The sequence below is a fragment of the Leopardus geoffroyi genome, chromosome C3, assembly GCF_018350155.1.
Source record: "Leopardus geoffroyi isolate Oge1 chromosome C3, O.geoffroyi_Oge1_pat1.0, whole genome shotgun sequence".
Taxonomy (NCBI): Eukaryota; Metazoa; Chordata; class Mammalia; order Carnivora; family Felidae; genus Leopardus; species Leopardus geoffroyi.
Genome location: NC_059338.1, coordinates 87,375,401 through 87,482,558, shown reverse-complemented (window position 1 = coordinate 87,482,558; position 107,158 = coordinate 87,375,401). Strand labels below are relative to the sequence as shown.

General features: G+C 43.8%; 3 protein-coding genes and 2 long non-coding RNA genes across 19 annotated transcripts; 2 read left to right on the top strand and 3 right to left on the bottom strand.

Moving 5' to 3' along the window:
- The first annotated feature begins 5,589 nt into the window (after nt 1–5,589).
- On the top strand, nt 5,590–24,894 carry FAM83A (family with sequence similarity 83 member A). Of its 2 annotated transcripts, none has more exons than XM_045453760.1 (4): nt 5,590–6,988; nt 14,910–15,077; nt 17,257–17,381; nt 24,185–24,894. In XM_045453760.1, the coding sequence occupies exons 1-4, from the start codon at nt 6,509–6,511 to the stop codon at nt 24,717–24,719; spliced, it is 1,308 nt and encodes a 435-aa protein (XP_045309716.1). In that variant the 5' UTR covers nt 5,590–6,508; the 3' UTR covers nt 24,720–24,894. The 2 variants fall into 2 exon arrangements, with proteins under 2 accessions (XP_045309716.1, XP_045309717.1); XM_045453761.1 differs by lacking the exon at nt 24,185–24,894 and adding an exon at nt 18,223–19,089.
- On the bottom strand, nt 7,478–17,023 carry LOC123585512. Its single transcript, XR_006706250.1, has 3 exons — nt 16,011–17,023; nt 13,083–13,085; nt 7,478–7,490 (listed from the first exon to the last, which is right to left on the bottom strand). It is a non-coding gene; the product is annotated as an uncharacterized LOC123585512 (long non-coding RNA).
- CC3H8orf76 (chromosome C3 C8orf76 homolog) lies at nt 19,031–56,046 on the bottom strand. 7 transcript variants are annotated; one of them, XR_006706248.1, is made up of 7 exons: nt 55,873–56,041; nt 52,658–52,753; nt 51,781–51,924; nt 45,855–46,312; nt 41,871–42,003; nt 20,400–20,733; nt 19,031–19,266 (listed from the first exon to the last, which is right to left on the bottom strand). XR_006706248.1 is itself a non-coding variant. In XM_045453767.1 (6 exons), exons 1-6 carry the CDS (start codon nt 55,987–55,989, stop codon nt 20,695–20,697), a joined length of 987 nt encoding a protein of 328 aa, XP_045309723.1. In that variant the 5' UTR covers nt 55,990–56,041; the 3' UTR covers nt 19,031–20,694. The 7 variants fall into 7 exon arrangements, 6 of the variants coding, with proteins under 6 accessions (XP_045309723.1, XP_045309719.1, XP_045309718.1 ...); XM_045453767.1 differs by having other exon boundaries at nt 19,031–20,733; XM_045453763.1 differs by lacking the exons at nt 19,031–19,266; nt 20,400–20,733 and adding an exon at nt 35,735–36,069 and having other exon boundaries at nt 55,873–56,046.
- A 9,043-nt stretch (nt 56,047–65,089) lies between these two features.
- ZHX1 (zinc fingers and homeoboxes 1) lies at nt 65,090–89,359 on the bottom strand. 8 transcript variants are annotated; one of them, XR_006706246.1, is made up of 5 exons: nt 89,304–89,359; nt 81,923–82,035; nt 69,411–72,257; nt 68,910–69,006; nt 65,090–66,688 (listed from the first exon to the last, which is right to left on the bottom strand). XR_006706246.1 is itself a non-coding variant. In XM_045453757.1 (4 exons), exon 3 carries the CDS (start codon nt 72,030–72,032, stop codon nt 69,414–69,416), a length of 2,619 nt encoding a protein of 872 aa, XP_045309713.1. In that variant the 5' UTR covers nt 72,033–72,257; nt 81,923–82,035; nt 89,304–89,359; the 3' UTR covers nt 65,090–66,688; nt 69,411–69,413. The 8 variants fall into 8 exon arrangements, 4 of the variants coding, with proteins under 4 accessions (XP_045309713.1, XP_045309715.1, XP_045309712.1 ...); XR_006706244.1 differs by lacking the exon at nt 89,304–89,359 and adding an exon at nt 88,985–89,097; XR_006706245.1 differs by lacking the exon at nt 89,304–89,359 and adding an exon at nt 88,985–89,097 and having other exon boundaries at nt 68,939–69,006.
- Nucleotides 89,360–89,410: 51 nt separating this feature from the next.
- On the top strand, nt 89,411–90,532 carry LOC123585511. The gene is made up of 2 exons (XR_006706249.1): nt 89,411–89,525; nt 89,626–90,532. It is a non-coding gene; the product is annotated as an uncharacterized LOC123585511 (long non-coding RNA).
- Nucleotides 90,533–107,158: the final 16,626 nt, after the last annotated feature.

Here is a 107,158-nt window from a genome sequence, read left to right as displayed (position 1 = left end):
TGCAGCATTTCCACTTTCTGGGAAGAAGAAAATACATATGCATGCACAAACAAAATAGGCATTGTATAATTTCAGTGATTCTACATACACAGTAAATGCTGTATAGTTGCATTTAAAATGGCATTGCACCAGGGATCGGGGGTGGGATGGGCTAAATGGGTAAGGGGCTTAAGGAATCTACTCCTGAAATCATTGTTGCACCATATGCTAACTAACTTGGATGTAAATTAAACAATAAATAAATACATAAATACATAAAGGCATTGCACCATATGAAGATGAAAGGTAAAAGTCACGCTAATAATTTTGAATTTTAGTATTTCTTTACTTAAAACATGAAATAGCAAGTTAAAAAAACACCACGAGAAGTCGAGAGAGAAAGACTCTGTGGTAGAAAGGAAAAATCTTTCTATTTTAATGCCATTAATGGCAGTTTTTTCCTTTTGTTTGGCTCCACGAGACCCCATGTTTTCATTTTGCACGGGGCCCCGAAAAGTTATATGGCCGGCCTTGCTGTCAGCAGCAATGGATATGATTGTTTTTTGAAGTCTATACCCTGGCATAAATGCAAAGTTCCTGAAAGTCTCATACATTGCTGGTGGGACGCAAAATGGTACAGGACTTTAGGAAAGAGTTTGGCAATTTCTTATAAAGAAATTTATAAGAAATTTATAATTTATAAGACCCAGGAACCTCACCCCTAGGTATTTAAGTAAGTGAAAACTTAAGTTCATTCAAAAGCTTATAGATAGGAGTGCCTGGGTGGCTCACTTGGTTAAGCATCCAACTTCAGCTCAGGTCATGATCTAGTGGTTCATGGGTTCAAGCCCCATGTTGGGCTCTATGCTGACAGCTCAGAGCCTGGAGCCTGCTTCAGATTCTGTGTCTCCTTCTCTCTCTGCCTCTCCCCACCTCGCACTCTATCACTCAAAAATAAATAAACATTTTTTTAAAAGCTTATAGATGTATATTTATAGTGGCTTTATTCATAAACACTTGTAACTAGAAACAACCCCATGTCCTTCACCTGAGAAACAGATACACTGGTACATCTGTATTATAAGACACTACTCAGCAATAAAAAGTAGCCAACCACTGGGGTGCCTGGGAGGCTCAGTTGGTTGAGCAACCGACTTCGACTTGCGTCATGATCTCACAGTTTGTGAGTTCGAGCCCTGTGTCGGGTTCTGTGCTAACAGCTCAGAGCCTGGAGCCTACTTCGGATTCTGTTTCCCCCCTCTCTCTACCCCTCCCCTGCTCATGCTGTCTCTCTATCTCTCAATAATAAATAAACATTAAAAAAAAATTTTTTTTAACAAGTAGCTAACCACCGAGACACATGCCACAATATGGATCAATCTCAAGTGCATTATGCTAAGTGAAAACAAGCCACACCCAAAAGGCTCACCCTGTATGATTCCATTCATAGGATATTCTGGAATAGGCAAAGCTTTTGGGAGAGATCATTGATCAGTGGTTGCCAGGGGTTGGGTGTGGGGAGCAGTTGACTACAGGAGAGTGTGGGTGATAGAAATGTTCTAGATCTTGGCTGTGGTGTGGTTATATGACTGTGTGCATTTCTCAAAATTCATAGAGGTGAACACTAACAAGGGCAAATTTTACTGCCTCTAAGTTATACCTTAATTTAAAAACAAAAGCATCTGCAAATTTACTAGCTCCAAAACTGGGAGCTCCCACAGTTTTTACGCACGTTTATAATGGTTTTAATGCACATCGGAAATCTCGAGCCACAAACTGAGAACTCAAACTCCAATAGGACCCTGAAGGAGGTGAAGGGACTGTGCAGCTGAGGGTCCCTGGGAGTTAAGCTGTGGTTTTGCTGGGTGCCCAGGATGGAATCCCTGAAGACAGCCCTGGAGAGGCCGCTCCCACGAAAAGTGAACGTAGAAGGGCGTGTGGATGGGGTTTGGGGTGCCCGGCTGGATACTCTGCCCGTTTCTGCTCCTGCCCCAGGCCCTTGCCTGCCAGCGGAAGGCACAGCTGCCAGGGCTCCCAGCCTGTCTTCGAGGGGCTGATTAGATGCAGAATGGATTGATTGGTGTTGACAGGGAGCTATTTACCCGTCTAATTAATTATGCCAACTACTTTTCAACTTAATTGCACTTCTTGGGTCACTGGGTAATGAGACCGTACAGTTTTCATGCTGCTGCAGGCCTTGATGGAGAGGTGTTGGAGAGAAGGCGGCAGCTGCTCCTTAAGGTCAAACAGGCATCCTGTTCCTCCCGGGTCCTGGGCCCAAGGCCCAGGCTCTCAGCCCCGGGCCTCTCCGAGACAAGTTCTGGAATCCTCTTTGTGACATCCTGAGTGACCGGCCTCTGTCCCAGGAGCACTTAGCCACTCATTTGCCTAATAGGCATTTATTAAATGCCTACTACGTGCCAGCCCCCAAGGGGCATAGGCACCGGGGGTGCCAAGAAGCTAAGTCAGGCCTTGCTAGACCCCCATCCCCCACCCACAATTGCTCACAGCCTAAAGGAGGAGAGCCTCACCTAAACCAGTAATTACAGAATCTGGCTGCAGATTGGAGCAAGGGCTTTGGAGGCTCTGCTGTTGGGCCATTGGGCAATTTACTATGTATGTGACGGGACTCTCCACACCCCCATCCCCAGGTCCCAGTCCTCTCCCCCATTCTCCCACCTGCTGGTCTCCTAGAATGCTTCATAGTCTGGATTTATCTGATTGTTTCCTCCTTGTGGGATCACCTAAACATTTTTTTAACGTTTATTTATTTTGAGAGAGAGAGCACAAGCAGGGGAGGGGCAGAGAGAGAGAGAGAGAGAGAGAGAGAATCCCAAGCAGGCTCCACACAGAGCCTGACATAGGGCTCGATCTCATAAACAGCGAGATCATGACCTGAGCCGACATTGAGTTGGAAGGTTAACTGACTGAGCCACCCAGGTGCCCCTCACATAAACACATTGTTAAAAACCCAGTCAAAATTCAGGTGATGTATTTTTGGCAAGAATATCATGAGAGCGATGCTGGGTTTTTCTCACTGCATCCTATCAACTGGCTTCAGGTTTTGATTTGTCCCATTATTGATGAGGGTCACTTTGATCACATGGTTAGGGTGTGGCTGATGGGGTCTGTTGCCACAAAGTTTCTTATTCCCTCTTTGTACTTACTAAGTATTTCATGGAGAGTTTATTTGAAACTCTTTAAATACCTGTTCTTGGGGCACCTGGCTGACTTCGTTGGTGGAGCACGTGACTCTTGATCTCAGGGTTGTGAGTTTGAGCCCCACGTTGAGTGTAGAGATTACTTTAGAAAAATAAAATCTTAAGAAAAAAAAAAACATTTGTTCTTCCTCAAACTTCAGTATCTATATTTTTGTTCGTATGGACTCATGGTTTTCTACTTTATTTCATGTATGACAATCCTTTCTTACCATTATTTTGGTATTCAAATTGTGCCAAGTTTAGCCAGTGGGAACTCCAAGCTGGTTTCTTCATATTTTTGACATGCCTGTGTTATTCTTTCATTTTTTTTTAACATTTATTTATTTTTGAGAGAGAGAGAGAGAGAGAAAGGGGCAAAGAGAGAGGGAGACACAGAATCCGAGGCAGACTCCAGGCTCCAAGCTGTCAGTTAGGCATCCCATTTTAGCTCAGGTCATGATCTCATGGTTCATGAGTTCGAGCCCCACATTGGGCTTTGGATTCCCTCTCTCTCTCTATGCCACCCCCCCCCATCCCACCAAAAAAAAAAAAAAAAAAAAAAAAAACATTAAAAAAAAAAAATAGTCCTTACCGGCCCTGGAGACCTACCACTGCTTCAGGCGTCCCTCAGTCATTGACTCATCTAACAAAGAGAATTGGTCCTGGGTGAGAAGAGAACCCCATCATGTCCACCCACTTCTTCCATTCTCTCCTGTATACATTCTGGAACTCATAAGATGATGGGGATTGTTCTGAGGATAGAGGGGAAAGGGGAGGGGAAGGGAAAGGGTGACGCTTGGCAGAGTGGAAAACACACGGGCTTTAGGGCAACAGTGCCCAGGCTATGCCACTCACTCGCTGTGTGATCTTGGACAAGTCACTCAACCTCTCTGAGCCTTAGTTTCCTCATCTGTGTAATGGAGTCCACTAATCTGTGTCTCCCTCAGCACAGATGGCCAGCATGCAGTGAGCACTCAATTATGGCCAAGTATAGGAGAGGAATGGAATGTTCACACAGGTCCCAAACATGCAGGACCTCAAACTCGAGACTCAGGAATGGATACTTAATATGGCGGGCAATGGAGAGTTGCAGACAACTATTGAGCCCTGGCGTGAACCAGAACAAATCCCAGGGATTAGTACTTCCCTCCCCAGGTTGGTTTAACCAGACTGGGCACTGGACTTAGGCAATGAGAGAAGGGACTGAGGAGGGCCAGAGAGGAGACAAGCTCAGAGGAGAATGTGGGAAAGAGGTTAAGTCAATTTGCACAAGCAAGAGTTGGCCAAATAGAGAGGAAGAAGGGCACGGAGGCACAAAGGCAATAGGGGGAGAGTTTGTTGGGTTTTTTGTCCTCGACGTTCCAGGGATTGAGGGGGGAGAGATAAAGTCTAATAAAGGGAGGGCTGCCTGAGGGCATGAATTGGATTTTCTTCAACAACCTTCAAAAGTAGAGAGGAAATTTCTTTTTGTCTTCTTTGGACTGTGCTTTTATTATTATTTTTTAAATGTTTTATTTTTGAGAGAGTGCAAGTGGGGGAGGGGCAGAAAGAGAAGGGGCAGAGGATCCGAAGCGGGCTCTGTGCTGACAGCAGCGAGCCTGATGTGGGGTTCAAACTCACAAACCGCGAGATCATGACCTAAGCCGAAGTCGGACACTTCACCGACTGAGCCACCCAGGTCCCCCTGGACTGTGGTTTCAAAAATACTATTCTCCTGGGGCACCTGGGTGGCTCAGTCGGTGAAGTGTCCAACTTCGGCTCAGGTCACGATCTCTCAGGTTGTGGGTTCAAGCCCCACATGGGGCTCTGTGCTGACAGCTGGGAGCCTGGAGCTTCAGATTCTGTGTTTCCCTCCCTCTCTCTCTCTCTCTCTCTGCCCCTCCCTCGCTCATGCTCTGTCTCTGTCTCTCTCAAAAATAAATAAACATTAAAAAAAAATACTATTCTCCTACTGGACTGAGCCACTTGGGCCACAGCTTTGGTGGGTTACAGATGTAACAGCAATTCTCCTCCAAAGAATAGATATGCCACAGGCTTCTGGCTCTCCCTATCTGCCAGCTGTGAGGACCACACAGTCCTAGTTTTTTAGTTCCCTGAGCAGACATTCTCAGGGTCCTACTCCCCACCGTCAGCACTCACCACTCCTGTGAATCTCTGACCGTGCACCTGAGAGTCTGACCACGTGCCTCCTCTGACTTCAGGGCTGTGCCTGGTGAGCACACAGGGCAGGCTGGCCACAGGGGGCTTAATGTGGGCCCAGGAGCAGCCCTCTGCCAGTGACAAATGGAGGTTGGTAGATAAATTCTCACCCTTTGCATAGGAAAACTCCAAGATGTATTGGATACCATCTCCCGGGGGGCCCGGCAGGACTGACCCCAGACGTCCCTCGTTAACGTGCCCCGTGGCAGCTCCCTCGTACTTGTACTCCAATCCTGTCTCAGTCTGTTTCTGGCAGAACCCAAAGACGTACGTTGCATTCCATCGACATGGACTTGACCGTGACCTGACCTGGAAAGAAAATGTGGCTTCTCCCTTAGCTGTTCCTACACTTCAAACACACCTGCTGCACCTGCCGTCCCAGCTCACAGACGGCCCCGTCCCATCGGCCCAGACTCAGCCGCAGACTCCTCTCCAGGCGGTACTCCAAGTGGGTCGTGCAGCGGGTCAGTGCTGGCCCCCAGACTGGAGCTTCTCTGGGCGATCTGTTCAAACATGACTTTGATAGACAATAGGGGAGGGAGGGAGCAGAGAAAAGCTTTTTCAGAGGACCGGAGGCTGGGGACTCGGGTGTCACTGGGAGAGAGAAGTGCCTGGGGGACAGTTCTGGTGGCCCGTGTCCAGCCTCCCTCCCCACGCTGGCGCAATCTCAGGGGCAGCATCTTGCCGCACAAGGGAGTTCTCGTCTTGAACCAATGGCATTTGAACCGAGAGCACGGGAGGAGCTGAGGCCCAGGGGTGCAGGGAGAGCCTCCCCGCTCTGCACCAGCGGCCGGCTAGGGGATCTGGAGCGTTGTGCAATGAGCGGAGGCAGGCTGCTGGGAGGAGAGGCCGGATCCCAGGGCTGAGTGTGCCAGGGCGTGACTGAGCCGGCCCTGCAGCCCGCGGGCAGGGCGGTGTCGCCCAGAGATAAGCCAAGGCCTGGCTGTGAAGTGTTACTCAGGACAACGTTAAATCACTTCCTCGGAGCGGGCGTGAGGGGTGGCAGGTGGATGCTGGGTGCTTCCCAGGAGTGCTGAGGGCTCCCCATCCCCGCTCCGTGGCTCACGAGCCCTGCCATCAGGAGGAGCTCAGGCGTCGGCCTCCCCACCACGGCCCAGGGACAGGGCAGCATGAGCCGGTCAAGGCATGTGGGCAAGATCCGGAAACGCCTGGAAGATGTCAAGAGCCAGTGGGTCCGGCCGGCCAGGGCTGACTTCAGCGACAATGAGAGTGCCCGGCTGGCCACAGACGCCCTCCTGGATGGGGGTCCCGAGGCCTACTGGCAGGCACTTGGCCAGGAAGGTGAGGTAGACTTCTTGTCCTCGGTGGAGGCCCAGTACATCCAGGCCCAGGCCAAGCAGCCTCCTTGTGCCCCGGAGCCCCCTGGAGGGGCAGAGGCGGGTCCCAAGGGACTCGACTCCTGCTCCCTGCAGTCCGGTACCTACTTCCCCGTGGCCTCCGAGGGCAGCGAGCCGACCCTGTTGCACAGCTGGACCTCAGCCCAGAAGCCCTACCTGAAGGAAAAGTCCAGCGCCACCGTGTATTTCCAGACGGACAAGCACAACAACATCAGAGACCTCATTCGCCGCTGCATCACCCGGACCAGCCAGGTATCGGTGGTGGGGCCTGTGTCTCCGTGGCCGTGGGGTGGGTTCCGGGAGAAGAGAAGAGGGGTGCCTCCTGCTTTAAGGGATGGAGTTCAGAAGACTGGGGTTTAGGATGGAGTCAGGGATGTTGTTCTCTGTCTCACCCTGGATCACTGACTTTCTGATCCCACCTGTCACAGTCTGGGTCCAGGCCACCACCACCCATCACTGGAACTCCTGTGATAGATTCCCGCCTGCCCCTCCTCTTCCATCTGGACTCCCCCCAACCACCCACCCAGTCGCCGTGTGGCAGTAGAGCACTTTTTCTATGCTTCAAATCTAACTTGGTCCCTTCCCTGCTTAGAGCCCTCCGTGGCTCCCAATTGCCCAGAGTGAGAAGAGAAAGCTCCTTATAGCTCACAACCCTCTCCAGCTCCTCTCCCAGCTCTTGCCACTCAAAACTGAGGGACACGCAGATTCTCCAGCCCAAGGTGCTCGGTCTTCAGGGCGTTGCATGTGCTGTTCCCTCTGCCTGGGACCCTCTCACCTTCCCTGCTTTTCACCCAGCTGATGCCTACTCCTTCCTCAGGACTCAGCACCCAAGTCCTTTTCTCAGGAAGGCTCTCCTGAACTCCCCTGGCTGGGCCAGGTGCCCCCCCTCTGTGCTCCCGAATGAAGGGGCCCGTCCACTGCAGCATACACTTGTCCCCTGTCCCCTAAGACTCTGCTTAGACCTGCCTGCCCACAAAGGACTGTGCAGCACCTGAATCCAGCTGGTGGTCAGATAGGGGACAGAATAGGCAGAGAGAAGGCTTCTCTCTCCCCAGAGTATTTACATTTTAATGCGTGACTTTAGAAGAAGAAAAAATATTTCAAGACCAGAGGTTGGCTGATAGAATTTCAGGCACGGTAACTGGCATTTGGTCAGTTCTCCCTATGCCCCAGAATCACAGGCCACACTGGCTACCTGCTGCAGCTGGGGAATGGACAGTAACTCATTCTACGGTGTGTAAAATAACTATTCCGAATAGAGCTTCAGATGCCCACTCCTCCTTCCTGAAGCTGCAGAGGGGCAAGAATAGGCTCAAAAAAGAACAAGCTGATATTTAAGCTCATTTTCTGCTAGGATCCCCAGTCTCATGACTGAATCCCCTCTGAAGTTCAGTACTGTGTGAGATCTGAAGGCTCGGGGCGGGGGGGGGGGGGGGGGGGGGGGCGGTAGGAATGGGAAAAAGCCCGCATAAGGTGGAGAGGCTGTGGGTGGATGGGGGAGGGAGGGAGTGGAGTTCTGAAAAGTTAAGTAAGGTTACAGTGGGTGGAGCATCGGCTTTTCAAGTCGCAATGCTCCTTCAGAGCAGTATTTCATGTTTCAGTGACATGTCAGCATTAGAAATTGACAGATGGGCCCAGGCAGGCAGCCAGGAGGTCTGACACGGCCTGGGGCTGGCTGTGTGACCTAGGGCAAGTCCCTTGACCTCCCCGGGCTTCAGATTCCAGGCCGGACTAAGGTCTCTTCCAGCTCCCAGGGCCTATTCCTAAGTGCGCTAGCTCTGGTCTCTCTGCGTGTGAAGTTCAGTGCCCTCCTGATGCGTGGGGACCAGTGGTATTAGGGAGATTGTCAACCACAGCTCCAGGGAGTGAGGCTCCCTGGAAAGAAGCCAGGTTAGGGCTTGTGAAGCAATCCCCTGGCTGAGTCCCTCTTCTTCCCCCTCCTCCCCACCCAGCAAGGCTTCCCTCCCCTGTGGCCCTGAGGCTCCTGATGTCCTTTGTTTCACCAATACAGCATGTTATGCATTTAAGACAACACTTAACAATCTGAAGATGTCACCTGAAAGTAAGACTTTCCAGCTCCACTTAGCTCGTGGGAAGGGCTGGCTCTGTGGTGCTAAGTGGCAGCCACCTCTTTGGGTGAGTTCCCTTTGCCACAGTCCCCACCACATCCTCTTGTCCCAGGCCACGCTCATGGCCTTCATGAGCTTCACCCATTTTGTTGCCCATCAACACACACGCACACACACACGCACACACACACACACACTCACAGGCTCGGGGCTGTCCTGGGCCCACAGAGATCCCAGGGGGCCTGGAACCCAGTCACAGGCTGTGCCCCCTGCCTCGCCGCTCAGAACTGGAGGTGGTCGGGTTTGCATTCTCCTCCTGTGGTTTCAGCCTTCTGAAAGAACAGACAGAGCCCGCTCCGTGTTTTCCAGACCAGTTTGCACCAACTAGCGGGAACCATCCCCCTTTCCCTCCACGCTCACACTCCTTTATCCCATGAAGCCTAATTCACCGCCAGGTCCTGCAACCAGATGGCAGAGCAGAACAAGAGGCCTTCCTGCCTCTGCCTGCCCACTAGAGGAGAAGACATTGGTGTGAGCAGCCTTCCGTGCCCGGGAGGGGCCGGGAGGGTGACTAAGGCAAGCTTCACGGAAGAGGTGGCCTCTGAGTAAGGAGTCGTCAGGCAGAGAGGGAAGGGGAAAGGATTCCAGGCAAAGGTCGGGAGTGGGGAGGGGTTGGGTGTCCCAGGGGTGAGAAGACACGCAGGCACAGAAATGACCGGCCTGAATCGAGAAGTTTTTGCTCACAGTTCCCTAGGAGCAGGACGCCACGCAGGACCACACAGGAAGCACCCGGGTCCGTTGGGAGGCAGACAGAGCCAGGGGAATGCATGGGCACAGGCCCTTACTGTGCTTCTGCAGGAAAGGGCGGGCAGGCAGTATAGCTGGGGCCATCTCAGTGGGCTCTGGGCTGCAGGTGGTCCCTCGCTGTCCGGGACCCAGCCCTGGGGTCACATAAGGCAGGGGGACTGTTGGCTTGGTGTGTGTTAGGTAAAGGAGGGGGTTGGGGTTGCTTGGTGTGGTTTCAAAGGCTCCTAGGCAAGGTGTTTTTGCTAGTCTTCAGGAATCATTTAACCCTGGATGGCAAAGCATCATAAAATATGGAAAAAGCATGATTTAAAAAAAAAATGTTTATTTATTTTTGAGAGAGAGAGAGAACACGAACAGGGAAAGGGCAGAGAGAGAGGAGGACAGAGGATCTGATGCAAGCTCTGGGCTGACAGCAGAGAGCCCTATGTGGGGCTTGAACTCATGAACCCTGACATCAAGACCTTAGCCAAAGTTGGACAGTTAACTGGTTGAGTCACCCATGAGATCACAAGAGCTGAAGTCAGACACTTAGACTGAGCCACCCTTGAGATGATGACCTAAGCTAAGGTCAGACACTTAACCAACTGAGCCACCCAGGCGCCCTGGAAAAACCGTGATTAATAATACATCCTCCAAGTGTGGTCAGGATCCCTGAGGGTTCCAAGATCCTGTCAGTGGGCCTGGGAGGCCATGCCCTCTCTAATCACTTATCTGTGTGAGGCCAGATTATCTTCATATGCTTCCACCCACACAACACAGCACAACAGATTGCTGCAGAAGCAGATACGAGAAGCCAGCTGTCTTCCATTAAGTCAGATACCACGGAGACTTGCAAAACTGTAAAGGAATGCCACTCCGCTCGCTGCGTGTGGCTGTTGTTGTTTTTGGAAAACAAAGGAGCATCAGCAGATAGAAGAGAAAGAGGAAAGAATAGAAACAGAAGCATTGAGGGGCGCCTGGGTGGCGCAGTCGGTTAAGCGTCCGACTTCAGCCAGGTCACGATCTCGCGGTCCGTGAGTTCGAGCCCCGCGTCAGGCTCTGGGCTGATGGCTCAGAGCCTGGAGCCTGTTTCTGATTCTGTGTCTCCCTCTCTCTCTGCCCCTCCCCCGTTCGTGCTCTGTCTCTCTCTGTCCCAAAAATAAATAAACGTTGAAAAAAAAAAAAATTAAAAAAAAAAAAAAAAGAAACAGAAGCATTGAGTCGGGGGTGGGGTGGTAAGTGTTCCCAACAACTGTCCCCAACATGCCTGGGCATCAGGATTTTCAGCCCAGGAGGAGCTCACATCTGTCTGGCAGGTTGTGAGAGATTCTCAACCAGGATTTGAGGTCCCGGCAGGATGACCCTTGCATATGGGTATTGCCCCAGCAGCCCAACAGCCCCCTGGTGGGGTTCCTTGGTCTCACTGCGGCTCAGATACCCAGAGCTGGCCTGCCACACGGCACTTCCTCCCTTACAAGATGTCATCAAAGTGCTTCCTTCTTCTCAGCCAATCACACCCCGATGTGCTGGTCCAGCTGATTGGCCTACTTTATTTCTTTTTTATGTCCGTAGAGGTGTAGGCACTAATTTTAATCCTCTCCCATAATCTGGACTAAAACGTTTTTGCATGTTATCCTAACAGTATTCATACTTGCTCAGAATGCATATAAAAATCATAGTCATATTTAAACTATAAACTAGAATAAAAATCTATGCTTTTTGCACATGGTTTCATTTCTATTATCTGGGCTTAGGGTTGGATGCACCTTGAATGATAGCTGATGCTCTATTTTTGAGCAGTGTTTTATCAGTAAAGAAACTGAGGCCCAGAGAGGGTATGTGGCTTGTCCAAAGCAGTCACCTCATCTCCAGTAGGACGGGAGCTGTCAGGGGCGTCTGGCTGGTTCAGTCCGTTAAGGATCTGACTCTTCAATTTTGGCTCAGGTTATGATCTCAAGGTCATGAGGTAGGGCAGCACAGAGCCTGCTTCGGATTCTCTCTCTTCTCTCTCTGCCCCTCTCCCCACTCTCTCTCTCTCTCAAAATAAATAAACATACATACATACATACATACATACAGATACATACATAAATGAAGCTGTCACTTGGGCCCTACTTCCTCTGAAGTCTCTAAGGGAGGGTCCTGCCTTCCTCTCCCAGCTTCTGGTGGCTGCAGGCATTCCTCAGCTTGTGGCCACTTCACTCCAGCGTCCGTCTCCATTTTCACCTGGACTCCTCCTCTTCTCCCTGTCTCTCTCCTGGGTGTCTTTTATAAGGACATGTGCCACTGGATTTAGGACCTACTAGATATCCTGGATGATCTAATCTTGAGAGTCTTAATTGCACCCGCGAAGACTTCTTCCAAGTGAGGTCACGTCCATAGGTTCTGGTGGTTAGGATGTGGACATATCTTTCTGGAGTTCCTCATTCATCCTGCTATGCCATGTAAGGTAGCACATCCACGCAGGGGACTGAAGAGGGTATTGGCCTTGAATCAATCCAGCTGGGAAACAATCCCAACAGGAGGCAAACAGGATAAACCTAGATGTTGTGAGCCTGTATTTCCAAGCATCCCTTAAATCACTACGTGGGGTTATTTGCAAAGCTGCTCCCTTCTCTGTTCAATCTGTCACCAACCTCATCTCTGGGAAACAAGGACTCACTGGAACATAATGGGAGGATTTACTGATCTCCCGGGGAGAGAGAACTGTCCCTTTTGTCAATATGTCCCTCAAGGAGGAGGCATTTATCTTTTGGCAGAGAGGGTCTCAGTTGTCCTTGGTACCATAAGTTTAAATATGTACAGACAATCCTATGATAACGGGGCCATCCATGGCTCTAAAGGAGTGTGGCCTCCCTATTAGAGCATCTTTTCTGATTTCTAACCTGGGCAGTTCCTTCCCCTGTCCAGAGACCCACATCATCTGAGCAGGAAGTCAGCTCCAAGTGGTACCAGACATCTCCTTCACCTGTTTCAGTGACCTTCTTCTTGTCCTTACTACTTCCCAGATGTTGATGGCCAACAAATCTTTATATCTCTATATATACTATAGAGAGACACAGAGTATACTCTCTATATATCTAGAGTATACTATATATACACTATATATAGCATATATACTATATAGCATATTATTATACATTAATATATAATAATATACTATATATATTAGAAAAATGGTGGAACGTTATTACAGGTAATGCTGAAAACTGCCCTAGTGCCCAGTCCAAACTTGACTGCTAGTTTTGGCTTTGTGCTGGCTGATGTGTCTACGTACTACTGTCCCTCACTGGTAATCCTACTGGACATACTATCATTTTGTTCTCTGTTTTCCTTTTTTAACTGAATTCATTATTTGCCAATACACGTGTTGAGCATGGATTACACAGCAAGTTTTACCTCCGCATTTCACCCTGTCTTACAGTTTTCATGTAACCATTATAATTATCATTTTTAATGGCTGCCTAATGACCCACTTGTCAATATGCCACGATCTGGGTATTGGGACAGACTTTTGACAGGGTGACAGACATCTGATTCTGCTCCAGTCCCACTGTGGGGGACTCTCATCATTCAGCAATTCTCTGACACCAGCTGGGTGTCTTGCAACCCAACACACACCAGTCCCGAGCCAAGATTGTCATCTGTGCTTCTGACCATTCTGACCAATCAGCTCAGACTGGACACTCCAACAACCCCCTCCTTGGACTTGATCAGCAGGCTAGAGTGGCTCAAAACAAAGAAACTTTTCATTTTCTAGACTACCAGTTTATTATAATGGATAGAACTCAGATACAGTCAGATGGAAGATACAGGGCAAGGTATGGGGAAGGGCACAGAACTTCCATGCCTTCTCTGAGCACTCTGCTCTGCCCAAATCACCAACCCAGAAACTCTCTAAACCTGTCCTTTTGGGGTGTTTAGTGGGCTTCATTACACAGGCATAATTGATTGCATCATCGGCATTGGGGGTTGATTCAACCTCCAGCCCCTCTCTCTTTCCCTGGAGGGAGGGTGGTGGGAGGGACAGAAAACTCCAACCCTCTAATCACTGAGTTGGTTCCCCTGGCAACCAGTTCCCATCCAAAAGCCACCTCATTAACATAACAAAGGATATCTCTCCTTCAGCTCTCACCACTTAGGAAATTCCAAGTGTTTCTGGTGCCAGAAACAGGGTCAGAGACCATACATTTCTTTTTATAAATCACATTACTGTGGAAAACAACCCCAAGCAAGTTTAAGAAGGGAACATGTACTGACATCTACGGTGGGAAAGTGAAGGGTAGGACTGGCTTCATTTTCGGGCAGACTGTTCCCACGTGATGGCAAGCCGGCCGCTCGCAGTGGTAGCTCAGAATCTAGCTCAGAATCGGTTAGCTGAGCCACCCAGGTAGCAAGAACGCCTCCTTTCCCCCAGAAGTCCTGAAGTCCTGAACCAGCTCTTCTTAGAATAACTTAGATCGTGTGAGCGGCCCCGGGCCAATCACTGTGGCCAGCAGGGGATGCAGTGCTCTCACTGGTCTGGCCTTGGTGATGTGCCCTCCCTGTGCCCAATCCAGCGCAAGGCAATGGCCCCACCCAAACCACAATGCTTGTGGAGCAGAGGGGATTCCTTAAAGCGAAGGTTCGGTCCTGCTGGCTGGAGGAGGAATGGTTGCTTGGCCCAGCAGGCACACACTCGTGTCCCCCGCTTTGCTGGATGTCTCGAGCTCCCTCCTCCCCAGGATTCCGTTATGACAGAGGAGGCAGTAAACTGCTGGCTGAGCAGGACTCCCTTCTCCATCCCACTGGGGCAGCTCAGCCTAGTCTAGTCTATAATAGGGGTCCACGGGGATTTTGTTTGAGGCGAGGATTGTGTGGCTTACCACCATTTGAAGGCCAGTGGCCTTGGAGCACCTTCGAGCTCCACATGACTGAGCAACCATGTCGTTAAATCTATCTCTCTGCCCAAAACCTGCCTGGCCGCCTCCTCTTGTTCTTCTCGTCCCCTCCTTGCGTTCGGTCTCTACCTTTCTCTCCTTCCTCCTGTGCCTGCTGCACCAACAGTGGACCAAGTGGCCACAGGGTGTGTGGTTGGACTGGAGAGATGGAATTAGCACAGAGGCCTCCACAACGGCTCTTTCCCTTGAATGCTGCCCTGGCAGAGCACCCCCACCTCCCCCCCCGCCCCCCCCACCCCGTCCCTGTTTCTTTTTCCTGCAGCCCCACAGAAGTGAGAAGGGCTCTATTAGCCCCACTGGGATTTAGGAAGTTTGGCTGCAACCATTTAGCACGGGGCCCCTGACTCTTTTTGTTTCCACCTTTCCGCCCTGGCCCAGGTCTTGGCCATCCTGATGGATGTGTTCACGGATGTGGAGATCTTCTGTGACATTCTAGAGGCTGCAAACAAGCGCGGGGTGTTTGTCTGTGTGCTGCTGGACCAGGGAGGTGTAAAGCTCTTCCAAGAGATGTGTGACAAAGTCCAGATCTCTGACAGCCACCTCAAGGTAGGGGCTCCCAATGAGAATCCAAAAGGTATTTTGTATTGGGGTAGTATAGCTGGGGGTGCCTGGGTGGCTTGGTCGGTTAAGTGCCTGACTTTGGCTCAGGTCATGATCTCACAGCTGGCGAGTTTGACCACCGCAAGGGGCTCTGTGCTGATAGCTCAGAGCCTGGAGTCGGCTTCTTCGGATTCTGCCTCCGGCTCTCTCTGCCCCTCCCCCACCTCAAATATAAATAAACATTAAAATTTTTTTAAAAAAGGATAGTATAGCTTATGCCACGCTAACAGATCCCCCCATCTCAATGGCTTAACGTAATAAAGGTTTATTTCTTGCTCAAAGTCCAGTGTAGGACAGACCGCCCTCCCCATCTTGTAGCTACGCCATAAGGAATACATGGCCTCCAAGATGGCAGCGACAGGGAGAGAGAGAACAGGAGGACCCCGCAGCACTTGACCTCGAACGGACTCCATCACTCCCACATATAGCCCTTTGGCCTCACACAGACACACGGGGGCTGGGAACTGCAAGGAGCCCATGGATATCCCGTGGGCAGCAATCTCTGCAGATGCTTTTTCTCCCCTTGGCTGAGACCCAGTGGCCACACGTCATAGGCCAGGGCGACAACACCCAGGCCTGCTTGGTGCATGTCTAGGACTCCCCAGCCCCACCAGAAAGCTGATCCTCTTGGACTGAACCCAACTCCCCACTTCCTTCTTCTGGCAATCAGAAAAGAAACCCAGAGATGAGAGTTCATTTAGTCATGTCACATTTAGGGCTTCATCTACTTCTACCTGGGCCAAGTGGCCATTCTTCTGTTCAAATCTGGTTAATCGCATGGACTGTGTCACACACCCAGTGATCCATCCAAAAACAAGGACTGCAGCCCAAATTCCAAATACCAGAGACTGAAATCTTCAGCCTTGCCCAGGGGAACACCTCGATCTTTGAACCTTTGTTGTGTTGTTTTGTACAGGGCATTCTCTGTACGAATTTGTTGTGGTTATAAAACAATTAGCAAAACAGCTTACATTTGTATTTATTTTCTATTCCATATCTCTACCCCATGTTTTTCCTCCTCAAAATCCATTCCTTTCAAAAATAAATCTGTTGGAGAAGTGAAAAAAAACCAAAAAACATAGAGGAGGACATTGCGGCCCATATTAAGGCCAAATGTAAATTCAAGGTCAAATGTAAAACCACCCAGTTTTTATAAACAGACCCAGCTCAACAGCACATGGGTAGTCCCTTTGGCGACTCTCCTCTAGCTCAGGCAAGGTCAGCCTCCGGGAGAGAGACCCTGCTCTCCTCACTTCCCCTCCTCACTACTTGGGATGCTGCTGAGTTCAGGCACCTCCTGGACCAGCAGGCCTCAGGGTCCTCTGATTACTGCGTCTGCTTGACGTTACCTGGATCACACCTCCTCGACATGAGGTCATCAAAACAGGCCTAGAGAGTCAGCACAGGCCTTGCCTCCATGGCCCACATCAGCTACATGTAACAGTCCTCTGACCACCAAGGGACAGCGGGATGTGATCCTCCTGTCAACATGTCATAGAGCTTATGGAGAGGCTGGGACTCACTGTTGGAGGTATTAGGCATCCCCTTCCCAGAGCCCGCGCAGCCACTAAAGACATTCATGGGACCCTACCAGTATCCCACCTTCCTTGGAGACCCCTGTGATTTGCGCCTGTCTTTTCATTACTCCAGCCTCCCAAGGGTTCTGGCTGATGGCCGGGGGAGCAGGTGTTCCTGGGGGAGAAAGGGACAAATAGAGCCACCCCTTCTGGCTGCACTTCCCTCTGACTAGCTTGGGGTCAGGGACTCATGTCACTTACAAGGCAAGGCTGGGCTTGCCAGGCCTCTGGAGTCCATGGGAGCCTAGACTAAGGGCTGTATGGGCATTAGGCCCTCATCTTTCTTCTATTTTCTGCTTTGTTTAAATTCTACCATCTCCCCTTTCCTTTTTTTTTTTTTGTCTTTCCCATTACTCACATAATAAATATCAGGACAATGAAAAGAATTTAGAAAATTCAGCCAAGGGAAAAATAAAAATGGCCTATGATCCTACCAATTAAAGATAACCCCTCCTGTTGATGTCTTAGTGAGCATCCTTCCAGATGTTTTCCTTAGAGAAACATGTTTGTATACATAGTGAGTGACAGCTTGATTCTCCTTGTGACAGAACATTTCCATCCGGAGTGTGGAAGGAGAGGTATACTGTGCCAAATCAGGCCGGAAGTTCGCTGGCCAAATCCAGGAGAAGTTTATCATCTCGGACTGGAGATACGTGCTGTCTGGATCGTACAGGTGCGTGCCGGGTTTCACCTATCGAAGGCCTGGAGGAGGCCCAGGCTGAGCACGGTACACGGCAGCCCCTGCCACTCGGGCCCACACACCCCTACCAGTCCTGTGCCCGGCAGGGCTGGGACTTTATCACATACATGAGGCGGGAGGCAGTACCAGTCTGGGCAGAAGAGGGAAATCTGGACCCTTCCTGGTGGAGCTTCAGGCTCCAGAGGCACTTCCAATTTCCCTTCGGATTGCCATAGGACATAGAATTTTCTTTTTCCCTCCTCAGCTCTCTCAGGCACGATTGTAAAACTATGCAATTTGCTTTGAGCTGTGTGTATGTGTGTGTGTCCTAGTTTATTTTCAGAAGTGTGTCCAAATTCCATGGGATCTAAGGCTGGTGCTAAGGACAGGAAGTGGCAGCAGCCCAGACTGGAAGTCAGACGACAGAGGTTCAATTCCCAGCTTTGTAGCTTCCTGGCTGGGTGACCTTGGGCAAGGCACTACACCGCTCTGTTCCTTCATTCATTGGACAGCTACGTAAAGCCCTCCTGGGTATATACCAGGCATGCTCCGGGCTGGGGTACCCTTCTGGAGCTCCCAGTAACACCAAGGAGATAAACAACAGCCAGATCAGAGGCACCTGACTGGCTCAGTCAGTAGAGCATGTGCCTCTTGATCTTGGGGTTGTAAGTTCAAGCCCCATGTTAGGCATAGAAATTACTTTAAAAAAAAAAAAAAAGCAGCACATAGAGAGTGATGGGAGCCTGGGAAGTGGTGGCTGGGGTGGGCTGAGGTTCCCCTTTGCTCTCCTCTGGGCTTCTCTCTCTCTACCTTTTCTGGGGCTTGTTTTCCTCAGCCGTGCAGCACCGGAGCTGAATGCAGTATGGTCCGTCTGCAGGGGGATGTGGTTGTTTCATGGCTTCTATACCGGGAAGGGCTCTGACGAGAGGCAGTCCTCAAGGACCACCTCCAGCATCCGGGGGTCACTGAGCCCCAAGGGCATTTCTACCCACAGCTTCTTTCCGCGGCGTTGTGCAAAAGGAAGGCCACCTGCTTCTGATTCTTGGGCCCTGCATCCAGCACTCGGTTGTTCCCTAAGAGGCTGAGGTGGGGCTGAGCTACCCTCCCCAAGTGGCCAAAACCAGCTTCGCAGCTTTTGTCCATCAAGGCATAAAGCTCTGGCTGGTACCCAGTCTGGCCTCACACCCCACATCAGGACTTGAGGCTTCTGACCTTGGCCTCTGACCTTGACCAAGCTGCCACTAGACCTGTTTTGCCACCTGGATGGGAAGGGTCAGATCTCTATCTGGGCAGCTGCCCCAGACCCAAGGAGCCAAGCCTGGAAGCAGGGGCCCACCATAGCTGAGGAGTTTTCTCTCTCTCTCTCTCCCTCCCTCCCTCTTTTTTTTTTTTTTTTTTTTTTTACAGGGAAATTCACATAACATAAAATTAGCCACTTTAAATGTGTAATTCAGTGGCATTTAGTACATTCACTGTGTGTGCAACCATTACCATTGTCTAGTTCCAAAATATTGTTATCACCTCCAGAAAAAACCCATACCCACTATATAGGGAGGAAAAACTTCTTTTTCCTATTACCCTTCTAGGTTTTTTTGCCTGAGGCCTGTAAATTAAACAAGATAAGGTAATAAGAGAAAAGCATATGGATTGTTTATAAGTTTTATGTGGCATATGTAGCCTCCATAAAGAAATGATCCTAAGACATGGTTGAGCCTGAGCATTTTTTATATGAGGTTTGATGAAGAATAGAAAGTCCTGGAAAGTCGTGGAAATTGTGGTAGAACAAAAGGGTATAAGCTCCAGGTAGTTACTGAGGAAATGTAGCAAAAGGCCTCTTCATTCGATTCTTCCGCTGACTTCAGGGACAGAGAAAGAAATTCTGAAAGAGAAAATGAAGAGGAGGAAAAGTCTCTCCTCTTATTCTAAATAGGGAGAGTTAAGCCTGTTTTCATTTGTATTTGCTCTTACAGGGCTCAGCACTCAGGGGCAGCCCTTGCCCTTGGTAGGGGCAGAAGGAAGCAGAGCCAACCTTGTTGAGTTTTGTGCCAGACCCTTGGCCAGGTGTGGTCAGACATTTCATAAGGATTGACAAGCCTTTGAAGGAGGCATTATTCCTCCAGTTGACAGATGGGGGAGCTGAGGCACAGAGAGGGTGGGTGATTGGCCCAGGGTCACCAGTTTCCTTGGCTAGGATCTCTGGCTCTCCTAGAGAGAGCTCGTCCTCTCTGCTACTGGGCTTGTCCTCCGGATACGGGAGGTGTCAGGAGGAGGGTGGCAGTGGGCTTGAAGACATGCAAGGCCGTTCCTGAGAACTGAAGAATCTGGAGAGAGTGCAGGGCGGCAACTATAACTTGTTTTGCACTCAGCTCTCAAGGGGGACCTGTTTGCCAGGCTTTCGGAAAATCCTTTTCCTTGGGACTCTCAGAGTTGTCTCCAGTTAAAACACAGTTAAAGCAGTCTCTATTTCATTCTTTCAATCCAGCTATCCCTGGACTTCAGATATTTTGGCCCTGGTTGCACCCAGTTTAAACTGAAGAGCTCTGTCCGCATCTTCAGCCGAGGGGTGGGGGTGAGGTTGGGGGGCTTGTATGTATTTCAACACTTAAGCTCTTGTAGAAAGTCTTACCCCAGCACAGGCACTGTGCCAGGTCTGGGGACACAGAGCTCTTCTCTGTCATCAAAAAATATGGATAAATGGCTGTAGAGCGGTGTGATATGTGCTGTAAGATCAGCATGAGCTAAGAAGGTGCTCGGGGGCGTCAACCAGGAGGAAGCTCCCACTTCCTAATGGCAGGTCCAGGGGTGGGGCCTTGGTGGGCACAGCATGAGAACCTAACTGGCCCTGATTCCATTCCTGCCCCGAGCTGCCCTTCCACCTCTGGGCTTTCTCCACCAGGAACAGAAAGATTTTTAAATTCAAACCAGATCAAATCACTTGCATCCTGAAAATCCTTCCAGACTTGTCACTGCTCCTAGAAATGAAAAAAAAAAAAAAAAAAAATTCATTCTTACCATGGCCTCTGTCTCAGCAGGATTTTCCTTCCCCTCCACTGTGCTGTGGCCACACTGTTTTCCTCCAGGTCTTTCATGCTCTTTCACACCTCAGGGCCTTTGCACTTGCTGATTATTTACTCTGCTGGAGAGGTCATTCCTGCTGTCTTTATCCTGCTAATTCTTTATCTTATAGCTTCCAGATCATCCCCTAGAGAGCTTCTCTGTGGACTTGTTTAGCCAAGATGGAAACATGATGTCAGAACCTGGATTGGGTCTGTTTTCTTCTCAATTGCATTCCTGGCGTGAAGTACAGTTAATCAGGTGCCTGAGTTTCATATATGACCATAAATATCTGTTGAACGAATGAATGAATGAATGTCCACATTAGGTCCTGGTCATCCAGTGTAGCTAGAGGAACAAAGTTTTTCAAACTGTGTGCATCATCAATCCATTAGCAGGATAGGAAGTCAATTTAGTGGAGGATGCCTGGAAATTTTTTTAATAGTGAAATAGGATAGAATAAACATAATGAGAGCAGACCAAGGTAAGGGATGTTCTGGAAACATGTTGCAGGGGCATGTATGTGTTTGTATGTGTGCGTAGGTCATGACGTAAAATGTATTTCTCCAAGATTAGCTGAGATAAGTCTGAAGAACAGGCAGGGAGGACTTGCCCTGCCAGAGATCAAGACTTGTCATGGAGCTTGAGTGATGAAGACAATGTGACTCTGGAGGAGCAGACTGACAAGTGGAACAGAGCAGAAAGCCCAGAGAGAGACCTGATGGGGAAAGGAAAAAAAATCTCCATACAGAAAATATATATACAAAACACATATACAAAAAAAAAAAAAAAAATCACCCTCCAATAGATGTAAAGGCCTTAAATGTCAAAAACAAACTTTAAAACTCTTAGTAGAAAAGAATACATGAATATCACTTAGACCTTAGGATAAGGATTACGTGTCTTTTTTTTTTTTTAATTTTATTTAAAAAAAGTTTTAGTGTTTACTCATTTTTGAGACAGAGAGAGACAAAGCACGAACGGGGGAGGGATAGAGAGAGGGAGAATCTGAAGCAGGCTCCAGGCTCTGAGCTGTCAGCACAGAGCCCAATGCAGGGCTCATCCCCATGAACTGCGAGATTATGACCTGAGCCGAAGTCAGACGCTTACCCAACTGAGCCACCCAGGTGCCCCCAAAGATTAAGTATCTTAACACAGACACCCCTCTTTTGTGTTAAGGAGAACACAAAAGAGACTTGCCTATAAAAGATTGCTAAATCGGACTATATTACAATCAAGAACTTTGGTTCATTGAAAGATATCTGGAGGAAAGTGAAAAGTCAGATTACAAAGTGAGAGCAGGTTTTCATGATGCCCTGAGAAGATTTGTGTCGAGAACCACAAAGAACTCCTAGGAATCACAAGAGCAGAGCAGGGCAAGGAAAAGCGGGCAAGAGGCATGAGCGGGCATTTCGGCCAGGAGCAAACATGTGTGAAAACATGATGAGGTGTTCCGCATCATCAGTGACCAGGAAAGTGCAAATCAAGGCTAGAATGAGTTGCCATTTTATTCCTTTCCAACAAGCAAAAAAGATAAGACCGACAATACCAAATGCTGGATGTACAGGATCTTTTCTACATTGCTGATGGGACTGTAAATCTATACAGTGACTTTCAACAGAGTTAGGAGTTTTCTCCTAAAGCTGACTATTCACCTGGCTTATAATCCAGCAATTCCAATCCTAAGTGTATTTCCAAGAGAATGAGCCCATGGTACAGTAAAAGACATATGTAAGAATGTTCATTAGAGCACTGGTCACAACAGAAATATAGCAGAAGCAATCCAAATGCCTGTCAATGGGAGAATGGAGAAATAAACCATCATCTAGCCACTAGTGGAATATTATACAGCAATCAAAAATGAATGGAGTACTGAAACAGATAACATGGCTAAATCTTAGCGATATAATATTAAGTGAAAAAAAATCCCCAAATATTACATATACTTTAAAAACAACTAAGACATTTTCTTTCCAGAACACATAAAACTTTTTTTTTTGTTTTTTGTAATAGAGAAAAGAAAGTATAGGAGCTATGCCACAGGATTCAGGATGATGATTCCTTCTTTTGGGGGGCCTTGGGAAATGGGTTGCTGGGAGGGACCCTTATGATTAGATGCTGGTTGTTGTCAAGATGCTAGCTTTTTATTTTAGGTGGTGGGTTCATTGGTGCTTATTACATTATTTAAAATAACCAAGTAAATAGCTACATAAATTAAAATGGGCCAAGAATAGACCAGTCATGAGAGTTGCTCTTGAGCCAAAGATTGTGAAAGTCATTTCCATGTACGAAGTGCCAAAAAGCAAAAGAAATGAAGTGTATTTCTTACCATGGGTCGTGATAGGAAAAGAGTAAAAACTAGAGCACAGGACGAATGGCCATGTGGGGTGTGCGGGAGGGGGACCCCAGCACAGTGCGCAGGCACGCAGGGGCTACAGCGACCCACAAGGGACCTGAGTGTGGGGTGCAGGGGCCGTGGGGGTCCGAAGAGTTGCTAAGGCACCTTTGCACGTGTTTTGTTGCCTAAAGCATGCAGTAGCTTGGCCTAATCTAGTCTGATTTCAAACTACACAGGGCGATTGATTTCTTAGCATAGCCAAGGGTCCCCTGTCCCCATATTTGCCGCCTTCCCTGTCACCTGGCTGGCCCTAGCCCAGCATCAGCTGCTCACCTCTCTGGGGTGTGTGGGAGGCTCCTCCCGGATGGGAGGCGGGGTTTAAACAAAGCCTCCTTGTTCTTTCCAGGATTGCTGCAGCCCGCTTGGGCCCTGCCCTGCCTCACGGGGAAGGGACTCTGCAGGCTGGGCTAGGCTGGTGGGGGGGTGGCTGAGACCATTGGTGGGGGTCACTCCTGTCTCCCCCGCCAGCGACCATGTCTCCCTGTGACCATCCTGCCACCTTTGCTCCCCACACCTGGCTTCCCATTATTAGGGACCCAGAAATCTCTAACCTGACCCTTTTGGTGGGTCTTCTGTGCTGTCACCAGGCACAGAAGGGGGTGTGGATAGACAGGGGCAGGGAGAGATAATGAGGGGGCTTTTCCATCAGAGATAAAAAGGAATTTGGTTCAATCACGGGATCGTGAAAAGTAATCCATAAATGCCTTCAGAATTTTATTTTCATTTAAGACCAGTACACAGAGGGAGGGCCACGGTCCCTGCTGGAGGGTGTCCTCCCTGGGGGTCCGGGCGAAGCGTGCTCAAGTTGTGTCATTCTGGTTCCTGTGGGCCTGCCTTGTGTTCTCCCTTCCACCTCCCACCTCCTGAACAGCATGTGATCCTCCCTCCCCTCCCACCCCTTCGGGTCCAGGTGCTTGAGGGGGGCCCACACCCTTAAGGCTTTCAAGAGAACACAGCCCCTGCCTTCTAAGGAGCGGCCGCTTTCTTGCGGTGCCTTCCCCAGACGCCTATTCGTTCAGAAGAGGCAGGCGCTCCCACATTTCACAAGTGGCCTCAGCAGCTAGGGGACCGACTCATCGACTCATCGGCACAGAGCTGGGGACACTGAGACTCAGCTGTCAGCCCTTTTGTGCTTCCGCAGGGATGGCTAGCATCTGAGCACCGGGATTCAACCTGGTGTCTTTACCGTTCACCTGCAAACGTTTGCTGGTTTCTGAGCTTCGGTCTTACCATCAGTGAGGGGGCTCCCACGGCCACCCTGCCAGGATGAAATGGGGTCCTTCCCACAGCCCGGAGGTCAGCCCACCTCCCCACTCCCACCCCTCACGCTCCTCTTCCCCTGCAGCTTCACCTGGCTCTGCGGCCACGTCCACCGGAACATCCTCTCCAAGTTCACGGGCCCGGCGGTGGAGCTGTTTGACGAGGAGTTCCGCCACCTCTACGCCTCCTCCAAGCCCGTGATGGGCCCAAAGTCTCCCAGGCTGGCGGCCCCCCTCCAGCCCAGAGCCGGCCACAGCCCCCCGCCCGGCCGCCTCAGTGGCAGTAGCTGCTCCGCCAGCGACCACACGTCCTCCAACCCCTTCAGCAGCCCCTCGACGGGCAGCAACCCCCAGAACCGGACTCTGTCGGCGTCGTCGGGGCCAGGCAGTCCCCTGGCTCCAAACCCACCTCCGCCCCCCAGGCCTCAGCCCCACCACGGCCCCTGGGGGGCCCCGAGCCCACAGACCCACTTCTGCCTGAGGCCCCACGACAGCACGCCGCCTCCCTACAGCAACCTCAACGCCTACAGGCCCACTCGGCTGCAGCTCGAGCAGCTGGGCTTGGTGCCCAGGGTGGCCCACATCTGGAGGCCGTTTCTACAGGCCTCCCCTCATTTCTGAAGGGTCGCTTCCTCCAGCAGCACACCCTCCCCCCCACACGCCGCCACCCAGGGCCAGGGCCGGGCATTCCTGGGCTGTCTGGCCCAAGGACCCCACCTCAATACTAGCAGCTTTGAACGTGCATCCCTTTGAGCTGAAAGTGCTTAGACAACACTGTCCTCTGTGTTTGAATGTTCCCAGGCCTGAGACCATTCACTGGCCGACACCCACCAGATCCTGGGCTTCCCTCTCTAGTTTGGCCTGTGGAGCACATTCCAGAAAGTTCCGGGTTGGGGGTGGGGTGGGGAGCTAGAGAACAAAATCATGAAAATAGAGTCCTTTTCCTCCAGAGAGCAGCCAGTCCTTTAATAATAATGTTTCCTGAATCTCTGAGACGTAAGAAGGGGCGGATGCAGCCCCAGTTTGACATATGGGTAAACTGAGGCACTAAAGGTACGCTGAGGGTGTGACCGAGGTACTCCTGTTTCCCAGTGCTCGGGAATGGCCCACTCTACAGAGATTCCACAGGTATGGGAATATCCTGAATGTTTCTGGGAAAGTATCCCTGGGCCCCATGAATTAGGCCCCAGAACGTGCCACCGTAAGCAGTGTGGGGCCAGCTGAAACTGTAGCCACCAGGGATGGGGTGAGCCAAGGAGACGAGGGGATGAAGTTCTGCAGCTCAGCTTCTGGCATCAGGGAGCCTTGGGCTGGCCTAGAGTCCCCCCGGTCCGGGCCAGTCCCTGGGGCTTGAGTTGTCAGTGTCCAGCACGGCCTTGAGCAACCATGGAGGGCTCAGCATTGATCCTGCAGCCCCCTCACAGTCAGACCCAGGAGCCTCTGTCTGGCTCATTGACATCCTGAAAAAGGGTGCTGGGCCCTCATTATCAGAGTCACAGCACGTTCTTTGCTCCTGAGGTGGTACCAGATCTCGAGGGCACAGCCTAGCTGGGGTACAAAGAATACATACAGCAAGCTGAGGGAGCACTGGGAGGGCCAGGCAGCCCACTTTGGGGACCTCAGGGGACACGTGGGAGGGAGGTGACAGGTAACGAGGCCCAATGAACAAGGGTGTTATAGCTGGGGGGAGGGATGGAACCCAGGCTATTCTAGCCCGACAGAAGCAGCCACACAGACCCGCAGGCAACTTCCTGTTTCCACGCCCTCCTGCCATCAGCTCATCTCAGCAAATGTCTTGCTGTTGCCTGTTTCTGGCTCAGAAGCTTTGCTTTTGTCGTGGAGGGCTGGGAGGACAGAGCCCTTCCTCCCGCTGGCTCCTGAACCCCGACAGCTCATGGAGCCCCAAGTTACGCTCTACAGAGGGAACCCCCCTTCAGCCCATCCCTGTTTGTCCAGTACTCCTGGCGAAGGCACCTTTGCTTCTGTTTTCTTTTAAATAGCATTCCTGCCCTCATTTTACTTTTTTCCTCCTTAGTTCCCTGGAAGTCCAACCCAAAACCCCTTTGGTTCCTTAAGTTTCTTTAAACCCCAGTCCCGATGTGCTGTCTTCCTGCTGACCGCAGTGACGAGGCTAGAACAATGAGGGGCTGCAGAAGGTTCTAAAGTGAGTTCCACAGTCTGCTGAGGAAGTTTCAGGAAGGTAAAGACTTCTGGGGGCCAACAGCCCCAAAGGACCGCTCCTGCCTCTGTCTGTGTCTGACTTGGCCTGAGTGGACAGGAGCAAGCCCTCTTGCCCCCCGTCACTCTCCACCGGTCTGTCATCTTAGGGGTTCACAAATACTGTTTCTCCTGCTCTGGACACCTTTGCCACGTGTGACCCCTGCCTGCTGGGAAATTAGCCGTGGCTGGTGCAATACGAGAAATGTTGAGGATCACTTCCCGGCAGAAGTTTTAAGAGCCTGAGTGCAGCTGGCTATGCACAAGCACTCTCAGATGGAGCCCCCTCCGCCAGCCCAGATTCCTCAGACCGTGGTGAGCAGGACCTCCCACTTCTACCCGACCCGCAGTGGATAAGCAGTGTGAGCCAGAAATAAACCTTTGTGTGTAAGCCACTGAGATTGGGGGTTATTTCTTCCTGCACCATGATCCAGCCTAGCCTGATACAAGGTTAGGACCCACTCACGTGAGGCTGGGCCTTTCCTTTATGGGACTGGATTTCCAAGGGCCCCCAGCCCTGAGCTCTCATTCCGAGACACTATTTCCACCAGAGACTGGGAGGGTTTTACACCCATGGCAAGGGGATGGCCGAAGATCAAAATAAACCCTTATTGGAGTTTCCAATGCTCCCGAACTCACTTTGCCCCATCTTTAATTCTGCTCTGGACTAGAATGACACCTGCACCTGCCTTGCAGGCCTGCTTGCTGTGGGCTGTCCCAAACATGGCGTCTCTACTGCAGCGTGAAACTCAACCCCAGCAATGGAGCACCCCCCGTGGATGTGCTGGGCACCATTCTGATGCCAGGCAGAGACTCAGACTCACATCTGTCCTGGAGAACTCCCAAGTCAGCTGAGAGGTGACACCTACATGAACCACCACCATGAAGAACATGAGAGAATGAGAGAAATAGTTCAATAGTGTTCATCCAGGGGGCATGGCAGAGATGGGGGGGGGGGGGTCTACTTATGGCCACATGCACACCCCATACCAGGGATTAGGGACCACATTATCCACCTGTACCATTATCAGCCAGGACCGTAAGTGTTGGTTCCCCAAGCCTCCCCTAGGAATTATCTGTACTATTCATTTGGTCCTCCCCAGATACTGATCCCCCTATCTGCACTGTAAGAGCCCAGAGGCCAAGGGTATCTTTGCAGGCCCAAGGGACCCTAACCTGAGTGCCTCAGCTGGTCCCAGTGCACTATGAGTGCCGACCGGCTGGTCAAAGAGCCCTCTCTGCTCCTGCAGGGGACACGAACACTCAGACACTGCAGGACGACTTGTACTCTTCCCGCTCCTGCTCTCACCTTGACCTGGGCTCCCCGCCTCCTCCCTGCTTGCCCTGCTGGCCCATCACAGAGATGCCAGAGCCGCATCTCCAAATGCTTCATTTTCTGGACTTGGTCCAAGAAGTGTTGGGACACAGAGAAACTGTCATTCACTTTCTCAGCTTCTTCCTGAAGAGCGTATGTGTGTCAGAAAAACTGTTACCAGGGTATATAAATATCGCAGACACACATGTACGAGCATAAACACAAACTCCTTTTTCTCGTTGTTCCCTGTGTTTTGACCGAGCCAGACATGTGGCTTCTGGAGGTGCTCCGTCCTTCTTCCCTCGGCAGGGTGTGGCGAGTGAGGGTGTCCCCACGGTGCTGTGTCATGCTGACCGGACAGCCTGAAGAGAACGAAAAGGCTGACCCACCCCTGAGTCAGACAGTATTCCTCCTGCCTCGCTGCCTTTGAACTGGGCCATAGGTTTTTCCTGCCATCAGACTCCCAACTGAAACAGCGGTTTTCCCTGGGTCTTCAGCCTGTTGGCCTTTGGGCTGGAACCACACCATGGGCTCTCCGGGTCTCTAGCTTGCCAGCTCGCCCTGCGGATCTTGTCAGCTTCTATAATCACCTAAGCCAACCCATGTAATAAATCTCTCTCTGTTAGACAGATAGTTAGAGCTGTAGATAGAGATACAGGTGTAGATATGCACATCCTACTGGTCCTGTTGCTCTAGAGAATCCTGACCGATACAGATTTTGGTGCCAGGAGGTTAAAGGCCTTATCTCCAGGGGCGCCTGAGTGGCTCAGTGGGTTAGACGTCTGACTTCGGCTCAGGTCATGATCTCACAGTTTGTGGCTTCGAGCCCCGTGTCGGACCCTGTGCTGACAGCCCAGAGCCTGGAGCCTGCTTCCGATTCTGTGTCTCCCTCTCTCTCTCTCTGCCCTTCTCCTGCTCACTCTCTGTCTCTGTCTCTCTCTCTCTCTTTCAAAAATAAATAAACATTAAAAAAAAAAAAAACAACTTTCTTAAAGGCCTATCCCCAAATACAGTCCCATTCTGGGTTAGGGTTTCAACAGGCAACTTCTCAGTGGGGAGACATAGTCCAGCCCTGACAGGCAGGCCTCCCCTGTGGGCCCACGTGGCCGAAGGGGCCCGGTCTGTACATCTGGGCTGCTCCTTCGACCCCCGCTGCTCGCTCTCCCGCTGTCCCCACGACATTCGTCGCCTGCTTTGCTGTGGAACACCCAACAGCTGAGTCAGTTCAGCCAGTGTCTGGAAATGGCTGTTCTCCCTTCAAACTGTGTTTCTTGGCCAGCAGGGTCAGAGGCTTGCTTCTGGTGGCTGCTCTTCGAGATTGGCACTTCCTGACTTTTCTTCCAGACATACACACGTGTCTGCTCCTCGCAGGGGCCTAGGCAGGCAGTGCAGCCTGCTGTTGAGGGGCAAGCCCAGCACTGCTGTTCTGAGAACCCTCCCCTCAGGCACAGCGTGAAGAAACGTCCAGTTCACGTCTCCTTGAGGAATTACTCTATCCCAGGCCCTGCGAGGCCAGTCTTGGCTTCCACGCCAAAAGTGCCTGGACTCGTGTATCTAATCACACATTCGCCTCCCGCCCCAACCCGTGTGCCAAGAGCTGGGTGGTCAATACAGATGGAAGCAGATGTGCTCCCAGTTTACATCACAGCGTCAAGAGCCTCTCTGTCTCCGGGGTTTGCACCTTGCTAATGGGCAGTTTGTTGGGTCTGAGAGTGACAGGGGGCAGGGAAGGCCCGTGTGAGGGGAGACAGGAGCGGAGACTGGAACATGAGAAGCAGTCAGCCATGCAAGAGGCAGGAAGAGTGTGCAGGACAGCAGGCAAAGGCTGGCTGGAGTCTGCCTTATTCTAAGTGTAACGGGAAGCCCTGAGGAGTAACAGACTACGATAATGTAAATTCCGTAAGGTGCTCGGACGCCTTGGGTATCTTGAGCCCACCTCCACCCTCCATGTTAGTGCGAATATCTGGGGCTTTCCTAGACCCAGAAAACACATACTGCCTGAAGCTCAAAGCCTTTTTTTTTTTTTAACGTTTATTTATTTTTGAGAGAGAGCAAGAGTGGGGAAGAGGCAGAGAAAGAGAGAGGGGGGAGGACAGAGGATCCCAAGCAGGCTCTGCAAGTGCTGAGTCTATCTCAGGGTTCGAACTTACAAAACATGAGACCATGATCTGAGTTGAAATCAAGAGTTGGAGGCTTAAAAAAACCGACTGAGCCACCCAGGAGTCCCTACAGTCAACCTTCTTACCCCGGCATTGACAATCCTCCATAATTTGATGCTGGGTCGCCTGCCCTGGCTCATCACCCACATCCCTTCATGCCCACTAACCTGGACAACCAGTCTTCATGTCCTCCACGTGATGGCTCCTTTCATCCCCCTGCTGAGAAACCCAACATGCCTGCCTTTCATTCTCCACAGAGCCTGCTACAAACTCTCCCCTTCCCAAGGTCCAACTCAGATGTTACCGCCTTCATGAAACTTCTTTCACTTATTTTTTAAATTAATTTTTAAAAACATTTTGAAAGTTTATTTATTTATTTTGAGAGAGAGAGAGACAGAGAGAGAGAATCCCAAGCAGGCTTTGCACTGTCAGCACAGAACCCGATGCGGGGCTCAAACTCACAAACTGTGAGACCATGACTTAATCTGAAACCAAGAGTTGGACGCTTAACCCACTGAGCCACCCAGGCGCCCCCTTCATGAAACTTATTTGAGAGCCCAGCCTTCCTCTGCACTTCTGCCATGTCCAGACCTCCCTCCTACCCCTTATTTACTACTGATGTGGATGTCCTATCACCTCTGCTGGAGAATGGAAGATCCTGAAATCAGGTGCCGCGCCTTCGAGATCTTCTACAATAATCTCTATCAAGCTTTCACAAAACAAATTCCTGTGTAAAAGAAAGTCTTCTGAGAAACAAAATCTTACAGTACAACCAAGATTGAAAGGGCCCAAGTAAAAACAAAAAGTAAAAAAAAAAAAAAAAAAAAAAAAGAAAGGGCCCAAGTGGCCTCTGTTAGGATTCTTTGGTTACAATAACAGAAGCTGAAACTAGCTTAAGCAGCCAACTTAGGACCACAAACATCATCGCTTAAAACAACACAAATTTATTACCTTATGGTTCTCTAGTTAGAACTCCAACACAGGTCTCACTGGGCTAAAGTCAAGGTGTCAGCAGGGTGTGTTCCTTCCTGGACACCCTAGGAGAGAATCTATTTTCTTGTCTTTTCTAGTTTCCATATGCCACCCATATTCCTTGGCTCATGGCTCCGTTCTGCATCTTCAAAGCCAGTAGTATAGCATCTTTCTGACCCTCACCCACTTCTTCTGCCTCCAGATGATAGCTAATTTTATGTGTCAACTTGACTGGACTAGGGGATGCCCAGATGGCTGGTAGAACATTATTCTGGGTGTGTCTTGAGAGTTTCTGGTAGAGATTAGCATTTGAACTGACAAACTGGGTAAAGAAGATCACCCTCCCCAATGCAGATGGGCATCATCTATCCTCATGAAAGCCCGAATGGAACAAAAAGGCAGAGGAAGGGCAAATTTGCTCTCTCTGCTTGAGCTAGGACATTCATATTGTGCCCTTGGAGATTGGCACTCCTGATTGATTCTCTGGCTTTGGACTCAGATCAGGACATACAACATTGGCCCCCTGATTTTCAGGCCATTAGACTTCTCAGCCTCCATAACCATATGAACCAACCCCCATAATAAATCTCTATGTGTGTATATATACATATACATACATACACAAATATACATATACACATGTACACAATACCCACATACATCTACATATCTGCATATTATCTATCTATCTATCTATCTACCTACCTACCTACCTACCTATCTCCTGTTAGTTCTGCTTCTCTGGAGAGCCCTAATATACTCCGTCTTCCATTTGGAAACACTCCAGTGATTACACTGGGTCCACCTGGATAATCCAGGATATTCTCCCTATTTTAAAGTCAGCTGATTAGCAACCTTAATTCCCCTTTGCCACGTAACCTAACGTATTCACAGTTTCCGGGATTTAAGGCGTGTATATCTTTGGGGAGCCATCATTCTGCCTACCACACTCCAGGTGTTTCATGGAGACCACGGCCAAGAACGTGGCTAGGGCTAGAGAACAGGAAGGGTTTGCAATGAGGAAATAGTTGGGCATCTCCTTCATTTTTCTCCTTCTCTCTGTAGACTTGCTCTCTGCTCCTCAGTCCACTTGGAAGAACAAAACCAGCCCCAGGTTTTGCCCTTACTGGTTTCAGACACAGGAGAAGAATCTTTCATTTTTAAATCTCTTGAGAGTCTGATTGGTCCAGCTTCAATCAGGTAAACCCTCCTTCCTCTCTCCAATTAGTTAGGGTCATTGAGTATAAATATGGCTGCCACCGGTGTGGGTGAGAGGGCACTTCCCAGAGACAGGGGGTGGGTTGGTTGTTAGCTCAAGGGCTGAGCAGACACAACACTGAAGCTTTAGGTGATGAAGCCACTCTGCCAAGGAGGGAGAAAAGGACAAGTGTGAGCCCCAAATAGACAAATGCCTGCCCTCTGTTTTTCCTGACCTCTTTACCAATGCCTCCTGGTGGACACACTCAGGTTAGATTGGAGCCAGGCCTGGTCTGCCCCTCATCAGGACTTGTTTCACAAGCTTTGGTGGTTTTGTACAATCCTCCTTGGTTTGTGCTTGTTTGCATATTGTTTTTGTGATTAAGACCTTGGAAATCAGTGTATAAACTACTTTTACAGATGAAATTGCAGAAGTATTAGAAAACTGCAATTTAAAACAATCTGTTTTTTTAAATGGCGGCCTTGCGTTTGTTTCATAGACATTTCTACCCAAGATTTTCTAACATGAGGCACATCTTTGTTGAAATGCAGTACTGTGCTGGCAGGCAGGGGGCCTATGGTGCTGACAGTGGATCTCATTGGGAATGGGCCACACAGGCTTCTGGCTCACCAGGCCTTTGGTGGCCTCTGCAAGGCCTGGGCCTCCAGCGAGGCAGCAACGGGCAGAAGTCACGGTGTCCGGTAAGCTGGGCTCTGCCATAAATGGGCAAACCAGAGACACAGTGCTAGAGCTTATGACCCAGCAAAGTTTCAGACAACAAAAATTCAATTATAATCCTATTAAACACTCTGCGGGGGAAAGCACAGGTACCATGACATTTACAGGAACCTGAGCAAGTCTGGGGTCGGGACCATCTGGCCAGAGAATGACCCGAGCTGAGATCTGTAGGAAGGGGAAGCTTATGGCAGGGTTACGAGATTGCAGGGAAGAATGTTCCAAGTGGAGATAACTGGATGGACATAGGGCTTGGGTGCGAAGATGCTTGAAGAGTCCAAGGACATGAGAAAAACCAGTGAGCCAGGGCGAAGTGGGCCAGGCCAGACCACACAGAGCCTCACACACGGGCTTTGTGAAGGAGTTGGGAAATCACTGGATGACTGAAAACAATCTTTATAAGATCCTTTGGCTCTGTATGAAGACTGCAGAGGTGTTAAGAGTGTAAAGGATAAAGGACTCTCACCAGCTCGAATACCAGGTATAAACCCCCCCTTGGGAGAAAATGTTGAAGACAGGCCTTTTGGGAATCACAGGAGACAAGAATCACCGTTGGGTCCCACCCCACCCACCTGGAGTGCAGTCACCTCTGTGGTTCACATTTGCTCACCTTCCGAGTGATTCATTCACTGACAAGAGGGTGGGGTGTCTAAATAGGCAGGCCTGAGATTTTTCTTTAGCACAATCGTTGCTCAGTTAACCTTACCCTTCACCATCTGTGCTGGAAATGATCAAGATGACTTGGGTGTGATGAAACTCTGAGGTGGCCGGTATTCCTGAGTGCCCTTTCCTGCCCTGTATTACAGCCAAGCATCATAGTGCAGGAAGCTGGCTTCTCACACACATCACCATGTTGCTGCCGGGAACGTGAGGTGAGGCAGGAGTGAGAATGTGGGGGGATTCACGATGACCACTCAGGCAGTTTAGAACAGCACAGACAGTGGATCTGGGAGGACAGCCAGAGGGCTGAAAGCTAACAGCATGGACAAAGTTAGAAGGACACTAGGATGGAAACAGGAAGCCAAGCCAGGCAGGGAAGAGGGCAATAAAAAAAAGAAGTTTATTTGAGGGAGGGGGAGGGGCACAGAGGGAGAGAGAATCCCAAGTAGGTTTCATGTTGTCAGCACAGATCCCATGAGCCATGAGATCAGGACCTGAGCTGAAATCAAAAGTCAGACACTTGGGGCGCCTGGGTGGCTCAGTCGGTTAAGCGTCCGACTTCAGCCAGGTCACGATCTCGCGGTCCGTGAGTTCGAGCCCCGCGTCGGGCTCTGGGCTGATGGCTCGGAGCCTGGAGCCTGTTTCCGATTCTGTGTCTCCCTCTCTCTCTGCCCCTCCCCCGTTCATGCTCTGTCTCTCTCTGTCCCAAAAATAAATAAACGTTGAAAAAAAAAAAATTAAAAAAAAAAAAAAGTCAGACACTTAACTGACTGAACCACTCAGGCGCCCCGAAAAGGGCATCTCTAGGAGGCCAGAAACAGGCAGGGTGCTCTGACGGCCTCAGCACTGTGCTGGATCTTTGGGGTGCAAACAAAGTAAGATGCTTGCCAGTTAACTCAGAAATTCAACCAATATTTAATGAAATGCCGGGTATTCTGCCCTGAGGATATCAATGTAAAAAAGACAGTCCTAAAGTCTATCGTGACAACAGAGCAGGAAGAATCAGTACGGGAGTGAAACAGTAAAGGAGCAGGAAAGAGGGAAACCTACAGCCACCTGGAGGTCAAGACTCCTGGGAAGCTGTAAGGAGGTGGAGACCTGAAAGGTGAACAGAATTAGCCCCATGATGGGGGGTGGGGAGGGGTACCATCCCTTCATGCCAGCGTGAAGGCCTAAAGGCGAAAGCTAAGGCACAGCTGGGGAGCAAGGAAGGAGGGAGCCTGGGAGCCAAAGACTATGATGAAGGGTTTGCCAAACCACAGTTCAGCTTGGGCTCTATCCGGAGGGCCGGTCACAGCTAGACCGCTAACTCCCTGAAAGCCAGGGTCTCCACGGCAACCTTACCATGATTGTCACATAACACATAATACAGTGATGGTTCATGACTCCATAATAGATGGAGGCCAATGGGGAACTGTTGAGAGGTTTCCATACTTTTTAATGGTTCCTAAAAATCGAAATGTCTACTAATCATACCAATCTTTGGTTTCACATTAGAGAAAAATGACAACTTGCAGTTGCTAGTCAGGCTATTGTACCTACTAAAAGAGCAGCCAAAATAGAAACACAATGAGATGTTTGTCTGTTTTGGAAAGGGGCCTGGAAAGGGGAGAAGCAGCAGGTGGAAGGGAAATCCTGATGACTCCACCTCTTGACCCAGGGCTGGGATTCTTTTCCCTCTGCTGAGAATAAAAAGTTGTGCAGGACAACATTTGATGATGTTTTGGTTTCCTATTAAATTCCACTCCTCATAAGGGAGCTCTTGTATCTCAGATGATTCGAGTAAGATGTATCGAAGATGTTAGAGACTGTGACTGTAATCCGTGTGGCTGGAAGGACAGGACCATCACCCTGCGAGACGGGGCTCTGTGGGCCTCGTGATTCTGTGCCATCTCATGAGCAAGGCACCAAATGCCCTTCATTCCAGACCATCTTTTCAATGATGTCTGCAGAGCAAACAGCCTTACAAAAGAGACCGTATCGTCCTCTGGAGCAGGAGGCAAGCATGCTGACTACTGCCTGTTAGAGAAGACCTGTTTCCTCAGCTCAGGGCTCTTCCCCTGTAATACAGCCCACCCCACGTGTACTCTTTTGTTTAGGCCCACACGCAAAATCGCAGATCGTGACACACCCTTCTTAGAAACGGTTTACTGCTACATCTCAACATTCTTGTTCTTTCCTGAATTTACCTAAACAATGTGGCCACTTTTACTGCTGATTATAACACAGTTCCTGTTTTTAAAAGACTATAATACCTAAAAGGCTCTTTTATACGCTTCCAACAGATATCTTCTAAAGGGGTAGTAGGTCTAAGATAAGTGAATGGCAAAAATCTACAAAGAAAACAAACAAAAAATCAAGAAACTGAACACAGAAGAAATAATCTGAAGAGAAGCCGTTTTTATAAAACAAATAATTATTTCAAATCCATTATATTCAATGAATGGCAGTGCATTCTATCTGAAATAAACAAGAACAATTAAAACAGTACAGGATTTTTTTTTTTTAAAGGGACCACTAAACCAAGATTTGTATCTCTGTATGGAACTGATTTTCAAAGGGACAGAAGTGGTCTTTGATCTTTCTGAACCATTTGTCTTCAAATTCTTTCGAAGATGCAATCACCAAGGCAGTCAGGGCTGTAGGGCCAACATACTTCACCTCTGTGTGAACCTCATCTTTTATTTTTTCTGGGACGATATCTTCTCCCATAACCTGTAGCAGGAGGGAAAAAAAAACAAAAACCTGTCCCAATAAAAGGGGCAGCGTGCGCAGAATGGAAGACTATGCTATTCATCAAGAGTAAAGGATTTCATACCAAACAAAGCAGAATACTTTAGCAGCCAGGGGACAATTCCAACAATTCCAACATATTGAAAAGCTGTTTGTTTAGAAGTAGCGATCCAAGGACCACATGTGTAAAATACCCTGTATTTCTCCTCTTGTCTTCCCGAGTGAACAAATCACTGAACTACTGATGTGGCAGCTATCAGCCTAGAGAGAGCGCCCGGTCAACCTTCTTAAGTCAAAGAGCATCTTCTGTTGGCAAGACCGCATCTGCAAGTCCTTCTCCCTCACTGTAAAATAACCAGAAAACAGAGCTGGGGCAGAATACAGCTGCTGGGGGTGGGGTGAGGGCACAGACTCTTCCTCTTAGAAGTTGTCCAAAAAAGTCAAAGACTGTGAACAGTCGAGTAGCAAGCAGCTGGGCCTACCCTTTCCTGACCCAGAAAGACTCAACCCTCTGGAATTGCTGCACATGCCCTCTGAAGGCACAATACTGCTCCCTACTGGTCAGAGTCAGGCCCAGATCTGGTGTTCGCTTCTCCGGTAAGACAAGCGAAAGTTGTGGAAAGCCGGCACCTGAACCCACTAAGTGATCAGCCCATCTTCAGTAAGGACAGTGAACTAAAATTAAGTCCCAATACATTTCATACCACTGGCATGACAGGCTGGGGAGCCACCTGGCAGGGATGCTACAGAAGGAATTTAAGTCACTTGGGATTTGGACTAGATGATGACTAAGTTTCCTGTAAACCCTGAGATCCAGTGTGTTGATGAATACGCAAATTATAATGGATTAGAAGCACATTCAAAGAATCGTTTCCTCTGGCTTTAAATCTTCAAGGGCTACTTATTATTTGAGGCAAGAGCTAATGAGATGAACAGCTTAACCAGGCAACTGTCCACATTTATTAAAGCATGATATTTTCATTCATTCTAAGACAATTTTTGTTTTTGTATTTTAACGTTTCTGACATCAAGAGGTATCTTATAACACAGGTGTGTCATAGTATAAGCGGCATCTTGCTTTTCTTTTGGTGACCCGTCAACGATGTGGCTTACAACTGGTGACTTCTTGGACTCAACGAAACGCAGAACTTTAAAATCTGGGATGTAACACCAAACATCTTTTTTTTTTTTAATTAAAAAGAAAAGAGATTTGAATAATAGCAATACCCAAATGTGCAATATTCCAAAAAAAGGGATTAGCAGGTACATCATTCACAGGTTCAAAATATCTGCAAAAATATTTGACCAGGGGCGCCTGGGTGGCTCAGTCGGTTAAGCGTCCAACTTCAGCTCAGGTCATGATCTTGCAGTCCGTGAGTTCGAGCCCCTGGGCTGATGGCTCAGAGCCTGGAGCCTGCTTCCGATTCTGTGTCTCCCTCTCTCTCTGCCCCTCCCCCGTTCATGCTCTGTCTCTGTCTCAAAAATAAATAAACGTTAAAAAAAAAATTAAAAAAAAAATATCTGACCATATAAAAAAATTTAAACTTCTATATACCAGAAAAACATCATACACTTCAGAAAATACTGCAAAAGGGGCACCTGGGTGGCTCAGTCAGTTAAGCATCTGACTCTTGATTTCAGCTCAGATTGTGATCTCATGATTCATGGGACCAAGCCCTGCTTTGGGGTTTGTGCAGAGCCTGCTTGGGATTCTCTCTCCCTCTCTGTCCCTCCCCTACTCATACGCTCTCTCTCAAAATAAATAAATAAACACTAAAAAAGAAAAGAAAATACTGCAACATATAAAATGTTAGTAAGCCTAGGATAGAGAGCGAGCTCTTATAAATTAGTAAGAAAAACAGAAACATAGAAGTAGAATAATGAAGAAAAAGCATGACTGGTATTTCACAAAATAGAAATGGCCAAACATATGAAACATATGAAAAACTGTTTATCTTAATAGTAATCAAACAAGAGGGGCACCTGGTGGCTCAGTCGGTTAAACATCGACTTCGGCTCAGGTCATGATCTCATGGATCATGGGTTCAAGCCCCGCATCGGGCTCTGTGCTAACAGCTCAGAGCCTGGAGCCTGCTTCAGATTCTGTGTCTCCCTCTCCCTCTGCCCTTCCCCTGCTCATGCTCGGTTTCTCTCTCAAAAATAAATAAAACGTTAAAAACAAAAAAATAGTAATCAAACAAGTAATACTAAAACATGCCATTTTTACCAAATTGAAAATTTCAAAAAGTAATAAATACTACAGAATTGTCTTTAGAGGTATAAAGGATCAACTATTGACAATCTCACATGGTGCAACCTAGTATCTAGGACTGGAGAAGGGAAATCAGTATTCTCATACAGGATATATAAAGTGAACCAACCTTTCTGAATCACAATTTGGAAATGAGCTTCAAGTCTTTAAACTATACTTTAGCCTAGTGATTCTGTTTCCAGTAATCTATTCTAAAAGGGACAAATACATACAATGATTTATTTTGCAAAGACTTATTAAAATAGGTACTTGATATTTGCTAAAAATGCTCAATATAGAGGACTTAAATAAATAAATGATAGCTCATCAAAAGCTAGTTAGACTACTATCCGGCCATCAAAAAGTACATACTCAAACAGTATTTACAGACACGGGGTCATGATTATGTCACAATGTTAGGTAAAAATAACAGAATACAAAGTGAAAAGTACAGTTTGGCAGTTCCTCAAAAAGTTAAACACAGAATCACCACATGACTTAGCAAATTCCACTCCTAGGTATATATCCAAAAGATTTTAAGTCAGGAACTCAAACAGATACTTGTATGCCAATGTTCATGGCAGTATTATTCACAAGAGCCAAAAGGTGGAAATGATGCAAATGCCCATCAACAGCTGAACAGATAAACAAAATGTGGCACATATGTGCACACAATGGAGTATGATTCAGCCACAAAAAGGAATGAAGTTCTGACACCTGCTACGAATGGATGAACCTCGAAAACATTATGTTAAGTGAAATAAGCCAGATATAAAAGGGCAAATATTATATGATTCCACTATTTGAAACATCTAGAACAGGCAAATCATAGACACAGAAAGTAGATTAGAGGTCACCAGCTGTCGAAGGGAGGGGGAATGGGAATTATTGCTTAATGGTTACAGAATTTCTCTTTGGAATGACGAAAAAGTTTTGGAAATAGTGGTGATGGTTGCACAACACTGTGCATGTAAGTACTGAATTGTATACTAAACAATGATTAAGATGGTAAATTTTAGGTCACGTATATTTTTTTTATGTTAAAAAAGCAGAGAAGGGGAGCTACTACAGAACGAAAGAGACATAAGAGACAGAAGACCAAATACAGTCTGTGGACCTTATATGGATCCTAATTCAAATAAAACAACTCTAAAAAGGAGAAAAAAGTATGAAATGAAAGGACATTTAAGGACACGGGATCCTACTCATGTCACAAAGTAAACTTAAAAGAGCACATAGTGAAATGTACATTATAATCCCAATGAGAGCCCAGACACCTGTCTTTCTTAAAAAGCTCCACAGATACTTCACATGCGTTGTGCAGATGGAGAACGACCATTCCACTCAGTCCACAGATACGTCAAGCACCGCAAAGAATATGAAGATGTTTAAGACATCTTGTAAAGATGCCTTATATTTTTCCTTATAAGGAAATCTAAAACCTAGTTGAAAAGATAAGATATATTCTTGTTTGGCTTTTTTGGGGGGGAGGGGGGCAAAGAGCTATCTATTCAAGGATTCACTCTACCTGAGCTCAGAGGGAGCCATTGCCACAGACAGGGACATTCAGGGAAAGCTTCCTAGAGGATGCGGGACTTCAGTGGGGTCTTTGAGGATGGGAATATAGTAAATTGGTGGAGATGAGAAAACCTATGACAAGTCTGTTAGATGTGCAGATCAGTCTAAAGGATGTACGAGATCTGTGTAAGGAATTACTAGATCCTAAGTTTGGGGTTACTCTCTGGAAGGCGCCTAAATTAGACCTGACCTCTGAGGTGATGGTGGAGACAACTTTAGTTTTTGGGCATCTGGTAACACGTTCAAAGCAATGCTGTGAGATACCTGGTAGCAGCAACGCTTAAGACAGATCTGAGGGGAGAAAGCAAGGAAGCGAGGAGAGATGAACCAGGAGGTCACTGTGAGCCAAGCATGAAGTGACAAGGATGAGGGTGCTGGCGGTGCCAGAGAAATGAAAGGTGACCTGAAGGAAGGGTGGGCTGAGTGCCCCCTAGAGATGAGACTGGAGAAGACAAGACCCACAGCTGGTGAGGTCCCAGGTCTGGGTAAAAGAAGAATGACAGACAGGACTGATGAAAAGAATGAAGTCTAGAACGCAGAGATGGTTTTCTCCAACTCCTCTCTGCTTGGTACTGACAGAAGACTGACTGGAAAGTGTTTTGATGAGCAGCTCCACTTTAGACACTTTGTACTTGAAATGACAGGAGGATATCAGCAATTTCAGATTAATACTCAGTAGGTAACTAGTCTGAGTGTTTAAGATGGGACCAGGGACACAGAGTGGAGGGTAATCAACCAGGAGGTGACAGCTAAAACCGTGAGTGGGGTTAGGACTTCTGTGGGAGACAGGCAGAGAGGAGAGAGAACCTAAGTGGAACCTCAGAGAATGTTGTTACTTAAGACACAAAGGAAACCAGAAGTCCCAAGAGGCAGAGGAATATCAAGAATTCAGGAGAAAACCAGACTGGTGTGGCCTCTGGAAGTAAAGAGAAGAGGGAACAAAAAGTGAGTGGTCAGTAGGTATAAATACCCCAGAAAGATGAAGGAAAACAAAGAGCAAGGAAAGGCTACAGTAAACTTAGGAGGGACAGGCTATCCGCACACATCTGTGGGCTCAAGGAAAAGGGCCCATGGAAGGGGAAAGGTTGAAAAAGGCTCAGAGAGAACAGATAGAGGGGCGTGGTCCCACCAGAGGGAAAACAGGGTCCAAGTGGGGGCTTAGCTTGGAGAAGGAGGGAGCCTGGCAATCTAGATATGCAGTAAGTGTTTCTTGAAAGAGAGACATTAGGATGGATATGGATAGAAGGTCTTTCATGGGATACGTACCTGAACTGTCAATTTCAATTTCATACTAAAGGGAACTAGTGTGAATAACTTGAATACAAACACAGATAATCTCCAAATTCTATCTTAAGAAATTTCAACATCATATTTTTAAAAAAGCTAATGAAGGTTAAAAAAAAAAAAAAAAAACCCTGACATTTGAATTTCTCAACCATCGAGGTAGTAGGAAGGTGGAGCAGAAAGAAAATGGACCTGCAGCCGGATGGGTTTCAGTCTAGCTCTGCCGCTTAAAATCTGGCCTTAGGCAGGTCCCAACCTGTCCCAACAGGTGTCACTCCCAGCTCCACCTGTCCCATAGGCCGTTAAGAGTGTCAGGAGAACAAACGGAGGTAAAAAAGCGCAGAAATGCTGCAAGAATGTCAATATTCATTCGTTTAAACAGCACTCAAAAAACAATTTGGGGGCATTTATGGTGTTCAGGCAGGCATGTACTAACAAGTACCAACAAGAAAATGAAACTGAGCCCTTGCTTCTAGCATGCTGCAGGAGAAAGATGACGAAGAGGCCGCTTTTGGGGATTAAGTGATCAAACGGCATGTAAAGCAGGGAGAAAGCGTCCTTTTAGTAGATGAGATTTGGCTGTTTTTTTTAAAAACGGTACCAGAGCCAGGAAAAATACCTCTGATGCCTCGGTTCACATAAAGCCCTAGGGGTTTATGTGAACACTCACCTCAGCTATCAACAGCAAAGTGTCTTCTTTGAAGCCGAACTCTTTCATTTTATCTGCAATTTCCTGCTGAGTCCTTAAATTCCTCTCCAAAGCAAACGAGGTTTGCTGAGACTGGGTGAGCTGAAGCAAAAGCCTGAAAAACAGAAGTCCCAACGTGTGGGCACAGGTAAGGGAAAGCAGTGAGGGAATGTTCCCAGAGAGCACAGGCATGCTGCCGGATGGGAGTCCTACCAGGCTTGGAATGCACTCACCTTCATTTGAATCCCTAAAGCTTCTTACTTGAGCAAACTGCCTTGGAGAGTCATCTTTTCTAAAATTCACAGACTAAAGCTTCTCAAAGAAATCTTTAGAAAGCGAAACCTCAAAGGGCTTCCTGTAGGAGTCAAGTGATTGAAAGCACAAACAATTTGGAGTGAAAAGGACAAGCTTCCCAATCAAAGGCTCCTCCCCACAAAGTGCTGGGATGTGTTCCTTTGAAGTCAGTGTTCTGTGACCCTTCAATCTCCCAGAACCCACAGCAACTTGACCTCAAGGACTAATTAGATTCTCCAGTGTACTTCAATTACCCAAAGCAGGGTCAAATCTCTGATGAGCCTCTGGTGACCACTTTGCAACTGTCTCACTGCTAACTTTCCCATCATGATCATAACCTGGTCTTCTCTTTCCTCCTCCCTCCTGTCCTCCCACGTGGCCCCTTCTCTTCATTGTTTTTTATTATTTATTTAAATATTTTTAGACAACATATCCCCTCTTCTTTAAAAAATTGCTTTTATGTTTATTTACTTATTTTGAGAGAAAGAGAGCACAAGCAGGGGAGGAGCAGAGAGAGACAGAGAGAGAGAGAAAGAGACAGAATCCCAAGCAGGTTCTACACTGTCAGCACAGAGCCTAAAGCAGAGCCTGATCTCACGAACTGAGAGATCATGACCTGAGCCAAAATCAAGAGCCAGGCTCCACTGAGCCACCCAGGCGCCCCACTTCATTGTTTTTTTAAATATCGAATGTGTAGATTTTTCCAGTTCCCCTCAAACCTGACTGGTCCCTACTGCTATTCCCAGAAGCATTCAGCTCTCCTGTTTGTTCATTTCATGTCTTAAAGAATGGACCGCTCACTACTCTAAGCATTAGGAGAAACTGGTGAGCACAACAGACGGACAGGTGCCCGTTCCATGGAATGGAAGACGAGAGATCACAAATAAATAAGACGATTTTAGGCAGTGAAGGAAGGCTTTTCTGAGTTTCCACTCAAGCTAAGACCCAAATAACGAGCCAGCCACAAGAATATCTATCTGGGGGAAGGAGCCCTGACACATGCATTAGCTTGACATGTTTGAAAACCTTGGAGATCACCGTGGCTAGACCAGAGAGAAGAAAACTAGTGAATGAGGAGAAGAAAGGCAAGGCCAATTCCATAACATTTCACAGCCCGTGGAAAGCACCACAGCATTTACGTAGGTGCAGCTGGAGGTCACTGGAGAGTGTGGTGAAGAGCATGCCTTGACCGACATTCCCCTGACTCACTCAAACCTGCTTACGGTACCAACTGGCCTCTGGAAGCATGGACATTTGTCACTCCTTTGATCTCTTATGTACTTGCTTTCTCCCTCTTGCTCCTGAAAGTACTCGAAAATACAACTTACGTTCGCTCCTTCGTGTCATGTTTGTTTAGCCCTCTGCCATCTGCCTTGTCACCCACCACTACTGAAGCTGCCTTCTCAAAGGCCACAAATGACCTCCTCAGTGTCAAATCTCCTCAGAGGCGTTCAGACCTGACTTCTCACCATCCGGTTGCTAATCTCCTTCATCTCTAGCTCCCTTCTTCTGAGCTCAACTCCTCCTGGTGAAAAGCTCCAGTTGGGTGTCCTACGGGCACCTGAATCTCAGCACATTAAACCAAAATCTTAATTCCACCCTTAGTCTGCTCTGCTCTTCCTCCTGTGTGTTACGTCTCAGCACCTACCCATCTACCCAAGGTAGAGTCTTGACTCGTCTTGGACTCCTCCGCTCCCCTCTTCCCTCCCTGTCTTTCCCACAGCCTCAGCTGGTCCCCAAGTCCTGTCTATTCCTTCCTGCAGTGATGCTCATTTCCTCTTCTTACCACCGCACTGTCCCAGGTCAGGTCCTCACTGCCACCCACTGATGACGCCACAGCTCCTTCATGGCATCCCAGGATCCCAACTCCTTCTTCTAATACAGCCTCCAGCCACCAGATTCACTCTTGAAATCACAGCTCTTGTCACACCACTTGGGACATTTAAAACTTTCAAATACTACTCAAATACAGGCCTTCAGCTTAAGAACCAAATTCTTTAAGATGACATTTAACATCTTATGCCAGTAGAAGTACAACCTTTACCAAATGCTCACCACACAGTGTGCACTATACCAAGTCCTTCAGACACTCACTCTCACAACCCCACCAAGAAGGCATTTCCCCATTTCTCCACGAAGGTGAAGATGAAGAAACCGGAGGTCCGAGAGTTTAATTTGTGCAAGGTCAGACAGCTAACAAGTAGAGGAGTCCAGATTCGTTCACTCAGTAACAATTTATTAGGTGCTTACAATGAGCTCTGCCCCCAAAACCCCTCCCCCTCCCCCCCCCCTCACTATGCCATCCCGGGCTCGTGGTCTCCAGCCTGCCTCTCTGGCTCCACCATCAATGCTCTGTCACCGCAGCAGACCGCGTGACCACACTGTGCCACACAGTGCTTCCACCCCATGAACCCCCCTTTCTTTCTCTTTACCCAGCGTGCCTCTTCTCAGCTGGGGAATATTGCATGGAGTCGGCAAGATACCCTGGAAAGAACACAAGCTCTGGGGTCAGAGGCCTGGGTCAAGGTCACGGCAGCACTTCATAGCTGTGCCACTCTGGGCAGAATTCTACGTTAGTCTCCTAGTCTCCAGGGTGGGAATCCAACACCCGCCCTGGGCAGTGGTGCGCACGGACGTGAAACGGCGTATGCGAACCACGTGGTACCCATTTCTCTGTACAGCTGACCGAGGTGCCCAGAAACATTCAGCAGAGGCGTCACTGCCCCTGCAAAGGCTTCCTTCTTCCTGCTACACCGAACCGCTCCCGTCGCCGGCCCACGAGGTTCTGCTCACACTACTGACACCCCGTTAGCACCTGTGCCACCTGTCACTGACGATACAGTGTTTCCCTCAGCACAGCACACAGCGAGTGGTGGAAAGAAAGGGCCTCTTTCTTGAACAATCTTTATGAGCCCAGCCTCAGGCAGGTGCCTGGCACACCACTGCCATTCAATGTACTTCTGAATTAAAAGTAACATAGTCAAGACTAGAAATCTGCTGAATAAAGTTTAAAATCTGCCAAACAGATACACTTTTCAGTAAGCCTCACTGTTAATCAGTATTTCTTGAATTCTCCAGAGTTAAAAATAACAACAACCACCACACCACTCTGTTTTTTGGCACCGTTTGAGACTTCAGCAAATCTGTTTCTCTCATAAATTACGGAATTGGTAAAGTGTATGCTCCCCTTTTCCTTAAACTCTTATTACTATGGATTTAAAGTGTTCAGAGTACCTAAACCATGGGAATTCTCTGTAGAATGAGTTAAATATTGTTTATTCATATTATTAATAGTGATTCAAACACAAGAGCAGATTTTTTTGTCTGCAGATTTCTGTGGAACCTACCGGTGAAAAATTCCTGGTTTAAAATACCTCTTCCCCTTTGTCAATGTTTTATGCATTTAATTTTCTTTTCTTAATTTTACTGTTTCATAGCTTTAACATTTTATCTTGAGTAATGACACAAATCATATTCTCGAGCAAATATAGGTTTGTATCTAAATCTTACATACTAAAAGGACAAGTTCAAAAGATTCACCTAGACTATAGGAGAAAAATCTCAAAAATCTACCAAATGTCCCGCCTAGAACTTTCTAAAGCTTAAAATTAAAAAATAATACCTTTACTCTAGGCTTAGTACCATGTGGTGTTTAATCTATTCTTCATTTACCTGGTTCGTATAAAGGAGGCACACGCTTTCATCTGAGTCTCTAGCAACACTGCTTCTCTCTTTTCTGCCACACAGTCCTGAATATTTTTCATAGCTTTCTCATTCTTCTGGTTATTACTGCTGCTTGCTTCCCCAGAAAACACAGGGCTCTCAGGCAACGTTTCAGGAAAACACAAAAGACAGTCTTTTCCTGAGTGTGTAAAGGAGGATTTGATGGTTTTGTCACTGGAGGTAAAACTGTTCTGTTTTTGAGATGACGCACACAATGTTGACAGAGCTGGCCCCAGACTCAGGTAAGCCTCTGCCAATTTGCCCCAGTTCCAAGGATCAAAAGGATGCAAAGAAATCAGTTTCTGTAGGCAGAGGATTGTTTTCTCCAAGTTCTGCAGACTTGAACAAATAGCAAATTGGAGGTAGAGCACAGTGGTTAAATGGTCTGTATTAGTTGCTTTATTTTCCTAGGGAGAAAAAAAAAGTTAAAAACTTTATTATTTTTTTAAGATTCTATTTTTAAGTAATCTCTACACCCCATGTGAGGCCCGAACCACAGCTCCACTGACTGAGCCAGCCAGGTGCCCCCAAAGTTAAAAACTTGAAACAGCAGAATCTTTTCCATGTGAAAATGGAGATGCCTAAAAACCCAAGTTGCATATGTTGTAAATCAGAATTATCTTTCAGCAGCTAGGAGAGAGAACGAAGTTTGAAGTTGTAAACGTAGAGAAACATATACTACCTACCAATAACCATCAGAAATTCCCAAACATTCTTGTCATAACCATAACATAATTCCCGGGACAATGTCCTGACAAAATTCAGCATCAAAAACATAAATGTCAGTTGATCTTCAAGTTTTATTGTAATCTTTATTGTCTTCAGCCAGGTAGCTGAAAGACCCAAGCCAACTTTTTTGTACCCTGGGCTAATGGTTCCATTTTAATATTCCAGGCTTTCTAAAACTCCAAATGGTAATTTCCTTGAGGATTCGAATGGATTCCATTTCCAAATCTGACTTGGCTTAGACATCTTAAACAGGATAGCCCTGAAGCTCTCAGTGCTTCATGATGCGTCATAATTGAATCCAAATGCCGTCCCTGGTAACTATTACGAAGGTCAATTATTTTTGGCCAGAAGGGGTTGCTTGGTTTCCTTCTGATCAGAAAATCCTTTTCAAGTCTCTTTAACCAGAGTTACCACCTCTTGCCTAACTTGCCATATGGCAAAAGCCCTGTGGGTTAGGGAAAACAGGCTTCTTTTTCTAAGTTAAAGTCTATAAAGAGCAGATGGCAGACTAAAATTACCTTTCAGTTAACTTTAAGTCTAAAGAAAACCTGGTCCTCCTAGCCTCCGGATCAAGCTCCTGCAAAGAATTACACTGAGCAAGAAATACAAGTAAAACTACCCAGTATGCAGACTGAAGAAACAGGCCAGAGAGGGAAAGCTTCGGGAGGATTCCAAATATTTACACATTATGTGAGGATATAGAAAATAAAGCTCCATGCAACCTATTTAGAGATACTGCACCTTCTCGATGACAGAATACATCTGGTTTTATTACCATTGTTTAGTATTCTGTCCTTCCTAAACATTAGGTTCCATTTTTTTTTTTTACTTTTTAAAACTCATCTATTTCAACCTTAGTCCTGACCACACATAAAATTCTTTCCTAAAGTTCTTCCTTCAGAAACTTCTACAATTTTCTTTGCCTTTTTTACTGTAAGCTTTATTTTAATTCCAGTTGGTTAACATACAGTGTTGTATTAGTTTCAGGAGTACATCACCCTGTGCTCATCACAAGTGCATTCCTTAATCCCCTTCATCTATCTCACCCATCGCCCACCCCTCCCCTCTGATAACTATCAGATTGTTCTCTATAATTAAGAGTCTGGTTTTTGTTTTGACTCTTTTTTTCTCCCCCAAAAGGTTTTAGTGTTCAATGCTGAATTCCTAACAGAGAACATAGCACCTCGGAACTAACAGATATTTTAACTAAGTAATACGTCTTCATGTCTTCTATGTATAAGGAGAACAAGAGACTTTGAGAGAAGCTACCTTTCTTCTACAAGTAGTCTAAGTGCTTTATGCTGTTTAATAACATTTCATATTAAGAATGTATGTTGGGGTAGAGGCTGTTACATACAAACCATGATTTTGATGGGAGAGTTTTTATAGCACAGGTAGTAAATACCTCTCTGGAAATTAAATTCATTTAAATGACTGTATGGGGGCACCTGGGTGACTCAGTCGGTTAAGTGTCCAACTTTTCATCTCAACTCAGGTCCTTTTTTTTTTTTTTTTAAATGTTTATTTATTTTTTGAGAGAGAACATGAGAGTGTGAGAGCAGGGGAGGGGCAAAGAGAGAGGGAGACACAGAATCCGAAGCAGACTCCAGGCTCTGAGCTGTCAGAACAGAGCCCGATGTGGGGCTTAAACTCACAAACTATGAAATTGTGACCTGATCTGAAGTCAGACGCTTAACTGACTAAGCCACTCAGGTGCCCTGTCAGCTCAGGTCTTGATTTCAGGGTCCTGAGCCCCACACTGGGCTCCATACAAGCTGGGTATAAAGTCTATTTTTTTTTTATTTTTTTTAGAGAGAGAGAGATACACACAGTAAAAGAGAGGATCCCAAGCAAGCTCCACACTCAGCATGGAGCCCGACTCAGGGCTCGATCTCACAAACCGCGAGATCATGATCTCAGCCGAAATCAAGAGTTGGATGTTTAACTGACTGGGCTGCCCAGGCCCACCTGGGCGTGAAACCTGCTTTAAATTAATTAATTAATTAATTAATTAAAAATAAATGACTTTGTGTGATTTTTCCAGAATAATGCAACTCCTTCTGAAATGCAATAATGATGAAGACAGTTAATATTTATTGAGTCCTAACATGTACCAGGTACTATTCTAAGTGCTTTACTCATTTAATCCTCATGATGATCCTTTAAATTTTTTTTTTTTTAACATTTATTTATTTTTGAGAGACAGAGAGAGGCAGAGTATGAACAGGAGAGAGGCAGAGAGAGAAGGAAACACAGAATCCGAAGCGGGCTCCAGGCTCCGAGCTGTCAGCACAGAGCCCAACGCGGGGCCCGAACTCACAAACTGCGAGATCATGACCTGAGCCAAAGTCGGATGCTCAACCGAATGAGCCACCCAGGCGCCCGACATGATGATCCTTTAAAATAGATTCCATTATTATCCCCATTTTATAGATGAGGCAACTGAGTCCCAACAGAAAAGTTAGAGAACCTGCCTGAAGTCACCCAGCTAGTAAGCAGCAGAGCTACAAGTCACACTAGAAGTCACAGAATAAAGGGCTCTTTCCCTCTCTCTTTCTATTTATCTAAAGTAGACTTCATGCCCAGCATGGAGCCCAATGCAAGGCTTGAGCTCACAACCCTGAGATCAAGACCTGAGCTGGATCAAGAGTTGGATGTTTAACTGACTAAGCCACCCAGGCGCCTCAAGGGTACTTTCCAAGAGCAGACATGTGTTTACTTGGTGAACAGTATATGCACAAGGTATTTATATGCTCCATCTGTCACCTTAGCATTGAACCTAGAGCCGGGCACGGGGTGGGACTGAAATACATGTTTGTAGAGTGCAGAAATTTATTTATTTATTTTTAATGTTTAGTCATTTTGAAAAAGAGATAGCATGAGCAGGGGAGGGGCAGAGAGAATGGGAGACACAGAATTGGAAGCAGGCTCCAAGCTCTGCACTGTCAGCACAGAGCCTGACATGAGACTCGAACTCCAAGTTGTGAGGTCATGACCTGAGCCGAAGTTGGACACTTAACTGACTAAGCCACCCAGGTGCCCAAGAGTGCATAAATTTTAAAAAGAGTCATTTACCATCAGAAAGCAATGTCCTTACCACAGCTTATCACATGAGTACATCAGCTATTCTAAAATGTTTAAATTATTTAAATAAGAAATAAGAAAATATAAATAAAATCCATTACAAATTCTGTCCAAAAATCATTAAGAAGAGAAGTGAATTAGAAGTTGTGAGCATGAAGGGCGCCTGGGTGGCTCAGTTGCTTAAGCGTCCAACTTCGGCTCAGGTCATGATCTCATGGTTCGTGAGTTCGAGCCCTGTGTCGGGCTCTGTGTTGACAGCTCAGAGCCTGGAGCCTGACTTCAGACTCTGTGTCTCCCTTTCTCTCTGCCCCTCTCCAGCTTGCGCTCTGATATTCTCTCTCTCTCTCTCTCAAAAATAAATAAACATTAAAAAAAAAAAGTTGTGAGCATAAAATGTTCATATCCTGATGGGCACTCCAAGACTAGCTGTCTACTTTGTTCAATGCTGTATTCTGGCCTGTCCCCCTACAGAACAGGAAAGGACAACAGCCACCAAGACACAAACAGAAATAGACCAGAGTTAATAGCAAATGAGAAGGGTCTATAAGTAGGGAAGAAATTTAAAAAATAAAATACAAGGTACCAGGAAATGAGAAACTATATAAATCGGTAGGGTCCACTGAGATCATGTGAAGAGACCCAAAGGAAGGGTAAGGCCCCTGGCCTGCACTGCTGGTTCCTTCCCCAACAAGATGCCCAGAAGCCTGATGAATAGTTCCCAAAGTCCTGGCAGGGGAGCTGAAGGTCTTCTGCCTGGTCCTTTCCCCTGCCTGGTAACATCCCAAGCTCCGGAGACCTTGCATCTGCTGACTGGCAACAGATCTTTCTCTGAGCCACAGAAACAGACTAACTAAGCTGGAGGGAACCACAAAAATAACCCAGACGCTAAAGCCACCGCCACTGCCTTCAGTGGGTTAGGCGGGGACAAGGAGCACAACAGAGATGTGCAGATGTCAGGAAGAGAGAGGTGACAGGAGAGCACGGAACAGGAATGAAGGACGGGTGACTGATGTCTAGAAAAAGTACTAAAAGGGCCAAAGCTGTTGTTAATTTGTAGACCCGGGAGACTGAGAATGAACACTGTTAAATTCCACCAAGTTCACAGTGCCGTGTACTTCCTCAACGACGTAATTTTACCTTCCAGCTTCAGAATTAACCCACACTTAGGAGAAGAGCAAGACACAGCTGTTTTCCACATTCTACACACAATTTTCAAGGTTTCCTCTCACCGCAAGAGGCTGAAGTACTAGGCAATGAACCCCATCGGCAAGCAAATTTAAGGATTTCTCTTAGCTAATGACATGGAAGAGACGAGCTCAATTGCATGCATACTTTAGGCTGACCTCTGTTTGGCTTGATCCATAGGGTTCAAGATCAGTGCCCTAGTGCCTCATTAATTCCCTCTGAGGAGGTAAACTGGCCATCTATAAACTAAGATTGGTCAACTTAGACCAATCCCATATAAAATTTACACACCCACACAAAACAGAAGTAAACCAAAAATGCCATCACCTGAAAACAAAAACAAGCAGAATCTAGAACTGCAAATAACTGCTTTTCTTTATCCCTTAAAAAGGGATTCTAAAAGGCTAGGAAAAAAAAAAAATAAAAAAGGCTGTTAGGCTTGGCTCAGTTTATATTTAGGTTTTTTGGGGTTTTTTTGGTAACTTTTTTTCCTGTTTACAAAAGTAATCCATGTTCATTGTAAAAATTTTGAGAAATTAAATCTAAAAAAAAAAAAACTGAAGAAAAAGTCACTGATGATCCCTCTACTCTGAATATTTACTCCTAACAAGAGTAAAACCTTTACAAATGAGATTTTCAGGCAATGAAGAATTTTGAGCCTAACACAGGAAAAGAAAAAATATTACAAGAAAGTGATTGTCTAGAGCTGTGAACTGTTCATCATAATAAAGTTCTTGCACCATTGACAATTTTCATCTACTTATCCAAACCCACAGATTTTGCTGCAAGCAAGAAGTTTTTTGTTTTGTTTTTTAGAAAATAAACTATTCAACAATCCGCGGACAACAAATGGAAAATAAGCAATGAAACCACTTACCAAGTTTGCAGCGATCTCCAGGGCTTCTGTGTGCCTTCCCAGGTGAACCAGACACCGCGCCTGGCCTTCCTGGACATCCCTTTTCATGGCAAAATTTGTAGATGGCAGTTTTTCAGAGATACTCGAGTACTCTTGCAGTGCTTTCTGCATATTATTTGTTAAATAAAGGAAGTGAAAAGAAGGGATGAAAAAGAGGTGAAACTATAGTAGAAAAAAGGATTTAGTTACAGGGATGATTTTTTTCTTGGCAGAAGGTAATATTATAATGGACTCTACAATGAACTAAGGAGGGCTTAAGTATTTGTCAGTACTATTTTCTAAAAAGTAGAAAAGAGATGGCTGGAGAATATAACCACTACTACCATGGAAAGTATCACCGTATGGTCGGAAAGCATTCTGGGGCCAAACAGACCAGGGTTTGAATCCTGGTTCTGCCACTAACTTGCTATACAGCCTTCCTTTTCTCATCAGTAAAATAACAAAGGGACTCTTGTGAAGAAGAAATGAGATTTTATATGTAAAGCAAGCTGGGACCTAACTGTTAGTTCTTTCTTTTTCTTACACATTTTGGGTGCTTTGCTCCTCTGACCCCATGAGGCATCTGCGCTAGAGGGTCACAGAATGAGGAGACACACAGCCTGGGGAAACAGACCTGCAAGGATCCCAAGAAGATCCCTATATTGTAGTTATAGGAAACAAAACAAATGGCAGAGAGCCATGTAGAAAAGGACAGAAATTTGGGATTCTGAGATTACAGACCCTTACCACAAAAGACTAAATTCATCCTCACGAACAACATACTCATAACTGATATGCTATAACTGATAGAACAAGAAACTATTCCAGGCAGTGCAACCTTAGATATGTTCAATTCTACCTGATACTCTTGCCGTCTGTAGGCGAGGTCCCCTTTGAATTTCTTCAGAGTTAGAGCTTCGACATCATCACTGCTCCCCGTTTCTTCATAAAACCACTAGAAATTGTGAAAATAGCACATTACAGAGAATTAAGTGATACCTGTCCACCTCATACTCAAGTAGAAGTAATTTCCCATATACTATTGATTAGACCTCAAAAAAAGATCCTTTTTTAGGATGAGACTCACAGGAAAACCTATGACGAGAACGACGATTTTAGTGATGGCTCAGTTTTTATTAAACTTATCATAAGTAACAAACGTACTCATCACATGGAACCTCTCAACTGAAAAAGAAGCACAGGCCTATTTGGTTCTATCTATAGCATTTCAAAGTGGGGTTGTGGTGCCTGGGAAGCTACATTTTAATTAGGACAGTTCAAATGTTGTTGTTGTTGTTTTTTAAGTTTATTTACTTATTTTGAGAGAAAGAAATAGAGAGAGAGAAAGAGAGAGAATCCCAAGCTGGCTCCACACTGTCAGCACAGAGCCCTACGCCAGGCTTGAACTCACAAACCATGAGATCATGGCCTGAGTCAAAATCAAGAGTCAGACGCTTAAGTTGACTGAGCCATCCAGGTGTCCCTTGAATGCTTCTTTAGGCTGACATGTTTCTCTGTAGAGACATTTTTAGAGTGGTCAGAACAGGTGTTGACAACTCTTTATGGAAAGGACATAGGGAAGAAGAATTATCTTTATAGTGCTTATTATGAAAATGTTGTAAAAGCAGAAAGTAGAATCTAACCAAAAGAGACAGAAATTAAGGCTGAAAGTAGGTTTCCATGCAATCAAATGCCAAAGACCTGTAGAAAGCAAGTCTGAGTAAATGCCCATCTGGCATATTTTATTCCCTTTTCTACTGATTTAAACCTTATGGACAAGAAGGAAAGTGAACTGGGAATTTTTGGTTAGTGAATCATGAACATGAAGATGAGAAAACAGGTGTAACAAAAAGCAGTCTGTATGCCAGTTTTTCCAGCTCCAAAGCAGTAACTCAACCTCCCTTTTCCTCACAGAAAAACACACCGAGTCTGAATGTAGTCTATCCCCAGGTAAGTGCTATTAAAACGCCAACTGCATTTGTGATGGTTCTACCATCACATCCAAATTGCTTGGTTCCATTTCTAAAAGAGTTGCCCGGGGTATCCCTGCCCTCCTATTATCTTAGTAAAATCGTTTCTCTCCTTAGCCTCACCCATCACAGCGAAGAAAGCTGGCAACTGCTGTTTTTCTGTTGTCCCCGGAGGACTGCGTAAGTCAACAACAGTCCGTGTACTGAACCCACAATTCCTCTGCGCTCTGCTGCTCTCCAGTCACAGCGCCAATCCCAACTGCCTCACTGCAAACCTTCATCCAATTTTCATGATCCCACTGGGAAACGATCACGCAAAAACTGGCTTTCAAATGATTGTCTTTATGCTCCCCCATAACCTGCAGGCCCGCAACAATTCACAACAGGGATGGCTTCAAACACCCTTTTCTGGTGAGAGGAAGGAGGGGAGATCTGTGAACAAGGGTGGCCCTAAGAGGTGAAGGGCTGGATACGGCCCACCTCCGTCGCACACCGAACCTGAGCAGGGACAACAAATCCTCTAACCCAAATTCCTGGTGTTACACCCAAAGAAACCAACAAGACTTGAGGAAGGCCTTTCTGGCTTCAGGAGCAGTATCACATACCAAACAAGTCCTAAAGACAAGCGATTTTTGGTTTTGACTTTTCTTTTTTTTTTTTTCCTTTTTTTAAATTTTTTTTTTTTTTACGTTTATTTATTTTTGAGACAGAGAGAGACAGAGCATGAACGGGGGAGGGGCAGAGAGAGAGGGAGACACAGAATCAGAAGCAGGCTCCAGGCTCCGAGCCATCAGCCCAAAGCCTGACACGGGGCTCGAACTCACAGACCGCGAGATTGTGACCTGAGCTGAAGTTGGACGCTCAACCGACTGAGCCACCCAGGCGCCCCTGGTTTTGACTTTTCTAAGCATACAGCACATCACACCTGACAGTCTCTCGCCCCCTTCACTCCACAACAGCCCTGGGAACCAGCAAATGCCATTTTCCCCAAATGACAAAGGAACCGACACCTTGAAAGGCAAGTGGTAAAGCCCAGGCTGGAATTCAGGATCCTACCTCATAACTATCCGTATGTAGCTTTTGATGCTGCACCACTATGACTTCCCAAGCCCGTTCCTGTTTTTAGTCTACACTGCGATCAACTACTACAGGTAACGCTGAAAGAATGTACAGATAAGGAGAAAAGGAAAGTGAAATAAAACAAACATATTTCCGTAATCACTGAGCGCCTGAGATCTCTACAACGGTTTCAAAGAAAAATGAAGACAATACATATAAAGGAACCTAGCACAGTGCCGGGAACAGGTTAAATTTTTGATAAATAGTACAGTAGTTCTTATACGTGAGGTGAGATTTACACCCATTGAGTAACACAAAGTAATATTCTACGAAGTCAAAACATTCACGGAGTTGCTATTATGAACAAAAACTGCCAGGCACTGTAGAGGACATAAAGTCAAGCACCCACTCTGCTGAGATCATTTAGCACTCCAAGAGCTTGACGCTCCTGACAAGGGATGTAACACAAACTGAATGGAGGGGGAAAGTAGTCAAAGGCAAACGTATTTCCTTGGAAGGAGGAAATGAGAAAAGACTTCCTGGAAGAGGCAGCATTCAAGGTGCACTCTAAGAAATGGCTATAATTGAGCGATTTGACCCTGCGAGCGAGGCTGACGCGGGCTGGAGGAATTCACTGACCATGGGCAGGCCAGTGGGCGGGACGTCGCCGTTTGCAGAGCGGCCAAGAGTTCAGTTTTGGAAAGTGGGCGGGAACCGGATTCTGAGGGTCCCGGCTGCAGAATCAGTGTGGGCACACGGAGTTCCTGAAGATTTCAGGGCAGGGGGCGACGTGAGGTCAGCGAGCCTCTGGAGAGACCCACTAAACGCCCGGTACGAGTTAATCGCTGCCAGCGTGGGGCCGCCGGACCCAGCCCACCGGTGGGGCTCGGGAAACGCACCGGTCTCGTGAGGACAGGGGCAGCGCAGCGGGAGGGGCGGCCCGGCGAGGCGCGGGGCGTTACTACTGCCAGGAGCTCCCCGCCTGGCACCCGCGGAGGCCGAGGCCGGCAGCCCGGACAGAGGCCAGCAGGCCCCGCCTTCTTACCTGCGGCTCGCAGCGCTTGGCGCGATAGGACGCCGGCAGTCCAGGCCGCCGCTCCCGCCTCTCTTCGAACACCGAGTCCTCGAACTCGCCCCCCAGCAACCAGCACCCAGTCTCCATCCCGCGCCAGCCGCCGGGTTTCGGGAGTAGGCGGAGTCTAGAGCGGCGCCCACGTGCGGGCCAATGCGGAAGGGGCGGAGCCGCCAGAGGCCAGAGAGCGGCATGCTGGGGCTTGTAGTCTCTGGAGGAGGAGGGGCCCAAAGCGGGAATTGGCCCGCTGCTGGCATGGAGTCCCGGTGGAACTAGGATTTTTATCTGACTCACAAACTGACCGAAGTCGGGAACGGAGTGTTTGACTTATCCGTTTCAGGAGATGGACAGAGATCCTCATCTGCACGCATCAAAAAGCAGGCTCCAGGGTAGCTTTTTAAAATTCAAAGGTAGTATTTTTTTCACCACTCAAGATATTTGTGGCACTGTGTTAAGCACAATTTTTGCACTTTACATCCTCTCTTAACAACTTATGAAAGGCGCAATGATTCCCACTTTGCAAATGAAGCTGTTGGGCCTTAGAGAGAAGTTGCTTAGGATCAATTTTTACGTGGCTAAGAGCTGGGAAAGACAGAAACGAACCTCTAGTCCCCATGTTTCCAGAAAAGGGACACCACCAATAACAAAGACCAGAGTAATTCACGCATTTATAGAATGGAGGACAGAAGTTTACTCTGGATGCTCGATCAAGGACCATTAATTTTATCTGGAGAAAAAACACCAAATCCCAGAAGTATAAAACTAACATTTACTAGAGTTCTTATACTTTCAAGATACTCCTTGAGACTAGAAAATCAAAATTACTGACAAAATACCAGCCAATATGCTACAGCTCAATATTACTGTGACATATTACACAGCAGGTTTTCCCTGGTTTTCCTATTTCTCCCCACTCACCTGTTCCTCTTCCATCATTTGTCTTACAAAGTTCTATCTTCAACCCAATTTTCTATTCCACAAACTTAGCCTGGGGGAACCTAATCCACTCCCCAAGGTTTCAAAATCCATCTCTCTGCTGATCAGTCCTCAAATCTAGAGTCAGTCCATATATCCAGCAACCTTGAGTGGAAGGCTTTATCAGGACAGGCTGCAGACATTAGCTACTGATGTATTCATCCATAGAAGGGCTGTTAAAAAAAAAAAAAAAAAAGAAGAAGAAGAAAATGTTTTCTTACCAGCGATGTTATAGTACTAATTAGGAAAAATTTAGAAATTATAGAAAAATAGCAGGAAAAAAGATACCCATAATATCATCATCCAGAGGCAATGGAGAGTCTAAAAAAGGTAAGCATATTTGTCCTAATGTTAAGAAGTCCTGTTCTAGCAGAATAAGCAATACAGCATAGTGTTGAAACAGCCTCATACACCAGATTTCTCTGCGCTCATGATCCTGGTTCAGTTATTCACTAGCAGTGTGATCCAATTTGTCAAATGGGCATTGATTAAAATAATGCATGTAAATTGCCTGTCAGATAGCAAATGAGTAATACACATTGATTCAAAATTCCTGTTTCAGGAGCAAAGTAAGAACAAAGCAAAGGCAGGCAGAGATCATTTTTTTCAGCCTTTTCTTTTTAAAGGCTATTTAGTTTTGGCACACCCAATCCTCTTGGGTTCTGTGCCCCCACTTCACACCCCCCGCATCCCCACCCCGCCCCTGCCTCCTCCTGGCCCAACAACTACCTGAGCTAAATCTTCTCCTGCAATGGTAAAGAAGCCACAGAATTGCTGCTTATGAGTAAGAGAGAGTTCTTTGCCCTTTGAACTCAAGATTTCTGAGCTCAGGGGATTCCAGCATTTTCACCACTAAGAACCCTTTCAGTTATTTTTCCTCAAAGTTGTGGAGGATTTGTGCACACAATAAAACTGCGTTAATTAGTAATTGCTTTGTTTTCCTTTAAAAATTTGAATCCAAGTTCCTATATAACAGCCAATACAAGCCTGTGCCCAGCCTGAGCCTACTGGCATTGCCTCATTGTGAGTTAGGATTTTAGTTGAGAGCAAAGAAGTAGCAGTGAGGGACTGCAGAAGGCCTGGTGAAAGGTTAAACATGATTAACATCGGGCCTTTGTTAACAATGAAAACAGCACAAAGGCCCCTATCACTATTGAGGACTCAGTATCTGGACCCCAATTTTAAACCACTGCCTCACTGATAGAGAGGATTTAGGATACTGTCTTTTTTATTTATTTATCTTTTAGAAGAGAGAGCACAGGGGAATGCGCAGAGGGAGAGAGAGAGAATCGTAAGCAGGGGGCTTTATGATTCCCAGTCCAAAGTGGGCTTGATCCCAGAACTCTGGGATCATGACCTGAGCCTAAATCAAGAGTTGGACACTCAATGGACTGAGCCACCCAGGCACCCCGTAAAGATTTTTTTAATTTAATTTTTTAAAGTGACCTCTACACTCAATGTGGGGCTTGAACTCACAACTCTGAGATCAAGAGTCACATGTTCTACTGACAGAGCCAGCCAGGTGCCCCTGGATAATGTCATTTTTAAAAAGAGGAGAGGGGCACATGACTAGCTCAGTGGGTAGGGCACGTGACTCTTGATCTCAGAGTTGTGCGTTCAAGCCCCACATTGGATGTGGAGCCTACTTGAAAAAAATAAAAATAAATAAAAAGAGGAGAGTAAACCAGGAAGAGAGAAGGGCACTTTGTAACTATTGAATACAATTTACATACTTAGGAAATGCCAGATGTTAGGCACTGTTAGGAAGAGTAAAAGGGAATTTTGCAAGAGTTTAAGATTGTGTGGGTTGCGATAAAAATCTGTTTTTATAGATTTTTATTTATAAAAATCTGATTTTTGACTGAGGGGGTGATTGAGTTCCCCACTGCAAGGTAGAGATCACTTACTCCAGGCAGCCGTCCTTCCTCTTTCCTGTAATTCCTCCATGCTTTTATCCGTTGTGGCATTTATGACGCTGTGGACTGTTGGAGGTTAGAGATGGTGTCTTTTTCACTCTTGGAAACTCGGCCCTCAGACAGGGTTTGGCCCAGGGCTGCTCAATCAATGCTTGTTGAATGGACGGGAAATAGCAGAAGGAGCAGACAGAAGCATTTCTCAGCTTGCTTTTTTTTTCTTTTTAAAATTTGTTTAAAGAGAGCACGTTGGGGAAGAGAAAGGGAGACAGAGGATCCGAAGTGGGTTCTGTGCCAGTAGCACAGATGATGCGAGGCTCGAACTCAGGAACCTCGGGATCATGACCTGAGCTGAAGTCGGACACTTAACTGACTGAACCACCCAGGCGCCCACTTCTCAGTTCTAAGTCACATAGTCAGGTCCTTTCTGAGGGGGAGGGAAGGAGCCAACATTTATGAGCATCTATTATGCACTAGGTTGTGCTATGAGCACTCTATTAACTTCCTTGTAATTAACTCTCAAAATATCTCCCTCAGAATTAGACATTACTATTTCCATTTTTTGTAGACAAGGAAATAGGACCTGACAGGTAACTTGCCCAGAGTCCCAGATAGTGAGTAAAAGAAACCAGATTAAAAATCAACTTTATCTGACATCAAAGTCTGTGTTCTCAACTATCTCCCAAAACCAAAATAGCAGGGTTTCAGAAAGACCTGGAGAACTGAATCTGTCACTGGCTGGCTCTGCCTGCCTCATGTTCTGGAGGCTTGGGGACTCTTCATTTCTTTCTCTGTGTCTCTGCAGAATGGCTTTCTCTGCCCTGCTTGTGCACATTCCAACATGACTTCTGAAACCTGGGCAATTCAAGCCCCCAGAAGAAAATGACTAGCATCACTGTGTGTCCAATTCCAGGTCACCTGCCAAGAGACCCTACTGGCCAAAGAGTGAGAAGCTCTCGCTGTTTCAAAGAGCTGAAGGCTGAAGATTCTGGTGCTCTGCTGGTGGCTCAGGGGTGGCTGTGGGACCGGGAGGTGGCAGGGAGCCAACTAGACATATATGTGTAGTCCGTGGGATTTGCAGTCACTGTGCCAGGCAGTGTGGGGTCTTTGCTTTGGTCTTGTCTGGAAACCCTGGTCTAGGGTCTAGCCTCTTGCGTACATCATCCTGCAGACCCAGGGGTGCTTCCAGAGTACAAGACTTTTCTCACTGTACTTAGAAATTACACACCTCCACACCCCTCTCAGTCTTGAGCCCTGCTCAATTTCTATTTCTACCTCTCAAAGATACTCCCGTCCAGAACACCAAAATATTATCTTTGACCACAGGCTTCAACCAAAGATGAGGAGACCGGTTGTTTTCAAATTGTTTTTGGAATTACCCAGAAATCCAGACGTTCTGTGAAGCCAGAGAAAGTTTTATCCAGCACTCCAAGATGCATGTCTGAGGTTACCACTTTCCTTCCGGGCCCAATGGAGATGTTGGAGGTGCTTTGAAAAAGCCTGACACCTTACTAACTACACATCCTTACTCAAGCATTCAAAACCATCTACAGTTTGTTACCAAACCAACTCATACTCTTTTATGTATGTATTTATTTTTTAGTGTTTTTGTTTCTACAACTTCATTGAGGTATATTGGACAATTAACTGCACACATTTAAAATGAATTTTGACCTAAGTATATATTCTGTGAAACTTTCCCTCTACTCGAGGTGATGAACACATCCATCACCTCTAAAGGTTTTATCTCTCCCTATCTCATTGCTTCAATTGAATCCTGCTCTGCAACCAGGCTGGTCCTCTCCAGAATGGGCCTCCCCGCCTCACCCCCCAAGTCTTTCCTTCATGCTGCAACCTTCCCTGCCCCTCCCAGGTCTCAGCTCACCTTTTCCTTCGTCAGGAAAGCCCCTCCCAGGGCCCTCCCACTATAACCAAGTGGGATTTATCCTAGGAATACAAGAGTGGTTCAACATAAGAAAATTAATCAATGTAATACATCATGTTAACAGAATGAAGGGGAGAAAAGCCAAACAATCATCCCAACTGATGCCAGAAAAGACCTTTGACAAAATCCAACACCCTCTTACGATAAAACCTGTCAGAACACTAAGACTACAACTTCCTCAACATGATAAAAGACATTCATGAAAAAACCCCAGATAATAATAAAGCAAGACTGAAAGCTTTATGATCAGGAACAAGACAAGGATGCCCTCTTTCACCAGGCTATTCAACACAGTATTAGAAGTTCTAGCCAGAGTAATTAGATGAGAAAAAGAACACTAGGCATCCAAATTGAAAGAGAGTAAAACTATAACTATTTAAGGAGGACATGATCCCATATATAGAAAATCCTAAAGATTCCACAAGAAAACTACTAGAGCTAATGAATGAATTCAGCAAAATTTCAGTTTACAAGATCAACAAACAAAAATTAGTTGTTTCTGTGGGGCACCTGGGTGGCTCAGTCTGACTCTTGGTTTCGGCCCAGGCCATGATCTCATGGTTTGTGAGTTTGAGCCCTGTGTCGGACTCTGTGCTGCTGGTGCAGAGCCTGCTTGGGATTGTCTCTCTCCCTCTCTCTCTGCCCTTCCCCTGCTTGTGCTCTCTCTTCCCCACTCTCTCTCAAAATAAATAAATAAAACTTAAAAATAGTTGTTTCTATATACCAGCAATAAACAATCTGAAGAACAAATTCAGGAAGCAATTCCAGGGGCCCCTGGGTGGCTCAGTTAAGCATCTGACTTCGGCTCAGGTCATGATCTTATTCATGGTTTGGGGGTTTGAGCCCCGTGTTGGACTCTGTGCTGACAGCTCAGAGCCTGGAGCCTGCTTCAGATTCTGTGTTTCCCTCCCTCTCTGCCCTCCCCTGCTTGTGCTCTTTCTGTCTTTCTCCAAAGTAAATAAACATTTAAAAATTTTTTTAAAAAGCAATTCCAATAACAATGGCATCTAAAAGAATATCTTGTACACTGAAAAGTATAAAACTTGCTGAAAGAAATTAAATAAGACATAAATAAATGGAAAGGAATCTCATGTTCATAGATAGGAATATATAATATTGTTAAGATGTCAACACTACCCAAAACAATCTAAAGATTCAGCATAATTGCTTCCATAGTTCATAATTCAAACTTCCAATAACTTTTTCAGAAATGGAAAAGCCAATCTCAAATTCATTTGGAATTGCAAGGCGCCCCAAAGAGACATAACAATCTTGAAAAAGAAGAAAGTTAAGGACTCATACTCCTGATTTGAAAACTTACTGGAAATCTAAAAGAATCAAAATAGTGTGGCATGGGCAAAAGGATAGATATACAGACCAAGGGAATATAAGTGAGAGTCCAGAAATAAACCTTCACATATACAGCCAACTGATTTTTTTTAAGTTTATTTTCAGAGAGAGAGAGAGAGAGAAAATGAGTGGAGGGGGGCAGAGAGAGGGAGTGAAGCCCAAGCAGGCTCCGTGCTGTCAGTGCAGAGCCTAACACAGGGCTCAATCCCATGAATTGGGAGATCATGACCTGAGCTGAAATCAAGAGTCAGGTACTTAACCAACTGAGCCACCCAGGAGCCCCTAGCCAACTGATTTTTGATAAGGGTGCTAAGTCCATTCAATGAGGGAAAGATAGTTGTTTGAACAGATGGTGCTGGGATAACTGGATTACCACATGCAAAAGAATGAAGTTCAACCTCTATCTCATCATACACAAAAATTTACTCAAAATGGATTAATGACCAGGGTGATTGGGTGGCTCGGTCAGTTACTAGCCGATTTTGGTTCAGGTCATGATTTCATAGTTCGTGAGTTCGAGCCCCACATTAGGCTCTCTGCTGTCAGCACAGAGCCCCTTTCGGATCCTCTGTCCCCTTCTCCCAGTGCCTCTCTCTCTCTCTCTCTCTCTTAAAAATAATCATTTAAAAAAATGGATTAATGACCTAAATATAAGAGCTGTAACCATAAAACCCTTAGAAGAAAATGTAGGAGTGAATCTTCATGACCTTGGATTTGGCAATGGAATTTTTCTTATTAGGTAATCTTTATGCCCAATGTGGGGCTTAAGCAACATCAAAAGCATGAGCAACAACAACAATAATAATAAACTGAACTTCACCAAAACTGAAAATGTTCTGTGCATCAAAGGACACTATCAAGAAAGTGAAAATACAATCTACAGAAGGGAGAAAATATAGGCAATTCTCGTTTCTCCTACAATAGTTAGTTATGTTCTATAAAGTCACCATGAACACTGAATTAGTGAATAATGAACAAATGCTCCTAGGGGTAAGAACCTGGGAGCTTCTGATCATAACCTTTTCATAAACTGGTCAATACATAACCTTGTTTCATGTGCTTTTGTTTAAAGACACCTTATTTAATATACATTGTTAATTCATTAACATTGAACTCTCAGCCAACAACAGCACTATAACTCATGCCTGAATAAAACTTGTCGAACATGTATTTTCTCCATAAGGCACCTCACAGACTTCTTGCATTTACAAACACTAGACAGCACATCAGGACTACACTTAGGGGTCATTTTAAACAGTGAAATCACCACCAAAAGACACAAAAATACTTCAAAAGTGGCACTAACAGACTACAAAAAAGATGATTCTTTAGATTCTGAGAGCTGAAATAAGAGGCAAGAGGCAAAGCATCATTTTTGTTTGTTTTGTTTTGTATTTAACCCCACCTGGGAACATGCAGATTGGAACTCAAATGTTTCACCACCATTCATATGTGTGTGGATGAGCACAAAAGTGCCATGAATATTGATTTGGGGGTTATAAATAAATTTTAGTGAGTAGTCAAGTTTCTACATACAGAATCTGGATAATGAGAATCGATGGTATTTGCAAATCATATCTCTGGTAAGGGTGTAACACCTAGAATATACAAAGAACTCCTAAAACTCAACAGGAGGCAACCCAATTACAAACCTGGAGAAAGATCTCAATACACATTTCTCCAAAGAAAATATAAAAATGGTCAATAACCAGATAAAACATGCTGAACATATTAGTCATTAGAGAAAGGCAAATCAAAACCACAAGATACCACTTCGTACCTACTAATACAGTAATAATAATTTAAAAAACTGAAAATAAAAGGTGTTGGTGAGGATACGGAGAATCAGGAACCGTTCCTTGTACATTGCTGGTGGAATGTAAAATGGTTACAGGCACTGTGGAAAACAGTTTGTCACTGTGGAAAAGTTTGATGGTTCCTCAAAAAATTAAACATTGAATTACTTTTTGATTCAGTAATTCCACCCCTAGATATACATCTGAAAGAACTGAAAAGAGACTCAGATACTTATATGCCAATGTTTAGTATAGCATTTTTCTAGCCAAAAGGTAGAAGAGACAACCCAAGTGTCTACCCATCAACAGAATAAACAAAATGTAATTGACAGTTGTTGAATCACTATGTTGTATATCTTAAACTAATGTAACATCGTGTGGCAACTATACTCAAATAAAACAAAAAACAAAACCAGAGGGCTATGGGTATTGTTAGAAGAAAAAAAAAATTGTGGTACACTGCCCCTACCCTCCTGCAACACACACTGAAATATATTATTCAGCCATAAAAAGGAACAAAGTTCTGATATATACTGCAACATGAATGAACTTTGAAAACATTTTGATACATGAAATAAGTCAGATATAAAAAGACAAGTATTGTATGATTTCACTTATTTGAAATATCAAGAACAGGCAACTTCATAGAAGCAGAAAGTAGGTTCAAAGGTTACTAGGGGCTGGGGGAGGGGGGATGTGGAGTTATTGCTTAATAGTTACTGAGTTTCTGTTTGGGATAATTAAAAAGTTTTAGAAATAGTTGTGATGATTGCCCAACATTGTGAACGTAATTAATGCCATTGAATCGTATACCTAAAAACAGATGGCAAATTTTGTTATGTATAGTATACCACAAGTTTTAAAAAACTCAGTTAATAAAATGGAAAAAAAATCACTGAAAACTACAAATCACTGCTAACTTTTATTCTGTATTCAAGGACATAATTAACCAGGAGAAGAGGGTTTTGCTCTGTCAAATAAATATATTTAAAAGCTAGCAAACATCAGAGCAGAATGAAGTGCCAAGTTTATAAGAGAAGATCGTGGTTGGGGGGGAGGGGGGAGGGGGATTACTACTAGTTATTTACAGTTATACAAAGTTAATATATTGCAAGGGAAGCATAATATATATCCAAAGGCTTCATTTCCAATACTTGACATTTCAAATCTGAAAATATTAAAATTGTCAAACAAAACTCAGACATGTTAGCAATGGTTTAAAAAAGGGAGCAATTTAATCATTATAATACAGAGTGCTTTAAGAAGTTTTTAAATGTGTAAAAGAAAGAACAGTTTAGTGCATTAAATTGTTACAGTCTTTACATTGCTTCTTCTTAAAAAAGTTAACAGTAGTATGAAAAAGCCACCCACGAAGCCAGCTGTCTGAGTGAAGAAATCAGCTACATTGCAGCATTTTGGAATTACTAATAAAGCTATAGTTAAGAAATAAAAAGTTTATAAAAATGAAAGCAGCATGCATATTCAAGGCTTTTTCATAACATTTCATTAGCTGACAAACATTTAGGTAAAAACAAGAGCTTAATATTATTCATTAAATTAGACAAAAGAAACTGGCCAAGCCCACTACATCCGGTCATTCAGAAAAACGTTTTAAAATGCAGAGCTAATTAAACTGAACATTTTTCTATGAAGAAAGCACAGTTTGAAAAATGATCCTATAGTCACAAAAAAAGGGTCCTTCTCAACATGAATGAACAGCACCTGTCTTTACAAAGTTTATAAGTTAGTATGAACTTTCAGTCTCCTGATATGGCAAGAGTTAACAGTTAACACTCCCATAATTCATAAGTGAAAAGCTAACCTTTAACTCATTATGATCAGTTCAGAATTTTTTCTCTATTCACTGAAATTGCTACCTACAGTAGAATTTCACTGAAAGATAATTCTTGAAAATTCTGATCTGATACCTGTACAAACATTTCTGATTTCTATATGATTGTAAGAAAACACTAAGTATATATTTACTACATGGTACTTCTTCACATTTTTGGTAAAATATTTATTTCAGAGTTTCACCTTATTCAAATTCTTATGCCATTTTCTTTTCCTTCTTCAATACTGATTATCTTCAGTTTACTACAAAGCAAATTCAGCTTCTAATGAAAAAAATGAACAGAGTATTACAGAGTAAGAGTGGTATCTACGAATGTGTTCAATTAAAGATCCAATCATTAAGGGCCAAAGATACCACAAAATCTTAATGGTTCCAACGCATGTCAATCGGCTGTTTTACATTAAAATGGTATAAGCCCACGTACAAATTTTAATCTTAGTGCAAGGCCTGATAAATAAGACATAGAAATAAATCAGGTTCTTTTTTTCCCCCTGTTTCTAATAATTTTTACTCTGTAAAATGTTTGGTCACTCAAAGCTATAAGCTTAATCACGTATCAAAGAATATAGGCAGTAAGGCCCATCTCACTAGACATACAGTATTAACCTGGACAAAAGATGAGGACAAGCTCTAGTGGTCATTAAACCCCCTCAGAAAGTCTAAGAATCAGAACGTCTCCATCATATCTGAATAAAAATGTACTATATTAAAATTTGAATTTTTACAAGTTTTTTTTTTTTTAATTAGTGTTCTATTTACATTGCAGAACTTCCGCCAAATGCAGTAGTTTAACTTTGGCACAACATTAAGTTCCATTTCTTTTGGGCACTGGATCCTATCTTTTGAGAATGTGTATGCCCCAAAACGTTTTCAGTGTCATCAAAGTTTGGGCCCATTCACAGTAAATCAGACATCTTGCGTTGAAGAATTGATTCTCATCCAACATTTTAGGCAGCTATAAAAGAAAAACATAATAAAAAACTAAAATTTTAAAGAAAATTTAGAAACAAAAATTATACAAATTAGCCATGAAAATACATCCTCTGTATTCGCTTATTAATACAGAAATCACTTGCTATATACATCTTATATAAAGCACTAGATTTTGTGAACAATTCCTATGTATATATTCTGCATATAGACATTTTCACCTATATGTAATGATTTATTAAAAAATTATTAGTAGGAAGTATATATTTCATTTTCAGTATTTGTTTTTTTTTAATTAATTAACATATTTTGAGAGAGAGAGAGAGCGTGCACACGCAGGGGAGGGGCAGAGAGAGAGAGAGAGAGAGAGAGAGAGAGAGAATCCCAAGCAGGCTCCATGGTCAGCACAGAGCCTGACATGGGGCTCAAACTCACAACCGTGAGATCATGACCTGAGTGGAAATCAAGAGTCAGACGCTTAAGTGACTGAGCCACCCAGGCGCTCCTCATTGTCAGTATTTGTAGTAAAAAGACTGAAATCTAAAGGCTCTTGTATTTTTTTTTCTATGTATATACAAGGCTGGCTTGTGCAAAACATATTAAATGTATCTCACTTTCTGCAATAACTATTTTGGAAGTTTTGGTTACTTATTTTTGGTAAACTGAACCATACTTAAATAGAGAAATAGCTATTTAGAGGAAACTCATGGTGAATCCTTTTATAAGAGGAAAAAGTATTTTGCTAAGCCAACAATAACTTGTTAGTTAATGTGTTTCATAATTTTCGACTTAATATTTTAAAAGGCATGCCTGAATATGTACCATGAAAGTACATGTATATTATATATAATATTTTGAAAACGGCGGCTTTGTATGAATTTTCTGACCACAGTATCCATTAGAGTATCAATAGAACACGAGAATTATCTACACTAACTTAAAGTCAAACCAAACTGTACAAAAAAGTTCCTATTATTTTTGGAAGATCGGCGCTCTCTACAGAATCACTGCTGAGGTTACTACAGCCGCAATGACAATTCACTTCAGCAACGCATTTCTTGCTTTCATCTTGGCCAAGTGAGAATTCTTGTGTTTAGCAACAATAAAAAATGCCTGTTAAAAATATTTTATGCATCTGGGTCAGAAGAAAGCCTGTCCTGAAAATTTCTGACATTAGGAAGCAGAGGGCTGCACACAGAGTAAACCTGCAAAAACCGTTCAACTGCTGGTGACTTACATTATGCTCTACAACCTGGAGCGAGGCTTTATTCTAAGACAGGTGTGTTAAAAAAATAATATAAAATAGGTGCATTTTTAGTTTCATCTGTTTTTCTGCCTGAAAAAAAAAAAGTGTTAACAGAAAGAAAACTTGGAAGAGGGCTGCTAAGCAGTAAGAAAGGTGCCTGGTACATATTAAGCTCTCTATAAATAATTGCTTAGCAAATAAATAAAGCCAGGGAGGAAGACATGGAAGAATTAAGGAAATAGCTGGCATAATAACAGAGCATAAAAGCAGAGGATGGGGTAGGGATGCAAAAAGCTAAGGAAGTAAGTAAATATGCTCATATGATAATGAGGTCTATTGCCTTCTTTACTATGTGAGAACAGCGCAGTGACTTCTGATAATAAGATGGTTTGGGACTACTAATAGACATACACAAACATTTTGTGACAAGTGCACTGTTCTCAAAAAAAGTGTAAATTTGATCCTGGAATACTCCAATACAGAGAGTAGGAAAGAACAGAACTATGCTATTGAATTCCAGAAGTATTAAGAATTGAAATCCTAACTCTGAATCCGGTATCTGATCTGCAACTACAGTGGAATTTTAATTAACTCAATCTATGAATTAAAATTTAAGGAACATGCCAAACCTTCAGATTTAAAGCATATTTACTTGTGCTTTTATAACAAGAGATACATTTTTAACCAAATACAGTGTTTCTGCTGGTAGCAGGTTTGTTTTATATCAAAGAGTGAAAAGATACTTTAGGCAACTGAGTTAATTTAATATCAAATCTGTTATTTACCTTTTGATCTCTGAGACAGAAATAATTTATATCACAGTTTTCAAAAACAGATGTCATCTAAGCAAATGTGAATTTACATAGAGCCTAAAACAGACCTTTGGCTTTCAAGAGAAAAATTACTGAATAATTTTAACACATAAAGCATGTTAAACTATAGTTAAAAACCTAATATTTTGGGGGCAATACAATGAATAAAAAAAGATACCCATTTTCACCTAGTTTCCTAAAACTGAGCAATCCTCACCCCTGTGGTAAGTCTTTCCTTCGGTATACTTTTCCCCTTCTTTTTAGTTTTCGTTTTTGAATTCTTTCCTTAAATAGGCAAAAAATGAAGCTTTAGTGAAGGAGGGTTGCAAGCAATACATTTTAGTTATCTTTAGTATTTGTGAATCCACCCCCCCCTCCCCACTGCCCCATCTCCCTTCTCTGAGAATGGGCAACTTTCCCTTAAGACAAAGTAAAAAAACATTTCATGTAAAAAGTAAGTAATTAAAGCAGCATTAAACTCTACATAATAAACCTAACAATCATAATAATCAGACTACACATAATAATCATGTATCTCTTGGCTACAGTCATGGCCCCTGGTCATCTTCTTAGCTAAAATAAGAACCATTTTAGAAAAAAAAAACTATCAAAAATGAACGTTGTCAGGTACGAGGCAACTATTCTAAAGGTATGTGGTTGACGAATGTACGCTCAGATTAAAAACTTACATGTCAGTCATCTGATTTAGAAAGCTTCCGCTTCACATGTCGTGGGGGTTCCCAAGTGTCACTATCATCGGTTTCTTCTTCGTCCTCTTCCTGATCATCGATGACTTCATCTTCCTCCTCATTTTCTTCAAATAATTCTATACCTAACTCTGATCTTCTCTGTCTTTCTGCAAACCACTCTCTGACCTGCTCGTAGCCCATATGTGATTTGTTAACAAGTTCGTCAAGGTCTTGCTCGTTAAGAAATTTGTGCTTCAGGTAATAATCCTTAAGTATTGCAGTTCCAGTTTTAAATTTTATGAGTGATGGCCCCCTGTCCCAGTTGTTCATCCTCTTGCTCCCTCTCGGCCGCCCGCGCGGTCTTCCTCTTCCCCTTCCTTTGGGCCTCCCTCTCCCCCTTTTCCTTAGGGAAGACAGGCCATTGACACTACTCGAATTGGCGCTTTGATAGTAATAGTACCATTTTAAGTTTCCGTTTTTCCAAGCGTAACGGGTGTCCCCAAACCAACTAACTATGTCTGTTCTCGCAAGCCCACTTTCTTCAGCCAGCTTGTCATACTCCTCTGGCGACGGCCACTGCGTTCGGACAAATGCACTTTTAAGCATGTGCAACTGCTCAGGTGTTTTTTTACACACCTTGCCTGTACTCCCGGGCTTAGGTGCACCAGATTCGTCTCTGGGAGAAGCTTCTCCAGCTTCTTCTTTGGAACTACCTGCATTACTTTCCTCTATTTCCATTTTCTCTTCCTTTAAAGCTTTTGATTTCTTCTTCTCTGTAAACCAAGCATCAATCTCCCTTCTGGTGAGTTTGGTTTGCGCTCTTAACCTATTTAATTCTTCATCTGTAAGTGCGGAGCTGTTGAGAAAACTTGCCTGAAGAGCACGAAGCTGCTCTGCAGTCTTCTCTTTAAACTTCTGGGGAGTAAAGTCGGGAAAAGGATTCCAGGACTGTTTGGGCTGTGAAGTGACAACGGTTGGGGATTCCGCGGTTTCGTCGCTGGAGTCTATAACGATCGTGGTGGAGGAATCGTTGTTGAGATGTAAGCACTGGTTACTCTTTGAATTTCTCTGGTTGTACCTTGTGTCGCTAAACCATTTTTTAATCTCTCCTTTAGTCAGGCCTGTGATTTTCATAAGTCTGATAATTTCTGAATCGTGGGGAAACTGATTTTTAAGGTAGCTAACTTTCAGTTCTGCCAGTTGCTCTTTCGTCTTCTTTGCCCGAATGCCGAACGAATCAGGGTTGGCCACTGCGCTTTCATGTTTGACAAGCTGAGGAGGGGGAGCGGCTGCCGTCGCCGGCTTTGTCTCTGCAACAGGCTGCGCGGCAGGTGCCTGACTCTTTTGCACATTTGTTTGATTTGGAACCCCTGCCACTGTCAAGGCTATAGGTGCTGTCACCGGCAGGGTGTTTGTTCCAGCCACTTGTGTAAGGACCAGACCTGGCTGACCAACTATTTGGCATGTCTGCAAAATGGATGGTAAACCGTTACTCCCTGTGGAAATGTGTGTGGGAATAACAGTTATGGTCTGAGGTACAGTGTGTACTGTTCCGTTGAATTGTTTTCTTCTCGCCTCCTCTACTTCCTCAGGAGTCCAGCTGACACCATGTTTTAGGCGTTGGGCTGAAAACCATATCTTGATCTGTTCCTCTGTGTATTTTGCTTGAGCAGAGAGAACAGTAATTTCTGACATTGTCGGGTAAGGGAATTTGTTGTAGGTGTTAAGCAAAAGGGGGTTGTTATCCAATGCAGCATTGTAGGTAGGAATGCTATTAACAGGGATTAAGACTTTGGGAATCAGATTGGAATTCTGCTGAGCCGAGACGGCGGTTATCACCTGCGCTAACCCAGGAAGAACCGCTGCTGGCGTCACGACGGTGCTGGCAGCACCTGGATGTATTCTGTTCGCAACGGAAGTGCTTGTGTTAGATTCAGAAGCCGAAGAACTTGGATTTTCCACAGTTTCTTCACGATCTGGTTTGATTTCATTCTCTTTGTCTTCAGGAACATCCTCCACTGAGTTGTGGTGAACTGTGATCCGTTTGGTCTCTACTTTATTCTTCATCATTTTCATAATTGGAGTTTTACTGATAGATATTCCTGAAGAAACTTCTGTTGGTTCAGCTTGCTCTGAGTTCTCCTCTTTAACAAAACTCCCATCAAAGGTCAGATCATTTATTGTCTGTTCAAAGATTGTCTGGTTATTTCGTTTCACCATAGTCAACTTAAAATTCTCCTCTCCTGGGTGATATTTCAGATTATGCTCAGAAAGTGCATCATACCTTTTGGTAAGAAAATTGCATTCGACACAAACATAGGATGAGTTTAGCACTACGTTGGGATGTTCTGAATCCACATGAAAAGTAAACATATTTAGATCTGGGGTTTGAAAAGTACAATATTTACATTCATAGCCACCTTCAACTTTTTTATTTTGCTGATTGTCAGAATCCACAGATTCATGAACTTCTTCATCACTTGAGATACTCTCTGCCCTGGTGTTGTCTACAGGTGTAAGTACAGGAGGACCGTCATCCAAATCTGATATCAACTCAAGGTCTGGATCTTGCTCACTGGCAAGGACCATGCAGGGTGTTGTGGATTTTCGCCTGCTTGCCATTCTGATGTTATGAGCAAAATCTCAGTGGTGATTAAAAAGCACTGAAGCTTAAAACTGTTCAGAATTCTTCATTTGAAAACAATGGCTTTTGGTTCTTCAAGTCCATTTTTGTGTTCAACAAGTTTCATTAGCAGCTTTTTCATGGTGCAATCAAGTAAAGAGCTTATCGTTGGCAGATAAAATACTGTTGGACTGCTGAACTTTTTGAAGCACAACTCCAATCACCTACATTAAAATAAATTTAAAAATGTTTCAAATGCGTGATTATGATCTTTTAAACAAATTGCAGTTATATTTCACTTATACGAAGTTGTTGGATAGCTCAGTTATAAAGATCTAGAATAAGACTAGAACCAGGAAAAAAGTCCTCTAAGGAGGATTATTCCAAGCCAACTCACTGAAGGTCACGTACTATACTAATGGTCAGCCCCCAGGCTTGTTGCTTGGATTTTTCAGCCAGCTCTATAATAAAAGGGAAGTAGGAGAAGATTCTGCTTGGTAAGCACACTGTTATCAATGTGAAATGATAAGCTGTTACTAAAGGAGGAACTTTAAAACTATAAAAAGCAGTCACAGGTACTCAGAGACTCTGGCATTAAGTGTATATGAAATTCAATCCATCAGTTATGCTTTCTTCCTCCCACTGGTTTGTTTTATCATTCCAGTAGCATGGCCAAGTAAGACAAAAGCAGCAAAGATGGATACGAATGATCATAGTTTCAGAAACATTATCTTAATCATTCTTCACGATGCTACCAGAATTTATAAGACGTATCTGATCATATCAGTCCCCTGACTTAAAGTTTCCCCAATGCCAAAAGAATGAAGTCCAACCTCCTTAAGCCACATGTAGTTCTTACCACAACTTGGCCTCGATCTCGATTTTCTTCCATCTCTCTCCTGACTCCTATTTCCTTATGCTTTGGGCACAGTAGACACAACTGCCGTTCCAGGGACACACAGTGAAGGCTGTTCCTTAGGCCAGGACCCTTGTTTGTGAATGTGGTATGATGATCTTGTCTTCTAGATCACCTTCTCCCTTTAACTTGGCCCGATCTCCTTCTCGGTTTATCGTTTGGTCTAGCACTTACTGTGTTGTGGCAGAGGAGTGTTACATTTCTGTCCTCCAACCTCTCTGTATTCCTGCTCTCCTTACTAGAAGTTTGTGTCTCATTCTTCCAAGAACCTTTATATCTTCAATCTAATGCTCTCCCAGCTTAACTATCTTGGCTGACTTCTCGTTTATTTCTGCATCCCCTTTGCATACAAGAAGCCTAGAAGTAGGGACTCACAAAATGTTTATTAACTTGAACTAGAACAAATAGGAAAATAGTCCTATGAAACTCAACATGCCCAGAGAACATCACCACAGAGAATAGCAGCTGAAATTTACAAGAATGACCGTGACTCATCAAGAAAAAGTGAATTATGCTCATACACATACATTTTAATAATTTGTACCCAAATATTTAAAAAAAATTTTTTTTAATTTTTTTTAATGTTTACTTATTTTTGACAGAGAGAGAGAGAGAAACAGAGCATGAGCAGGGGAGGGGCAGAGAGACAGGGAGACACAGAATCTGAAGCAGGCTCCAGGCACTGAGCTGTCAGCACAGAGCCCAACGCAGGGCTCAAACTCACAGACTGCGAGATCATGACCTGAGCCGAAGTCGGACGTTCAACCGACTGAACCACCCAGGCGCCCCTAAAATAAAATTTTTTAATGTTTATTAAATGTTAAACATCTCTTATTTTTGAGAGAGAGAGAGAGACAAAGAGAGAAAGTGCACAGGAGGAGCAGAGAGAGAGGGAGACAGAGGAGTCAAAAGGGGCTCTGTGCTGACAGCACAGAGCCTGATGCAGGGCTCAAATTCAGGAACTGTGAGATCATGACCTGAGCTGAAGTAGGACACTTAACTGACTGAGCCAGGTGCCCCTAAAATACAATTTTAATGCGACCTCAATGAAAGGTGGTGTGCTTAAGTCTAAACTAAATGAAAATGGAAATGAGTTAAGCGGTCTCATTTACTCTCTACCTCAAGAACTATTTTCATTCACTAGTATAATCCTTTTCCTAGCTGAACTGAGGAGAAAAAGTTTACTTCAAAGATTATAAAGCAAAACCTGGTCTGTCTGAGGAGATATATTGACTCAGTAAAAGAAGAAAACTTTTTAGGAAACAGAACTGTCCAAAGAGAGAATGCCCTGCCTTTGAAGGTGGCAAGATCCTCTCCACTGGGGTTATTCAAGTACATACTACATATCCATTTGATGGATCCAAGCAACAGATGGAAAGTTGGCCTAAATACCCCTCGTGCCCAGACTTCCAATATTATAAAATAAAAAGCAGGGAGCCTGGGTGGCTCAGTCACTTGAGCATCTGACTTTTGATTTCAGATCAGGTCATGATATCACAGTCATGAGATCAAGCCCTGTGTGGGGCTCTGCACTGGATGTGGAGCCTACTTAAGATTATCTCTCTCTCTGTCCCTCTCCCCTGCTCTAAAATAAAAAATAAATTAAGTAAAGCATCAGCTTAGTAATAATAGTATCCTATTCTCAAAGAATCCCTATTCTCAAAGGTGTCTTTTTTTTTGTTGTTAGTTTTTTTACTCTGGAAAATGCCTTTGATTTCTAAGGGAATATAAAGAAGTCACTGATATTTAAAACTATTTCTTAACTGAATGTTATAAACTAAACTAATGCCATCTCTCCTATGCAATTCAGTAGGATTTGAACTTTTTTGTTCAAGTGCTAGAATAGCTGTTTGATTATTTTTTGTCATTAGGAAGAGGTATTTCCTCAAATAGCCTGCAGTAAGTGGAAGAGTAATAAATGAGCAAAACCCACATTTTTGGCAGTGAGGGACAACTACTGAAAGGCAGGGGAGTAAGCTATTTTGTAACTGTTATTCTCCCAGAATCTCAGATTATATTTAAATGGGTATATACTAATAGTTAAAAATCAAAGATGGAAAGGTGGAGTTTTTTTTGTTTTTTGTTTTTTTTTTCTGGAACTACCTTTCCTTAGTGATGGTTTTCAAACTTTTTGTTGTAAGCAGGGAAGCCCTTTCTTCAAACAAAATTCTAGGAGAAGCCCTGGGGCAAAACAGACAAATAAACAGCTGCCTGGCTGGAGAAGCAGAGGATAAACTACTTCCTGACCCCATCCCATGGATCCCATAAGCCCTAGTTGCACCTCTGATGGGTTCTGAGATGTGTTTGAAAGCCTGTACCTTAAAAACTTAAACACTTTCAAGACAATGTATGGGTGTCACTAAAAAATCCTTCTCAGTTTACCACTGCTGAGCCGTGAAATTTGAAAACTAATGTGAATTTAATGTGTCCTTCAGGTTGTTTCCCTGTGGAAGGCAGGGCCTGGGCACTCAGGGCTAAAACAGAGTAGCCAGTACTAGTAAGAGATACAGAAGGGAAACTTGAGGAGCTAAGATCCCCTTATTATTCTGGCTCTCTAGGTCTTAGGTTAAACTGCTTACTTTTCATTTTATCTAGCTTAAAAATAGGAATTAGCCAAATTATTATTTTTATTTCTCTTCCTTATAGCTCATTCTTAAATTCATAAGAATTTAAGCAGATATAAACAAATTTTAAAAGCTTAAAATATTTTTTGATAAAGTCATAAAAGTACAAAATGTTCATACATTATTTTACAATCTAATGATGTATATGCACAGTTGTGCTTTGTCCTTTGAAAGCATTGGTCTTGGCAATGTAACCTTAAACAAGCTACTTAAAAGAGAAGCTTTTTGAAATAAAGTCTTCAGGCGGCACCTGGGTGGCTCAGTTGGTTAAGTGTCTGACTTCAGCTCAGGTCATGACCTTGTGGATCATGAGTTTGAGCCCCGTGTCGGGCCCTGTGCTGACAGCTCAGAGCCTGCAGCCTGCTTTGGATTCTGTGTTTCCCTCTCTCTCTGCCTCTCTTGCATTCGCGCTCTGTCTCTCTCTCTCAAAAATAAATAAACGTTAAAAAAATTTAAAATAGGGGCGCCTGGGTGGTTCAGTCCGTTGAGCATCCAACTTCAGCTCAGGTCATGATCTTGCGGTTCATGAGTTCGAGCCCCATGTTGGGCTCTGTGCTGACAGTTCAGAGCCTGGAGCCTGCTTCACATTCTGTGTCTCGCTCTCTCTCTGCCCCTCCCCTGCTCATGCGCTGTCTCTCTCTGTCTCAAAAATAAATAAAAAACATTAAAAAAATTTTTTTAAATAAAGTCTTCAGTAATGCAAAAGACTCAAACCTGATCATCTTGGGCATTTAAGACTGCCTCAAGCTCAGGTTACTTATATACCCAACTACACAGACTTGAAAAATACTCTCTCTTTCCACTGTACTCCTGAAAACTGTTCACTTACATTTTCCTAACAAAACCAGAGTCACTATATTGTTTAACATATTTCTAAAGGGAGACTGAAAATTCCCAAAAGATCCTCAAGATTTGGTCCAATGGTTCAATTTTACTATAATGTATATAGCTCGAAAATAGACCAAAGCACAAAGGCATCCTCATGGTACTGATTATAAGGTCATAATTTTCAGAGAAGCAGGGTACTCAGTACAAATGCCCCACTTTTATGACAGAAGAAACCCAGGCCTAAAGGAATAAATTCACAGAGGCTTTGTGATATAAGACAAAACCACGTTCTGGAGTCTCCTCTGTCACTCAGTAGTTCAGTGATTGGAAAAGTTACTCAGTATCAACCTCAGTTTTCTCACCCATAAAACCAAGATTCTTCAATTCAACAAATTCACTCAACACCTATTTGCTGAACATCAACCATGAGCCAGGCCCTGTGTTGGCACTACAGTAAAGTGACGATCAAGACAGACTGCCTCCGGTGTGTTAGATACGAGCAGTCAAGCAAGAAAAACAGGCAGTAAAAATTACTTAAAATAACTGTGATCAATGCAATGAGAGAGGAAGTATCAGAAACTCTATGGGCACATTGCAGGAGGCTTCTAGAAAAGCAGCAGAAAAGGCTACCCTGGAGAAAATAAGAATGATGCCATCTACCTCAGAGGCTGATTGAATAAATGCTTCACACACTGTGATATACGGTAGGTGCCTAATTAATGCTATTTTCCAGTCTCTGAAAAATTCTTTTGGGAGATGAAGAAATACCATTTATTTAGTATTATTCCCTTTCTCTCTTTCAAGTAACATAATCAGCTGACAAGGCACACAAATTGAATGAAGAAGCAGAAAGGGTAAAAAGACAGAAGGAAAATATCTTTGGTGTGGTTCCAATTTATCTCCTTTTATCATTAAAGTGCAACAGGGCTGAGACAGGAAAACTGTCATACAGAAATTGCTATTAGCTGATAGTCCTCCTCTACTTGAAGGTCAGCTAACAACAGAACTCAAAATCAATTTGGGGAAACTTGCACTATTTACCTGTAAAGGAGAGTGGAGTTCAGTTGCACAACTGAGTAGCTAGCTAGGTGGCTTTGCAATTTAAGCACAAAATGAAGATTGCCAATAAAATAAAAAATTATGCTTTAAATGCATTCAGCACTGTAGATATAATTATACTTGAAAGCTATTTTCAATTAACTTTTCAGTAGAAAAATGGTAAAAAAAAAAAAAAACAATAACAACAAAATACCAAACATGATCAATTAACTGTTACACTACCCTTAAAAATGGTAATCAAGAGCAATTAAGGAATATGAAAAAATATTTATCCATTTACTGTTACAATTTTTAAAGATCAGAAAATTTGCATATTAATTATAAAATAACTATGGGAAAATAAGTATGTATATGGACAAAAACTAGATGAGAATATAAAGAAATGAAATTTTCACATGAGATTATGGGTGAAATTTTTATGTGTGCTATTCACAAATTTTAATGTTGTTATAATATTGCTCTATTAGAAAATGCAACAAACACTAATTTCAAGGCCTTAAAATTGCAAATAGGCTAGGATATTTTGGTGGTCCCTTGTCTGCAGCTGGAAACAAAGTTCCCTTTCTATGGCAAAAACATGGGCTACATAAAGGTTTTTTTCAGGGAAGCAGAAATCCCTGAGTATGTATAACACCCGGACATTTTTGGGAGCTGCTTCTCCATGGTCTGAGAAATCAAACTAGTTCTCAGAGCCCTCAAGAACACTCGGGAGTCTGCAGCATATGGATCTAAGCCAAGCCAATTTCCATGGTTTTATCTGCATCCTGGCTCTTCTGCTGAGGGTAGGATACTTCTCACACAATTCATGATTCTTCACTCATCAAAATAATTATGACAATGTTTCTTTACAGGAAAGCACTTAATGAAAGCAAAATTCATTTTATCAGTGTATAAAAACTGAGGACAGTTCTAACAGCAGTTCCTACATGGTCAAGAAGAATGTCCATGCAGTTCTCCACTATATCCCCAGGGCCCAACACATTGCCTATCAAGGCCTCAATAATATTTGCTGGGGGCGGAGGGGACCTTTAACACTCATTTATAGAGGAGTTATAAAGTTATAAAGAACATCTGACTTATTTTATAGATTACTTCCAGTGGTAAAATCCTTACCAATAACATTACCTTAGTCACTAGAATATTAAAACAACTCAAATATAAAACATCCTATTTATTAAAATATAGCAGTGAATATTCAACAAACATTTACCAACATGTATAATTCTGTTGTAACAAATCAGTTTTACATATGAATAGTACATGTCTAAATTTTGGACTGCGTAAGAATGAAACAAGGGAGACATACTCATTCGCAGAATTAGTCCTGCAGTGAAACTCAGGAGAAAAGGGTTCTTGTAAAAATAGCAAATGCAAATCTGAACTTAGAATAATTATTTTTCCGTTCCAGGAGAAAACTGTACTTTAATGGTGCTCTACATTTTTAAAGAGATTAAAAAATAAGTTCTCAATGTAATCTACTATAAATAGTAGATTGTTTTAAATTCTATGTTTAGTGCTACAAAAAAGCCTAAAAATGTTTATAGTTAAGCAGAACTATACTGAATTTCCATGCCTCTATTTTTTTGGCTGTCTTGTACTTCAAATTAAATGATTAATAGATAATAATTTATTTGGCTAGTTAGCCACAAGAGCATGTTATACTGGTATTTTATGTGAATAAAAACTATTTTTTATACCAATTCTAAGTCAAATATGAGTACTTATAATTTTTAGGGATTATGTTAGTTTTGAGTTGGTACTAACTAAAAACTGTTCTCAGGGTAGCTAAAATATAAACTGAGACTCCTTTGGGATATGTATTCATACCTATACTGAGAATTCTTAGAACTCTGTATTCTATTTAGTTTCACTTCTTACTCTCTGAGTCACAGTTCTGTTTAGCCAGCTGAAAATACTTATTTTTACATGTTTATATTCAAACTAAAAGTTACAAATCCACCCAAATCACAGAATGCCTGAAATAATAATAGGAATAAAGAATAATAGAGTATAACTAACTAGAATTTAAATAAAACTTTGAAAAGACAAAAAAAAAAAAAAAAGAGTAATGGGATTAAAACAAATATTCACTTTGTTAAAAAAAAAAAAAGGATGCTTTTTTTCTTAAAACATTTATTCATTTTTCAGAGACTGAGAGAGACAAAGCATGAATGGGGGAGGGAGAAAGAAAGAGGGAGACAGAGAATCCGAACAAAGCAGGCTCCAGTCTCTGAGCTGTTAGCAGAGCCTGACACAGGGCTCGAACTCACGGACTGCGAGGTCATGACCTGAGCTGAAGCTGGATGCTTAACCAACTGAGCCACCCAGGTGCCCTGAGGATGCTTTTTTTAATTAAAAAAAGGAAAACAATTTTGGCCTCTATGCACTTGAGGCCTAAAGAGAAAATATAAAAGCATTTAGAAACAATGCTCAAGTTCCTAAAAAATATTAAATGAGAAATCTGACAACCCAAATTTGTACCCACAGCAAATGTTTTTGAGAATTACGGTAACCTAGAATCATTACCTAAGAGATAAATCTCAAGAAAATTGCCAATATGGTCTCAAGACAATCGAAATTCAAGTATTAAGGTGAATATAGACAGGAGTGAATGTAATAAAAATGGAAACATCTAAGAAACTGGCCAAAGATCATCTAATTTCAGAAGATCCTTTTGCTAATGCTAAACTAAGGCTTAAGGGTTTAGAAACTCCATCTTCTCTGTTTTTTTCCACCTGAGAAAGCCAACCTTAAAAATGCTAAAGATTAAAAGAAGATTTCAAGCTGGATAAATTTCTCTTCGCAAGCTCTGACCCCATATTTGAGGAGTGAAATGTCTTTTTGAAAGGTCTCTGCTGGGTCACGAACGTGGCTCAGTCAGTTGGGGGTCCGACTTCAGCTCACGTCAAGATCTCAGTTTGTGGGTTTGAGCCCCACATTGGGCTCTATGTTGACAGCTCAGAGCCTGGAGCCTGCTTTGGATTCTGTGTCTCCCTCTCTCTGTACCCCTCCCCTGCTCATGAGTGTTCTCTCTCATTCTCAAAAATAAGCAAACATTAAATGCAAAAAACGGTCTCCAAAATCCTGGTTTTCTACCTTCTGTGGCATTAGGTAGGTATATAACATATTGAGAGTGATATACAAGTAAGTACTATGGTGGAATCTCCTGTATTTATTATTAAAGTTTATAGTAGTACCCCAAAGTAATTTTTTGCTGCAAATAGTTTTTCCCTAATTTTCTCAAGGAGGTGTGTTAACAAGTCTTTCACAAGCAATGCAACATAAGAATGCTATTCTTGATTGCAAGTGAGATTATCACTGAGAGGATGAAAAACCATTCATCTATCTGTTACCTTTCCCATTTATAAAATAAAATGTTACTTGTTTCACTCAGGTTATAATCATTTAGTTATAAAAAATACTTTGAAAGACAACAGTAATTAGTATTGGTAATGCCAACTTCTAAGGACTCTATCAATTTTTAAAAAATGAAAGTTGAACCACCACATTAATAGTTATGGAATCTTTCCTAGTACTTTCTGAAATCATCTAAAATGACAATTGGAATAATGTGTAAATATTTCAGCACTATAGTATGTAATCTAATGCTTGTTATAAAAGCCAATTTATGTCAGGCAAATAAAATATAAAAGTAATTACGTACAAATATATTCAAATATTTAAAAACTGGCATGTTTCACCTAAAACCAAGTATTTAGTCATCAATATCCTAATTTTTATATTATAATTAACTATTATTAATAGATTATATATTGTAAGTATATTTTCAGGAACTGATCTTGTAAGTCTTTTTTTAAATTTTTTTTTTTTTTTCAACGTTTATTTATTTTTTTGGGACAGAGAGAGACAGAGCATGAACGGGGGAGGGGCAGAGAGAGAGGGAGACACAGAATCGGAAACAGGCTCCAGGCTCTGAGCCATCAGCCCAGAGCCTGACGCGGGGTTCGAACTCACAGACCGCGAGATAGTGACCTGGCTGAAGTCGGACGCTTAACCGACTGCGCCACCCAGGCGCCCCTGATCTTGTAAGTCTTGAAGCATTTTTCTGGATATAGGCAAAAAAAAAAGGTAAAATTTCTAAATCAATTTCCCTACACTAAAGGTCTCTGCCCTCGCAACCTTAATTTGACTTGTTTGCCACTGTTACCACAGCACCAGGTACAGTGTATTTCAGCAAATATTAGTCGAAAAATCAATTATTAATATACCACTTAGATTTATCGTGAAGTGTGATGCTGTTTTCTTTGAAATTAATGCAGCCGATATGCCTTTATTTTTAAAGCTTGGAAGTACATTTCTTAACAAAGTGTCAAGACTAACTAAGTCTGCTGCTTTTTTAAGAAAAGCTTTTAAAACGTTAGGCAAATATAGTATCATGGAATCTAAAGTGAGCATTATTCAGAATATGAGTTTTATCATACCCAAACAATGAAACACATACTTGCCATAGCTTCCTCAGCATTCTGTTCTTTGACAAGGACAGTGTCCCTTCAAATTAGGTGTTTAGCTCAGGCCATCATTACCAACAGGTCTGAAGTACCTATCTGCCATCTCCTACAAAAAAAAAAAAATAATAATAATATCACTTTATCATCCTAGATATAATTCAGTCTTAGGACTTTAAAGGTTATGCCTTGGCTTTTTAAAAATAAATATAATTTTGAAAAAAATTAATTTCCTCATAGAAATTGTAAAAGAATCATTTAAATGCCAAACCCAATATTAGTAAGAAACACAAAATTTAAAACATTTTCAAAAATTCTATTTATATTATATAAAACAACCAAGTCATATACTATTTTCACTATTATACTATTTTCAATAAAAAATTTTCAAAATGTGAATATATGCAGGCTATAATATAAAAACTGAGGTGAAGAAATTGGGAATTGTAAAATATTAGTACACAAGTTATGAAAGACAATTTAGTTAAACTAAGAGGTGGGAGGAAGTGTATGTTTACATGTTCACACAATAAACCCACTGATACTTGAATCCTATTTTACTATGTAATAACTGGAATGGGGTGGATTATTAAGCTGGCAACAAGCCAGTACAACTTAAATAAGTTAGTGGTACTCTACCCCAAAGCATGTGGTATGTAATAGACTGATCTGTGTTTCATTTTTGCAAGAAAGCTACTACCAAATGGCTTTCAATCAGTGTGTTGTGAAGCATCAGACTGTACAATCAAACAAACTGAAAATCATCTGCCGAAATTGAGATATGTGTCCAAAAATGTTGTGGTGTATTATCTGGAGCACTTAAACCAATAAGGAAAATTTAATAAAAGCTATAATTGCTTCTTTTAATAAATAACAGTAAATAGTGCTTCTGAAGGGTTGAAGCGTTTTTGTTGTTGTCTTGAAGCACCGAAACTCCATAAACCACAGTGAATAAATATTAAGGAAGATTATTTCCTCCAAATAACTTATTCTTTGATTCCATATGTTATTATATACATGTTCATCAAGAGGCTCTCAAGAAATAATGGAAATACACCAACCTTTTAGTAAAATATTGCTAGGTTAAGTTAAAGCTTAGGCTGAATAGTTAGACTATTTTCATGAAAAGCAAAAGAGCATTTTCCTGGTAGGCCCACTGGGAACATCCTGTTATCTGCAGCCTGGGATTTTATAGTTTCATTTCCTGGTATCTCCTTGTTTGGAAACTCCTGAGCCATCCATATACAGGATGTGGACTAGAAGAGAAGATAGGAAACAGCTGCCAAAGAGGGGAAGTTATTTTCCAAAATGAATTATTAATAATATAGGAAATTGGTAACCTATTTGAACTCATTCTTAAATCACACAGTAAGTACAAGACGTTTTACTGAATAAGAGTCTCTTGAGAAGAGCTGCTGAGACACGTAAAGGCACAAGGCAACTAGAGGAGCAACAAATGAGCTCCGCCATACTTCTGGATGAAAAGCATACTTGCCTGATGTTATTTCAGTTCCTGGTACTGGGATTATTTTAGAACACTTCACTCTAACTCAAAGTAACTTTAACAATTTTAAGATTAGAATGAACTTCAAAAACTAAAGAAGTCATCTTAGCCGTATACGTTATACAAGAAAACAGATCAGTTGTTTTGGCAGAAGATGGACTGCAAACAAAGATGAAGAGCTTGGGCTTTGGAACCAGACTGCATGGGTTCAAATCTCAGCTATGTCACTTACTAGCTGGGTGGCCTTAGACAAGTGACTTAGCCTGTCTATGCCAATGCCCCTCATTTAAAATGGGTCTCTATGAACATGTATTTAAAATAACACATGTAGGGGTGCCTGGGTGGCTCAGTCAGTTAAGCGTCTGACTTTGGCTCAGGTCATGATCTTGCACTCTGTGAGTTTGAGCCCCACATTGGGCTCGGTGCTGACAGCTCAGAGCTTGGAGCCTGCTTCAGATTCTGTGCGTCCTCTCTCTCTCTCTGCCCCCTCCCTGCTTGCACTCTGTCCCTCTCTTTCTCTCAAAAATAAATAAACCCTAAAAAAATAAAATTAAAAAATAAAATAAGATAACATATGTAAAGTGTTTGGAATATCTCCTGGCACTCAGTAAGTCCACAATTACATTTTTCTGACATTTATTTATTTTTTTTTTTGAAGAGAGAGGGTGCAAGTGAGCGAGGGGCAGAGAGAGAGAGACGAGCAGGGCTCACCTGAAGCGCGGCTTGTGTTTTACCTGAAGCGGGGCTCGAGTTCCCCCAGAGCTTGCCTGAGGTCGCCCGATGTGGGACTCAAACTCATGAACCTGAGCCAAAGTCAGATGCTTAATGACAGAGCCACCCAGGCACTCACATTTTTCTGACTTTTATTTAAGGTGTTTATTTTAAGTTACACAACAGAGGAAGTCTTTGCACAAACCATGCTAAATGTTGAAACATTATAAAATAGTTTATTATTATTGTTTTTATTTTAGAGAGAGAGACAGGGAGGGAGGGAGGAAGGGGGAGAGAGAGAAAGAAAGAAAGAATCCCAAGGAGGCTCCCTGCTCAGTGCAGAGCCCAACTTGGGGCTTGATCCCATGACTCTGGGATCCTGACCAGAGCTGAAATCGAGTTGGACGCTCAATTGACTGAGCCACCCAGGTGCCCCAAAACATTATGAAATATTTTAAAAGTTTAGGCAACAATCAATCAATTTTATTTCCATTTCGTACCTTTGAGCATATTTAGCAATGCTACAAGTTGGCTTTAACAGATAGACATTAATCAATCATAATTTTATACCCCCCATTCCAACATACACATACTTTCTCTGACCTTAGCTTCAAGGACAATCATTAATATATGACTCATTTTAAAAGGTGTTTCACAGAACTAACAAAGCTCTGATATAAATCATCTAACTGTAGAATTTCTCATGAAGAGAAATTGTTCTGTCCTCACCATGCCCTCACTCTCCAGGACAGTCCACGCCCAGTAAAGTTTTAACACAATTCTTTTTGACAATATTGGAAGGTAAAAGGGAATAGACTAAATATAGAAGAAAAACATCATTATGAGTGAAGTACTCAGAAATATCAAAATCTTTCCATCTCTTTTCATTCCTCACAAGAACCAAACAAAAAAGAGAAAGAAAGGCCTTTAGAAAGGGAGAAAAGGGAGTCAGAAATCCCATAGGAAATATGAAATCACTAAAATTTAATGACAAAGTTCTTTTACTTAAAATGATAAATATGTTATGTCTATTACTTTAATGTTTTGATGTTTTAGATTTTGAAAATATTATTTTTTAAAAATCTAAAAACTGAAAACAAACATCCTTCATAAAAATTCTGACTGCCTTGAATGTCATTCTTAAACTGCTCATAAAACTTCTTTTTTAAAGTACATCATCATATTTGTTTAGATCAACGGTATATATTTTTGTATCTCTTGAATGCATCATAGAATATTGATTATATAAGCTACAAAAATTCAGCATCCTTTAAGACCAAAACCTGGCAGCTACCTAAAAATTTACGTAAATATTTACTTTAAAAATTATCTGTATGAAATACAGGTCTCCAAAATGTAAACTCACATGTATATCCTGATTAATAATCTAAATCAGCAGCCTCAGTCAGGCAAATTTGGTCACTCACAACGACAAATATATCAGAGCAACAAGGATACGATAAAACAGATCAGTAATATTATGGAAACATCGGCTATTATTCAAAGGCTATCAGCACAGGGTTTTTTTTCCCCCCTTCAATTAAATGTAATTTAAATTGCTTCTGAGATTACATAGGATGATTTAGAAGGATTTTAGGTTAGAAAAAATTTAGATGTAAAAGTGAATGTGCTACACTGGCTACTAGCTACTACCATAAACAATGCAATAGATATTTCCAAACACCTCCATGAATTAACGAATATGATATTAGATTAAAACCTAGCTTAGGCACTGAAGTTTTAACATGGCTAATATTCAAATAAGTAGAGTCTCTTGAGCCCAAATCCACAATGATGCAATGTACATAAAAAGGTTATTTCCTCAGCTGCATTTGTAATCACTTTAGTAATTTTAAGAGTACTTCCATTTAAATATAAAACCATGATTTACGTCAAACTAAGTCCCAAATAACCTATTTTTGTGCCCAATTAACATTATAAGGAAGAAAACAAATACATTATTACATCACCTTTCAGTCTTAATGTAAAATATAATAAAAAAGGGAGAAACTGCAAAATGAGCCACCTCACCTATGCTATTAAGTTCATTAATAAAATAACATAAAACTTGGGGCGCCTGGGTGGCTCAGTCGGTTGGGTGTCCGACTTCGGCTCAGGTCATGATCTCGCGGTCCGTGAGTTCGAGCCCCACATCGGGCTCTGGGCTGACAGCTCAGAGCCTGGAGCCTGTTTCGGATTCTGTGTCTCCCTCTCTCTCTGACCCTCCCCTGCTCATGCTCTGTCTCTGTCTCAAAAATAAATAAATGTTAAAAAATAAAAATAAATAACATAAAACTTTATTCACATTTATTGGAAAAAAAAAAACCCTGTAAGTATCATCGAAGGTGAAATAATTGTGAAATCATCAATGGACAGTCCTCCAAATCCAGGGACATAACAAGCTCACTATAAAGGAGAGACATCTACTACTAATGAGTGCTCACCAGCACAAGCGCATTTATGTTTTCAGTCCTAGCATATTTTCAAACCATCTGGCATCAGTGCCACTCTGGTTCATCCAGCCTCATCTGTTCAGAACTGAATACAAAACTAGAGCTACATGCACTTTGGGGACACCAAAGAACAGCTCACATGTATAATAATACTCCAAATGCACAGCTCTCAACTGGTTTATACTTGAAATGTGTTTGAGAAGCCATTTCCCTGACAGACGTTAAGGCTCTTAAAAATACTAGAATGGTTCAAAAAACCTGTATGAATCATAGCTGTCATCAGTTATCCAAATCTTACTTTCTTTTTTTCTCATTTTATTCGCGATCATGAAATAGAGCATTTGAAGACGTACTTCTACAAAGATTCACTGATAAGTGAAATTCTACCAATTCTATATTGAAAGACCATAAGATTTTACATTTTATTTTGCATTTTGCACAAGATTAACCAGCTTTGCCCTAAAATGCTTAGAGCAAGGAGGGACAGATTAAGGGGGAAAAACATTCATGAAGGCCCTTTTACATCCTGTTATTCGTTACTGTCTTTGACAGCGCCCACATTTCTTTTGCTTGAAATCAAGAGTCAGAATTGCTACTTGAGAAAATTTTTAAAAATCTATGGATATACTGAGGCCAACATCCCTGTGAGAAACAACGTTCATTCATCCTCACTGTTGGCATAAGAACAAATGACTTTTTGGGGGTAATTTTTCAGAAACAAAGGTAATTCACATAACACCATATAACACCAGTTGAAGCTTTCAGACAAAGACTAAGAAACAATGACCAATACCAACAAATCTAAAGGTGCACTTATGTAGGCACGTACACACACACACACACACACACACACACACACACTCTCCAAACCCACAAACAGGCACTATTCCTGGAGGGAAGACTGCTTCTTCCTAACTGTGAACCCTGTATTTTCCAATCCTCTGATTTCCGCCCCCCCCCCCTTTTCTGTTGTCCTCTTGGCCTCCAAGAGAACTGCTTTTTCCTTTCAAGTTACATGGAATCCCAACCTAATCACATTACAAACTATCACCCTTTTTTTACCACCCCCCTCCCCAGCCCCCCCACGCCCACCCCCCCACCCCGCAAAAGATCAGCTCCTCCTCATGTGTTTCTTCAGCTCCGGGGTGTGATAGAAAAGCGCCGCAGAATTCCCACTCTGCCCCATCTCTGCCCTGTATCCCTCCTCTATCCACCCCTTTCCCCGCTTCCCACTTCCCCTCCCCTGAGTCTTTCACTGAAGCCTTGCCAGAGCTTGTTCCTTCGCTAACCTAAACTAAGGATATCAACCGGAACCTTCTCCTCCTCTGGGCTTTTGCTCTTTTCTTACTGCGACCTACGGAGGGGAGAGGTGGAGGGAGATGCACGAAACAAAGAATTTCAAGTCCCTGTACCTAGAACTTTGGCGTGAATCCACAGGGAAAGGGCACCCGCCAGAGGTCTTCTCGGCCATTAGACCCCGCTCCCGTTCCCCTCACAGCTCCTTCCCAGCACTTCATTCCCCGCCAAGATTGGGAGATGGTTCCCGTTAGGCCCCAAGGCTCGGAGGAGTCCCTGGTCGGCCTCTCAGTCTCCCTTCTGAAAGGGACGGATAACATCTCCATTCTCTTTAATTAACTTCTCCCAGTCTTCCTCAAAACGGAATACAGTTCTTAAAGACTCCATTCTGAGTCTTGCCCCGAAGAGGGGGGAACGGCCTGACCCCGAAATGGATGCCCAATCTTCTCCGAAGTGGGGTACAACCTCGCCGGAAAGGTTTCCCGGGGCTCCAACCCCAATGCCAATGCGCTCAGCTCCAGCAAGACGATCTTTCCTTACTCTCCGAGAGACAGTCCCCACGAGGCCACGGGCCCCCCGCAGGGCAGGCCTTCCGACCTCCCCTAGGACCCTTAACATCGCTGGGGTCCTCCGTCCATGCAGCGCCCTCTCCTCTCCCCCCCTTACCCCCCCCCCCCCCAGGAAGCCCCGTCTTCACTCCCCTCAACAGTCCCAAGTTGTTCGGTGCTCTCATAAGGACCGGGGCTGGTATATTCCCCTACAGAGCCCACCCGCAGCTCCTTCCACGGCCGCAGACACCCCGAAATCGCGAAGGACCCTCGGGGGTCTGTCCCTCGGCGGCGATACCCCGGGGCCAGCAGGCCGGGTCCCTCCCCCTCGGACGCCCCGCGCCGGGTCCGCCCCGCCGCCCGCCGCCGCCGCCGGCGCGCTCAGCCCCCGGGGTCTCAGCCCTGGGGCCGCCCTCCTCCGGCCGGCCCGCGCGGCGCTCGCCTTCTCCGGCCGCCGCGCCGCTCGCGAGCTCTGCGCTGCCGGTTCCCACCCGCAGTCCCCGGGCGTCCCGGCCCACTCGTGGCGGAGTCGGCTCGTGCCGCTACCTGCAGGGGCCGCCGCGCCTCTCAGCGCCCCGCCGCCGCCATCTTGCATTTCAAACCGGCTGCACTTTTCAGGGAGTCAACTCTGACCTGTGAACCCTACACCCGGAACCGCTCGGCGGGCCGGCACACGGCCTAGGCAGCTCGGCGGGCCCTGCAGAGCGTGGAGGGTCGGGGGTGGGGGTGCGAGGCGAGGCGCGCGCCCCAGCGGCCGACCGGGGGCGGGGAGGGAGGGAAGGAGCCGGCCGAGGCGGGGCCCTCCCGCGCGCGCGCCGTCCGCGCGCCCCCACCCCGCTCCGCGCCAGGCTCTCTACTCACGGACCCGGCTGCTCCCCTGGGGTTCGACCCGGGTCTCTACCCTCTGGATTGGCGCACGGGGAGGTAGGGAACCGCCCCGCCCCTCTGTCAACAGAATCCCCGCCCCGGCCGGCTCGGAAGCCCCGCCCTCTGTCAGCAGAAGCCTCGCCTCCTCCAGGTCTCGAAGCGGCCCCGCCCCTTGCGGGCGGTAGCTCCACCCACCAACAGAAGACTTGTCTTTACTCAGGTCAGTCCCCGCCTTCTGTCACTTGTGGCCCTGCCCTCCGGGCACTCTGCCTTGCTAAAGTCACCGCCGGATCCTAAGAAACGCCCCTTGTCATCTTAAGCCCCATCTCCTGGTGGCAGTCCATCCAAGCCCCGCCCCCTTCAAACGAATCCCCGCCCACTGTCAAAAGAAGCCCCGCCTTGCTGAGACCAGTCTGGATTCCAGCCCGAAACCCCACTTTCTGTCAACCGCCGGCCCGCCTCTTCTCGCCTGCGGGTGCCTACCCCAGCACAAACCGCAGCTCCACCCGCTGACACCGAAAGTTCAGTTCAGCCTCACTTCGAACTGCAGTTGAAGACGGAACCACCCTTTGCTTCTCAAAGTCCTCCTTTCCCCCCATGCCTGCCCCTTCCCCCCTCTCCCCCCACCCGCCGCCCCGCTCACGAGCGTCTCCGCTGAAGGGCTTTCTTTTAAAGATATGGTCTTCACCGGACAGCTTCAATGGGAGCTAGTCCCGAAGAAGATGCCAGCCAAGGACCCAGGCTTTGGGGAAAACCGGACGGCGTCACCGCCCCTCCTCACCTCCGCTTCCCTTCCCCCCACCCCCACATCCTTTTTAAAATTATGAAACGTGCAAACCAAAGCGGAGAGAAACGTCTCACCCTCCAAGCTGCTCTGCACAGATTCATGGGCCTGGACGCTCAACCCTCTGTGCTTTGACAGTAGTACTCCACTGAGCCACATTAATCCTAAAATGTGCAGTTGCTTAAAGTACAACCCTGATTGTTGAAATCGATATACAGCAGTTCTTTTTTATTTATATGTTTTGTCTTAGAATCCTAGAACTTGGGGAAACAGAAGCAAGTAAAGCTTAATGATCTTATAAACAGAGGTACTCAACCCTACCATACTCAACATCCTGTATTTACAACAAAAATGTACCACCACTTTGCTCTCCTGGAATTAAATTCGCAGATAATGTAAACTACACAAGTAAGTTCAATAAACCAGTGTATGTTATAAAGGTGGAAAAAGAGAAAGTAGTTTATTCTAAAATACTATACTAATATCTATAAAAATAATATGTGTTGCACTATGTAAATACTTTAGCCCCAGTGAGAACTACGGAACAAAAACTGCCCCCACAAAATCTCAAGACGCCCCCTAGGGGGCAGTACTGTGCCCACTGAGAAACTGCTTAGGACTTCTTTCTGAGGAAAGGAAATGCTTGAGCTACAGAAATTCATTCTTTTGTTCATACATTAAACAGCTAGGTTTTTGAGCACCAGCATATGCCAGGCACTGTGGGAGATGAAAACTGAGTCCGGCAATATTTTTGTCTTCAAGAAGACTACAGTCTAGTAACCCAGCAAAAAACATGAGCATGAAAACATCAACCAAGGTGAGAAGTGAGAAGAGATCAAGGTGGGATTCAAAAAGAGATCCCTTTAAGGGTACGGGCTGATGAACAGAAATCTCACCTTCGCTATCTCCCTCTCTTCTCTTTTCCTCTTTCTCCTTCTCCCTTGTCTCCCTCCTTCCCTTCCTTCCTTTTCTCCTCCTCCTCATCTTCTTTAGCATCAGTTTATAGAGTCACCTCCTTCTCACTAGAAGCTGTCTGCCTGGTTCGCTGCCCAGTGCCAGCAGCCCAGAGTCCTCTCAGTTTAGGACCATGCCCACAGGGCAATTCTGTCCAGGAAAACAACTTCAATAGCACGGTGCTTAGAACAGTGTCCTTGGCTGAATTGCTGCCAATTATTTGGTATCCTTGAACAAAGCAAGACTGTTATCACCCTCAAACACACACACACACACACACACACACACACACACACACACACACACACACAAAACTGGTTGCAGACCTAAGCAATATGAATATATGTTTAACATAGCAGATTGCGCCAGCCCACATAAATCTGTTTAGAGATCATGCTCAGAGTAACTTGTTTTTATTAAAATAAACTCATTTGTAAAAATTGTAAATATGACTGATTTCAACAGCTGTGTGGCTCCAGAAGTAAGTTTTTAGCCATGGATTGGCACAGTTAGAAGAGTCTAGATTTTTTTATGCATATGTTTTGCAGTTTGTCACACACAGTCTGCTATGGCAAAACTTCAGTACTGCTAGAGATGAAAAGTTGTCCAGCAGGTTTTAAAAAGCACAGCACTTTTGCTATTCAGAGTCTCTTCCATATTTGGAACAGTGAAAAAAATATTTGTAGGAAATGAAGAGCTTTGAATCAAAAGTTCTCAGCACTGGTGTCATCTGAAGAGGAATAGGCTTCCAACAGCACTTTTGGTAGTAGTTTCCTTCTGTTATTATTTTTCTCCTTTTTCTTCTTTCGGTGAGCAAGTCTTCTAAAAAACATATCATGAAAACAGATCAGCCTAAAAGACATCAAACGAAGACGCTTTAAGCTTTTAATTACAGGTAGGGGAACTCAAGAATTTTGACCTAGTGAAATGCTCCCACAATTCTCTCCAATGGCTAGTTCAGAAGGTAAACAAAAACGTTCTTGCTAAAGCTAGCTCAGACTTAACAAACTTCCTTTCTTTTTTTTAATGTTTATTTTTGAGAGAGACAGAGCATGAGTGGGGGAGGGGCAAAGAGAGAGGAAGACACAGAATCCGAAGGAGGCTTCAGGCTCTGAGCTGTCAGCACAGAGGCTGGCAAGGGCTCGAGCCCATGAACTGGGAGATCATGACCTGAGCCGAAGTCAGACGCTTAACCGACTGAGCCACCCAGGTGCCCAAGACTTAACAAACTTTTAAAGTTAATTTAGGGTCAAGTCATTTCTTATTCCTCTCAATGCTTGCTTTGTAAAAACGGGAATGTTGTTGATAATAACAACAGTAAAAACAAGGTAGTATTCTAAATAATGCCCTCCCCATTCCACTCCTCCCCGGTTTCTGTATCTAGCATAAGACTGCATGTAGGACTATGGGACCACAGATGCAAAACAAGAAAAGCAGGAAAAACTGACTTTCCAGTATTTATTCAAGGAATAACATGCTGTTACACTTTAGTGGCTCTGTCAACGCTATCTCTGAAAAAAAAAAAAAAAATGGTGCCAGTGTTATCTTTTTTTGACCTAAAGTTTTAGGACACAAGTAACTCTAGAGGAACACCCAACTAAAAACCTACAGTGGGAAGATGCAACCCTTCACTGGTTTTCAAAGACTTAGTGGAGGAGTCTAGGGTGGCGGTTCCTAAACTTTAATGGGCGTGAAGATTCCCTGGGAACTTTAAAATGTGGCTTCTCAGGGGCACCTGGATGGCTCAGTTGTTTGAGTGACTGACTCTTGATTTCAGCTCGAGTCATGATCCCAAAGTCATGGGATTGAGCCCCACATCAGGCTCTGTGCTGAGTGTAGAACCTGCTTAAGATTCTCTCTCCCTCTGCCCTTCTCCCCAACTCACCCACTCTCTCTCTCTATAAGTAAGTAAATAAATAAATACATAAATACATACATACATACATACATACGATACAATATAATACAATATAATACAATGTAGCTTCTCAGACTCTGCTCCTGGGTGAGTCTAATTCAGTAGGTCTGGGGTGAGGTCATGAATCTACCTTTGGCAGGCAGCTGGTGACCCTCACCTAGGTGACCCGTAGGCTTCACTTTGAGAAATAGTGATCTAGCAAAATGCTTATAATTGAGGAAAAACTTATTGCATTCTTGTAGAACTAAGGGTTATAAACTACCAAGTCATTATCTCTAAGAAGAGATATTCTAAAGCTGTCAGCTGATTGGACATCAGCACTGGAAGGGAAATTCTACTTCGGTCTTCAAGAACCTTTAAATCCATAACAGACGTCCATCTTCCAGGGAAACTCATGCGACTCAGTAAACCCTGGTCACTTTAGATAGACTATTTCACCTTCCTGGTGTCTCTGTGAAGTAGTTGGTATTGCTTGAAGTTAACATAATGAGGATGCCAAGGTTTGGAGAGGTTAAGCTGCCGGTCGGTTGCCCAGTTACCTACAAGGTAAAGGGTTTTGAACCCACCTTGACCCTTCCTAAAATCTAACGAAGATGCTCCATAAACCCTTTCTCAGAAAGAGGGTATTGCATTAGCCAGGCTACAGTGTGCACGGAATTTGAAAGCCTTCCCTCGTGTTGAAGTCAGACAGTCTTCTTTCTGTTCAAGTCCCAAATCCTCTGCATCAGCAACTGTTGCTTCATAACAGACCACACAAACTTAGCGGCTTGAAAGCCCAAGCAGTTATTTAGCCCATAAGTCTGTGGGTCAGCTGGGTGGTTCTGCTGATCTGGGCCAGGTTTGGCTGATCTTGACTGGCCTCACTCATGCATCGTGGTCAGCAGGTGGGTCGTCTGGAGGCTGCCTGGTCCAGGATAGACTCATTCATGTAGCTGGAAGTTGGCTGATGGTCAGTGGATCATCTAGGTGCTGGCCATCTAGGATGGCCTCAGTCAATACCTCCAGTGGGTGTCTGGCTATTGATCATAGGGGTGACTGAGCCACATGTGTCTCATCTTCCAGGAGAAAATAGCCTGGATTCCTTCACATGCAAAAAGTTATAAGAAACTGAGAAGCAGTGTTTGAGACTTCTTAAGGCTAGCCTCAGAACTGATACACTGTCATTTCTGCCATAGTCTACTAGTCAAAGCATCACAGGGCCAGCCCAGATTCTACCTCTTGAGGGGAACAGATGCAAAGTCACACTGCAAAGCCTGAAGATACAGGAGGGGCCAACAGTTGTGGCCATTTTTATAATCGATTTACCACAATAACTATATGACTCAAGGCACGTTTCTCAACTTCTATTTCTACTCATCTGCAAAATGAAGATATTACAATTGTTGTGCCCTATCTCAAAGGGTTGATAGCTCACGCAAGAGGCCTGGCTTACGTTAATTTTTCAGACAATATTGGCCACGAGAATGCTGATGCTGTCCTCTGGGGGCTTTCTAGCCTGAAAGTCTTTTATTTTATTTTATTTTATTTTATTTTTTTATTTTATTTTTTCAACGTTTATTTATTTTTGGGACAGAGAGAGACAGAGCATGAACGGGGGAGGGGCAGAGAGAGAGGGAGACACAGAATCGGAAACAGGCTCCAGGCTCTGAGCCATCAGCCCAGAGCCTGACACAGGGCTCGAACTCCCGGACCGCGAGATCGTGACCTGGCTGAAGTTGGACGCTTAACCGACTGCGCCACCCAGGCGCCCCTCTAGCCTGAAAGTCTTATGAGTCTGCATGGCAGAGAGAGTAGGCTGATTTTTTGATGACCTCGCAGGGCAGGACTTTGGACCTGATTTTTTCTGTTGATTTCATGCTGCCCCACTTAGTACTCTTCTGGTTGTGGTACAGAAACCCATTCAAGCTAGCTCAATTAAAGAAGCCAAAGCTCCCGTTTGTCCCCTGCATGTTCACTCCATCTTTTCCTCCCTCGACTCTCCTTTTAAGACTCCTCTAGAACATGCCTCAGCCAAGTCGCCTTAGCCCTGGAATCCGATATGACTGTTCAGCTTTGTTCATTAGAGCTCAATGGCCTGGTTCTCAGTGTCCCGATTCCAAAATCTAAAGAGAGAAACTGCTTGGTCCAGCACTTCTCTTCGCAAAAGGTCAGTTTAGTCTACTCTGCCATGGCAGGAGGGGTGGGCAGTCTTGGGGAGAAGGGGCAGCTTTATGTGGGCAGCAGAGGCTGTGATCAAGAGCAGTTCCTTCAGGAGATGGCTGTGAGCCAGCAGACACAGTGATTCACATTTCCTGGACACAGGCAGCCTTCTCTAGTATTTTCAATTACCTTCCCATCAAACAGCTGAAGTACACAATTTCAAGGACTTGATAAAAATCCATCTCCTCTCTGAATAGCTCTTAATAAAGTGGAGGTAGGTGGCTCTTTCTCCCACTCACTCACCAAAAACCTACCACATGCTTTTGCTGTTAAGCAGAGGTGTATTCCCTTTTTTAGGGCTGCTATAACAAAGTACCACGGACTAGGTAGCTTAAACAACAGAAATTTATTTTTCTCACAGTTGCAGAGGCCATAAATCTGGAGGCCAAGGTGTCAGCAGGATTAATTTCTTCTGAAGGTTTTAAGAGAGAGAGATGTTTCATGGTGGGTTTTTTTTTTTTATATATATGTTTATTTTTGAGAGAAAGTGTGAATGGGGGAGGGGCAGAGAGAGAGGGGACACATGGATGCAGGGCTTGAACTCAAGAACTGTGAGATTATGACCCGAGCCGAAATTGGATGCTTAACCAACTGAGCCACCCAGGTACCCCAGATCTATTCCATGTTTCTCTCTTTGACTTGTAGATGGGGGTCTTTTTCCAGGGTGTTCTTACCATCTTCCCTTCGTACATGTCTGTGTTCAAATTTCTCTTTAAAATTAAAAAAAAAATTTTTTTAACGTTTATTTATTTTTGAGACAGAGAGAGACAGAACATGAATGGGGGAGGGTCAGAGAGAGAGGGAGAAACAGAATCTGAAACAGGCTCCAGGCTCTGAGCTGTCAGCACGGAGCCTGATGTGAGGCTCGAACTCATGGACCGCGAGGCCATGACCTGAGCCAAAGTCGGACGCTTAACCAACTGAGCCACCCAGGCGCCCCTAAATTTTTTTTTAATGCTTATTTATTTATTTTGAGATAGAGAGAGGACAAGCAGGGGAGAGGCAGAGAGAGAGGGAGAGAGAGAATCCCAAGCAGGCTCCAAGCTGCCAGCACACAGCCTGACTCGGGGCTTGATCCCGTGGACCTGAGCTGAGGTCAAGAGTCAGATGCTTAACCAACTGAACCACCCAGGCACCTCCAAATTCCTCCCTTGTAAGAATACCAATCATATAGGATTAGGTGGGGTTGAGCCCTCATTTTACCTAATTACCTCTGCAAAGATCTATCTCCAAATATAGTCACATTCTGACTAGGTTAGAACTTCACCTTATAAATTCTGAGGGAGACACAATAATTGAGCCCATGACAGCATGAAAACAGTCATTAATATAAACAATGTCAATGGTAGCTGAGCCTGTTCCATTGCAACATCCCTGGTCTTATCTACAGTTCTGCTTATCGGAATGCCCTTCAGCCCCTGAGAGCATCCAGTAACTACTTATTGACTCTTTTTGTCTGTCATTTATAAATAAGCCTTCTTTAAAGCTCCAAGTCTATGAAAAAGTGGTCATACTGTGTACTTTTGAAGTCACTTTTGAAAAAAAAAAACAACTCTGTCATCAAATAGCATTTTGTTTATACATTGCCTAAGAAAATGGTTCTCAACTCTGGTTAGACAATAGAATCATCTGGTGCTTTTAAAAAACAGTCTCCACCTCCCACCCCCGTGCCCCTCACCAGTCCTATCTCTAAAGATTCTGATGATTTGGTTTAGGTTGGGATACAGGCACTAATTAAAAAAAAAAAAAAAAAAAAAAGGGAGATTCCCAAATGATTCTAAAATAAAGTTGGTGTTGAGAACCATTGGCTTCAGATAAAGCTTAGGGGAGGCAAACAACTCTTAGAAAGCACCTCTGCCTGTCCGGCCCTGAGCTAGGTGCTTTGCTATGTAATTTAATTTTCAAAATAATCCTAGGAGTACTAATGCTACATCCTCGATTGTATAGACAAGAAAACTAGGCTCAAGAAGATTGCCTTACTCAAGTCCCACAAGCTGTGGAGGCAAAGGGTTATTCAGGTTTAAATACTGGGTAGCAGGAGCCTAGATAGGACTAGAGGCTGGTCAGGGCTTTTACACTGGAGAGACAATCAGCACAGAGAACAATTTTTGGCCATTTTTTTTTCTAAGTTTATTTATTTTGAGAGAGAGAGAGAAAGCACAAGCAGGGGTGGGAGAGAGAGAGAGAGAGAGAGAGAGAGAGAGAGAGAGAGAGAGAGAGAATCTCAAGCAGGCTCCAAGCTGCCAGCACAGAGCCTGATGCAGGGCTTGATCCCATTAACCTCGAGATCATTACCTGAGCTCAAGTCAGACGCTTAACCGACTGAGCCACCCAGGCATCCCAACAATTTTTGGCCACTTTTTAAAAATAGGTCTGTTTTACCCTCACATTGATTCTTCCACCACAGGCTCAACAACCATCAAGGGAATATAGTATCTGTTTGTCAGAACAGACAAGGCTGTGCTGCTGTTAACAAACCCAAATAAACCTTGGTTTATTTAACACATCATGATTTATTTCTCATTCATCAAGTTTTCTTATAGCTCTCGGTGACCTCAGGGTCACCTCCTGCCAAGCGGTGGCTCAGGGATCCAGGCTAACCCCTCTTTTTGGCTGTGCCTTTTGGAATACATGTCTTCTAGTTTGCCGACGTAGGAGGAAAAGAGATTTCCACCACTTAGGCAATAAGTGTTGCTGCCATGTTACCTTAACAAAAGGCATCTCTTTCTTTGGAGAACATGTTCAAGAAGATTGGAACCCGTGTTTGACTCCAAAGGCCCTCCTTTTCCACTGCACAGTCCATTCTTCTGTGCCATGGATGGTAAAGAAAGTAAAAGCAAACCTAAATTCTTTCCTGAGGTAGGGGGCACTTTAGGCGTGTTGACATGTGATTTTGTCGTATTATACCTTTCTTATGAGGCAGAGACCACACATCATTTTTCTCTCCTCTAATGCATTGTACGCAGTAAGTCCTTAATAATAGTATGTATGTGCACATAAACATAAATTCAGCAAATATTAATTGGACAAGACAGACCTAGTCTCTGCCCTCATGACTACAATTAAGATACCCTAATAATAATATACTGGCTTTGTGTCTTGTCATTTGTAATGTACTTTAACTATACCATTATCTCATTTTATTTATGAATGTCATAAATTGAACACATCCACCAATCAGCTTGGGCTTCTCATTAATTTCTCGGCTGGTTTGTAGGTCAGATATTTTATAATCTACCTCCTCCTTACACTTCTTTCCTTTCTGTTTCATAGCTGGATGAGAGGAATGCCTTTTATAGCCAGCAAGGTGATACACTGCCATGCTTATGTTATGCACATACCCAGAGGTTCAACACCTCTTTTCTGATCATGCAGAGATATGCTGACTTTTAGCAACTTTTTGAGAAATACTTGCCCAAAGACCGTTGAGGAACAATATAAAAATATAAGAAATACGCATTTTTTCAGTTTAGACACACAAGATTTTTTCTGATTTTTGCCTCCCTTTAGATTTTGCCTTCACGTTTCATAATCCAGAATTATGAAAACAACTTTTAAATTTTTATATTTGCACTACCAAAGGAATATAATAACTTTGCAAACACTTCAAAAAAGAAAAAACAGAGGTAAGAACCCATCTACAGTTCTCCCTAACTACTATTAGCATTTTGGTGTATTTCCAGATTAGCTATTTTTAGATGAGAGAAAATGTTATCTTTGTTTCTTCTTCTGCAAGGTTATTTCATGTAATAATATTAGAAAACTGTCATTTTGGATAGACATTTTCATTTAGCTAGTATTTTAGTGATTATATTTCATGCAACAGCTGTGAGGTGAAGGTTCGGAAGAAACCAGGGAATTCATTTGAGTGATGATGGTAAATCACATTTTCTCCCTAGTGGGGTAGGGAAGGAGACTTAGGAAAAATTTAAGTAAGAAACAGAAAAGAGACATATGCTATGGTCCTAAATATAAAACATGTAAATTGAATGAAAAAAGTAATTACAGAACATAAGATTGGGGTAACTTATTTTTCTTCCTAAATAATTAAAGCAAAAGCTTGTGTCTTTTTTTAAGACCCTGATTTTCCTAAACATTCACCACAGTAAATAGCTATAATTAAGATTCATCACACGTAATCAGTTTCCAAATTATTTCATGAATACATTATCTATTGCAACAGGCCCCCCTCCTTCCCCCCCCAAGTCAATCTTTAAGCAAGCTGAAGTTTCACAATGGTCTTTTAAACCAATATTTGTAGCTCACAGCGTCCTCATGTCCAGGGTGCCCATGTTTGGCACTCTTTGATCCAGTAAATGTTTTAGTCCCATATATTTTGGATGTTTAAATCATTTTGATTTGGCATGTGGTCTGAAGGTAGTGGTATTCCAAGAGCCCTCTCACTGCATGTTAAGTGCTGTTCTCTGACTCCCAGCCAGAGCTTGGATGTTGGCAGGGTTGATTGCTCAAATGTAATGATTTCATTTCCAACCTTTGCATACTAAAATTACATAGCCCAAACATGAAGCTTCCAGATTTTTCCTCTTGAAAACAGAATAGAGACATAATTTAACATTACTACAAAACAATTATGACAATCTTTGAAATGGGAATAAATTTGAAAATTGTTAAGCTGTCACAATACTGAGGAAATGAATGCTGATTTGTAAGGTTCAATAACAGCTGAGAAACATAAAAAACTTATAGTCGTTGTTTAGGGAATTTTCATATTTTTCTTTCACTTTATATATAAAGGGAGTGTCATAGATTCAGTTCTCCTTAAAGGAGACCCTGAATAAAGAATGTGAGAGTAAATGGTTATGTGGAAGGCGATGCCAAGAAGTACGGGCAGGGGAGAGAAATGAGACAGGGAAGGAAGCTACAAGGATAGAGTGCAGTTTTAAGCAGTCTGGGGCTTGAATAGCCCTCAGTTTCAGGATCTAGGGCTCAACCCCAGTGGAGACTAGAGACAGTGTAGAAGACACCTCAGGAGCAAGGGAGCCGGGGTGTTATTATTCATCAATTTCTACCTATGTCTTGTTGGCAGCTAATCCCAGGGATGTTATACTTTCTGTCACTTTCAGCCTACATCCAGCATGGATCACGAAAACACCCTCGGGTGGGGTTACAGATGTTTGCAGGAGGTTGCCAATGGCACATGCCAGAATGTTGAATGCCAAGAGCATAGGCGTAGGGCACCACAGTGTCTGTTTAGGGGAGGTAGTTAAGAACATAGGTTTCGGGGCGCCTGGGTGGCGCAGTCGGTTAAGCGTCCGACTTCAGCCAGGTCACGATCTCGCGGTCCGTGAGTTCGAGCCCCGCGTCGGGCTCTGGGCTGATGGCTCAGAGCCTAGAGCCTGTTTCCGATTCTGTGTCTCCCTCTCTCTCTGCCCCTCCCCCGTTCATACTCTGTCTCTCTCTGTCCCAAAAATAAATAAATGTTGAAAAAAAAATTAAAAAAAAAAAAAAAAAAAAAGAACATAGGTTTCAACCATACACACCTAATAGAATCCTGCTTTTGCCACTAATGTGTGAAATTGAATAAATTACCTATCTACCCATTAAACTTGTAAAATGAAAATAACATAGAATATACCTCCTAAGGTCATTCTAAGGATTAAATAAAATACTGCATGTACATTACATACAAGGTGAGAGTTAACCCTATGTATTAACTGGCTCAAATGCACATTAGAAATTATGTCAGTAAATTGTGACTTTGTTAAGCTTTACGACAGCCTCTTGGGGTGGCTTCTGGGTTGGCACTTCTTTGTAATGGCGATTTTCTTTAACAATGTCTAAATTATGTGACCCGGGCTTCTGGCCATAGTTAGGGGGAACATTAAGGCCAATCCAATTCTTTGGTGGGGGGAACTCTGAAATCTAAAATGGAATCAATGAGGGGCACCTGGGTGGCTCAGTCGATTGAGCGTCCGTCTGGCTCAGGCTCAGGTCATGATCTCATGGATTGTGAGTTTGAGCCCCATATCAGGTTCACTGCCATCAGCGCAGAGCCCACATCAGATCCTCTGTCTCCCTGTTCCGCCCCTCCCCCACTTGCGCTCTCTCAAAAATAAATTTAAAAAACACATTAAAGTGGAATCAATAAGCGTGGGTGTCTTTGTTGAATTATATTAATAGCAACTATTTTAAAAACTCCTGCAAGAACTTGGAACAGCCCTGGTTCTCTCCACTGACTTGGTTAAGACCATCCATGAGGTAACTTACATCTTTTCAAAAATATATGCCTTTTTTTTTTTTTTAAAGTTTAGTTATTTATTTTGAGGGACAGAGCAAGCAGGGTAGGGGCAGAGAAAGAGGGGAGAGGGACAATCCTAAACCTTCTCCACACTGTCAGTGCAGAGCCTGATGCAGGGCTTGAAATCACAAACTGAGATCATGACCTAAGCTGAAATCAAGAGTCAGATGCTTAACTAACTGAGCCACCCAGGCACCGCAAAAATATATGCCTTTTTGCTAAAGTTAGCCAAAGAGAATTTCTGTTGCTTGCAATCAAAAGAATCTTAACCAGTAAAAACCATCTGTTTTTTAAATTTAAATTTTAGTTAACATATAGTGCAATATTGGTTTCAGGAGTAGAATTCAGTGATTCAACACTTACAACACTCAATGCTCATCACAAGTGCCCTCCTTAATACCCATCACCCATTTACTCCATCTCCCACCCACCTCCCTCCATCAACCCTCAGTTTGTTCTCTATCATTAAGAGCGTTGTTTCCCCCTTTTCTTCCCCCTCCCTTCCATACATTCATCTGTTTTCTTAAATTCCACATAAGTGAAATCATATGGTATTTGTCTTTGATTGACTTATTTCACTTAGCATAGTATATTCTAGCTCCATCTGTCATTGCAAGTGGCAAGATTTCATTCTTTTTGATGGCCGAGTAATATCCATTGTGTGTATGTGTGTATATGTATGTATGTATGTGTGTGTGTGTGTGTGTATATATATATGTATATATATATATATCTACCACATCTAATTTATCCATTTATCAGTCAATGGACATTTGGGCTCTTTCCATAATTTGGCTATTTTTGACAGTGCTGCTATAAACATTGGGGTGCATGTAGCCTTTCAAATCTGTATTTTTGTATCCTTTGGGTAAATACATAATAGGGCATTTGCCAGGTCATAGGGTAGTTCTATTTTTAGTTTTTTGAGGAACCTCCATATTGTTCTCCAGAGTGGCTGCACCACTTTGCATTCAACCAAGTGCAAGAGGGTTCCCTTTTCTTTGCATCCTCACCAACATGTATTGTTTTTTCGTGTTATTAATTTTAGCCATTCTGACAGGTGTGAGATGGTATCTCCTGATTTTGATTTGTATTTTCCTGATGATGAGTGATGTTGAACATCTTTTCATGTGTCTGTTAGAAAAGTGTCTATTCATGTCTTTTGCCCATTTCTTTTTGCTTTTAATGATTTTTATTTTATTTTACTTTATTTTATTTTGAGAGAGTGCAAGCAGGGGAGAGGGGCAGAGGAAGAGAATCTTAAGCAGGCTCCATGCTCAGCACGGAGCTTGACATGGGGATTGATCCCACTACCCTGGGATCATGACTTAAGCCAAAAATCAAGAGTCAGGTACTGAACCAAATGGGTACCCAGGCGCTCCTCTTCTGTCCATTTCTTAACTGGGTTTATTATTTTTGGGTGTTGAGTTTGATAAGTTCTTTATAGATTTTGGATACTAACCGTTTACTAGATATGCCATTTGCAAATATCTTCTCCCATTCCGTAGGCTGCCTTTTAGTTTTGTTGGTTGTTTCCTTTGTTGTGCAGAAGCTTTTTATCTGATGAAGTCCCAATAGTTCATGTTTGCTTTTGTTTCCCTTCCCTCCGTGATGTCTAGCAATAAGCTGTTCCAGCTGAGGTCAAAGATGTTGCTGCTTGTGTTCTCCTCTAGGATTTTGATGGTTTTCTGTCTCACATTCAGGTCTTTCATCCATTTTGAATTTACTTTTGTGTATGGTGTAAGAAAGTGGTCTAGTTTCATTCTTCTGCATGTCACCATCCAGTTTTCCGAAAACCCATCTGTTAATTCAACACTTTAACTGGTAACTGCTCTCTCTCATCAATATTTATATATAAACATAATTTTAAAATACATATACAACAATTTAATTACACGTGAATTCTAGTGTATGCATAAACATAACATATTAAATATGTGAATATTATTTTAAATATGTAAATATTCTAGAGCTAGTGAAAAACAAAATGAAAATCCCCACAATCTTCCTTTCAGTCTTTCCAGTCATTGTACCGATGAACTGTTATCATCAGTTGCAAAGCTAAGATAGAATCATTAGTTAGATGGGTTTCAATCTCATGAGAATGCCCAATATGTGAACAATTAACTGTTAGCAAACTGAAGTGAAAAATCTGTTCTTTTACAGCCTTGGAGCTGGATAAATCTAACAGATGCAACTTCTAAAAATATAATGAAGATGATTCTGTATCTTTTTGAAAATTAGATGCTATTAGCTACATCCTACTCTTTGTCTGAGGTATGGGCTTCCCTTCTCTATAACCCCCAAGCACCTCTATTTTCTGTCAGCTTTGTTATCTTCCTATCCTGCTCCTTAATGTCCTGCTTTCCTTATCCATTACCCAGTCAGTAGGTCAGTTGATTCTTATTTAGTGGCAAATATGGACATTATATAAGTTCTGGATCTATAATCATAAAACAAAATAGTTCCTGACTTAAAAAGTCAGGATGAGTTTTCCTCAGAAAATGAGGAGGTTGGGGCACCTGAGTAGCTCAGTTGGTTAAGTGTCTGACTTTGGCTCAGGTCATGATCTCACAGTTCGTGAGTTCAAGTCCCACATTGGGTAGCTCAAGCTCCGCTTCAGGTAAAAACGTGAGCCCCACTTTGAGTAAAAACACGAGCCCCCACTTCAGGTGAGTCCCGCTTCTCTTTCTCTCTGCCACTCACATTTTTTCTCTCTCTAAAAAAAAAAAAAAAAGAAGAAAAGAAAAGAAAAAAGAAAAAAGATAAACAAGTATTTCTCTCTCAAGAAGTCCAGATTGGAAAAAAAAAAAAAAGCCCAGACATAGTTAAGGACTTGAATAGCAATCTCCTAAAGTTATTATGAGCAAGGTTCTTTCATCTTATACTTTTATGAAGCAGGGCATGGGTTCCATCTTTAAGGTCACCTCATGGTCCAAGATAGCTTTTGGAGTTCTAGCCATTTTATGTATATATTCTAGGCAGCAGGTAAAATGAAGCACAGGTCAGGAAGTGTTCTCGGGGTACCCCCTCCCTTCCTAGCAGCTCTCCTAGAGATTGTGCACACTTCCCTTTGTATCTCATGTGGTCACATGGCCACATTTTGCTTCAGCGTTAGCAAACATAATCTCCCAGGACAGATTGCTCTGGGTATTGTGATAAGCAGAGAGAATGGATATTAGGAGGCAAAATGGCTATTATTTCCTCTATGTCCTAATACAGAGTTATTTTTTATCCCCACAGTATCCCTCAGCAAGAGGTCGTTCCTCAGGTCCTAACAAAGTTAGGGGCAATCTCTCAATTGCAAAGAAGTAATGTATATGTGTGGGTGGGAGGGTAGCAGGGAGAAGACAAGTAAATCTGAAATAACATCAACTAATCCTACAGTGCATACCAATCGGGATCCCTGAAAAAATCAGTTTTAAGAAAGGCAAAAGGGGAGACAGGCCCCCAGTCCTTATGAGTGGGCTGTGCACAGTGATCTTCCAGAGTACAGTACTGAAAGGGAAAGAAGTTACTTTACGATGGAGAAACCTGAGAAACACGATTTCTGCCAGGTGGTCAAGGCCAATCAACAGCCATAAATCACATTGATAGTATGTAACCTGATATAATCACTTTACTTTTGTGATCTTCCTCCCCCAAATCTGTAATCCCAGTCTAATCATGAGAAAAACAGGCTAATTCCAGCAGAGGGGCATCTTCCAAATATTTGACCAGGGCACTCCTCAAAATTGTTAAGTCATCAAAAATTTCCCCATCTATTACTGAATTGTCTTTTGGTTGGTGAGCTTTAATAATCCTTTGAGATGATAGTATTTGTACAAGAGACATAAAGGTTTTCATTTTGATGAAGTCTGATTTATCTAATTTTCTTTTTGTTGCTAGTGTTTTTTGCCACATTTAAGAAATCATTGCCAAATTCAAGGTCATAAAGATTTGTCCTCGTTTTCTTCTATGAGTTTTATGTTTTAGCTATTAAATTCAGGTCTCTGATCCATTTGTGTTCATTTTTGTACATGGTGTGATGTAGACGTCCAAACTCATTCTTTTGCATGTGGATATCCAGCTTTCCCGGCACACCATTTGTTGAAAGGACTATTCTTTCCCTATTGAATGGTCTTAGACATCATTTTCAAAAATCAATTGACCATAGATTAATGGATTTATTTCTGGACTCTCAATTCTATCCCATTGATCTTATAGCTATCCTGTATGCTAGCATCACCTGTTTTGTATATAACTTTGTGTTAAGTTTTGGAATTGGGAAGTGTGAGTCTCCCAACTTTCTCTTCTTTTTTCAAGATTGTTTTGGCTATTCAGGGTCCCTTGCAATTATATTATGAATATAGGACTGACTTTCCTATTTCTGCAAAAAACCATTGGGATTTTGATAGGTATTAAACTGAATCTGTAGATTCTTTTGGTGAATACTGCCATTTTGACATTAAGTCTTCCAATACTTGAATACAGGATGTCTTTCCATTTATGTAGGTCTTATTCAATTTCTTTCATCAAAATTTTGTACTATAAGTGTACAAGTCTTGTACTTCCTTGGTTAAATTTATTCCAAAGTGTTTTATTATCTCAGACGCTATTGTAAATGGAATTGCTTTCTTAATTTTCTTTTCGGATTGTTCATTGCTAGTATATTAAAATACAACTGATTTTTATGTTGACCTATTCTGCCACTTTGCGGAATTTATTAGTTCTAACAGATATTTTGTGAATTCTTTAGAATTTTGTACATACAAAATCATGCCATTTATGAATAGCTTTACTTCTTCCTCTCCCATTTGGATGCCTTTTATTTCTTTTTCTTGCCCTAATTACTACAGACTGATTGCACTTTTAAGCAAAAAAACCCCACAGAAAACAAAAAACAAAAACAAAACAAAAAAAGATAAAACATCCTAGGCTTGCAATTTCAGCATGGTTTTGAAAGTCTGAATAGGAAACACAGACAAATTATTTCCCTGTCCATAGACAGTGTGTCATGAAAAGGACAGGAAGTATGTTCATCTTTGTAGCTAAAGTACAAAGATCATATCAACATTCCAGTGTGAACAGCATTTTAAACTATGCACAGTAATAGATTTTGTACTTGTTTACACTGGATTATCTTTAGGATATTTTGAAATAATGAAGAAATAGAAGCAAGTCTGAGAAGCAATTTTCACCTTTAAAATTTACTACAGAAGCTATACATAAAAAATGATGCATCTGGAGTTACAGAAGATGCATCTGGAGTAAGTTATAATAAGCTTTAATAAAAATGAGTATATGTGTATGTGTGTATACTTAAGTCCAGAAATACATGCTACTTTATATTTTTTCAGTGACTGGCATTGTGTTATGCATTATATAGACAGTATCTATTAATTAAGGTATCTAAATTACTGGGTTTTAAAAGGCTTAATTTAAATACAGTATGCTGATAAATCAACAAAAGGCAACTCACCTCTGAAACTTTTATTTAAAAAAAATTTTTTTTAAATGGTCATTTATTCTTGGGAGAGTGAGAAAGACAGAGCATAAGCGGGGGGGGGGGGGGGGGCAGAAAGAGAGGGAGACACAGAATCTGAAGCAGGTTCCAGGCTCTGAGCTATCAGCACAGCCCGATGCAGGGCTTGAACTCCCAAACTGTGAGATCATGACCTGAGCCAAAGTCGGACGCTTAACTGACTGAGACACCCAGGCACCACCGACCCCCCTTTTAAAAAATGTTTATTTTGAGAG

Excerpts from the sequence above, each read along its gene's own strand:
- CC3H8orf76 (XM_045453762.1), bottom strand. The coding sequence starts at position 55,989 with ATGGAGACTGGGTGCTGGTTGCTGGGGGGCGAGTTCGAGGACTCGGTG. Across the intron at positions 51,925-52,657 it reads ACAGACGGCAAGAGTATCAG|AAAGCACTGCAAGAGTACTC; the intron begins GTAGAATTGAAC and ends AATAATATGCAG. Across the intron at positions 36,100-41,870 it reads CTTTGCTGTTGATAGCTGAG|GTTTTTGTTTTTTTTTCCCT; the intron begins GTGAGTGTTCAC and ends TTATTGGGACAG.
- ZHX1 (XM_045453757.1), bottom strand. The coding sequence starts at position 72,032 with ATGGCAAGCAGGCGAAAATCCACAACACCCTGCATGGTCCTTGCCAGT.
- FAM83A (XM_045453760.1), top strand. The coding sequence starts at position 6,509 with ATGAGCCGGTCAAGGCATGTGGGCAAGATCCGGAAACGCCTGGAAGAT. Across the intron at positions 15,078-17,256 it reads TCTCTGACAGCCACCTCAAG|AACATTTCCATCCGGAGTGT; the intron begins GTAGGGGCTCCC and ends TCCTTGTGACAG. Across the intron at positions 17,382-24,184 it reads GTGCTGTCTGGATCGTACAG|CTTCACCTGGCTCTGCGGCC; the intron begins GTGCGTGCCGGG and ends CTTCCCCTGCAG.